This window comes from Fusarium coffeatum (genome assembly GCF_003316985.1).
Source record: "Fusarium coffeatum strain FIESC_28 chromosome Unknown BRIP53273_contig_302, whole genome shotgun sequence".
NCBI lineage: Eukaryota > Fungi > Ascomycota > Sordariomycetes > Hypocreales > Nectriaceae > Fusarium > Fusarium coffeatum.
Window position 1 is genome coordinate 1 of NW_022158091.1, and position 135,287 is coordinate 135,287.

Genomic DNA, 135,287 nt, shown 5'->3' on the forward strand with positions numbered 1-135,287 from the left:
GCTTTTTTTTTTTTTCCCTCCCCTCTTGGATTGGGTTGAGTTGCCCCGTTTTTATGATCTCGACTCAACCAGCCCTTCCTAGCACTTTATCTTCTTGCCCCACTCTCTTAGCCTTACCCTCCAATGATTTTTGGAGAAGAAATCTAATCGTGATATACCCTATAACCACGACAACATGCTATGTATAATTTAATCCTTGAGTTTGTTCCACAAGAATAGACGCTGGTACATCCCAAAGTTATTTACAATAAGGCTAGAATTTCTCCAACCTCTATCTGCAGCAAATGTTTCGAGTCTGCTTAGTGTTGATTAGACACTAACAAGCGAAGAATCTTCAACAACACACGGCCTTCATGATCGGTTACTATAGCCGTGTCTCTTGCTTGGGTCAAGGATATAAACTCGGTCAAGCAAACAACTGCCGAGGACCGAGGATCTCAATGAGATATTGTAGATGTGACGAATGTGGTATGATCAGCTTGAGGAGAATAATATTCAAGCAGCGTGCTGAAAGCCAGCAATCTTGTCAATATCCACGATGTGATATAGCTATATTCTCAGGTCACACAGCAAACTCGCCGTTCTTAACATGAGGTATGAAATAGCTTAATTACTTTACACTTTGGACAAACTATAAGACTACCTAAGTATTTAGTAGTCGCGAAGTACAGACACCAACTCATCCAAACGCATGACTTGCCCGAGCAGCTTATTCTGCACCTCGAGATGTGTGTTGTACTTGTTGTAATGCTCTGCCGTCATGACCTCTTCTTCTTTGCCCTGTACATCCTTTCTCTCAACGAATGAGAGGATGTTGCGTTCTTTGTGGCGCTCGACCTCAAGCGTTTGCAAGCATCGGAGCATAGCTTTGTATATATCATCCAGTATCTGCGTCTGAGCCCGCTCCTTGTCGAAATACCAGAAGAATAAGGTGCGATTGGCAAGCCGACTGCTGTCCTTGGGCACTTCTTGCACATCGACTATGCCCGCCATCTGCATCGCAAGCATTTTACCCTGCACGTCGCCCTTCTTCATGAGTGCGGCGGCTGGAAGCATCTTCTCGTCGAGCTTGCCCTTCTCCCGGAGAATGCGGGTCAAACGTAGACCATGTCGGCCATGCGACTGCTCAATGATAGCATCGAGCTCTATTTCTCGCAATTTGCTCACCAGGCGATCAAAGTCCACGGTCCACTGTCCACGGCCATACATTCCACAATGACGAATGAACGGGTACTTGCTTTCCGCAAGTAAGAGAAGATGGCGACGCATTTGCGAGATTCGACTATCGTTCCCATTTGTAGCGTCTTCGAATCGTACTTTGTTCTCCTGTTGTCCATTCGTCGCCCCGTGTTCTTCGTCGTCCTCGGCCCATTCATCATCTTCTTCCTCATCAACGTCGAAGGTCTTTTTTCTGCCAGGGGGACCGGCGTCTGAATCATCCGAGTCATCATCCGACTCCGGCACAGTCTCTCTGATCCTCTCCGCGCTCTGAGAATCAATCTTGTCCCTTGGAGTTTTGCCAATTCCGGCCTGCACGTTCACGTCTTCATCCAGGTGTTCGAAGATGTCGATAGTCGTAACGGTCGGCTGTTGACCGGCCGCCACTTCATCGAGTAGAGGATCTGGCCGGCACCTAGGAAGATCCGAGGTCAAGAGGTCGAGAACTGTGCGATAGACCTCGCCAGTGACTTCTCCAAGCATTTCCGTTGCAAATTCCGCAAGTCGTTGGTTCCGTAGCTCAACTAAACATCTCTCGTAGTTTATTCTGACTATCACGTTAGGCTAGATTTGTTAGCAAAATTCATATAATGGTTGGTAAGCTTTCTTACATTCAGCTTCGGAGCATCGTAGTCATGGCCGTTTTGCGATGCTCCATTAGTAAGTTTTCTTCTTTTCGGTTTCGGTCCTCCGCTCATATCAAGTTGACGTTTGAGTGTCTTAGGTTGGTCCCTCCAAGTCCTGGTACGATCAATAATCTCGCGTTGGGCGTCAGCCTTGCCCTTGGTGACTTTCTCGCCCGGTCGAGGCTTGGTAACATCGTCTTCGATCTCACGATACGCATCTTGAGGGTTGCGGAAGCTTTCCGGCCGGACAGTCTCAACAATTTCCGATCGAATCAGGCGAACTAGAACCGAGTTCAGGTGGCCTTCTGACTCAATGAGTCCGTCGTGTGAGTCATGATCACCATTGGTGTGCCCATTAACTTTGGGCGCTCTTGAGCCGAAAGCTTGGGAAAGATCTGCGATTCGCGCATGGCCCAGTTGCATCAGGGTCTGGGCAAGTTCTCGTTCGGCGATGCCATATTGATTTTCTATGATATACAAAATCTTTCCTGACCGAGCAAGGTTGTAGCACGCATCCGCATTCGCTTGGTAGCTCGTGACGTTGGTATTGGGGTCTGTATGATGGTAAAGGAGGTTTTGCTGGATCAGGACAGCGAGGCCATTTCGCAAGTACTTCGGTGTGAGAGAGGTATATTGGATCAGTTGCGCGATCGTCGAGCGGCCTTTGGTCAGTAGCGCATTCAAGATTCGCTGTTTGCGACGATCAAGTCAGCCCCACGATCTCACTAATATCCATAACATAGGGTTGCAAAAAGCCTGCGTACCGAAGGAAGTTCGCCATGGAGGTCGTTAACTAGAAGAGCACAAAGCTCAGCAGCGTGTTTTGTCTGTTCGCGATTTGTCAGTAGTGGTGTCTTGCCGTCAAATGCATAAACTCACAACAAGCATTGCTTGCTCCTAGAGATCCTCTCACTATCTCTAGAGCTCACCAATTGCTACCTCAGCGTCATTGATTTGCAAAAGGCTATAGAGAAAGAAAAGCACCAAGAACCCGCAATATATCGAGTAATTTGGTATCAATAAAGCACGGGTTGTGAAGTGGAAGTGGAAGTGTAAAGATGAAGTCAGGAAGGTTGGTGCTTTTTTTTCTCGGCGCAAATGGATGGATACCATCTATCGTTTAAGTTAATTTTCTGCCTGCGGCTCTGATGTAAGTCGGGAGGTGGGGTGCAGTGCCTGAGGTCTTTTCTTCGGAGCAAGAGACGACGGGAAATAAATAATTCGGTTATTTTATACCTGTCTATACCAGCATTTAGTTTGATTCTTTTTGGCGTCCATTCTAAGCCTTTGACTTTGCCATAGCATAAAAGCCAATTGGCTAATAAAGACATATTCAGGGACTCACATGATATATATTTTCTATATAAAATTTGCTATTATTTGTAAGAATTGGCAATAATGAATGCAATTCTCTCGGGCAGTATTTTGTTTCCCCTCCATCGCTATTAGCCAGTACCTAGTCAAGGCTTTGCAGCGCCTGGGCCAGGCTCAAAGGTCACTGAAGCAATACTGAGCCAATGCCGCGGGTGCAAATATGGCTGACCGGAGACGGTCACGTGATTGATTCTTCGTCCCCGTAGCCCGAAAATTAGACGGGACCTTTTCGACGAGGCACTTCTCTTGGAGATCAATTGCTTCACTCAGACGGCCGAAGGATTGCCAATTGCCTACGCCATCACCCGCGAAAATGATCTCGAGATCGTCCCTTGCGCGAACTGCGCAGCAGGCTGCCCGCCAGTCCTGCCGCGTCCAGCGACGAACATACGCCGCCGCTGCTTCGACCGGATCATACGAGACTTCGGATGCGTCTGGCCTCAAGATCGCCTCGCGGGATGCTCACGGCCCTACTACTAAGCTCGCCGTTGTTGCCAAGGCCGGTACTCGATACCAGCCTCTCCCCGGTCTCACTGCTGGCCTTGCCGAGTTTGCCTTCAAGGTGAGAAGGACGATAGCATGAAAGACGAAACCCGGGACTTGAGCTAATTTGCCGGCTCCGTGTAGAACACTCAGCGACGATCCGCCCTTCGCATCACTCGCGAGTCTGAGCTTCTTGGTGGTCAATTGGCTTCCTCCCACTCCAGGGAGGCTGTTGTTGTCGAGGCTAACTTCCTCCGTGAGGATCTGCCTTACTTCACTGAGCTGCTCGCTGAGGTCATCTCTATGACCAAGTACACCAGTGAGTAAATACCAATTGCGTACTTGCATATCGATCTTGTTGGTGCTAAGACTTCTTACCAGCCCACGAATTCCACGAGGACGTCGAGCGTGTTCTCCACCATAAGCAGGCTGTCCTCAACGCCGACGTCGCCGCTACCGCTCTCGACAACGCCCACGCCATCGCTTTCCACTCTGGTCTCGGCTCTTCCATCCTCCCCAGCTCATCGACTCCCTACCAGAAGTACATGAACGAGGAGTACATCGCCAGCTACGCCGACGTCGCTTACGCCAAGTCCAACCTTGCCCTCGTCGCCGACGGTGCTTCTACCGATAACCTCTCCAAGTGGGTTGGTCAATTCTTCAACGATGTGCCCTCCACCCCCCGAAGCGGCCAGACCCTCAAGACCGAGGCCACCAAGTACTTCGGTGGTGAGCAGCGAACAAACTCCACCGCCGGTAACTCTATCGTCATTGCCTTCCCCGGTTCCGGTTACGAGTCTGCCAAGCCTGAGAACGCTGTCCTGGCTGCTCTCCTCGGTGGCCAGTCTACTGTCAAGTGGGCCCCTGGCTTCAGCATGCTGGCCAAGGCCACTGCTGGTACTTCCGGTCTGACCGTCAACACCTCCAACCTCGTCTACTCCGACGCCGGTCTCCTTGCTGTTCAGCTTAGCGGTGCCGCCGCCTCAGTCCGCAAGGGTGCTGAGGAGGCTGTCAAGGTGCTCAAGAGCATCGCTGACGGCAAGGCCAGCCAGGAGGATATCAAGAAGGCTGTTGCCAACGCCAAGTTCAACCTCTTCAGCCAGAACGAGCTCCGAACACCCAGCGCTGTCTTCGCTGGCACCGGCATCGTTAACACCGGCAAGCCTTACGATTCTGCCGCTCTCGCCAAGGCTATCGACGGTGTTTCCGCTGAGTCTATCCAGGCTGTAAGTTTGAATCCCTCAACTAGAACTATGCCCGATACTAATGATTATGTGTTTAGGCTGCCAAGTCCATGCTCGAGGGTAAGGCCACCGTCTCTACTGTCGGTGACCTGTTCGTGCTACCCTACGCTGAGGATATTGGTCTGCGAGTATAAATGGGGGTCCAAGAGAGAGAAAAGCTTGTACCAACAATTAAAGTCTAGAAGGGTTGTGGGAGAGGATGTCCTCTTTGTGAATATTTGTAGTAGAAATCTTTTTAACCATTTCAACATTTTGTCTCTGTCCTAACTTACACGACTTCTGCAACGCTCAGTTGTCGAGACGACTTGATGAACTGTACCAAGCCACGATGTTCCTATTTGAAGAGCGTCGTATCGCTTCAACCAACGATTGTCTTGGAAGAGCATAGACTGATACGCTTTTGAGTATATACCAATATGGAGGTAACTCTGTTGCTTGTATTCGCAAATATCATAGATCTATTAGGCGGAAACAAAAACCGGTCAGACTGGTGCAGCTACCCTCTCGACCACTCATGCTTTCTGAAGCAGTGTTTGTCCGCCCCAAACTTGCGTCCAGCATCGTATTCATGGACACACAGACTGTACCACCAACGCTGCGCCATCACGAAAATACAAACTGGTCCGCATCAACTCCAACCACAGAATGAGGCTTCGCTTGCTGAGGCTGATGCTGATTAGATGCGGCACTAGCAAATGCTGCAGATCTACAGGGTTTGAGTAGAAGACAAGGACGGATTATGCACACTGTGCTCTTTGTGCTGAAACTCAGCAGCACCTCCACTGTGTGCCCCAGCAACGCCCAACCTAGAATCGCATACCTACATCGAATATCTGCAACGTGAGATTAGGTTGCCTTGCTATTTCATCCTACCTACAGGACATTGAGTGTTTGCAAGATACTGTGATTTAGTGCACATTCGTGATCTCACCGACACACATCAAGTGTCAGATAAATTACCAATCATATAATCAGACATCAAGCAACATAATTGTCCTCGCAGATATTATACCAATAGGGCCCACAATATTTCTGAACCAGGTTCTCGACTTTTATACACACAATACTTCTCACAACTTACAGTGCAGCGCTCACCACAGCAGGAAGAAATTTGCAGAATACCAAGATACGAAACAATCTTTCCCCCGGGGTACCCTCACTAGGTATTCTCGGCAAGAAAGGAACCCTTCCGCGGCCGTTCCTTAGCATTGGAACTGAAGTCCAGGATAACCACTAGTACACCAACTACTACAAGGGACTTTGGCCTCGATCTGGCCCCTGTCGCCCACTAACTCTGCCCGACCTTACCTTACTGTGCTGTCACCTTACAGAGGGCAAGGTACCTTACGTTAGCTGTGAAAACAAAGGTCAAGGTCCCAAGCCTCAACCACCAACGTCTGTTGCCGAATCTTCGTCTCCCCCGTTGTCTGGACTCTCCCTTTCACCCACGACTCAAACCCTCCTTACCCGCCTCCGCTCCATGCTATTATTGCCCATTGCAAGGCAATTGTAACAGCACGCGAGCTGGACGACATATTCTAGATCACCATATCTGGACTTTTTCTTCGGCTTCTGACCCACGCGAGGTAAACCACTCGAGCCCCTCTCTTCTGCAACTTTCCTCGCCCGTTTTCCTAGACAGCTTTTTCGTTTGGAGTCGCCTGTTTGCTTCTCCTCACACAAACGTCCGGCTTGGCTGCCTCTGCTATATCCTTCTATCGAGCACAATCCCCCTCGAATTTACTTTTCAAACGCTTGAAACCGTTTCTATCTGTGGATCTGGGCAGTCGCTAACTCCTACAGCTTTGAGTTAGCAATTAGCAACTTACTTTAGCTTTGGTCTTCATACCGCATAGCGCAATTGTTGCATTCCCGCAACATTGGTCTATCTATCACAATAGGAATCTCTGTTGCCGTCAAAAGGTAAGTCCGTCTTGCCCTGGTCTTGACAACCTATCTTCTTGGCCCGCATCAAATGCATATCGCATCCCCTTATCGACTGCCTTAAACCCCACGGCTCTCGGGTAGCCCACTGTAGTCACGTCATGGTATAGGACGTGGCCTTTGATACCTTCCTCAACTATTTTCCACATCTTCGTCGCTTGGCTTCAACAACTTGGAAAGTGCTAGGAAAGCTAACCCTTCCTGCTAAGATTCGAGGACTTGCCTACGGTACACTCGCGAACACGAACGAGACAACAACGCTCGTCCCGCACCATCACTCTACGATCCATTTCGGCTACGGATGGTAACCAGACTGTATAACCCTTGACGCTCTTTTAATAATTTACATAACGATTGGAGCGCTTGCAACATGCCCGGTCCGAAGAAGGATGGTATAGCCGGTGGAGGCTCTGGGGGCAAACAGAATGGTTCGTCAGACCGTTTTTCTCGCGGCATCGCCTTTCTGACTGTGGTATTAATACAGGAAACCGATCTTCTTTTCGCACCGATTCGGCCATCTCCAAAAATCGATTCGGAAATGAACGAGTCCTACAGCCCTGGGTTCCCGATGCGAATGACACTTTCAATGGTGGTCTTGAAAAGTCCGGCGGCAGTGGCACATGGGACCAGTTCGCCGCGAACGAGCGACTCTTTGGTGTGACTTCGAACTACGACGATAATTTTTATACCACCGCCATTGACAAGAACCATCCTGAATACCGAGAGCGGGTAGCTGCCGCAGAGAGGAAGGCGCGCGAGATCGAACGCAGCGCACCTACTACTGCTCACGTGGCCGAGGAGCGTATCATGGACTATGTTGGTGGGGATGATGGGGGCGATGAAGAAGACAAGTAGGTGTTTCTACTATCGCATCGATTCAATCGTGCTAACAAAGCCTTCCCAACAGATACAGTGGTGTTCGACGCCAGGATTTCCCGCCTTTGTCAGCTGGACGGGAGAACAAATACACCCCACCAGCTAAGCGTGCACCCATGGCGAATTCCACTGTCAAGGGAGCCCCTATCGATCCCGCCATCATTTCCTCTCAGATTAAAGCGCCACCAAAGAAGCAGAGCACGCCCGCACCTGAAGAATCAAAACCTCAAGCTTCTGAGGCGAACAAGAATGGGTCGGCTCCCAAGATTGACGCCAAAGCTTCGGTGGAAGTTAAAGTCACGGAGGCGCCTACCAACGATTCTAAGCCTGCCACACAGGCTACCAACGGCAAGGCGGCTGAGACGAAGCCAACCGATGCATCCAAAGCTAACGCCGGTTCCTCGAGTCAAGACGCTGCTGCACCCAACGCCACTTCTACCGTTGAACGTGATGTTCTGAAGGAATTCAAGACATTTGCTAACCAACAGCGTCAAATTACCGAGAAGGCTCGAAGTAATAAAGCCAAGCAGGACAAGGAAGTGAAACTCACTGAGCTGAAGAAGTTTGCCGACTCGTTCAAGCTTTCAACGCCTGTTCCTACGGATTTGGTTTCCATTATTGCTAAGGACCCTGCAAAGCAACAGGAGATACAAGCCAAGGCCATCAAGAATGCTGAGGAAGTCGCCAAAGCCAAGGCTACTGCTGTTGTAAAAGAAAAGGTAGCGCCATCCGCGAAGGACTCCCAGGCCAAAACCCCTGGCCAAGGCACGCCTACGACTACCGGCGCATCTGCCCATAACGACACGCGAGCTGCCCGTGCTCCGGCTGGCGCTCAACCTGCAACTTCAACTGGAAACCAACCTCGCCATCCCAATGCTCGTCAGCAATACACCCAGCAACCTTACCATGGACAGCAATACCGCAACAACCGTGGCGGGCCACACATGCCTCCCCCACAACAAACTGGTAACCTGGCCTCGCGACTCCGAAATGTTGAACAACAAAAGTTCTCTCAATCTCCAGTACCTCACCAGCCTCACGCTCCTGGTCAGGAGATGCGCGCCCCGCCAACAGGACCAGCCAGCGGCGTCGAAACTGGCTATAACCGACGCCTCAGCGGCAACCCAGGTCATATGGGTGCAAAGTTGAACCCCAACAGTCACGAATTCAGACCCAGCCCGTTCGCAGTTGCCTTCAACCCCAACAGCCATACTAGTACAGCCTCAAGTCCTCGATCCGCAGCAAACCATGTCGATGCTACAGCGAACACCAATGCCTCCGATGGTCAGCTTATCCGTCACAAGACCAAGGCCATTGATGTTAAGAAGTGTTATATCCTGTCTCACATTGAAACCTTGAAACCTCCTCAGGGTCGAAACTGGGATGACAACGCTGGCCTACGTCCCTCTTACGACACCCTGCCGACTTGGCGACAGCTTCAAGACAACGAGAAGCCCGAGTCTACAATGCATCTGACTTACAAGGAGTACTTTGAGCGTCAGCCGTTCGGTGGACCTGCGTTGGCTACTCCTAACCCGCAGCATGTTGTTCCTCAGATCCCTCACCAGCACCAGTTGCCATTCCATCTCCAGCAGGGCGCACCTAGGGGATCGCCTCATATGCCTCCCATGCAGATGCACACTCCTCAGCACAACCATGTGCCCCATGCACCGTATGCCAATGACGATCATAGAATGATGCACTCAAACTCAGCTCAATCATTTGCTTCGCCTCGTCTTGGCAACGTGCCTGTGGCATACAACTCACCTCAGGTTCCATATAATCAAGCTGCTTTCATGGGACCCGGCACGCCCCAGATGAACCAATACCGTAACTTTTCCAATAACCACCAGTACATGACCCCTCAGCAGGGCCAAATGGGCGGTCCTATGATGATGCCCCAGCAGTTCATGCCTGGGCCTCAAGGCATGGTTCCTAATCCGCAGTTGATGTATGCTGGCGGTCATCCTCAATTCATGCCTCCGTCCGGACCTCAACCAGTACCTGTTAATGGATACCCTAGCCCTGGTCGTCCGGCGGCACCAATGATGGCGCATCAAGGATCGCAACAAGGACAGCCCATGTATGGAATGAGCCCCAGTGTGCAGTACAACCAGCCGGTCTTTAACCCAGGCCAGCAAGGCGGACCAAGTAAGTCGTCCTGATATCTGTCAACAAGCAGAGAATTAACAGGTGGCTAACACCAGTGCAGTGAGGGGCGGATATGGTAGCCCTGGTCCTCAACACTTTGGCACAAGCCCTCAGCAAGGCCACCAATATGGGCAGCACAGGAGTGGTAGCCAGCACAGGGGCGGGAACAGTTACAATCAGGGTTACGCAAATCAAGGGGCACACCAAACACCTCAGGCAAATCCTGCAGTGCCTGCCGCGCACCCAGCCCGACCTTCTGAAGCATCAGAAGAGACCAAATAGGCGCCGTGCCTTTGCATACAGTGAATCAAAAATGTTCAGTAGGGCCTTTTCGGGCAGTGGCCTCGCCGAGATATATTGTTATACTTATCTCAGGGTCTGAGCTTTATCAAGATGATAGCGAAGCGTACGAATCATTGCAATTGAGTTTCAATATGGGACATTTCAACAGCATCGCACAAAATACAGCTTAGATGAGAGGAGGCCCGAGGCTTGGTCTGGGCACTTGGGTTGCCAGACGAGTCTTTGAGTCGCAGCTGGTGCAGCTCTACAGAGGATGCCAGTGGTGGGAGGGATGGTGTGATATTGATATTGTCTATATGCTATCACGCCGATGAAACGTCTAAGGGATTCTGCTTGGTCACACTATGACCGACAACAGACAACAAGAGGAGTACTCGAGTCTGTTCTCGAGGCTTCTCTAAGCAGACAAACCTTTGGAATGTGAAAGTCGGACCGACTAGGGGAGCGACACGACTGATCTGGGGTAGTGACACGGATACCAGGCTTCTGGGCTGGTTACGTGTGGGTTCGGAACTCAGATTGTGAGTTGAGAGTTGAGCACCAAAAGTTGAACTCGGTCTTGGTCACAAATAGGAGTGTCGGTAGTGGAAGCGGCCGATGTATCGATGAGAGGCGGGGCGAGTTGAGTCGCTGGAAGGACAAGAGCATTCAAGTCCAGGGACACGAGGAAATGAAGTAAGCGTTATGAAGATATTCGTCCAACTTAGCATAACCCAACCGTTGATAAAACATTACGAATGATGCATAGCTTGCTAGTAACACGAAACCAGTGCAATGCGGATGTTTGTCAAGGCGTGCAAGTTGCATATGGAGAACAATGTGCGACACTCAACTTCTGCCGAATTACCAGGCGAGAGCAGATCATCCCTGTGTTGACATATGCGAGTTTTGATGCTGCCAGATCAGTGTGACTGTCGATGTGGTTGAGCGAGTCAAGTAAGAGAAGTTGCAGATTTGGTTGTACGTGTTGCCAAGACACGACACAAGCCACAGCGAGAGCACTTGCACTTTCGCAATACGTACAGTACTTACAGGATAGTACCTCGGCTATTTACAGCATCTTGAATTTACAGTTCTCACATGCATACACGCGCGGCTGAATGAGAGGACGAGGACGATGGGAGTGGAGGATACTCACGCCATTAGCAATCCTGGCGACATCTCAAACACAGGAGGGGACTTTGAAGCAGGGGTAAGGGACAAGGCAGGGTAAAGTAGACTGGTACTTGGAGTAAGGTAGGATGAGAGGCGGATGCATTTCCGGATAACGCCGATGCGAGTTTTGAAAAGATTCTCTACCTAACCGAGTCAGAGTCTTGGACGTCAAACCCCAATGTACTAATAATAATGACTAGTTGACACTCGAAGGGAAAAGCGAGCCTGTAGATGACACCGGATGATCGACGATGTAGTGACCTGATACTAACATGTGGATTCAGTTAGCTGTTGAGTCCGCTATTGCCATAGTGCCGATGACTTTATTCGTATCGAGTTTATTTCTCATGGTCTCTAGACAAAGTCATTACCTCTGCAAGTCAAAAGACCCCAGACGGTTGAGGCGTTAAGGGAACCAGTTCAACCCGTCAAGGGGGCTTGCAACTGTGGATGCCACTAGCAGACGATCACCGACCAAGACTGGACCCTGACAGGGGGTGGACGAATCGGATGAACCTTGTGAGAAAAGGAAAGACAAGAAGAGAGTCGAATCGCTGGGTGATGATGGCATGGTTCCAGGATCTACGGATAGAAATTCGGATTTCCGAGTTCAGTACCGTCAACAAGAAGATCTACACTTTTGCATGTGGACGGCGCATATCAATTATAGGCGAACGTGGTTATCCATGTGATATGATGATCTTTTTGTTGCTGTAAATTCCGGTTGGTTGGGCATGCAGTGCACTTCCCACAACGGCGTTTCGCAATTCAATAGTGCAGGGTAGATTCTTAGGAACTGAAGTGGTTGACTTTTTGCATCGTGACAACTGCCGTTTTCGTTATTGGGTATGGTTGGCTATTTGCGTTCCATTTATAGTGCGATGTCGTCTCTGGCGCTAGAATGCTTGTTTCTCTTCTATTATCTCGTTTCTCGCTCTATAATGCGCATATCATACGATGCTTTGGGTAGAGGCAGCCACGAGCTGCTGGAGGTTGAAGAGGCACTTGAACCATGACTCACGTGTATTGTGTCACTGTAACTGTCACTCATCAGGTTGACACCAAATCTCGAGGTCTAGACTGGCAAACACAGCACATTGAATCACATTGAACAAATGAAAGGGGCATTTCTGTTACTCGACTTTACGTACAAGTCATTTAAGACCTGTAGTTCACATGTTAAAGTGAAGTGTTGTGGTTTTGAAATTGAATCCCTCAAACCATATTAGGAAAGTCGTTATCAAGTAAATTATCGATTGATAATCTCGACAGTCAATTGCATGATGTTGTTTGTTCCTTGGTTGCTTCAGTCGAGTATTCCTTAGTTCCCCTCACTTCAGGTGGAAGGAATCTCTTCTGTCACTGCTTCTGCTCCCCTGAAGCCATTGCAGATGGCGTGTTTCACTCAGGTACAAGTCCAATCAATGCATTTTTAGGCCGCGGGTGGCTTTTGAAGACTTGGAGGTCTGATTGGCTTAGATCAACTAGACCCGTCACAGAGCCCTGCTTCATCTTTAGATCCCTGCACCTTGTCTCGTCCTTGTCCTTGTCTTTTGTCTTGTCTTTCCCTCCTAGACGAAAGGGCGGAACTTGGACCTCTTCGCCCAGCAAATGGGAACCAATCCCTGCCATTCGACAACCTGGACCCGTGACAATGGGTTTGTCTGTCTATTGAAAGGATGACATTCATTCTATCTGAAGCGAGAAGGGATGTGGGATGTAGGATGTGGGTGGTCGTAAGCCACGGAAAGGAGGATTCGAAGCTGAAGATCGAAACAATTAAGACGGAGAAGTAGGGGACAGGGAAGATGAATATCAATAAACAAATCCTTCCACGGTATAGCGAGGGAGAGGGAGAGGCGACATGACGGGCCGGCTGAGGTATCACATCATGTAGCCCGGCGCATGGCAGACAAACACAAACACGGCATTGCAGAGAGATCTACATACATCTACAGTAGACGATAGTTGGACAGATGCAATGCAAGATGATGTGTTTACAACTGAGGTATCACGAGATATTGGTTTAGAAGCTGGCCAGAGAACGGAAATTAGGACAATCCCATGGGGAAGAAGAAAAGATCGAACTAGTTGACTAGACTTGACTGAATTAATTAAATCGTGTATCAGGTATCGCCAGCTTCCACGGTAGGTGGGTAACAGAAGAATTGTCATCCAAGAGTTAGGCTACCACAATAAAGCAGCCTAAGTGCTTGTATAAACTGGTATTCGATGACTTGACTATTTTATCTCTTGCGCTTGTGACGGTTAATTCTTCTGACACCCTGCGGCCAGCTTCCTCTCTGGTCAATACGACGGACACAGCATGGCATAAAAAATACATGTCCGTGCCAACTCTGCGCCTCTTGACTCTGCCTCTCTCTCCACTGTCAACCTTGTAGAAATATAGTGGAGAAACTTGGGAAGATCGGGTTTCCAATTCTTGGCTCGGCGCCTCTACCAGTTTAGGAGGAGCCACTTTTTTCCCTTTTCTACAACGATTCAACTGATACCCAAGACAATGGACAAGAACAAAGAACCAATGGTATGAGATACACGCATGCCTTGTTTCTTTGTTTAACGCCCACTCAGAAAAAAAGAATAAGAAAAAGAATAAAACAAGGATAAAAGTGATGTTCAGTTTCAGAAATGTACATTATTGCATACCTAACTGCACAGTACAGTACCTAGTATGAATGGATTGCATTGCATTGCAGGCGAGTCGCAACGTTTACTCGTTGTTAGCCGCCCAGCTGCCAAGTTAGGGGAGGTCCCCGCGCACATGCGACATAGACGCCCACAGTCGAGACGCTTCGACCGCCAGTCGCTGGGCCTGGCTGATCCAGGAACAGGGACAGGAACCAGCAGCCACAGACGAGTCAAGCAAGGGTCAAGGGAATAATGTCGATCATGGTAAAGAGACAGGGGCTATAGTCGCCTGCTTTATGCACTTTCTCGTCTTGTCTGTGCTCGGCTCATCATGGTGGAGAGCATCTCCTCCCTCCTCGGTCTCTCCCTTGGTTAACGAGAGCGACTAATTCGCTACTCCTTTGCCGCGCTTCCATTCAGGAGATAATGACTAGTAATCGTGGTCTGTACTATTTTCATGGATCCGTCCGGTAATTCCATGTCTTGGCTCAGAGGCAGCCGAAACGAAACGACTGAAACATCCCGACTAGACAGACATAGGATGGATCGTACTACATAAGAGCTCATCCCCCGTACCTCTGGGTCCTCTTCTTCTTCTTCAGCAACGCTCAAGAATTCCATATTCAGACGATCCCTTTTTGTGACATTTTTGTCTTTTTTTCTCTTTCTTCCATTCTATTCTTCACTTTCCCTTGACGGGCTGGATACATTCCCTCACAACCACAAAATCAAATCTTCAACTCTTTGATACAGATCTATCCCCGTTTGTAACGGAGACTAGCATCGATTCTTTTACTGAACATCAACTTCCACCGACTGGACAACGCACAATACCGGCCTTTGTGTTACCAATAGCCTTCCGTCCGACGCCGTCAACCTGTTCGAGAAAACAAGACCGCTCAACCACCTGTGTCCGCCACTTGCACTGCACTGCACTGCACCGTCAACTATCAACGAATCAGTCACCTTTGTTTTCCAACGCCGCCTATAACATTCACCTTTGTGTTCACCTTGACTCTTCGTCGTTCGCATCTCAGTCCTTGCAAACGTTTTTTTGTTCCTTCACCCACAATCCTTTTTGATCTATTGTTCGCCAGAACAATAACCACAGCAAAAGAACCTGCACACATTTGGTTCACCACTCATTATCTGTTCACTTGAACATCAACCAGCCCGAACAAGTCGAAATCGCGTCAAGCTCGCACATAAAACAGCTTCGATCCTTCTACCAAGTCGGATTCACTCCTTCACCAAAACCCAAGCTTCTACAAGCAACACTTGAGAAACACTCAACAACAACAAAACCCTTCGAGATACCCATCACACCAACAAAATGCATTTCAACTCTGTCGCTATCTGCCTCGGCCTGGCTGGTCTGGCCCAGGCACACATGGAGATGATCTCACCTGCTCCCTTCAAGTCCAAGCAGAACCCTCACGCCGGCAGCGATGTCGACTACAGCATGACCGCCCCTCTTGAGGCCAGCGGCGGCAACTTCCCTTGCAAGGGATACCACTCTCTCTTCGGTACTGAGCAGGGTGCTTCCGTCGCCGACTGGGCCGCTGGCAGCTCCCAGAAGATGGAGATTACTGGTGGTGCCAACCACGGTGGTGGCTCTTGCCAGGCTTCTCTGTCCTACGACAAGGGTGAGACCTGGCAGGTCATCCACTCCTACGTCGGTAACTGTCCCGCTGCTGGAACTTCTTCTTTCGACTTCAAGGTTCCCTCCGACGCTCCCTCCGGCGAGGCCATCTTTGCCTGGACCTGGTTCAACCAGATCGGTAACCGTGAGATGTACATGAACTGTGCTGCCGTCACCATCAAGGGTGGCTCCAAGCGCGCTTCTGCTATGAGCAACCGCCCCGAGATGTTCGTTGCCAATGTCGGTAACGGCTGCACCACTGAAGAGGCTTCCGATCTTGAGTTCCCCAACCCCGGTCCTGATGTCAGCAACGAGTCCCAGAAGACTGCTGGCCCTAAGGGTTCTTGCGCCAAGGCTGGATCTGGTGGCGGCTCCGGCTCCGGCTCCGGCTCCGGCGATGCTGCTCCTAGCGCTCCTGCCGACGGCGGCAACAACGGCGCTGCTCCCAGTGCTCCCGCTGATGGTGGTAACAACGGTGCTGCTCCCAGCTCTCCCGCCGGCGGCAATGACGGCTCTTACAACCCCGGAAACGACGGCGCCGGTGCTGCCCCCAGCGCTCCTGCTCCTACCCAGCCTGCTGGTGATGCCCCTGATGCGTATGTATCCTCACCTTCATCTGTTATTGGAACTGTCCCTAACTCACAAATTTCTAGTCCCGGAGGTGTCTTCATCACTGTCTCTCAGCCCTCTAAGGCTACTGCCGCTCCTGAAGCTCCCTCTGCTCCTGCCAACGATGGTGCAGGCTCCAGCACTCTCCTGACCATGACCAAGCCCGCCGATACCCAGCCCGCTCCCACCAGCGTTGTTACCCCTGAGCCTGCTCCTGCTGCTCCTACCGCTCCCGCTGCCCCTGATGCTGGTGCCGGTGCTGGTGGTTCTGGTTCTGAGGAGGCTGCTGGTTCTGCTTGCACTGAGGAGGGTCAATGGAACTGCATCGGTGGCTCCAAGTACCAGCGCTGCGCTTCTGGTACATGGTCTGTCGTCCAGTCCATGGCCGCTGGCACTACCTGCTCCGGCGAGAAGGCTTCCGCTATGGCTTTTGGTTTCGGCCGCAAGCTCGCCATGCGATTCCGCCGAGCCTAAGGCTTCTTAAACTATACGCGACCTGGGACAAAGCCCAGGATGTCATGAGCACATGAGAACCTATAGAGCATGGTAGGCTACAACAGCACATTTGCTTCATTTCTGGAAGGGCAGATGGACTTCGGAGTTTTGGTCATCTTGTACAAATACAGATAGGAATCGGACAATAAATTCTTCAAAACACTTGTTTTGACTTGGCGATAAACGTGACTGTGACTGAACATTAAACTGTGATGTGGAATCATTGTAGATCCAGCTGGATAAGACCAGTCATGCGTCATACCAAGACGTAGTAAAGTTGTCTTTGTTGAGATCTTTTGTAAGCATTGTCTGCTACCCCATAGATAGTGGAGAGTAGCGAGAGTCATAATTACCGAGTTGGTGTGGACTTCTTATTACCCCATGGAGAGTAGAGTCAGTCTACTGAGTTAGTATAAGAAACACGTCCCTCTGGGGGATCAGTACACATGGTCCTTGTCTGGATAGAAAGAGGCCGCCTGCGACGCGTCGACTTTCTGGCCATAATCGTGGAGGCTGGAGACTGGAGACCGCTTCTGGTGCGCTGTGTGATGTTGGTGTTGTTGTAAGAGGGGCTGTGGTGACCATCAGAACAAGACACAGTGTGCTTTGCTTTACGAAGGCTAAGCCATGATTGGTCAGATGAATTGTCGCGCGCCTAAAAGACTATGGGTGGCGACTCTGACAGTGTACAGCACGGTACGTACGAAGAAGATGGAAACTTGCGTCTAGAACCCAATCCAGTCTGGCAAGCTTCAGTTTATGGCGGGGCTGTGTGTGTTGTACAGTACTGGGGAGATGAAGCCCAAGTATACATTGATTGGTGAACGTGACAAAGGTAGAATGTGAACAAGACATGGACCACGAATAGCATCAAAGTAGAACATAGTCGCATAAGTACGATTTTGTGTCTTGCTTTGTTTGACCTTACCATGGTACCTTATCTAGATATGCTGTGCTCGCTGGACTGGTCCTTATAACTCACCCAAGAGGCCTGATTTGACCGCCCACTATCAAGCATAATCCAAAGTGGGCTCTCTCTACCTCTGATGGTCTTCCCCATCTCTCATTAACCCTCTCAGGCGGCGAAAGCGAAGGAGACACTTGGAGCCCCTCCTCTTTCCAGGCTTAGCCCAGTGCTTCCTATCCGGTCCAGTTCAGTCGAGCCGACCAGCCTAAGCTAAGCCCAAGCCAAGCCTTTCCATAATAACCTCGACCACCCAGAGGCGACATTCGTCCAAACCTCACTTCGTTTTGTCTTGTTCCTATTTCACACTCTTCATGACTGCAGCGTTTTTCGCTCAGTGACGGACTTTCCGTCTACGACAATTCCTTCTTCCCTATCACGCGACAATTCTTTTAACCTCTTTCCTCTCTAACCCCACCTCTCGCGACATCTCCCGCCTCGACCGCCTTATACATACAACTTTCTACCTCGACATCGACCATGACGGGTCCTGCCTCTCCTCAGGCCGAAGGTCCCACGTTTGCTCCTCCTCCGCTGCCTGCGGGTTGGATCGCCCAGTGGGATGGCACAAGCAAGAAATACTACTATGTTCAGCTGTCGACTGGTGTTTCGCAGTGGGATGTTCCTACTGAGCCTGCCAAGACAGGCAACACTCCCGCTCCTCCTGGTGAACATCCCTACGGCGCTCCCAAGCGGTCGGAACTTATCACGCATCCTGATGGTTCGCAGACTGTGCGCCATGCGGATGGCACCATGGAACCAATCATGCCAGATGGGACACGCGGTGTAGATGGTCCTTCTGGAGACAGGGGTCTTGGAGTAAGTCATTGTTACCAGCTTTGTCTTGCGACTTACTAATGTACGGATAGAGCATGGCTATGAACGCTTTGCTTAGTGGAAAGAACTCTGGTCATGGTGGTAGCGGTGGTGGCAGCGGAGGCAACAGCTCCAGCCCATTGGGCAACCTTGGTGGCCTTGCAAGTCAATTCCTCGGCGGTAAACATGGTGGTAACAACAGCAGCGGCGGCGGAAGTGGTGGAGGTGGTGGAAGTGGCGGCCACGGCTCCAGCCCGTTGGGTAACCTCGGCGGCCTTGCAAGCCAGTTTCTCGGTGGTGGTGGTAGTCAGGGTGCTGGCAGTGGTGGCCATGGTGGAAATGGAGGGAACAAGCCTTCAGGCGCAGGGAAGCTCGTTGGGCAGTTGGCTCAGAGCTTCATGAACACGGCTTCCCAAGAGAAGCCCCCTGCTCCTCAGAATTACCATGGAAGTTCCAACCAGAACTCGCAGTCCCAACATCAGCAGCAGTCCCAGCAGCAACATCAGGGGCAAGGGCAGGGAGGTCTCGCTGGCCAGCTTATGGGCGGTGTAGCAAGCATGTTCGGAGGAAAGCATGGCAACAGTGTAGGTTTACAGAGGCCGAGTGGAGTGTCATGCGCAAGACTAATACCGCGATAGGGACAAAACTCCAACTTTGGCTACAGCTCTGGACAGCAGCAGCAGGGCGGGGGAACATACTCTGGACAAGCTCCCACTTACAACCCACCAGGTTCTAATCCTTCAGCTCCATCAGCGCCACCTGCTGCTGGATCGCATTCTTACAGCACGCCCTCGCCAAGCCAGCACTCGCAGCATGGTTCTCAGCACCAATCGGGCCAGAGTCAGTCCTATGGCTCGCAACAACAGCAACCGGGTGGTCAGCAGTATGGTGGCCAACAGCATTCTGGCGCAAACCAGCAGTACGGCTCGCATCAGCAACAGCCAAGCTCTCCCTACGGAGGTCCTCAGCAGCAGTCAAGCTCGCATCAGCAGTACGGCGGCAACTCGTTCGGAGCCAGCCCGCATCTTTCGCATACCAACTCCTTTCCTCCTCCACCTTCGGGGGGCCCTCCTCAGCAAGGCCAACACGGTCAACAGGGGCAGCATGGGCAGCAATACTTCCCTCCTCCTCCTGGGCAACAATCGCAGCACCAACCGTCTGGCCAGGGCTACCCCGATACTCAGGGCCATGGAGGTCAATTCGGCGGCTCGTCTGACCACTATCCTCCTCCACCACCTGGAGGATCTCCGGGAGGATATAATCCCTCCTATACCAGGGGTCAAGGAAATGAGCAACCCTCTTACGGCAACCAGCCACACTACAATAGTGGTGCGCCTCCTGTCCCTCATGGTAACCACCCTCAACAACAATACGGAGGACCTTACTGAGGGACCGCTCCAACGCCGTATGGAAAACCTACAGCCCAAATATTTTAGCCCAGTAGTGAAGAGAATCAGGTCATTTCTTTGATTTGAGATCGCAAGAACTCGTCAAACCGGCCGTTTGGAGCCATTTCTTTCACTATTTGTACGCATTCAACGACCGGAAGTTCGATATGGAAGTGTTTGTCATCAAGGATACAACGAATTGAGTATAGACATCGAAGCCTGCAGAGGGCCGATGAGAATGACGTGATGGGCAGAACAGTTACGAGCAATATGATTAACGTAGATAGTAGAATGCATTTTACTAGCCCCTTTTTCTGTAGACGGGACTATAGCTATTGAGGATACCGATCGCCCTTCTAGTTTTCTTTCTTATCTGCGTCATCAGCTGTGATGGCGACTGCTTTCAGCTTGGAAGCTATGGATCTGGACACGAACCAGGACGCTACAGCGACAACCACAATATAGCCAGCGGTTGGAACCAAAGAGCGAGGGATGACGTTGAGCAGATAAGGGTCGAGAATGAGATCCACAAGCACAGGCGGAGGGTTCTCCATGAGAGACTTGTCGTCGGTGAAGTAGTCAGCAGATGCTTTAATCTGTAGGAGAAGAAGCGAGGCTTTGCGCTCCTTCTCCCCTGGCTGAGGCGACTCCTCGTTCAGCTCAGTCCCATCACCTTGGCGCGAGAAGGCATAGCCCGCCAATGACTGGATCAGCTCTGGAGTTTCCCATACGGTATCCAGCTCAAATACATCTAGGACAAACCCTGTAGGTTGCTAGAGCACACACATTTAGCGTATATCTAGGTTAGATTGATTGTCGTCTGAGACTTACAATAGCTGCCCAGCAGACTCGGAACTCATATCGCTGGTCTGGGTTTAGGTTATCCAGGAGCACCCACGTCGCTGCACCGGAGGCATAGTCCTTTGTTTTAGCTGGAAACACACGACTGAGATTTGTTCTGATTTCTGAGGCGTCTGGTGTAAGAACAGGCAGTCTGAGGTCTGCTAGTGAGGGCTTCTGTTGAGGAATGGGTAGTAGTGCGGGTGCCGTAAAGATTGTCTTCTCAACATTGGCAAGGACAGAAGTGAACACCGCTGCCAGGACCAGAAAGCAGGCGACTCGACAGCTCGATAGAAAGAACATGGCGGCGATTGGTCAAGCAGATCCAATTGTCCTTTTGACCTCCTGATGTATGAGATGTAAGAGGTATGTTGTTGGAAGCGTCACGTGTACTGAATACTAACCTATCAGACTGCCCCGCTACCAACAACACCTATCGTTTCCATGATGGGGTGTGATATACGCAACGAAAAACAAACCTCCATAGTATGTAAGGTCTTATCTCATTCAAACTTATTGATTTTTGTGAGATGGAAGAGCTTCAGGAACTCATATTTTGTCTTTAAAATTCAGCATTCTACTAAGCAGCAGAAAAGCTATCCTCTAAGCTATGTTTCCGTAGGACGACGAAGATAGCATCACAAGATCGAGCTATATCTTCATAATATATCTATCTAAATAACTTCTCTCCTTATTTTTACGGCCATGTCCTCTGATATCCTGATGGTACCTGGCAAGCGAGCTCAATTTCTCTCATTGATGATGGACTCAATTCTTGTGAATATACCCCTTGGAGAAACCATCACCCTGGAAGACATGTCCGTTATTTCAGACAGTGTTCTAAGGACATACGAAATGTCGAACAGATTTGATTCTCTTTGACTTCTGCGAACACTTTTATGACATAACTCCAAATTTAACAACGCAGGTGGGTAACAGAACAATCGTCCTCTAAGGGTTAGGCTACTATAATCAAGTAGCCCAACTGCTAATCTAAGCTGTCATAAAGTGACTAAATTATTTCGTCTCTTATGCCTCTAGGGGCCAATTCTTCTGATACCCTGAGGCAACGTTATGCATAAATCTATGCAGTCAAACACTTGTTCAAGAATACGAGGTCGAACCATTAAGGTTGCAGGGAACGGGAGGCGTCTGAAGACCTGAACTTGGTCCTGGCTGCCAATCTATAATTTTGCGACCGTGCGGACGATGAGCCGGTGAAGCTTGGGCCTCAATGGCTTCCGGGAGTCGACTTTTCACGAGTCACAATGAAGATCGTCGACGGAGCTTGAAGATGATGACGAGACCCTGCTGCGAGGTTCGCAAGTTCGACCTATGTAGTAACTCGAACACAACTTGCTTTTGAGCACAAGGGCCCAGAGCTTTGATGTCTTGAACAAAGCAGGAGATGAACCGCAATAGGGAATGGAAGCTATGGGCCCAGGTACGTATATATAGCAGCAGGGATATAAACAAACGATTGGAACTCAGAGCAGGGGTCAGGTCATTGTTGATATTTCCGAAGGCGAAGAAGAGAAATCATCCAATGCCTCTTAACCAAGGAATATTATCATTGAGATGTGCTCTTTCTTCCTCCTGACGTGTTCCTGAACTCTAATCAAGGAAGGCGGTTAGGAGACCTACCTAATTGACTTCCACTGGGGCTTGCGGCTCATAACAGAGGCGAAATGAAAGCTTGAGGAGGAGAGATGAGATGTTGTCAAATATGGACCCATGGATCGTCGTCTAAAGAGAGACACCAATATCTCGGTCGGTGTTGGACGGGATGCTCTGACCGGTTCGTCGGATTCGAACAGCACATGGTATTGGTAATTACTGCTCCGGCTCCGTATCCATAATGGATGCTGGACAGAATAACCTTCCATAGAATTGTTAAGCCGTTATCAATTTTTCTCTCGAGCGGTGAAGCGCAAGAACAACGGAGGACATGGAAACAACGGAGCGGTAGGTGGTATGCAGCCCAATTGGAAGGCGCTCGCGGGCCAGCAAAGCTCCAGAGGGTCCTTTTGGCGACCCCTGGGCCCTGGCAGCTGGCCAACAGGCGTCGGCAGCGAAGAGCGCCAGCAGGGCGTTGCAGAACGCGCTTGCCCCTTTACAGTCCAGGCACGCCTCGAAATCGAAATCAACAAATCCACAGCCAGTCCAATCCAATCCAATCCCTGCCCAGCAAAGCCTCCCCTGTCTGCCAAATTTCCCCCACCACCGCTAACTTATCACCAAACTAAACATTCGCCCTCTCGCTCCGCTTTACTTTGCTTTCCTTTCCTCCTCCTCAGCCAAGTCAAGTCGTTGTAAAAGCCTTGCCTGGCCTGTTCTTTTTTGTCGTCCTTTTCTCGTGGTCCCTCTTCTTTGCTCTTGCATACTTCCTCCCATCTCCATAAACCGTAATCACAAACGTCTGCAAATATGCGTGAGGTCATTAGCATCAACGGTAAGCTATTGCTCCCTTTCTCTGCCTGGCCTTTCACCGCATCTCCTTTTTCAGCCCGAATCGTTGTTTTGCTAACAGAGCTCTCCTAGTCGGCCAGGCTGGTTGCCAGATCGCCAACTCCTGCTGGGAGGTGAGTTTTCTAAAGTCTTTTGTTTATTGCCTTGTTTACTAACCATTTCCATAGCTTTACTGCCTTGAGCACGGTATCCAGGTACACAACGACCCCTCGATTTGTCAACAAACATCACGTCGCTCATATACTAACCACCTCTAGCCCGATGGTTACCTCACCGAGGAGCGCAAGAAGCAGGATCCTGATCAAGGATTTAGCACATTCTTCTCAGAGACTGGTACGGATATAGTCTTCGTTCCCAAGCCACCCCTCTCCTAACACATCTTCTGCAGGTCAAGGAAAGCATGTTCCCCGCGCCATCTACTGTGATTTGGAGCCCAATGTCGTCGACGAGGTCCGCACCGGTGCTTACCGCAACCTCTTCCACCCTGAGATGATGATCACCGGCAAGGAGGACGCATCCAACAACTACGCTCGTGGTCACTACACCGTCGGCAAGGAGCTCATCGATGGTGTCCTCGACAAGATTCGCCGTGTCGCCGACAACTGTGCTGGTCTTCAGGGTTTCCTCGTTTTCCACTCTTTCGGTGGTGGTACTGGATCTGGTTTCGGTGCTCTCCTCATGGAGCGCCTGTCCGTCGACTACGGCAAGAAGAGCAAGCTCGAGTTCTGTGTTTATCCCGCTCCTCAGACCGCTACCTCAGTCGTCGAGCCCTACAACTCTATTCTTACCACCCACACCACTCTTGAGCACTCCGACTGCTCCTTCATGGTCGACAACGAGGCCATCTACGATATCTGCCGCCGAAACCTCGGTCTTGAGCGCCCCAACTACGAGAACCTGAACCGCCTTATTGCCCAGGGTAGGTTTTATACAGTACTGACGATATCTGAGCTAGTTGGCTAACGATGTATAGTTGTCTCTTCCATCACTGCTTCTCTCCGATTTGACGGTTCCCTCAACGTCGACTTGAACGAGTTCCAGACCAACCTGGTTCCTTACCCCCGAATCCACTTCCCTCTCGTCGCTTACTCTCCCGTTATCTCGGCCGCCAAGGCCGCCCATGAGGCCAACTCGGTCCAGGAGATGACCATGTCTTGCTTCGAGCCTAACAACCAGATGGTCAAGTGTGACCCCCGCCACGGCAAGTACATGGCCACTTGCCTGTTGTACCGTGGTGACGTCGTCCCCAACGACGCCCACGCCGCCGTTGCTACCCTTAAGACCAAGCGAACCATCCAGTTCGTCGACTGGTGCCCTACTGGTTTCAAGCTTGGTATTTGCTACCAGGCTCCCGAGAACGTGCCCAACGGTGACCTCGCCAAGGTCAGCCGCGCTGTGTAAGTCCCCCTCTACCTCGTAAATGCCAGGACTGTCTCTAATACATAACAGGTGCATGCTTTCCAACACCACTGCCATTGCCGAGGCTTGGTCTTCCCTCTCCCTCAAGTTCGATCTTATGCACAGCAAGCGTGCCTTCGTCCACTGGTACGTTGGTGAGGGTATGGAGGAGGGTGAGTTCTCTGAGGCTCGTGAGGATCTCGCGGCCTTGGAGCGCGATTATGAGGAGGTTGCTACCGACTCCATGGGCGATGAGGAGTTGGAGGCCGAGTACTAAGCGGCTATGGATGCGATGACTGGATTACCGACTTTGGACCAGTTTTAGCATGCTGCTGATAGAGAGGTGTATTTTCTTATTTTCGCAAAGGTTAAGCCAAAACGAGTTTTAATGCCAAAAGACCAAGATTTGTACATGGGCCGGCGTCTTTATAACCTAACTGTCTGAGTCGGTGGCATTGCGTGAGGCAGTATTGTACTGTAGTTGCTAGTATTGTAGTTGTAATACCGCAAAGATACCTCTCACAACATGAATCGCATTGTCCGTTTGCTATTGGATGTATATTAAGCTCAAAGATTGCGGGGAATTAAGAACGGGTTTAGAAAGCCGGCTCTTTAATTGTACCGGTACTGTAAGTTTACTGTATGTACCGAGCCCCGAAGCTCGGCCCACGTTGGGGTTGGGGCCGATAGTACGCGAATTGGCATCCAGCACTTAGACCTCCAGCAAACACGGCCTTTTATCCTCTTGAACCCTCCCTCGACTGAGCACTTCGACTATTGCATCCAAAATATCGAAACATAGAACCATGAGTCTCTTGCGATCTAGTGTGTGCAGAGCATGCCGACGCTCACAGCAAATTCGCTGGCATAGAGGCTTTGCGACAGCCAGCAGCGGCACCACGTATGACAATCGTGTTAAGCTTGTGGAAGTTGGACCTCGAGATGGACTGCAAAATGAGAAGAAGACAATCCCTCTTGAGACAAAGATCGAGCTCATCGAGCGTCTAGCTCGAACAGGTGTTTCCACCATTGAGGCTGGTTCTTTTGTCGCCCCAAAATGGGTTCCTCAAGTAAGTTTACCTCGAGCAGCATTGATGTCACAGGCACTAACGATCATTGCCCTATAGATGAGCAATTCTAGCGAAATCCTCCAGCATATCCTCGATGGAAAGGTTTCCTCTCCCGGGCCGATCTCATACTCTTTCCTTGCCCCGAACACCAAGGGCCTTCAGTCTGCTGCAGATATTCTCGGTGCCAATCCTGGCAAGTTTGCAACACAGCTGGAACCAGCAATCACCAAGCCAGATGTTGAAGTGGCAGTATTTGCTGCAGCTACCGAGAGCTTCAGTCAGAAGAATCTCAATTGCGATATCAAGACATCACTGGAGCGTTTCAGGCAGGTGATTCAAGATTCCAAGGGCCTAGGCCTCCGGGTCCGAGCCTACATCTCCGTGGTTTTGGGATGCCCTTTTGAGGGTTTCGATGTCGACCCCCACAAGGTAGCGGAAATTGCTACAGATCTCCTGGAGGCGGGAGCTGATGAAATTTCTCTCGGTGACACTACCGGCATGGGTACGGCTCCTCGAACGGGAAACCTCCTACAATGCATGTCTGCGGCCGGAATCCGAACTGAGGATATTGCTATGCACTTCCATGACACCTACGGACAAGCTCTAGTAAACACAGCCGTTGCTCTTGAGAACGGTATTCGAACATTCGATAGCAGTGTTGGCGGTCTAGGTGGCTGCCCTTATAGCCCTGGTGCGACTGGCAACGTCTCCACAGAGAACATGGTTTACTTTATGGAAACTCTGGGCATGGATACAGGTATCAGCCTGGATGCTATGTCTGATATCGGAGCATGGATCACACAGGAATTGGGCAAGGAGAATGGAAGCACAGTTGGCAAGGCGGTTATTGGAGCTCGAACCCGAGCTATAGAAAACGCAGCTAGGGAAGCTCTGAAGGCGAAAACCCAAGGAAACTAGGGAGCTTGATGGCTATGTAATTAGGACTGAGCGTGCGGGCTCAACCATGTAGATACAAACCGAACTCGTAAACTTGATCATAAATATCTAAATATGCAGAATACTCATCCGTTGTCCTTATGGACGTAGGTAATCAGTTCAAGGTCAAATGATACTCGTATGTCATGTGATGTCACCGGTGCTGTTGTATGTGGAGGTGAGTTTATCGGCCGTGCGTCGCCTTTGGGCTGGCGCAGCTAGACTAGAGCATAGAGTCCCCACTCTGGTGAAGCAAGCTCAACCTCCTCCAACCTCTTGGGCATTCTCCCAACTTCATCCAAGCTTCGCGATCGGCTCCTGTATCGTGTCCTCCTTCGCCCATTCCGCCTCACTTCCTCCCGCATATTTTACCGATTTTTCGCCCAACATGGCGGACCCTCGCGAGTCATCCTCGTACTCGGTCATCCCCAGGATTCGATACAACACCGTAGGCGGCGTCAACGGTCCCCTCGTCATCCTCGACAACGTACGTCGTCATTTACCCAAACTCGACTCGGTTCGGTCAGTTTGAACTGACAACAACAGGTCAAATTCCCGCGATACAATGAGATCGTAACGCTCACCCTTCCCGATGGAACTGAGCGCTCGGGTCAGGTCCTGGAAGCTCGAGGTTAGTGCAGCTGCTAGCCCGCGGAAAGTAATGACGCGGAATATGCTGACATGGAGAAATAGGTGACCGAGCTGTCGTTCAGGTACTTTCGATAACTACGATGCGATATGATACGGAGGTTGACGATTTTATATAGGTCTTCGAGGGTACTTCCGGTATTGATGTCAAGAAGGTAGGCGGTATCGCGAGTTATAAAGGCGAACTTGAAGCTAAGACAGCCACAGACCAAAGTCCAGTTCACCGGCCAGAGCTTGAAGATTGGTGTGTCCGAGGACATGCTTGGTCGTATCTTTGATGGATCTGGTCGCGCTATTGATAAGGGTCCCAAGGTGTTGGCTGAGGATTACCTCGACATCAACGGTTCTCCCATTAACCCTTACTCTCGTGTAAGACTACCGCCAAACGACTCCACGATATGGTCTGACAGAGGTTCTAGGAATACCCCGAGGAGATGATCTCAACCGGTATCTCTGCCATTGATACCATGAACTCTATTGCCCGAGGACAGAAGATTCCCATCTTCTCTGCCTCCGGTCTGCCTCACAACGAAATTGCCGCCCAGATTTGCCGACAGGCTGGTCTCGTCCAGAAGCAGGGCATCACCAACAAGGGTGTTCATGACGGCCACGAGGAGAACTTCTCCATTGTTTTCGGTGCCATGGGTGTCAACTTGGAAACCGCTCGTTTCTTCACCCGCGATTTCGAGGAGAACGGCAGTCTGGAGCGTGTTACTCTCTTCCTTAACCTCGCTAACGATCCTACGTGCGTAACAATCCAAGCCGCTGTCTACTTTTATATGCTAATATCTTTCCAGTATCGAGCGTATTATTACTCCTCGTCTTGCCCTTACTACCGCCGAATACTACGCCTACCAGCTCGAGAAGCACGTTTTGGTCATTCTTACCGATCTTTCCGCCTACTGTGATGCCCTTCGAGAAGTTTCAGCCGCTCGAGAAGAAGTGCCCGGTCGACGTGGTTACCCCGGTTACATGTACACTGATTTGTCCACCATCTACGAACGAGCCGGTCGTGTCGAGGGCCGCAATGGTTCCATCACTCAGATTCCTATTCTGACCATGCCTAACGATGATATCACTCACCCTATTCCCGATTTGACAGGTTATATTACCGAGGGACAGGTCTTCATTGACCGAGCTCTCGACAACCGTGGTATCTACCCACCTATCAACGTGCTGCCGTCGCTGTCTCGTCTGATGAAGTCTGCCATTGGTGAGGGCATGACCCGAAAGGATCACGGTGATGTTTCCAACCAGCTTTACGCCAAGTATGCTATTGGTCGTGACGCCGCAGCTATGAAGGCTGTCGTTGGTGAGGAGGCTTTGTCTGCCGAGGACAAGCTGTCTCTCGAGTTCCTGGAGAAGTTTGAGCGCCAGTTCATTAGCCAGGGCCAGTACGAGTCTCGATCCATTTACGAGTCCCTCGACCTTGCATGGAGTCTGCTCCGTATCTACCCCAAGGAGCTCCTCAACCGTATCCCCGCCAAGGTCCTCAACGAGTTCTACCAGCGAGCTGCCAAGGAGTCCAAGGCCAAGGGCAAGGCCCGAGCAGACACAGAGGCCCGCGGCCAGCAGCAGACGGAGGAGAACCTTATTGACGCATGAGGGGACGACTTGTCAGCATTTTGATAGATAGTATAATGAGCGCGCAAGACCGATGGATGGATGGATGGAAGAGCAGACAGAGCAACTTGTTTTAAGTGGATTGTTTTCATGCTGTAGAGCAGGGCAAGAGTAGGTATATGGGTGAAGATAGGGAGGCGAGCTAATGCAATTCAACCAATCCTCTACCTGAACTGGTTTATCATGACAAGCAGTAGAAATGAACGCACTGAGTTATCATGATGAGTGGCTGCACTTTGGCTGTCATGGCTTCTCTAAATAGAGTAGGGCCAATGATAGAGTCGATTGTATCTAAAAGTGGAACTACAGTGTTGAAAAATCAAGCTACGCACATTGTCGCCCAACTTTTCTGAAAGTTAGTAATTACTGGACTAACCCAGGACGAGATAAACATTGAACAAGAATCTTGCTATCAGAGAAGAAACTGTTTTCAAATCTGATACAGATCTATTCGCTATGGAGGAAGACAGACGACAGACCGATCTTGGCACAGCAGCCGATATCGAAGAAGCCCAGCTCGCTCAGGCCAGCCCATCCCCCGCCATCGAGAATGAGACAGAGTCAACCCAAAATGGGTCGACACCGCTGAAACAGCCAAAGAAGAGATTCGTAGGAAGAAGAGCTGCTACTGAGGCTTCTGCAAAGAATGGATCGTCAGGCGCATCAGGCGAGAGTGGCGCTGTTCAAAGTACGTGAACCTTCATGTTGAAATCTGAAGCCATAAGTGAAGATATGCTCATGCTGTATAGCTGCCAAACCTCGAAGAGCGCCTAGGCTATTGAACCAAGTTCCCAAGGAGATTCTTGAGAACCCCGATCTGAAAGCCGCTGTTGCTTTGTTACCGGCAAACTACAACTTTGAGATCCCAAAGACGATTCATCGTATCCAGACTTCAGGTGCTAAGAAGGTTGCCCTCCAGATGCCGGAAGGTCTCCTTCTTTTTGCTACCACTATCTCCGACATTTTGACCCAATTCTGCCCAGGAATCGAAACACTCATCATGGGTGATGTGACATACGGTGCTTGTTGTATCGATGACTACACTGCAAGGGCTCTTGGCTGCGACTTGCTGGTTCACTATGCTCACAGTTGTCTCATTCCTGTCGACGTTACCACTATCAAGACACTTTACGTCTTTGTCGATATCAGTATCGATGCGACACATCTTCTGACTTCCTTGGAACGCAACTTTGCTAGTGGAAAGACTATTGCTGTTGTCGGTACTATTCAGTTCAACGCCACTATCCATGGTGTCAAGAGCAGTCTCGAGCGCGGAGGTTTCCGTGTACTTGTCCCGCAGATTGCACCCCTGAGTAAGGGTGAGATTCTGGGTTGTACATCCCCTCGTCTCAAAGAAGATGACAAGACCGATCTGATTCTGTACCTTGGTGATGGCCGCTTCCATCTCGAGAGTATCATGATCCACAACCCTTCTATCCCAGCATACCGATACGACCCTTACTCCCGCAAGCTCACTCGTGAGACCTATGGCCACGAGGAGATGCAGTCCCTTCGACGTACAGCCATTCAAAGCGCTCGCACCGCGCGTAAATGGGGCTTGATTCTTGGTGCCCTGGGCCGTCAGGGCAACCCGCACACACTGGGTCTTATTGAAAAGGAGCTTAAGGCTCGTGGCATCCCAATTGTGCATCTTTTGCTGAGCGAGATCTTCCCAGGCAAGCTTGCGCTCATGTCAGACGTCGAATGCTGGGTGCAGGTTGCTTGCCCTCGTCTGAGCATCGACTGGGGATATGCTTTCCCGAGGCCGTTGCTGACACCTTATGAGGCGCTGGTAGCATTGGGAGAGAAACAAGATTGGGGAGATGGCGTTTATCCTATGGATTACTACGGCAAGGACGGTTTGGGCAGAACGAGACCTCTGCAGATTGCATCAGGTTAGGGTAGATAGATATCACAAACAAAAAAGGAATAAGACACGAATTTCACGATTAAATTTGAAAGTTAATCTACATCATTATCGAACACTGGTGAAGCATTACAACGCTTCTGGGGTAGATTATGACCAGCACACCCCTGAATGTAATTACTTCGACTGGTGCCAGTATGGAGCCTCTAGTTGGGTAGAAATATCCGCTCGTCTTGATCAGAACCTGTGAAATGTAGATTCTTTCTTCAGGGCATTGATGTCTTTGGCTGAATAGTGTTGGTGCCGTTCAGTCAAACTTCTATCCGCTGGAGCGTTGCGGATTCAAGCGTTTAGTTATAAGCCGGAACATATCCCACAGCTGCTGGTGGGTAAAGTGCTCGCAGTACATCTGGCCATAGCCTGAGTGGATAGGGGTATCTAGTAGTTGTTGAAAAGGCAGAGAGTCTTCATGTGGCATTAGCGGTTCCAACAGGCTCAGGTCGGTTGCCGAACATGATCTTGTACTTGACAATCTCAACTACTTCGAAGTTCTCGCCCTGCTCCTCTGACTCGCCCCCAGAGCCAACAATCTTCTTGTTTTCCCTCTTTCGTACCACAGCCATCGCTTTGGGTAGCTTCTTGATTTCACCGGTGAGACGTTGATGTTGACCAACATAAAGATGAACTCGCTTCATCCATGCAGAACCCTCAGCATCTGGGACATAGTCTGGGAAGTCAAGTCTCCCAACATCAACACCGCTTAAAGCTTCGCCATCGCCGTTTTCAGGTAAGTTGAGAGTCCCTTGTAGCTCAAGAAGAGCTAGACCTGAAGGTGTCTGCAAGAGCTGCGGCAACGGGCTAGATGCCGCAGAGCCTTTGCTTGGAGGGTAGAGTTTGGCTGTAGACATTGAGTTCAATTCAGGCAGAGAAAGAGGAGAATGGTATTGTGGAGTGGGCGAGATATGGTAACCAAGTTCAATAAAACTTATAAATCATCTCGAATAACGGAGCTCCATTTGCAGTAGTTCTATCTGCAATGAATATCATAGAGCCCCATTAAAGATCCATAAGTAAAGGTACGTACCGATCAGCTATGCCACGTGCGAATCAGTTGCAGATCGATCTTTGGGCACAGTGTGGAGGTTTTTAGGGTCACTGCAACCGCTGGGAGGGGCATAGAGCCGGAGCTGGGAAGTTCTTTTCACCGACAAGGCGGAAAGATGTGCTGATTGGCCAGTGAATTTTAACAGCCGTGGAGAGCCCTAGTGAGACGCACTTTCCTAGTTTCTCGAATTTCGCTGTGAAATTTACAACCTCATCATCCTCTACTAACTTCACAGCAGGCCAGGTCAAGTAAACTTGCACCACCATCACAACTGGCAATATGAAGGTACGACGATACTGAATACGATCAATCGATACGAGTCAACGAAGAGAGTCAGCCTGCTGTTTGGAACGGAATTGTTTCGTCGCCGTCTGGTCTCCTCGCGCTCCTGTCGAGTTTGGTCGAATATCACAAAAGTAAACATTTGGCTGACAATATTTTCCAACAGTTGAACATCAGCTACCCTGCCAATGGCAGCCAGAAGCTCATCGACATTGAGGATGAGCGCAAGCTCCGTGTCTTCATGGAGAAGCGCGTACGTCGAACCCTCCCCACGACTTTCTCGTCGAACCAACCCGCACGCTTTCGACCGACGATGCTAACAATTTGTTTGATAGATGGGCGCTGAGGTTCCCGGTGACTCTATCGGTGATGAGTTCAAGGGCTACATCTTCCGTATCACTGGTGGAAACGACAAGCAGGGTTTCCCCATGAAGCAGGGTGTCATGCACCCTACCCGTGTCCGCCTCCTTCTCTCCGAGGGTCACTCTTGCTACCGCCCCCGCCGCGCTGGTGAGCGCAAGCGAAAGTCTGTCCGTGGCTGCATCGTCGGCATGGACCTTTCCGTCCTTGCTCTCAGCATCGTCAAGCAGGGCGACGAGGAGATCCCCGGTCTTACCGACGTCGTTCACCCCAAGCGCCTTGGTCCCAAGCGTGCCACCAAGATCCGCAAGTTCTTCGGCCTCACCAAGGATGACGATGTATGTCTTTCCCTACGCCCATACTCGCTCATCGCCTACCCAGGGCTGCAGTGTAAGAACTGGCAGTCTGGGTAGAGTGTGAGAGGACCTCTTGTCCTACCTTCTGCCAGGAAGGCACAGGACAAGTGGCAGCGAGCTTTGAATACTATCCCCAAACGTAGAAGACTAATATTCATGAAACTAGGTCCGCAAGTACGTTATCCGACGAGAGGTTGTCCCCAAGACCGAGGGCAAGACCCCCTACACCAAGGCTCCTCGCATCCAGCGCCTCGTTACCCCCCAGCGTCTCCAGCACAAGCGCCACCGTGCCGCTCTCAAGCGCCGCCAGGCCGAGAAGGTCAAGGACGAGGCCGTAAGTTATTCACCAATCGCTTATTACTAAAAGTCACATCTAACAAAATCTTTTCCAGAACGAGTACGCCCAGATCCTTGCCAAGCGTGTTGCCGAGGCCAAGGCCAACAAGGCCGATGCCCGCAAGCGACGAGCAAGCTCTATGCGCAAGTAAATTTCTGGCGTTTAATGAAAAAAAGGGGAATCATACCTTGGTCTTGTGGTTTGCATGCAATAGGAGTGAGGATTCTCTATAGGGCTCGGTTTGAGCCAATCACGACTGTATTAGAGGCATTTCGGGAAAAATATGAACATGCATTGATGCACTCGTGCCATACGCCAACATGCGCATGTTCCTTTGTCATAGTTACTAGATACCTGGCACCGCCGTGATACTTATACTTTTGTTCTGTTACCATAAAGATCAATAGCAGTTGAGCACCTCAGACCGAGATCCACAATCGATGCAAACCAAACCCAAGGGAAGGGATTAGTCACATACTTCAAGAGAGAAAGTTTGTTCTAGGTTTCACAGAAGCAAGATAATTGATATCGGCCAATTAAGTGACAGAGCTATCTCGCTATTGACATCCAACTTTTGTGATACTGACTATCCAAGCAGAAATATTATCTCTAGCTTTAGAACAACAGAGATGAATGACAGATGTTATGCATAAGCCAACGCTCACTTAGGTTTAAATCCTTTTTCTAACAATAAGCAGTCTAAACTTGCGCAAAATGGCCACATTGTTTCGTCTCCTATTTCGTCTCTTATTTTGTCCCTTACCAAAAGCTTCAGATCTAAAAGAGCTGATGCAAACTGCCACAATAATGTAACTACTATTTCGGTTCCTGTGTTGATACATAGAATCCCAGCAAGAACGGAAGGGTGGGTATCAATAAAAAAGACAAGGAGGGGATCAGGTGGGCGACAGAAGAATTGTCCTTGTCCTCTAAGGCTTAGGGTACAGAAATAAAGTAGCGTAAACCCCAGCCTAAGTCGGCATAAGGTGACCAAAACATTTCGTCTCTTATGCTCTCGGCGGCCAATTGCTGTTCATGATCTCTATTTGTCAAAGCTGCGTGATGTGATATACATGCAATTCTGCCTAACTTCCTGTTCTTGCAAGCTATCCATCCTGTAAAGCCAGCAACCAGAGGAGACCTGCACTTCTCCCAAGGCCCACCGTCATACTTGAGGATGTTGCAACGCGAGGCTAAGATCAGAATCTCGGGGCACAACCCCCCAATGCTAATAAAACACATTCCCAAAAGAAAAAACGATATTAAACTGTCATCCCTTTTCGTTCATCTCCCCGTCTATTGCTTCATCCCCACACACGCCTTCAATGCATACATAAATGACGAAATTACGCGAATCCGAAATATTCGCTTCCTGCTGTGATGGCCTTCATGATCTGGGAGCGCAGATGATCGTAGCTCTCGTACTCTGGAAGGTCAAGTTCTAGATCTGGTCAGCTACGTTCTCTTATGATGCTCTTCAAGATTGACTCACGATTGAAACAGGTGTGCGAAGATGGCAGTCGGTCTTTGTTGCCATAATCACGATGGATATTGAATCGATTGACGCCGTTCATACCTTCAAGGTCCTTGAAGCCATTGAGGGGAACCTTGCTGGTTCCTGTAACGAACTGAAGCATTTTCGCGCGTTCCTCCTTGTCAAAAGACCTCAGAGCTCGCCAGAACCACTGAATCTGCTGTGACGATGGAGTATAGTTGTGGTATTCTGTGTTGCTCTTCCAGTCGTCAATATCGATATCTGGCAGACCGGAAATCAAAAGTTCCAGCTCTTGCTCGTTGAAGATAGAGATCAGCTCTGCCGGGATAATGTCGTGGAAGCCTATAACAGTGTTAGCGAATCATCTGTAGTATTGTGCAGGATTTGCATACCTTGAAGGAAATGGGACATTTGCTCCTTGACCGAAGACAGCAGCTTGTGCTCAACCACCAAGCGAACATAATCGTGCTTGTTTTCTTCAGTAACTGCGATCTCTCGACCGTTGGGAATGAGATCTACAACAGTGGTAACACCAAACTCATCATCCTCAACTGAGAAGGTCTCGGTGATGATATCTGTGATATCATTGTCCAGCATCCAGCACAGAGACTTGTAATAGTCCGGATCGAACGACTCCATATCCTTGACTGAAACAGATTTGCCAAGAATTCGCTTGTACACAGCACGGCTGAAGTAACAGTCAAGAACACGACCTTCGTACAATGCCTTACCGATGATGCGTCCAATGAATTTGAAGAACAACAGATGCTCATCATTGATGCCACTTAATTTGTTTGGGTGGAAAGTAGTGCGGTCTGAGGACACAGGTGTGAAAAGCGCGTAGTTGGCGTCGAACATCTGCCGGGATAACACCTGGAACCACTCACGAGTGACACCTCCAGCATCGACACCCTCCTCCCCATGGAATCGGATGTTGAGCTTACCAAACTTCATCTCGTCGCCAGATTTGAAGTACAAGTGCTTGAAAGAGTCAAGGAAAACTTGTTCTCGGCGGACGGAAAGTTGCAAGGCAGGGTAGCTTGGTCGACTCTGGTTACCAGATCGTGAGTGAACGCTACGGTTGAAGTAGTTGCGCTTGTTATCAAACTCCAGAACCTTGGGGTTCTTGACAAGAAGAGCAAATGTGCCGGACATAAGCTTGGGATTGCTTCTAACAAGTTCATTGAGGATGCGGCGGTGGTCCTCAGTAAAGCTGAAGAAGAGACTAGCCGTACGAGACTCTGGCGGTGGGCTTGATAAGACCATTTCTTTCTGTTGCGAGGGGTCATCGTTGGTAGTGGTGTTCTTGCAGACGACCATCAGAGACTCAATCAACGGCAATAGAATTGTCGCCACGCTGAGCATGTTTTCGCGTTGGCGAATAGCACTGAGGCAGGCGCTCAACTTCTCCCACATGGCAGAGAAAGTCGAGTTGTGGTAAAGGGAGGTGACTAGATCGTGTCTTTCGTCCTTGTCCTTGTTCGATTCAGCTTCGTCGCTCTTCTTCTTGGTGTCAAACAGGTGATCCAGAGCTGTTAAGACACGAAGGAGCTTGTTTTGTTCAGATGCTCCCGGTGAGAACTTGGCAAGAGCAACGCCCTGAATTTCAGTGCCTGAAGATGCCTTTTCGATATGGGGCAGAAGATCATCCAAATCCGTTACAATGTTCTCGCTCAGGAGCCTAGCCTGGTGGACGAGCTCCTGACCGAACGTGGCCTTGGCCTCTGGAATGGCTGAAAGATTTTTGATCGTCGAGATAGTGTTCTGGAACGTTTTGGAGCTGCACTCTCGAGCTACAAAAATCCTTACGGCCAAAGTCAAGTTCTGGGCAGGAACCACAGGTGGCTGGAGTTGTCGAAGTTTCTTTTGAATCGCATCCTTCTTCGCTTGTTTCTTGGCGCTATCATCAGCGGCGACGTTTTCTTTACCCTCCTCTTGAACAGCCGTCGAAGATTTGCCAGTGTTACTTGCCTTGGTTTGTTCTGTGGCCGAAGCCTGCCCCGCAGGATCTTCCGTTGTAGCGGGCTCTTCTTCTGGCTTGGCATCAAGGGCTTTCAGTTCATCCTCGGCTTCCTTGCGACGTCGCTCCAGATTTTGAAGAGGCAGCGTCACTCGATTGAGCAAATCAGCCAAATGAGTCATGACTACAGAACTTTCCATGACTAAATCGCGGTCGAGAAGTGACAGCAACGAGTTGATGGCATATTTGTGTGACTTGGAATCCTTGCCCTTGCCTTTGCGGCTCAGAGACCGCTTGAGATTTGAGCCAACAGCTTCATGCTCTGTCAGGAAGAGCCATTGAACATGGGGATTCTTAGCAGATAGCTCTACCAACAAATCAAGGCACTGCTGTACAATCAGAAGGGGTGAGGTTTCAGAGTTTGTCTGTGTGGTGTTCCCGGTGGCTAAACCAGTCAGACTTCTCTTGAGAGTCTGAGGAGTTTTCTGTTCGGACTCCTGACTCTTCTCCTTAGGTCTTCGTGCCTTCAGGGAAAGGTGACCGAAGCTTCGCTCCACTGCGCCCATATCTGTGCTGCCATCCTGAAGAATCTGCAGGAGAGTGCTGATCACTTCAAGTCGGGTCTGCTTGTTTTCACAAACATCGGCGAAGACGTTGAAGAGATGTTCTCGAATTGTCTTTGTCTGGGTGATGAACATCAGACGTAGCAGCGTAGCGACACCGGCTTTGTCGAGCATTTGAACAACTGTGCGGCGCTGTGCCTTTGCCCCGTCAGAGGGCATTGGTGGTCCAGGCTGACGAGCAGGATTGACGACAGGAGGGCTGCGGCCAGTAATGACGGAATGAACATTCTGTTGGGCTAGCTGGCGGGCTTGAGCTGCCATCTCTGGTGTGAGTTGATCCATAAGCTCCTCACCTTGGTCCAATAGAACTTGTTGTCGAAGCTCGGGGGGGAATGTCAGAAGGATACTTGCAGTGTCCATTTCTGGAACAGCCGCTTGGCCAGTGGCAGCGGATGCTTGACGATTGTTTTCTTCGCGAGTACGGCGACGCTGATCTTGACGCTCCTGCTGAGCAATCTCCATGCGCAAGTCTTCAGGGAGGGCGTCCAGAAACTCCTGGAAGGCTTCGGTGTTATTGCCATTTGTCTCCTCTCGAGCTTCAGATCTTCGAGCAGTGATTGCTTGGGCAATCACCTCCTCACGGAACTCTTCGGGCAGAGCTGCAATGTAATCAGGATCGATGCCCAGTTCGGTAACGTCAACTTCTTCGCCTCTGATGATAGTCGTAACTCGGGGTCCATCACCAGCGCCTTGAGTGGAAGGATCAGAACGATCCGCATGGCTTGGTTCAGTAGATTCGACACCTTCCATTGCGCCGCCATCTCCTTGGACCTCGGCAGGGGCAGCTTGGCTCACAGCAGCGGCTTCGGACGCCGCGCGTTCGGCTGCTTCGCGGGCTTCGGCCTCCTGTTTCTCTCTCTGTGCCTTTTCCTCAGCCTCCCTTGCCTCACGTGCTAGGCGTTCCTCCTCCTCGCGCTTCTTGCGTTCCTCTTCCTCACGCTTCTGCTGTTCTGCCTCTTCAGCCTTCAGTTTCCTTTCCAATTCCATCGCAGCAGGTGTAAGGCTGGCAACAACAATGTTTAGAAGCTTGGCTGCTTCTGCAACGTTGTTAGCACCAAAAATCATCCTGGCTTCTTCTTGATAGCGATCCATTGTGCCTTCGATGACAAAGGAAACAGCCTGGTTTGGATCCTGGTTGAAATCACGTCTTTGATCCATACGAGAAGTTCGAATAGGAGGACCAATTTCTCTAGACTCCCGATGTCCACCTGGACCAGTAATTTGTAGATGGAATGCATGCTGTCCGTTCCTACCCATGATAGGTAAGAATTCCATTATTTCGCTCAAGAACCCCATGGGTCCATCTGGGTTGCGTCCGCCTGGGCCGAATATGGCGTCAGGAACTCGCAAGCCGAAAGATTGGTGAGGCCCAGGGCGTTGCGGGCCATCTCGGTTCGGATCACCCCGTCTCAAAAGCGGGTTGGTGCCGTCGTCAGCACTGTTTTGGGGTCTGTTCTGGTGGTTGCGTGCAAAGAAGTTGCGGAAATCCCCTTGCATCTCCCGAGAGCCAACCATAAAGTTGGGGAGGTGGCGATCAACGCTTCGAGAAGCAATCAACCGTCGACGATTCTGGTTTTCCAGCATGAACATTTGTCGGCGCTCGTCGTCCCCTCCGAGATCGTCCCAACCGAGAGCTGGGATTGGTTGAGGCTGGTCATCTAGAGGATATTCGTCGTCGTAAAGATATTCGTCATCTTCCGGCTCCTCGTCGTCCTCATCTTCATCCTCGTCGTGACCATCGTCGAGATAGTGATCCTCCAGTGCTTCCATCATGTTGGGGTCGTAAACTTCACCTTCTCCCATCATGGCTCGAGCCATACCATCGAGAATGTCGCCTGGCATGTGTTCGTGGTGGACATGTCCCTCGAATTCCATTTCATCTTCCTCCTGATCTTCGTCCTCGTCATCGTCGTCGTGGCTAGCGCTCTCCCAGTCTGAGTTCCCATCATCATCAAGAGGATTTCCATCTTCATCGACGATTTCCACTTGATCTTCGACGTCTTCCATATCTGCGGATTCCACTTCGTCGTCATCATCAATTTCTTCATCGCTGTCGTCATCATCATCGTCCTCGTCCATGATAACTTCAACGACACCTGAATCGCCATGCAACCCTTCGATTGGGCCCATGCCGCCGAGCTCTTCGTCCTCATCACTGATGTTGTCGTCTTCATCTGAAATGTCGTCGTCACCGTATTCCATCTCATCATCGTATTCGTCCCCATACATGTCCTCGTCATCGTCATCCCCTTCGTCATCATCAGACTCGTCATCTTCGCCGCGAGGCTCAAGCATTCCAAGGGCAGAGTTACGATACAGATCTGGAGTCTCTTCGCGATCGTCAAGATCCGAGAGCGAAGAGGTCGAACCAAGATCATCTTCTGCAGTATCCGACAAAGAATCCGAGGACAATATATTTGAGTGACTGAGCTCTTTAGCCGTCTCAGTCAGAACCCTCAGCACGCGCAGGATATACTTGATTGCACGTTTGACATTGGGATAGTTTAGGTTGATCTCGGCAACGGAAGATGTTAGTTTTTCGAGATAGCCCTTCTCATACATCAGTCGTCTCAGCTGAGCATGAGACCGAGCGAGCACGTTATCGGCACCTCGCCCAGGAGCTCCCTGGTCCCTGTCTTTCTCGCCAATCATGTGGCTCATGAGTTCAGCCAGGCATTGCATGCGTGAGTATCGTGTTTCCAGAGGGTCATCAGAGAAAGGTGCTCTTTCATAGGCCTTCAGCATAGTGTCAAGAACAAACTTGCGTGCAAAGAGGAGATCGGGTTCATCGTCATAGGCAAACTTATCTTTCCCACGATCGATCGCCTTCTCACTTGTCTTAGAAACAAGCGCGACCAAGACCTTTTGAGTCTGCGCAGAAGTTGCGGCCTTCTTCTTCCCAGCGATACTATCAGATGTTCCGCTCAAATTACCTTGGCAAAGCAAATCGTATATCAGATAGTTGAGGACTGATGACCGAGGCTTGATTGGGGTGCTTGTGGTCAGCGGGGCATTTCGCTTGAAATTGATGAATTCCATCTTTGTTCTGTTGTAGCTTTGTAGAAGCTCAGCCAAGCAGTTGAGTAAAAAGCAACGATAGATAAATATAGGGTGCTCTTCGGATTTGAAGACGGGTTTGGCTGGTTTCTTGTCTTTTGCATCTGCTGCATTGTTGTCCTTGGAAGATAGAGAAGGATCTTCTGAACTAGACACAGGGTCGGGATTGGAGTCCTTCTCGGCTACTGGCACTTCTTTGTCGTCGACCTCGCGATAGTTGAGTAGCTCGCACAGAAGGAAGTGAATGACACCGTCAGGGTTTTCAACGACGGGTCGTTTGCTTTCATGTGGCTTCGGTGCATCCACCATCTCCTTGTCTGCGGGCTCCGTAGACTGTTTGATGTCTTGTTCTGCTTCCTTCTGCATATCGTCATTGGTTTTGTCGGCACCAGATTCAGTGGGTTCCTCTTTCAATTCAAGGGATTGAGTCCGGGAGTTGTCGTTCGAAGGCGACGCCCATCTAGTAAAGCGAAGCATCTCATGAGAAACCTCAACAAATAGGTCTGGAGCACGAAGAGCAATGGGTGACATGGTCCTCAAATAGGCCTGAACGTCAGGATGGCCACGCGTTGTTCTTTGAAGTGCAGGGAAGGCGATCTTGATCTCAGCACGCATGATCTGCTTGATGGTCTCTTCGTCTTCCACAATATGGCGTAGGACAGTCATGATGTGCGCAGTAAGTTTGCTTTGTTTGAACCTTTCAGAACCAGAGCCCGACAGTTGCTTTGCCATAAGAAACAACCGTTGCAGGTTCTTTTTGTCTCCAACAAGCTTCGCAAAGTGTCGGCTGCGTGTCAAGATGACAAGGATTCGGAGCGATGCAATGGCGAGGGTTTCTTCCTTTCCTATGCGTGGAAGCATTTCGAGTACAAATTCCAAAAGGTGTGCTCGATCCTGCTCAACAACGATGGGAGCCTGCGTTTCAATAATGGGTTCTGAAACGGCCTCTTGCAACGATTTCGGTGCTTTCCACTGAGCGGCAATGGGACGCTCATCATGGCGAAGCAGCGTCTCGATAACGAGAAGAATGTAGGGGATCCAAGGTGGCATCTCTTCACTCGAAGGCGGAACCTTCAAAAAGCCAATATATTCGTCAATGTGATCCCCCAGACTCTCTATGCTGTTGACGAAGAAGCGCTCATCCTGTAGGAGTAGTGCTAGCAAATGGGCATAGGCCGCGATACACTTCCCATTGCGCAGCTTGTCTTCTTCCTCGCTTTGAGCCAATGAAGACAATGCCAAAGTTAGGGTCTGACCGATCTCGTCGTCAGTGTCATTAGGAGACTGCTGCTTCAGAACCATTGTTCGAATAAGCTCAGACACCTCGATCGCTGTTTCAGGATGAGCACGAACAACATCAAGGCACCTATCGATCAGGTTCGCTCGCAGTTCGGCCCTATACTTGTCGACATCTTCCTTTGTAGCAACAGGGGGCTCACTGTCCTTAATGTGCGAATCTACCGCAGTTGCTGGTGTCTCGGTCCTCACACTCGGGGGCTCGCGAATGCCATCTGCATTCTGAGGTGGATGATCAATTACCTCACCTAGTGCCTCTCCGAGGAGTCTATCTGCAAGATCTGGAACATCAAGGGACATGCGGTCCGTCTCCACATTTGCGGTCTCTGATTCACTGGCGCCTGCGTGTGCCTCTGATTCACTGGTGCCTGCGTGTGCTGTCTCTGATTCATTGGTGCCTGAGGCTTCCAAGACAGAGGTGTCAGAGTCCGGTGCTGGAATAGGGTTGCGTGCGCCCGCGAGCCCGGCTTGATGGGCTGCACAGTAGATCTCTGCAGAGCTTGCATTGCCATTAGCCCTGAAGACTGCTTCATGCACAAGGTCAGCATCGTAACCTTTGGCAAGCAGTCCGTTAATAGTGACTTGACAAGGCCGCCAGTCAAATCGGACATCCGCATAATTGAAGAGGCGGAAGGCTGGTTTATCCCTTGACGAGACGGATTCATGTTCGGCAGCACCGATAAGCTTGAGAATGTCAATCAAGCGTGTCACAGTCTGATGTGGTACTTTTTCCACAAAATCCGAGTCCCACAATCTAGTGATTCCAGGGAGAACTGCAGCTCTAAACTCTACCACAAGCTGTTGGTACATCTGTGGAGACCTGTCTGCAGAGCGTGGCTGGAGGCCGAATGCGTTTTGAGCATCAGAAAGTGACTTGCCATTAACCAATACCAATACCAATTCCAGGACCTTCTTGAGTCCGAAGGCGGCAACCTTGGACTTTGGGGCTTCATCTGTTGCAGCATCAGGACCCTTGCGAACTGCTTCGGCAAATATCCTAAGCATGGAACTTAAAACGTCCATTCCACCCTCTTCTTTGAATGCAAGGAGAACAGGCAAAATGATTTGAACAGCTGAGCGATCACTTGGACGAGGGTTGGGTTGGTCAATCACCATTTCGCTGATAGTATGCAGCATGATGATCCAAAAATGGAAGTCCTTGGAAGTGGGCTCGGCAATAGCAACCGATGGCCTCAACTGATCCAGAACAGCATTCGCAAGGGCTTTTGCGAGTTCCAAGTGTCGTGGGCGTTGATAAAGATCACGAGGATCCCGCTCCCGGCGAGGAAGTAAGGACTTTCCAAGCGTCTGGAACAGAGGAAAAGTCGTCGGTATCATAGGATGCAACAGATGCCGGAGCGTTTCACAATTCTGGTAGCGAGGGGAAGCCTGCTCTTCCTCTGTAGGGCGACTCGGTTTGGTCTCATCAGATTTGGGTTGAAACTCAGGGGCTGTACCGCTCAGCATGTCCGGCAACAAAGCGCTATCTCCCATATCAGGGTCACCAGTTGCGATAGGCGAGCCTTCAGATGCTTGGCGCTTAAAAGACCAGTGCTGAGGGACAATGTTGAGTTCTCCTGCCTCCTCCGTGAGGACTCCGCGGAGGAGAGGCCCGATCGAATTCACCAGCTTGAGGTAGTAATCGTAGACATTGACAGGATATAACGATAGCGTATTGGATCGTGTTGTAGAAAAGCAATCCGAAATTAACTTGATGAAGGTTTGTGCATTCAACAGTGCCTTGATCATCTTAGTGCCATTTTTGATCGCTCCCGAAGCTTCTTGGCCTTCGAGGTCGGCGAGGAGGAAAGGCGCGAAGTACGGAGGCAAAGCATCTGTCTTATCGGAGAGAGGCTTCAGTGTGTCAATCGCCGATTGGGCTCTTCTGAGAAGGGAAGGGAGACCGCGGATGGGGAAAGATTCCACAAGTTGACAGACGACCTGGCCGAGGATCCTCGAGGCAACGGTATCACCAAAAGTGGTAGGCAGGCTTGGTGATTCACAGATATCAAGCAGTAGCTCCAGGCCACCAGCTTCTACAAAGCTGCTCTTGAGCCCTTGATTTGAAATGTAGGAGCTCAAGAAGTATCCAAGGGCGTAGAGGTAAGGCGTGATTGACTGATTTGATGCGTTTTCCTCGTTGCGAGAGTCATGGCCGGGGGCGGAGGCAGCGTCAGGCATGCTCACATCCGCATCGCCGGTAGCTTCCTGGGTCTGTGTCTTCTGCTTCACATTACCATCCTCGTCCAAAGATACAGTCTTGCCGCCGTCGACCAGTAGCAAACGGGCACCCCAGCCATCCTCTCTCGCTTTTTCAATTCCGAGGAACCGCACACGGGCAACCATGTCAATGACAGCGTTAGCAATGGCTGATCGCAGTGCCGGGTGATGGCGAGCAAGCTCGTCGAAGCTAGACCCGACGTTGTTGGCAAGATCTCCATCAAGCTCCATGCATCGAACGTGTGCAGGACTTTCAAAAATTTCCAAGAAGCCTTCAAAAGCCCGCGAGGCTGCTACTAGGTTCATCCCAGCATTATTGAGGGAGATGGCACTAAGGACCTGAGGCACAACCGCAATAGCATCTGTCGAAGGTAAGATGCCCGCTGCCAATGGTCCACCACGAGGCGATTCGCGAAGTGCTTGCTCTGTAGGGGGGTGTGGCCGTGTGTCATTTACAGCAAGCTCGTGCATAGTGGTTACTGGGGAACCGGGTTCGTTGTCTCCCTCTCGGTCTGATGGTTTCTGTTCCGCCAGTACTTCACTTGGCAGTGGCCTGTTCGTGATGGCTTCCAAGTATGTCTTGATCATCCCCGATTCGGAAATGGCCGGGAAGTTCGTAGGGTCGTTGTTGATAAAGTCACTAAGAATAGTGACGGCGTTCGTCCAGATAACAGATCCGAAGGTCTGCTTGTCTTCGATGATGTCCCGCAGCTTCCCGAGGAAGTCTGACTTATCAACGAGATTACGGAGTAAACGGTCGAAGTTACCGCCGTAGCTGTACGAGTTGGACATGATGTGATGAACGAACTTGAGAAGCCATTTGAGCGTTTGTTGTTGGTAGTAGGGGATTTCGTAGTCCACTTGTCCCGACTGTTGACCTTTTGGAATACCCTGCCCTGCTTGGTGTAAAGTCTGCGCTTCCTGAACAGCATCCACAACCAGCTGAGATACTGCATCGAGACCCTTGGCAGTGAAGAAGGCTGTGAAAGCGTTCTGGTAACTCCAGATCAAGCCATCCAAGAATGCAAGAACCATGGAATGATTTCGCTGTGCAACGGCTGATCTAATGTTCAAAATCTCAATCAAGATATCCATAAGGCCTGCAGAGACCATCTCGCTTCCCACTCTGGTAGACATGGCAAGGTGAAGGGTCAGGGAGAAGAGGTTGTTGCGCCACTCATCTATTTCTGTCACTTGGTTACCCTTGTCGCTGTCGTCGTCCTCCTTCATTCCAGCAACTGCTTTTCTGATGACATAAAGCAAGATACCATGGTTGACGTTTGCGTTCAGGGCAGATAATACATCCTGGCACCTGGCTGGGAAGTTTGAGATCGCTTCGAGTAACGCAAGAGCCACAGCTTGAAGCCACAACGGAACGTCAACGTTTCCGTGAGCAGTAGGGTGGATTAGCTCAGCCAGCTGATAAACGAGCTGAAATCTGCGGGTTTCATCCGAGTCTTGACGAAGTACCTTTTCCACGAAGGTTGCTTCAGGGTGAATGTATGCGAGATTGTTGATAGCCAGGAGACGGACAGCCAACAGCTGTTGGCGTGACTCGCTGGAGCCCATAAGAGCTTTAGAGACTCTGATCTTGTGGAAAACTTCATACTTTGAAGCTGGTGGAAGGTCCGTGGGGGCAGATGACATCAACCGGTAAATGGGGGCTGAGGAGACAACGGACTGAGGTAGTTCAAAAACTTTTGATCCAGCAGAGGCTGATTCGTCCAAGGTACCAGGTGTCCGAGGTCCAAGCGGAGACGAGTCGTCCAAGTTGCTTCGACTTTTCGGGGTCTGGTGTTGAGTTGTCATTGTGGAACTGCGGCGAAGCGGCGTTGGCGTGGATGGTACCGATGCACGACCACCTTCGCCACCAGCAGACTCTTGCTGGGCATTCTGGTCATTCTGGTCATTCTGGGGGTAATAAACCACCTTGACATCGCCCCAGCCAGTCCAGCGTTTGTCATCGGAAGCCGCAAGAGCAACTAGATCGTTTGCATGCATAGAGTTGGCTGTCTTGTGATTCCCTCCTTGCGCACGATCTTTACCTTTGGATGTTCCAGGCGTGTTTGATGGTACTGAGTCCGATAAGCTGATGATCGGAGTCTTGACAAAGGGCAGGGCAAGCTGCTGGACTCTGTCGAGGTCAATATTATAGTGGTTAGCTAGCAACGCTGCGCTGATCTGCCTTGAAGGTTGTGCTATGCGTTTGATCGAGGCTTGGTAGCGCTGAGCCAGTTCCGAACCAACTTCCAAAGTGACAATAAGAACACTCAGAGATGTGGTGTTTAAAAGGTCGCTCAGGTGAGCGCTGCTGGCATAAATACTTCTGTTGCCACAATGCTCCAGCAGCATACGGGTGAATCGCAGCACTGCCTCCACGAGTTGCCTGTCTCCATCTGACGAGAAGCCCAGATCTGTCAACTCCTTCGCAGACCATTGTTTCTCACTGCCAAAAGTAGATTCCTTGTCCTGGTTGAGCAGCACATCACACCCAAAGTCACGAGTCTGAGGACCCTCGTTCAATTTGTATGTGGCGCAAACATGTTCGAGGATGCTATCAAATCGGTTGAGAAGGGGTATCCAGTGGTATAGATCTCCACGTCCGAAGGGCCATCTCGAGGGAAAGCTGGCAAGCTCTTGGGGTAAGTGGGGTAGGGGTACTGTCGAGGCGGTTTCAACGTAAGATTTCAGCCAAGGAGACTATCACATCACATCAAGTCAGTGTCATATTCGGTAGATGGGATTTTACTACTGACCAAGGTATCCTTGTGCTTTTGTTGCATAGGCTTGGTAATCTTGCCCATGATGATAGTAAGGCGGCCGAGCCGCAGGAAACGATAGAATCTCCCCCTCCACTACAGCCGGGCTGAACCCCGCTAAAGAGATTGTTTGCTCACGGGGAGTATTCGGTTGTGCTTTAGCTAGCCGAGCAATGGTCAACCTCTCGGTCTCGCAAGTTTTGAAGCTTCACGGTCTCTGCGTATTGAGAAATTTTCACCGCAGAGGTATGACGAATTTGTCTTGGTTGGCGAAGATTTCAAATGGGAAATGGTTGGTTGAATGGAATACGCGCGTGTTCGACAAAGAAATATCGAAGGTGGAAGTCAGTCAGTCGGTCGGTCGGTCAATTTGGAAGCAGCCCTTGAAGGTCGAGTGCAGGTCGATCCTGTAGAACAGCTTCTCTTGTCGCCGAGGTCAGTTCCTACCTATTTTTTTCTCTCGCCAGCTGATGCGGGCAGAAAGATCGATAGTTTATGAGAGAGGGAAGTAAGTGGTTGGTGAAGATGCGGAGAGAAAGAAGGATGGATACAATTGTAAATCGTCAGTCAGGTTGAGATGCAAGTGGGCCTTTGCGTAATAGGTGCCGGAAGGCGGAAGCTACCTGGGCTACCTACCTACAGAAGTGGGGGGGCAAGCCATCCGCTGACGGGGAAGTGGACAAAAAAGGGACGAAATCAATAGACCATTTTATATAACCTTAGCCTAGTGCTTTAGACTACTTATTTTTTACATCCTAAAGCTTCTATAAGATCCATGGAGGTTTGTACAGATTTCCCTAGGTTGTTTCCATGATCGGATCCCGTCATATCTTCAGCTTGCAGCGCATCAGTTCCCCTTCAGCCCCTCCATGGATCCTATGGCAAGTGCTATCATAAACGACGAATGATGATGATATTCTTGTGCTGTGATGCAAATTGATACACGAACATGTAGTGAATGACTAAGACACCCATTGCAGAATCTCGCACACCTATCATGAATGTTTGTGCAGATCACCTCACCTTCTTCAGGACCACGAAGACTTGTCGAGCAGGACTAGCCCACGAGCTTTTCTCATGGTGGATGTATAATTCTCTACGTGTTTGTTTATTTCCGCTAGTCATCAAGTGGGGTCACGAAACGGGATGATGGCATGAGCCGTTTGAAAATACAAGGAGCTTGTGCCTGCTGGAATTAAAAAAGAGAGGAAGAAGAAGAAGGAACATGTAGGCTTTTTCTGTGTCCTAGCGGACGAAAGCTATGCTGCAATCATTCATTTTCTGTTATAATTACCTTGATAGTCTTTACACTTTACTTGGAAGTGGAGTTGTCTAGGTTTATCTCCAGAGAAAATTCGCATCTGTGATCTCTAAGTTTTAACTCATTCATTTTTCCTTCGTCGTTTGTACCTAGGTAGGCAGCACTCCCTCAGATTGAATCCATGACTCTACTGTTTGCTCTCTGCCTACCTATTAGAAGATTGCATTTGCGCGCCCCCACAAATGTAGGTTTGCTGGCAATTTGGGAATATGTTCCCGTTGCTTGTGATCGATTGTCAAAGGTGAGTGTGGGCGTCAGATGAGCCAAGAGCATGAGAGTCGAAATTTAAATCAGTTTATCCTAGTTTAGACATCTATTTAGGTTATGTTACTCTAATACCCCAAGTCCAAGATAATAGTTCTTTTTAGCCACCTTCTTAGTAGCAGCAATGTTATCTAAGCTTTATGTAGTGGAACTCAGTGAGGACATTCATGGATCCATCCTGGGATATATCTTGTCCCTGGATGAAGTACTTGTCGCCCTCGTATTAGGCGCCTGCCTGGCATCTTGATATCAATCACCGATTAGCTTTATCAAAGAAAGGAGGAAAGTATTAACAGCCTGGGAAGCTACCTAGCTGAGAATCATCAGGCAACAGCCCCGCACGGAGCGTTGAAATGATTTTGTTTCTTATGCTTCGAAGATCCCTATTTTTATGAATTCAAAACGAGCCAGGATTTTGACATTGATACAGCGGCACAAAGCGACATCTTGGACATGTAACATGTAGAGAGAACAATGATAACATTTGTTTGTATCTAATATTTATCATCGATGGGAAAGTATGTCAAGAACAAAACTACAGGGTAGGTGATTCACGCCCGGACATTGTTCTATTTGTTCATGATTCCTACAGCCAAACAGATTCGAGTCACGTTGGCCAAATCGTTCAGGTATTTCAATCTGACTGGGGCTGAATGCAGAATTCTGGCTGGATAAGTGTCACATTTGGTCTCCTGCTCAAGTTCAATCGAAACAAAAATGTAGGGTCAGATCACCCACAGTAGCACATCGGGGCAACATTCGACAAGCACCTTCCATTGAATCAAGCCGAGTACAAACAGCCATTGATCATTTGTGTGAACCGGCACTGTAGCTGATCAAGCTAGTACCACCCCTACCAACCGGCAACATCTGGCTGAGCCGAGTCCAGGTACAGGACAATGTCATTGCCTTGGAGAGTTACTAGCTTTAATTCTTGAGTAAAATCTCCGGGACGTGAAAGTGAATAAAAGAACCCAGACAACTACCCAGTAGCTTTGTTATGTTCGACTACTATGTATGTTATCTATCACCTAGACCATGTTGAACGCTTTCGATTTGGATAGGTCCAAGGTTGTTAGTTTAGGATTTTGACCATGAAACAGGCACCCTTAAGTTCCTATTGGCTAACTGATGATCCACGTCATGCAGCATTCGTGAAACAAAGGTGCTTGATAGAACCCCGCCGTACCGGTTATGCTCTCTCGATCAACAATGAATAAGTTACCTAGTAGCAACGTCGAAGTGCGAGAGAGCAGAATAATTGTCCCCGAACAATCAGGAGTCAAAATCAAACAGCCCAAGTGCCGGCTTAAACCTGAATAAAGTGACCAAATTATTCCATCTCTTATACTCGTCACGACCAATCTTTCTGACAGCTTGACGCCTACCGAGGTATAGATGCAATGGTGGTGTGTTGGAAGCTGACCCAAAAACACATCACCACTCGAGAAGATCTGCACCAAAGAAAATCTTGGACAAGTTTAAAAGAGGTAAGTGATGCTTGGAAATTGTACTGGAACGTGCAATACAGTCCTTGGCGCCAGGACAGTACATAGTACATACATCGTATGAACGAGGTTCCATACCAGGGACCGAAGCAGAGGAGGGGTAGTTCAAAAGTGGCCACCAAGAGAGCCATCTTCAGACGATAAAGTTTCGACCTGCAAGTACTATTGAAGCTTGTGCAATTGACCGAGTTGCATGGGGCTGAACTACATAACCACACAGCCATAAGAGTGCATTGGATTGTGCCACTGGCGGTCAAAAAGTCTGGGAGGTTGAGTCCATAGCATTGAGTACACTGCACGATGATACTTGTCACCGCCTCCCTGGTGTTTGGCTGGGAAAGAATCAAATTACATTACCTCACGAGTCTGGCAAGCCTCCAACCGAAATGGGTTGAATTTGAATTCCAGACAAAATAAGTCATAGCACAGCAAAACTAAAACGGCTGTGTAGGCAGTAGTGAGTAGAGGGATAATCTCCATTCCAGGTGACCCTGTCTGACGTTCTTTCAGACCAAATTACACGCTTGAATGCGCCCCTAAAATAGACTCCATTCTTAAGATCCGTTAGATGCGTTAACGCTCGGCATTCAGGGCCCCCGACCACCCTACTCCACTTCTTCTCTCTAGGTCCCTAAACTGCCCTGAAGAACTGCTGCTCGTCAGCGCCAATACCAATCAACGCCAACCTCGCTGCTGGTGTCCCCATTTCGTTTATTTTTGGTAGCCCCATCAGCGCCTCACTGTCACAACAAAACCCTTGCGAGCTTCCAGTTCTAATTCGAGTTCCACTTCCACAGTCTACGTGGTAAGGGGCAGATTCAGAACATCAACGCCACAACATCCCCCTTGTATTCGATTTCTGCCAACAGCTGGCTTCTGGCATTCTTCTATTCACTCTGCCGCCGGACGCAGTACGCAATCTCTCAACTTCCAATTTCCCCGTTTCAGCTGCTCCCTACATTGGACTTTTGTATCCGTACATGGACGGTAGCTGAGGGGCCAGATAACCTTTCCTGTCCCCGACACAACGACTGCAAAACCCAACTCTGAATTCACACAATACCAACACCCACGATAATGTCGCAACCGCAGGAGATCGCTTCTCCTGTAATCGAATCTCACACCGGTCCCGAACCTGAGTTGGAGAAACAGGAGAAGAAGGAAACACAGGAACCGCAAGAGAATCAAGATGCACCAGAGATACAAGAGAAGAAAGATGTGCCAGAGACACCAGACAAGCCAGAAATAGCTCCTCAGACGGAGGACAAGCCAGACAAGCAAGAGGCTCACCAAGAGCCCGACGAGAGAATAGAGGAGAAGCTTGAGACGAAGCTCGAGGCGAAGCTTGATGACAGTTCCGAAGATGAGACCGAAGACGAGACCGAAGAAAAGCAAGAACAAAAGCAGTCGCAGAGAATTGAAGACGAGCCAGTGGAAAAGCCATCACAAATTGATACCAATATCAAAAGACTCTCGGCTGGCACGGAGTCTGACGACAGTGTGTCGGTAAGTCTTTTCCACATTCCTCTCTCGAACACTGTTGTGTCGGTCACACGACAGATTGTATCCCTTATCTTGCTCGGTTACTAACCGATCACCTTAGGCATCCGATACCGACGACAAGTTTGAAGATGCTGTAGCGCAATCTCCTGCACGTTCACTCACGAAACGAACCATCTCGCATGCCAAACCTTCTAGTATCTCAGCGGAGGAGCAAGTTGATCGGCGGTCTGAGGAGTCGGATCGTCAACAAGATATCCAAGAGCCACAACTTCCCCAGCACAAGACAACTGCCTCTGAGTCTGGCAGTATCGCAGGAAGTGTCCACGAAAACCAAGCACAACGGAAACTATCGGTGGCCTCATCACGTATTTCAAACACGTTGAATTTGGATAATGTCAGCCTTGATGACGATACGCCTCCATCTCCAGGTAAACCAATTTCTCTGTCACTTCCCATCATATATCCTGTACTCACCTCTTGATAGTGCCAAAAGACCTTCCACCGAAGCCAAGCAGCAAAACATTGTCTCTAAATAGCATCTCTCTCCCTTCTATGCCGTGGTCGCCTGCTGCCGAGCCTACAAAAAGTCCAGTGCCACCAACTGCAGCTACACTTGCACCTTCCCCACCGGCACCTCAGCCTCCGCCACCGCCTAGTCGAAAGCTAACAAGCCCTTTCTCTTGGCTCTCACGGAGCTCAAGTAAAGAAAGAGAGCCTCCTCTACCACCGCCTCCTACGGGCCGAAGGAATACGGGCGGTTCTATCGCTACTCTTGCAAGTAATCCCGAAATGATGCTGAGCCGTCTTGAGGAAGAGAAAGACGGGGATTCGCTACCTAGTGATCCTGCCCAAAAGGTCACCTTGCAAGACAGATTCAAACAGCTACGACAACAACAAGAAGCTGCCCGTGCGATGGCAGAAGGCGATAACGGCAAATACGATGGAGCGCTTGGACTCACCTTGCCAAACGATGAAGTGCAAGCACAAGAGAAACCACCATCATCTCCTGTCCCACAGCCTATTGCTGGCCTAGCGCCAGGCACAGTATCTGGAGTCAACGCCGGCCCGTCGGCTATTTCAGAGGAGAAAGTCGATTGGGATTTGTGGCAGTCTGTTGTTTATGAAGGACCGGCTGCTGTGGCTCGCACAAGCGCTGAAGAGCTGAACAAAGCCATTGCAACTGGCATCCCTAGCGCCATTCGTGGTGTTGTCTGGCAAGTGTTGGCCGATAGTAAGAACGACGATCTCGAAATAGTATACAAAGATTTGGCGACTCGTGGTACAGACAAGAGCAAGGACCGCAACAGCAACAGCACAACAGCTAGCTCGTTAAGCAACGGAAACCTCAGTGTTCACAGCGGAGATGCCGTTGCATCTTCTGCATCTTCCATAAACTCGGACCATTCCGGCGCCAATGGCACGCCCTCTCCTCCGAATGAGAAGAATGCAGAGGCTGTCCTAAAAGCCCAAGCTGCGGCTGCGGCTGAGAGAAAGCGAAAGGACAAGGAGGATGCTGCTTCACTACAGAAGCTCGAAAAGACAATCCGTCGTGATCTTGGTGCCCGCACCAGCTATTCTAAGTATGCGGCTGCTGCCGGGCTTCAGGAGGGCCTGTTTGGCGTTTGCAAAGCATATGCTCTGTTTGACGAAGGTGTTGGATATGCCCAAGGCATGAACTTCCTCATCATGCCTCTGCTGTTCAACGTAAGTATTATGCATCTACCTTGAATCATCCACCAAGTATTGACATGCTTCTCTAGATGCCTGAGCAAGAAGCGTTCTGCCTCCTTGTGCGGTTGATGAACCACTACAAGCTGCGAGATCTTTTTATCCAAGATATGCCTGGACTACACATGCACCTCTATCAGTTCGAACGTCTGTTGGAAGACTTTGAGCCAGCGCTTTACTGCCATCTCCATCGAAAGGGAATCTCGCCTCACCTCTACGCCACCCAATGGTTCTTGACCCTCTTCGCGTATCGTTTCCCCCTTCAACTGGTTCTTCGTATCTACGACTTGATCTTCTCCGAGGGTCTCTCGGCAATCTTGCGCTTTGGTATTGTTCTGATGCAGAAAAACGCTAGTATTTTACTAGGACTGTCCGACATGCAGCAGCTCACCACTTACTTGAAGGATAAGCTCTTTGATGTATACATCGACAAGGACCCTAGCCAGGGCAGCCTTCTCGAAAATGGCTTCTTTGGAAGCTCAAGTGCTAGTATCGATAAAGAGGTCTACCGTGCGGACCAACTCGTTAAAGATGCTTGCGAAGTTCAAATCACCCCGGAGGTGCTCAAAGCTTATAGCACCGAATGGGAAGAAAAGACAAAGGCCGAGAAGGATCGCGAAAATGAACTGATGGAGCTCCGCACAGCCAACCACAACTTCGCTATCAGAATCCGAAAAATGGAGGAGAGAGTCGAGGTCTGCGATCGTGAACAGGCAGATCTGGCAACGGAGCTTGTGCACACCAAGGTCGAAAACCAGGAGCTCAAGGACGAGAACGACAGCATGCGAGGCCAGGTACGCGAGTTGAAGATCGTTATCGAGAAGCAACCAATGGAGATCGAGGAGACATGGAAGCTCGAGCGCGATGATTTGATGAAACGGAATATGCATGTCCATGAGGAGAACCAGAGGCTGGAGAAGGAACTGGGCGAACTTGAAGAGGAGTTGGTCCAGACCAAGCTGCGTTATGCAGAGGTGAGTTACCCCTATTGTTTCAATGCAAATGACGAGTTACTAACATACTATTAACAGATCAACTCTCAGCATGAGACCCTTAATCGCAAGTGGACCGACTTGAAACGTCAATTCGCATAAGCAATTCTTATTGCGTGCGACCTTGTTTAGCTATTGGGCCCCAGACCATCCTTCATGTATAAAGTATTCTTGTTTAGCCGGTTCCCTATAGCTTACGACAAGCTGGTTATGTCTATGTATTGGTTCTGGACATGAAGAATCGGGCATATCTTAATGATGGTACACTAGGACAAAAGACTTAGGCGTGTTCCAGTAACAAATATTCATGATCTAACAACCCGCCTGACACAATGGCTTTGTGCAGGCATGAGCGGCAAGTTTTGCAGGATTTTCGGTTGTCCTTAAACCGAAGTTGGGTCAAGACGGCGAATAGGATGAATGATACATTGGTTAGAGATTTCGTACGAAGTTCATTTTAATAGACTTAAAGAAAAAGAAAAATCATATTCACAATTTGCAGTTGAAGAGACCTTGATCATGACATTAAATTCAGCGCAAGAAAATTTTTTATTCCTTAAGGACCCATCCCGATGCGTTATGTTAACCTCATTCTGTCGTTAACCGTAAGACAGTGAGAAATCCTTGAACACCATACCAGGGGCCGACACTCCTTTCTTAATCAGCTTTTAATGACCAGCTAGCTTACTTGTGGAGCTTGCGCTGGTAGAAAGCGAGCTCCTCACCCTCCAGAATGTAACCATCGACACGGCCGGACTGACCGGGACGGCTGGAAACAACAGCGTACAATCGACCGGCCTCGAACTGCTTCTCGATGGCGCTCTCGACCTTGCCGCGGGCAGACATGCGGGCAGCCTGCTTCTTCTCGACGGCGTTGGACTTCTTGACCTCCTCCTCGGTCTTACCCTCCTTGGCAGCCTGGGCCTTCTGGCGTCTTCGGCCAATAGCCTGACCGTAGTGGGCCTCGTACCACTGTCGGAAGGGAGCGGCATCAACCTGGACGACGGCGCTCTTGGTGAGGGTGTTGGTTCGGACCAACTCGTTGTTGGAAGGGTGGTAGGCGACGGCAATGACACGGCACTTGCGGGTCAGACCCTCGGAACCCCAGGCGAAGTTACCAGAGTCGAGACGGAGGGCACGGTACTTGTGGTTACCACCTCGGGTTCGGACGGTGTGGATTCGCTTGGGGCCAATACGGGTGTTGGCACCCTGGCGACCAGCCTCGAAAGCGCGCTTCTTCCCTGTTGTCAAAGGTCAGAACGTATGTCCAAAGGATCATACGGGCTTTCGGAATTATTACGCACTGTAGTAGGCACGCTTGGCACCGGAGGCGGAGCGCTTGTGTCGAGAGTCACGCGAGATACCCATGATTGCGGTTTCTGTAAGAAGAAAATCCCAGATGGTTAGCCAGACTGTTTCTCCGGTGGGGGATATGGGAGAGAGGGAGAGAAGGGCAGAGCAACTCAATCAGCAGGATATTCGAGATGATGATAATCGTCGAGCAGTGCAGCGTATTGAAATCGTCTCTTCGTTCTCGTCGTCTGGCAACTTACCTGTTGATGTTGGCGCTCAACAGGCAATCGAATTGGCGATGGTCGTAGGAGTGAACTTTTTTTGGCGGAACGAGGGTCAAAAGTGTAGATTGCCAAATTCTTGTGAGTATGTGCTCGTTCGGTAAAACGGAACGGAGATATTCCATTCCGGGTGCGTTGAAAGCCCTAGGTGTGGGTCCGAAAAGCATGACTCCACCTCCATCCAGATGGCCAATAGCATAACACCGAGTTCTTACCACCTAAGTCAACGGACAGTTTCTCCAAAGTCGAAGGAACCAAACCGTCTACGGACATATTATTATTTCATTGTTGATGAGAAAGAGTCTGCTGTTTAATTCAATTCATATTAATGACACTGGCCTCTGATTCTAATATCAACCTCCAACTTTCGAAGTGTTCCAAATGTGATAGCAACAATCAGTCGGATCTTCCTAGAACTGGACCTCTTGGAATCTCAACCTCTGTTCGAAGCGCCACCGAATAAATGGTTAGCGTCGACAGAGCCAATCTCTAAGAATGAAAGAAACAATACTTTCTTCCATGATTGTCCTCTGCAGCATTGCTGCCCGATGCCTACTTTGCAGTTTCCTTCTTCTCAACCTCATTCTCCTTCCCGGATTTCTTCTCTTCCTCCACCTCTTTTGTCTCATCCTCGACGGCGTCGATATAATGAAGCAAACATGCAAGAAAGGACGGAGCTTCGTCCGTTTGAAGTTCAATCGGAGGAGTCATAGAATGCTCGTCTCCTGCAATGGGGCAGATATAACGTAGCCCAACCTGGACAGCCTTCCTGTCCCAACGAATTGACCCGTCCGAGTTATAAGCTTCATCGATTGCATCGAAGAACTTGGAAGCAACAAAATCCATTCGCGGAAGAGGCAGACATCGACCTTGCCGATTGGCCCGTTTGTCTCCCTCTTCCTTGAGCTCTGCAAGAGATGGCCAGTCGGCTCTATAAGGGGGCCTCACCTGGGCTTTGTTGAAGCAGTTGGCGACCGCAAAAACAGGTGAAAGATGGTCTTCGAAATCCTTACCGCCCAGAACTTCCATCATGGGCTCGTTCTTGTTAGAACCCTTGGCAGTTTTCGCGTTAGTTTCTGCAAGACGCTGCCGCACCTCTTGACCGAGTTTCTTCGTCTTCGATTCCGCCAAAGCAGCCTTGAACGCTGTTAGCTCTGCTGGACTTTGAGGAACGAAGGGCGACTGATCTGCACTCATGTAGCGCAAGTTAGCCATCATTTTTTGAAAGGCCTGACGCTCCTTTGTAGCGAAGCTGGTCCAGCTCTTGGATTGAGACCAAGCACCTGAATCGGACTTATTCAAATTCAAAGCCTTTTTCACGGTTGCACTGAAAGACTGAGGTAGCGAACGCAAAGAAGATGGACCGGTTGGAGCATTTTGAGGCGCTTTACTCGGTTTCTGATCCGTCTCTTGAGTCTTTTCCTGAGTTTGAGGTTGACTCTCACGTTTGATGTTGATCTTCGCCGCTCGCAGGGCACTGGGAGAGTCCTGCGCAGATTTGACCTGTCGCGTCGGAATGAAACCGGTGGCTTTGGTGTGTTCAGCAACTTCTCGGAGTTCCTCGCCGATTTGCTCTCGCTTAGTATCGTCATTGCAACCAACACCGAGAAGTCGACGGTCTTTACCCGCAGGCACCGACATCATCTAAATATCAGGATGCTTGTCGTGATTCGAAATGGCCGTTGTAACTCCGCTCTCACGCTTGATCTTCTCAACCTGAGTCTTCAGGGGAGTTATGATGGCGGTACCATCGTTAGCCAAGCCAGAGCTCGAAATGCTTTTCTTTTGCCTATGTCGGCTTTTGCCTGGTTTACTATGCGAAGAATGTGTTGTATCATCCGTTTCGGTAGACGGAGGAGACAAAGTCTGTATGTGGGTATCGCGTTCTGTTTCCGCCTGGCTCTGTTGCAGTTGTTGGTGGACTTGTGGCTGAGGATGGGGATAAGCCTGTGGAGGAGGCGGTCCGTACACCGCACTGATATGGCCGGTGAGCATGGCGCCATATGGACGCTCGTTATGGTATTCAAAACCAGGAGGATACCCGATTTCCGTGGGCTGAGCCCCAGGTACTGACCAAGGAAGCGAGGGTATAGACCAAGATGCGTACGACAACACAGGAGGCACCATAAGTTGTGACATGGGCTGCACAATGATTGGTCCGTATTCGACATGTTGTTGCGGTACCTGTGTGTGATGTCCTGGGTAATAGTGATTGTAGGGAGGAGGCGGGTAAGGCGCGGAAGATGGATATCGTGCCGGTCCGTTCACATGGGTGGTAGGGGTCGGAGAGCGACGAGACTTTGACGCTCGTGGTTTGCCTTCTGGGTGAGGGGTAGGGGGCCTCCACGCAACCCTAGGAGATTTACTCCTGTTTCTGGCGGCTGATCGCGCAGTTCTTCTGCCTATACCAGAGCGTCTACGGCTCTCCTGAGAGGAAGTCGGAGGGGTGTAGACGGTTGGTTGGAGGTACTCCAGTGACTTCCTCGGAGTATAGACAGTTGGCTTGAGGTATTCTACCTCATCAGAAGAGGTATCACCGTTCTCACTCTCATTGTCATCTTCAGCCTCCTGGTCCTCGGGCTTTTCGTACTCTATGACTGTCTTGTCTTCGCCGCCCGGGGTCGACCGTCGAATCTGGCTTCCAGTCAGCTTAGGTTCCTCGGATTTCTTGTCTCGTCTCTTTACTTGTATCGGACTGCGAATCTTTCGCCCATCAACATGCACTCCCTCAAGGGCGGGAAACATGGTATCATATTGGTCTGAGTCGACAGTGATGGAAGGAAGTTCTTTGCTACGATGTGGTTTAAGAGAGTCCTCTCGGCCAGGGAGCTTTGGATCTCTTGATGGAGGCAAAGAACTATCTTCTCCAGAGGAGAAGCCTTCCTCCAAGGTTGGTACAAACGTGGGTGCGCACGGATTCATTTTGTCTGATGATGATGATGATGCATAAGTGATATCGCAAGACAGATGTCGTTAAAAGGCAAAGAAAGGTATTGTGCTTTTGAAGTCCCTAGGCACCATTTGATTTGCGATGGTGCGGCTGAACCTGAGAAGATACTCCAAGTCAGTCGAGTCTCGCCGATCTTATCTGTGCTTTGAGATATGTGCTTACCCGGTGATCAGATTGGACTTTTGATCGAAAAAATGTTCAAGTTGATCAGGGGTTGGCTGGGTAGGCTGGACAAGATTTGGTATCCTTGAGCCAATGGGTAGGTATAGGTATGAGAAGAAGTCTTTGATGCAAAATACGTATACCAAATCAGGTATATGAAAGTGAAGCGCGAGGTAAATCGAAAGCAAAGCGCGAAAGACACGCGTATGGTGTTGGACGTGAATGTTAGGCAGCTGATCGTCAGCTGCCAGTGCAATACTAATTGGCAAACAAACCGCCGGGTCTGGCAGATATGAGACTGGAATGGAAGGTCTCGGATGTCAAAAGATGTCGAAAGAATGAAAAGGAAGAGAGAATTAGTCTTCCCAGGCTGCAAAAGTGAGGTTATGAGTGCAAAGAGTCGGAATGGTTGAGGTAGATGAAGTCGATGATGCTTCCTGAACAATTCTGGCTATTGTTCGAAGGCAGTAGAAGTGGTGTTTTTAGATTAAATTTGGAAGAACCAATCAGAGTTTAAATCTATCAATCAATGTATGGTCGGTGATTCAGTAATTGATATAGTAGGCAGTTGGATGGTTTCGGGTTCGTTGCTGGCACTGACAAGAGATGCCATGGCTAACTAAGTCAGAAATGAAACCGGAATGATAAGATCGCCTCGAATGCGATCACTAAGTATAATGAAATTATCCTTTTTAGCCATTATCTACCTTTATTGAAGAGTTGGTATGTGAGCTGGAAGTCATGAGCATGAACCTGTTCTGTCTATTCAAGCATACAACGTAGAACAGAGGGAGTCTAGACTGAACTCCTAACAATGCTGTCCATTCGAGGATTTATTCGCTGCCTTAAAACTACTGGCTACCTACCATGTCGCTTGAATAGAAAGACACTCTCTTTACTATCATTGTTCTGGTGACTGTACATGTTCTCAACCATGAACAAGCGTGGGGGCTTGACGATCATCACTCGTCACATAAGCTGATTCCTCAAAGTCAAGAAAAACATGCCCGAATCCATCATGTAAGCTTCACTTAAACTCCTTTCCATTAAGTGAGAGAGTCACAAGCTGACAGGCACAGGCACAGACACACCTATATTTTGGTGTAAGTGACCAAACCAATCACTCTCTTCCCAACAAAGTAGAGAAGGATTTTAGGTTGTCTAATCCAGGGCCGCAGGGGAACATTGAACAACCCCACCAAAAAAGGCCTAAACCGAGGTCCGTATTAGATCGACCGTAGGGGAAAGGTACGTACCTAATCTAATCTCTCCCGTCCCGTCTGGCCAGCAATTATTTCTGGTTGTCCTCAACGCCTGACCATTGCACGATCAACAGTTATCTGACTTTTGCCTCCTTTTCCTGCCAAACTTGTTCAGTTTCCATTGAGAACAACAAGATCAAGATGGCTTCTCTAAAGACTCTCACCATCACCAATCGCTGTATGATTCAAACCCCTTTCAATGCTCCATACAACGTTCAACCTTAATTAACACTTTATAGCTCCGAGGCAGCCCATCAAGAACCTCCCAGAGTCGATTGAAGTTAATGCCGACACCACCGTCGAGGACCTCAAGGTCCAGATCGCAAAGGAGACCAGGCTCGGAGACCACAACCGTATTGGTATCTATGATCCCACTACCAAGAAGACTCTCAAGAACCGCAAGGCTCGCCTTGTCGATGAGCCCACTGTAGTTGCAACTGGCCAGGTTCTCGTCAAGGATATGGGTATGTCGAAACCAAACCTGCACAACAACAACTGAACATACACTAACCCATATAACAGGATACCAGATTGCTTGGAGAACCGTCTTCGTCGTCGAGTACTTTGGTCCCCTCATTTTCCATGCCCTCTTCGTCGCGGCCCGCCCCTATCTGTACGCCAATGGAGACGCCGACATGTCCCAGACTCAATGGATCAGTTTCGCCATGATCATGCTGCACTTCGTCAAGCGCGAGTACGAGACTCTCTTCGTCCACAAGTTCTCCGCCAACACCATGCCCTGGAAGAACATCTTCAAGAACAGCTTCTTCTACTGGGCCGTCTCTGGTCTCGCCTGCGCCTACTCCATCTACCACCCTAGCTCGCTCGCCGCCAAGGCCGATATGCCCGCCATCGACGCCGTCGGAGTTGCCCTGTACTGCTTCGGCGAGTTCATGAACGCTCTCGTTCACCGATATCTCTCGACTCTCCGATCCACTGGTGGCACTGAGCGCAAGATCCCCGCTGGCTACGGATTCGGTATCGTCACCTGCCCCAACTACCTGTACGAGGTTCTCGCATGGATTGGAATCATCATTGTCAGCCGTGACTGGACCGTCGCTGTCTTTATCTCCATTGGTGCCGCACAAATGATTGCCTGGGCCAAGGGCAAGGAGCGTGCCTACCGTAAGGAGTTCGGTGACCGTTACAAGAAGAAGCGATATGTTATCTTCCCCGGTCTCCTGTAAACAGTTCGATATATAGATAAGGGCATATGTGGGAGATGAAGCATTTAGAAGTCAAGGTTGACGGAGCAGTAAAATGGTGTTAAGCATGGGCGTAGATACAGTGCATATAATTGAACCTAATGCTATGATATGTCGAGTAAAGAGTGCTTTGTAATATAATCAGAATCCCAAACGCCAGATCGTGGTTCCCATAATATACCTAACATTGTCGTGAACGTTGATTCATTGCCATGAGCTTCTCACCGTGACATCGTAGACATGGACGCCGTATCTGATCCCTTGGCGCCTCTTCCTACACTTGACTCTCCTTCCGTCAAGCTCCTACTAGCATCCGAGAACGTACCCGGCGCATGATTACCAGTATCGATCTCCATGTCGACATCTAGTGTCTTGCTCCCTTCGATTCCCTTTCCCCTCTCATCGCCATCCTTACCTAGATCCATAGCTTGCTCACGAACATCCTCGCCTCCGCTCTCGCTCTCGCTTCCACTTCCACTATAGCTCCCGCAATCACTGCAGCTACAGCTCCGATCGTCGTTCGCCAGCCTGACAGTCTCCTCGAGGACAAGAAAATCACGTTCCAGCACCTCAGCCCAGTTCTGCACATTGCCAAGCTCTTTGAGCCTGCGCGCCGCAGCATCGGCCTCGCGCGCAAGCTTGACATTCTCACGGCGCAACCCATCGGTCGCACGCTGCACATCTTGAGCCTGCTTGTTCAGCGCCGAAGCGTTGGAGTGCAGCGTTGATGCGCGCCACTGCAGCTCGGAGTCCATCATGTTCTCTAGTGTTGCGACGACGGCGCGGCGAGCTTCGGCGACATGACGTTGCGTTTCGGCTGAGGGGAGCGTGGGCTGAAGAGGTGGAGGGGGAGGCGACGATTGCTGCGCTGCTGAAGGAATCTGCGCATGGGCGTGAGCGTGGGCGACGGATGGAGATGCGATTGTGGGAGGAGGAGATGTCGGCGGACGAGGGGATAGCGAAGAGGATGAGGATGACGAGGAGCCTGCAGCAGCGGTTGAAGAGGCGGGCTGTTGTGAAGAAGCCGCTGCTGCTGACATGATGAATACAATATGAAGTTACTGGTTTATGTCCAGCTTGAAGTAATTGGTTTAAAGATAAGAAGAGATGTAGCTTGGCCGTTGCATGTTGCTGATACCTTACACTGCATGCTAGTGGGGTAGAGTTACACCTCGTCTATCATGCGGCTGATGTACAAGATCATGGGATCTGAATCTTGTTGGTGTGTATTACATACATCAGCAACTCAATACGCACCAGTTCCTTATTCCCATTTGTAAATCATAGGTATCCTTTATTAGTTTGACTTTGGTAGCATTAGATTCGTTATATGCTAATGTACAATGATTTCTCTGCCTTTTGCCATGCTTCAGACTTCCATCTCGTAGAAAACCCTTGGTCCCGTATATCTATAATCGAAGAGGCCTTGCAGTAGCCATCATAGGTGCATTTCCTCCAAACTTTTATTCCACCCAAAAAAAGACATTTCTTAGCATTAACCCGTACACAAGCTTTGAGACCTCTCGCTCCGGCAAAATTAAATGCAGATAACCACCAACCGTTCTGATTTTTGGTCATTTCAAAATAGCTGCAACCCCAACGCCAAGGCTATGCGTAAATGAATGGCTGTCAACGCACATCTGTATATTCGTGCGCCGGTTCGAAGAGCCTCGGTAAGTGAAGAACATAACCCAGATTTTCCGTCCTTGCTTGTATGCAAAGGATAATAGTGACTGCGCTAGGCAGCTCGTATAATGTTAGAGATCCAAATAGTAGAGGCCCGGCTCCAACTAAAAGGCAACTTTGCCTCCATTAAGACGAAGGGGCACCGGTCCAAGTGGACCGTGGGTGGGAAGTATTCCTTCATCGGAAGACATGGAAGATAAAGAAGACAGCGAGCTGAAGCCCATATGGCCTTTGCCAAAACCACCATTGCGGCCCATAGAGATACCCGGGTTCGCCATAAGGGCATCGGCTCGATCAAAGACATTCCCGTGGAACGCTGCTGCGAATGAACTGCTTTGAGGCGTAGTGGGAACTGTTGCCTGCATTGCAGGGCCCAGAGCAGCACTCTGTGGCGTGATGGGAACTTGCGTAGGTGACATGCCGCGAGGAGGGTAGGCCTGACCGTTCGCACCGGAAGGATGGAACAGATAGTGCCATGGTGATTTGTAGATTATACTGCTTGTCTCCTTGATACTCTGTTGGATGGGCCGTAAGCGTGCCCGAGTATCAGGGGGCAGCGGCACACTGTTGGGTCCGTACTTGATCTGAGAGATCATATCCGCCCACGAGTGACTGAAGTTACTGCAGAGACTCCAGAAACTTGCCTGCGTTCGAACACCTGGCTCCTTTAGCTTGATCATGGACAGTCTGTTTTTGAGAATTTCTGTCTGCTGGATGACATGACTACACATAGCAATCAATCCTTTCCAGTGTTGAATAACACTTTCAGGAGTTCGTTGATACATGGCATTTCTCAAGCCACCTGCCAGTTGGGCGTTGAAGCTAGGCAGCGTTCCCATAACGAGATCGGTAGACTTTTGTAAAGCCAAGAAAATCCGTTCGAACTGTCGATCCTCTTCTGTAAATTCCGATGACATGCCGCGACTGCCAATGGAGGAGAAAGATTCTCCTGATCGAGGTGTGGCCGAAGCAAGGGTAGCAGTGCGCCCGGTGCCATTGAGATATGCTGCAGAAAGGGGCGTAGGCACCGGAACATCGGTGGCAACACGTAGGTTGATCGGATGGTTGACCAAGGTACCATTGCGGTTGCGAGCTCCAGTCGGCCTGCCAACAGTTGGAGTTACGGATGGTTCTCGTGCATGTGCTCTAATAGTGCGCTCGCCAGTTTGGCCTCCCCTGGGGATAGCTTGACGACGGACGTCCTCGGTATTGACGCATGACAAGGTAACACGAAGTTCCATGATACTATTATAGAGGGTCAAAAGGAGGCTCCGAATATATCGGGCGTCTCCGAAATCCACAAATGTATCAATGTTATCGGCCAAAAGTGTGCAGACGTGACCATAGGCGCTGACCAGAGTCTGACACGCCCGTTGCACGTTCTCATTCTCTCGTTGAGAATGATCGTCAATCTCGGCCAATGCGTTTTCGTGTTTTTGGAGCTCCTGCTCCAATTCTTCAACATGCGAGTTGGTGTTGTAGAACACTATTTCGAGGCTGGATCGCTTGGCCGAGTCGTCGCTTGTCAAGCCCATTAGCACCTGGATCATGGGATGAATCTGGAAGACCGAGTAAAGGATTCCCTTCGCAGCTTCAATCACTGGGTCGTATATCTTTGACTCTCTGCGCCTTTCAGGGAGGATTGAGAGACGTCTCACGTATATAGGTCGTGCGAGGTAGGGCTCGGTCGGTGTTGCTGGACTCTTAGTCGTTGCTTGATTCCCTTGCATGGCAGACCCGTGGCTCAAGCCGCGGTAATGGCTGAAACGGTTATTAACCTGCATCTCATCCAGTGTACCTAGATCGGACGGTTTTCGTGAGACTATTCCCATTCGCCTGCTGCGGCCATCTGATCTTTCAGCCCGAAGTAGGCTTTCAGAGTTGCTGCGGACACGTTCGTTGACATTACCAATTGTCAGGGGCATAACACCAGGTCGTCGAAAAGCGGTGTTCTGCTGCGAGAGACCGCGATAGTGTGATCTTGACGGTATCGGAGGTGCTCGCGATCCAATGTTGGGAGAACGGATGTCAGGTAAATCGGCTCCTTGCACTTTGACAGGAAATCGTCCACTAGCCACTCTCTTCAAAGGAAATCGTGGGGTTTCCGCGCCCTCGCTTGATTCATCTCCAGTGTTGTCAGATTCGGATCGACCGTTGATAGTATGTTGCTTTAGGTATCGTTTGATCTGTAAAGTGACCGCCACCTCCGTCACTTCGTTATCTTTTTGAACACCCTCGTGCGGAGGGCTCGCCGCTTGGACTTGGATTGCATCTCGCGGCGGGAAGCTGATAGGGTTTCCTTCAAACTTGATTACTTGCAGCGAGCCCATATCTGCAATACAAAGCGGCAGTTCCCGGATTTGATTCTTTGGTATAGACAACACTTTCAAGGAGGAGAGTCTGACAATATCTGCTGGGAGAATTCGAAGTTGGTTTCGGCCAAGGTCAAGGATTTCTAAAGATGCCAAGTCACACAGCTAGTCATTGGGTTAGAGGTTGCTTCAGAATCAGGGGGAAAGGGAGACATACAGGCATGGGAAATTCCTTGATCTGGTTGCCTCGGATGTTGAGATACCGTAATGATGTACATTCGGAAAAGCGAGCAGGCAAGCTTGTCAGCTGGTTATGAGACAATGCTAGTCTGGAGACTGTATAAGTATCGGCGTCAGATCGAGCAGTCGAGCCCTTGGAAGCGGATCGTTCTAGTTCGCCCTTAACGATGTCGACGACCTCATCTGGTAACTTTTGGATCCCCTTACGACTCAAGTCGATAGTAACTCCAGTTCGTAGGCCTGTGCCGACTGCACCAGCCTCAGCGGCTTGACTCTCGCTTTCGATTGCATTTTGCATAGCCTCGCGCGCGAGACTGATAACTTGGGCTGCCGACATGCTAGCGGTCGAAAGCGATGAACTGGATGGAACACTGCGCAGGTTAGGGATAGGAGGAGGCGGCGGAGGGCCGTTTGATGTGGCAGCTGAGTTTGGGACTGGACGTCGTCCAGAAGTGTGGTTTTCGGGCAAGCTTCGTGGAATTGAAGCTTGTGAAGCAGAACCGACGGACGAACCGGCGAGTCGGTCTGGTCGCTCCATAGCGAAGTTCAAGTATGAGGAATGCGCAGCTCAAGTAGGAAACGTGGGGATGGCGCGCCGGTGGAGTAACCGATCGAGGGGGCAAGTCGCTGGAATTTCAATGACGATATGGCAATGGTTGAAGGATAAGACGTTTCAGAAGCCCCTCTGTTGCTGTGTCTGCGGATATCTTTTGATCAAAGCGCAGGCGCAAACGGGGAACCGTTTGTCTCAGCGGGAGCCAAGCCTTGGGTCGATATTTCTAATGTTTAGGCCAATCAAGGCTGTGTAGGCGACGAGTTCGATATGGTCATGATTGTATATTCAATTCAAGCCAAAAGGCAGCGCGACGTTCAGGTTCGGGCCTGGTTGTATCGAGATGGGAAGTGCGTGGGTAGGTCGAGCGTATTTCGTCGTCGGGCTAGAAGCTGAGTACGACAGCGGCGGCAATCGAACAAGATCAGTTGAACCAAAACAAACCAACAACAGGATTTGTAGGAAAGTGTTGAAAGAGGAATGCTGCGGGAAGGGCCGTGATGAGGTGATGCAGAATCGGGAGGCAATGAGGTCGGATTGAGATGCCGTGTTTGGTAAGGTTCAGTACTGGAAGCCAAGTTCCTAATGGTAGGATAAAAAGGTAAGGGTGGTGGAAATAACTGGGATGACCCCCGTTAATTTTCCCCTGGACCTTGGCTGTGGTTCTGGATATCGAAAAGTCAAAACAAGAGTCAAAGTTGGGTCAAACAAAGACTGAGGTGTAAGAGAGTTATCTATCGTATGGGAGAGAGCTCGAGGTTAGAGCTGCACACCACTTAATAATGCATGTCGTAGCCAATGGGTCTCAGGTAGAATCAACCAAGTATTCTTGGCAGGAGGGGAGATAGTCAGGCACAAAATAAAGACACAATGCTCTCTACGATTAATAAGTTTCTGGACTGTTTCTCTGCTCTGGTCTGTTCTGGTCCCGGTCTGGATTTCTTTTGCCAGGTTCCATTCTCAAAAATCACCCCTGACAGTAGTCCCCTTGTCTCAAGCTTGGATAGGGGATAGCGCATCAGATAGGGGTAAACTTGGGTAGCCATGGTGGAAAGTGTTTTGGTCGGTCCTGGGATTGGCGCTGGAGAGGCTAGCACAGGCACTGAACTAAGAACTTCAGTGGGAGAGTGGGGCGGGCCTCAGCGCCAACGGACGGACGGTTGGGTCTTCCAGCTCCTGCACCAGCTCCTGTTCCTGCTCCGCCGCAAAGTGAAACACAGTGCGGGGCTGGCGATGTGCTTCAGCTGGGACCTCACCCCAGAAACCTTTTTTTCGTCACTGACAGGCACGTTTCTACATGCCTTTTCAGGCTGTGAGTGGTTGGAGTCCAGCCACCAATGCACAGTATGAGTATTAGCCGTTGGATTGTAGCTGACAGGATTGGATGCGGACGAGAATGAGATGGAGAGAATCCATGCTCACCGGTGGGAGGGATCATGCTTACTTACTCCTTGTCGTGTCTGGTCTGTCGAGACAAAAGTCAGTTACATGCCAGCCAAGCGATGCAATACGATACGATGCGATACGATGCGATACCTCCTAGACTAAGCACGCGACACGATTCAGTTTGACACGAATTGATACAAGACGAAGCGAAGCGACAGATCCATTGTCAAGATCCAAAGTCGGCACACTGCAGTTCGAGACGAGAGCCTATGAAACATGAAAGACTCCGTCAACAATCAGTAATTGTTGTGCAGTACAATATCGTATCGGAGGTCGTTTTTCTGTAGGAGGGGGCGGCCTAGAAATTTGTCTGGCTGAGCTTTCTCGTAGTCTGACTGAACCCCTGTTCAAGCCAACAGCGAGTAATGCAAGGTACGCATTTGCTAACTCTGAGTCTAGTAAAGCCAATAAATAGGAAAGGATGTTCTGATTACATTATTACATCACAATTCCTTCACCGAGCATGATCAGTGTACCTGATTCTAGGGATACTGTTGAATCTTTTCTCTAATTGATATCCATCCAAACCATCACTGCGCTCAGGTACACCATGAATAAACCACGTGACCTAGACTTGTGTTGTATCATGACTTCTCATGTTCATGCTCATCTTCCTTGAACCCTGGCAAAATACAACAAGAAACTACGCACTGATCAAGTCTCCATACCTGCTGTTGGTTACTGGCAGTGCTGATCCGGTGGACCACCTCCGAATGTCTAACAATTACATTACCAAAAGTAGAAACAGATCCTCACCAAAACAACAGTAAAACTCCCGATTGCGACTCTGTAAGTCAGAAGAAGCTTGCATCAACACAAACACAGGCTATAACGATAATAGCAAAAAGCAACGCCAATCACTATCAACAAGTGCCGGGAAAGCGGTTCACCCTTGTTAGATGCCTAACAAATTGATTCACTAGCGGCGGCTTAATTCTTACTACAACTTTTATCACATGTTTGCTTTATTGCAACAACAGTCGTGAATCATTCATAAGCCATAACACAGGCATTATGCCTCCTCTAAAAAGAAGCAACTCGTGCACAGACATTGGATTTACTCTCCGGCGACAATTCCATAAAGACGATTTCAGGTGAGCCGTCGATCATATAGTATTGCTTTTTTCAATAACCTAACAAGTGACATTCACAGACCTCACCAGCGTGAAATCGTCGAGGCTGCTCTAGATGGCTTTGATGTATACGTCCAAGCAGCCACATCATTTGGCAAGAGTTTGTGCTTTCAGTTACCAGCAGTCATCGATCAGGGCAGTAAGTGACCTACCACCTGGAACGTGCTTCTCATCTAACCATGAATTAGTTACCATCGTTGTTTCCCCCCTGCTCAGTTTGATGGTACGACAGACCGGCCCTTTTATTACCATGGACTAAGCCCTGACTCTATCAGATCAACCAAGTTGAGGCGCTCAAAGCTTCTGGTATTGAAGCAAATGCTTATAACAGCATTACTCCTTATCAAGACAAGATTCGCATTGAACGTGACCTTGAAAGTGGTCACCCAAGAACCCGACTACTCTACGTTACACCAGAGTTGTGCTCTTCTCCGCGTTTCCGTGAACGTCTGCAACTAGTTTACAAGCAGAAGGAGCTCGCCCGCATTGCGATTGACGAAGCTCATTGCATATCAGAATGGGGCCACGACTTTCGAAAAGATTTCAAACGACTGTCATGGTTCCGAGATACCTTCCCAGATGTGCCAATTATGTGTCTGACGGCGACTGCCAACCCGCAAGTTCGCCAGGATGTACTGTCGATATTGAAACTTGACAAAACTCCCGAGAAGACAAAAGAGTTCCTGATGAACCCTCAGCGCAAAAATCTGCATCTGGAAATCCGTTACACCAAAGACGAAGAAGACAACCGCCTTAATGATTTTCTGCGGTGGATCAGAAGTGTCTATGCTCGTCGTGAAGGCAACGAAAGAAGAGCGGAACTCGATCAAGTGAATGAGCGTGTTAGTAATGTCCCAGGCATTATCTATACGATATCAAGGGATGAATGCGAGTCTCTTGCTGCCGCTCTTCGTGGGGAGGGCATCGGAGCGAGGCCTTTCCATGCCAAACTCCCTAAGGATGTCAAAGAAGAAACGCTTGCTCGGTGGATAAATAATGAAGTTGGTTACGATATCATTGTTGCGACGACAGCTTTCGGTATGGGTATCGACAAGAACAATGTGCGTTTTGTTGTTCACTGGCGCATTCCCAAATCCTTCGAGGGCTACTATCAAGAAGCTGGTCGTGCAGGTCGAGACGGCAACGCGAGCTACTGCTTTCTCTACTACAGTCGAGAAGATCTAGAGCGAGTGACACGATTAATCAGATCGGACTCGAAAGAAGAGACGAACCAAATTGCCAGACTGAAAAGCTTACAGGCTCTTGCTCAATATTGCGAAGATACCGACAAGTGTCGGCATGCTACTATATGCAAGTACTTTGGTGAAACGAGCATGCCGGACTGCGACTTCGCTTGCGACTGGCACAAGGATCCACAGGAGTTGGAAACGAGGTTCATGAGAGGCTTGGCAAGCGAGGAATGGGTGAGCACGCAGGCACAGCAAGGCACTTATGATATCCCTGGAACTTATGATGCTTATTATGGTGATTAATGATACGGATGTTTCGTGAGCAGCCTTCTGTCACAACCGCAGTCGATTATTATTGTTTCGTGGTGTTCCAAGTCGATAATCAATTCATGGCTGGCCAATGGCTCTCTTTACCGGCTGTTGGAAACCCAAGGAGGTCGGATATATCCCACTCCATGATATTATTCTGATCCGAACTGTTAGAAACGCCAAGAATTTGCTATTGACAAGGTCACTTACATTGAAGAACATGTCCGGGCCGAGGAAGTCAGTATGGAAGCTGTCTGAGGTGAGAACTGATTCTTGCGGCGTGGTAGCCGCTTGGACTTCACGCATCATTACTACGCAGTCACGTAAAGTCGAGATAACAGCTTCGTACACAGCTGTTTTGACTGGACGTCCCGTTTCGAGTGCTCGAATATGGGCTAAATGCGCATTCGAGAATAGAAGCCTCTTGAGACTAAGGTTTCCTCGAGCTATGAGACAGCGAAGTTGTCTGCCTATCTCTTCCAGAGTCTGCATCAGAGGGTTACGAGCGGCCCTCGCCATCTCTTTGAGTATATCCGACTCATGATCTGGTGTTGACTCGTCCTGTAGGTCGGTTATGATCTCGAGTGCCAGGATGAGCATAGCATCAAAGCTCAGCGCACATTTGAACAGACCTCGTCCGACAAAAGACAATCGAGACATGTCGTCCCACAGCTGAAGAGGCACATCCAGGTCGACGCCCTTGCTTCCAGTTGCAATGACGAGAGCAGCCTCAACACATACTTTACGAGAAAGATAAAACCGAGGATCTATTTTCGCCTGTAGCATAAAGTCTCGATGAAGAAACATGATGAAACGACGCAACTGAATATCGATCAGCTTACGGTGGAACTCGGTAGCTTCCAAAGTCGAGCCATGTTCGACTTTAGCCTGACCCTGCTTGTATGAGTTGAAGAAGGCAGCTACATCTCTGCACGCCGTACGTAGTTCCGTTCCCATTGCTAGGGCATTCTCGTGCGACTTTTCTTGTCGAATGTCGTTCAGTAATCGTATTATTCCCACTCTTAGCCGCAAAGATTTGGCCAGGAATATTTGAAGATACGAGTCTGTAAACGTATCCATAGGATATGGTGTTTCGGAAGAGGTTGACTCAAGGTCAGGGTCGTTGAAGTTTGATGGAATGGGCGCATCGAAGTCTTCTTCGGAAAGATGCAGAGGTAGACCAAGGTCCAGACATGACTGAACGGCCAGCTCTAGTACTGTGGCCCAAAGTCGAGCGCGGAACTCTTTCTGGAAGAGTGATAGACCAGAGAATAGCTTGGGGTCCCGGTGGAGGCCCATGGTGACTGCAGCGCGTAACAGAGAGCTTGATGAGAGCCATGAAGTTGCTCCACGGCAGTTGAAGGTTGTTTGGCGAGCAAGTATCAGTAGGCAAAACACTTGCAAGCCATCAAGATTATAGGTTGTCTTCTCGTTTGGTCCTGTAAGCCACCACTGGGCATTTTGAATCCACGTCTGCGCAAGCCGCCATAGGTGATTTATCTCGTTATCACTATCAAACTTCGCAAATGTAGTACCGATAGCCATGGCCAACGTTAGCCTGACCATAGAGACAGTTGATAGCGACGATGGATGTTCACTGTCCCATAGTCGGTCATATTCCTTCCAGAAAGAGGGGATGTGTACGATGCGGTACATGGGCTCGAATGTACGAAGGTAACAGGCTATTAGCTCATCACAGACTGCTTTGGTAGGGAGAGTACTGCGCAAGTTTTGGATGGGTTGCTCAAGGTTAGATGAAATCTGTTTCTTGAGGCCGAAGCGTATGCTCCGTGCTTCTTTCAATACGTCGAAGAAATCAGACTTGGCATATTCAAAAGATGGCTCGACCTCGACAGGATGAAAGTTTCCAGAGACAGGGAACTGTAGTATTGTTAGGGCCATCTGGGCGGCATCATTGAAGTGATTATGGGCTGTGACAGACTTACCTTCTCTGCAGTATGGAGCCAATGCGTTTGGCCGAAGAGCTTGGTCTTTTCTGGTACATGACGAAGTCTTGGTGTAAACGGCGCAATTGAATTTGAGGATGGAGTCTGTATCAAAACTTGAGGGGATGAGACAGGTTGAAAGACATGATTTTCTCGAGTCAATACGGGAGTCTGGTTGTCGATGGATCTTGATGGTAGAGACACCGGATCTCGGGGATAGGCCACGGCCCTGTTCTGAGTCTGCGGCGTTGCTATAACTTCCTCCCTTTCAACTGCTGCCAAGGTCCGAGTTTCCGGGGCGGCTTCAACGGTGCTCCCATCACGGTAAGAACATCGCATCGGCGCTCTGGCCCGGACACAACCGGTACAGGGCTGACCCATATCACACTTGACCTTCCTAGACCGGCATTGTTCACAGGACCGGGCAGGTCTCCTTCTGCGGCGTTTGAGCGGCGGTGGAGGACTTCCGGTTGAAGACATGGCCGATGTTGGACGGATAGTCTGCGGCATTGTGTTTGGCAGGTATTTTCTGTTTAATTGTAGGACAAGGAAAGGATGTTGGGTTGAAGTGTAAGTGAGTATGTGAACTTATCACCGAAGTTTCTTATGTCCGGAGCGTTGCAAAATAACACAATCACATTACCAGAGCAATCACACCCAATTTGAAAGACTAATATGTCAGACGTGGGGTCTACTGCCGAGCTTCGGCATTTGGTCTCAAACTACCCTAAAGACTATAAATCAAGACATTAAGATCATACATAAATGGCCCAGACCTCAGCAGTTCTTCGTATTGGCTGAAATGCAGTAGGCCTAATTATTGCCAATGAAGCGGATATTTGTTAAGTATCACAGTGGCGTAACAAACATCGTGGACTCGTAGCCTCTTAGATAAAACGGGAGCGGCTGAAGTTGCTCTCCGTACAAATACACATCAAGGAGCAGAGAGATAAAGTTGAGAGGGAAAGACTGGCCAACTGTCACGCAAGAAACGCGGCTAATTTGGGAAGAAGTATCATAGAGGCAAACCGTAGTGATACAAGATCTTAACATAGTCCTTTTGCTGTATTGCCAATCAGAGACCTCCATCACTGTTCTTCTCTCAATATTGACAAATCGATCCCGCTGTAGTACAAAAGTATCTGATTATTGGCCTATAAGAAACATTTCCTACGGATGTTTTAGTCCGATGACTATATTCTCAAGAAGTTAACCCCTGGCAAGACCATGCATGCCGCTCGTACACAGAGCCTCGTGATGACTATCGTCTAAAGAAAAGAAACGGATGACGACTAGACTTCGAAGATGATGTAGGATCATGACGAGGAGACGATAATAAAGCAGAGTGGCTTACACGGTGTTTACGCCTAGAGAATGTACCATAGATCACTGACGTTTTCCTACAGCCTGAGTTTCCGAAATGACATATGAACAAGACTGATTTGAAGATAGTATCAGTTCTTCTTATTAATGGCACAAGTCTAGGAATAACCGGAAAGACATAGTCAAGAGAATGTTCGATGAGTAAGTGATGCAGCAGACAACACCAACAACTCAAAGAAGAAAAGATGATAATGCCAAGCACCAGACACATCCTATCTTAGAAGTCGAGAGAATGACTGTTGTTCACTGCATATGAAGCTGAAAGACAAGTGAGATTCATATCGCTGGCCTCATGGGATGGTCAATATTCCAGGCCCGTTGCATATACGAGCCTCGAGTAGCTGAGTCCACGAGTACTGTATCGGTAGATCTACTAGGTTCGAAATATGTTGGCCAATCTTGAGCTCACGAGGTGACTAGCCGAGTGATACCAACTTCCCAATGTGACTACAACTAGTCTCTGGGTTGAGCCTAGAACCTCGACCTAATTAGGTGGTGTTGGCATACGAAAGCCCGTCAGACTCATCACCAACTCGTCATCTATGGCCCCAGACAAGTGCACTTCAAGAATTCAGCTGAGCCGAGAGGCTTGATGATCGGATGAAACATTGCCGGATTATCGTGACCCAAGATGCTATTATCATAACTTCCTGAAGCCACGAGAATGTCATTGGGCTCGACACCGGTACTGAGAAACCATGACTGCAGGGCAGCAGCAGTACTGAGGCTTCGGGATCTTGAGAGTAAGCATCATGGTGACTTGCACATCTTTGCCTGAGACCATCGGGTTTGGAAAGCACGAAAATGCGAAGCAAGCCACGACAATGGAATGAGAAGCTCTGAGATCGTCTTAAACAGAAGCTCGAATCATCTATAAGAGGGCCTTCATCCTTCACGAGTCCTTGAACATTATCCTCATCAAGCAAGCTTTTCTGCACCTTCACACTCGTTAACACACTTTCGTTACAAAACCCACTTCGCTACCCCTTCAATCAACATGAAGCTGTACCAAGTCACTGCCGTCCTGGCCTTCATTGCCACTGGTGTCATCGCAACCCCTGGCGGCTTCGACAAGGACATCAAATCCCCTGAGAAGCACGGTGAAGACAACTACCCCGGCAAGAAGGGGGATGATGACCACCGTGGTGGCAAGGGACATGGAGGTCATGACGACGACGGCGATGAGGAGTTTGGCCGTAGCGGCAAAGGTCGTGGCGACAAGGGAAAGAAGTACGAATGGGACATCGAACGCTGTGACTGGTGTCCCTACAACCCCAAGATCTGGGTTGGATACGAGCCCAAGGGCCGTGGCTACAAGCGCTCTTGCCCCGAAGACAAGAGGAAGTGCCAGAAGTACGCCTACGACTACTCCAAGGCCACCTACTCCGGATACTTCAGCGAGTCCCAGAAGTGCTCCAAGGGCGACAACTACAAGGTCAACGGCAAGGTCGGTGCTTGCAGTGGCTACGGCAAAGCCCAGTGCCTGATCGTCCAGTACGAGGACTATGAGAAGTGGTCTGACAAGATCGCCTACCTCGGGCTCTACTCCTACAAGAAGGAAGGCCCCAAGGACAAGAAGCACCTCAACTTCAACAAGTACTGCAAGAAGGACAAGTGCGTCGTTCCCATTGAGAAGGTCCCCGGTTACCCCAAGTTCAAGGACAGTGTCTATGTTGGAATTGACGACGACCAGTGCCGTGAGGGTTTCAAGAAGGGTGGCAAGGGCAACGACCACGACAACAAGGAGGGCAGTAAGGGCGGCGACTACGACGATGACGAGGTCGACGAGTACAAGAAGCACGGAAAGAACTACCCTCGTGGCCGATACGACGAAGTCAAGTACGTCAAGCTCGACATTGAAGCCAAGTACTCCAAGTGCGCCGAGTTCTGCTGCTGCGCTTAAGGGGCAATCAAGTTGTGATGCGAAGGTGGGACGATGAGGGCTTCACAGATGTGGCGGTCTCTGGTCACTTTTCAACTTCACTGCAGAATAGCACTTTAGCTCTTCTTCTTGGCAAGCCTGGCTCTCCGACAATCGACGGATCATCATAGACAGACATGGTGGTTCGCAAGAAATATTTGGACTTGGTATTTGTGGCCTGTATCATGATGCCAGTCTAAAACCAAAGGGGCTATGTGCTATGCATTAGACATAAACAGATTTCATTCATCCCAACCCCTAAACGCCATACAAAAGAAAGTTTCTATGCTTGCGTCTTTTCTTCATTCCTTGCGGTTTGCGGCAACAAATTCCTATTAGATAGTTAGTACGGGGGGATCACTTTGGATATGGGATAATTGAAGCACTTACAGGAAACTCCTTTTGCAGCGCGTTGGTGACGTTTTCCACTTCCTCGGCCAGACTTTGGACATTGGCATCCCATGTTCGCATTTCCTTGCCGACGGTAACTTCAGCTCGTCCACTTCCCTTCTCTCCTGAGGCTTCACCGCCCTCGAAGTACACGATTCTGTCAAGTTGGTCCATTCGACCTACCAGGCGGCCTTGTTCGATCATACGAGCTGTAGTTTCCTCCGCCTTATCGGCATCCAGTCCCAACAGTGATCCCAAGGCCTCGAATCTAATGTTTCTGTATAGTCTTGAGGCACCGAGAAGGTTATGTTCAACAACAGCCTTGGCAAGTACTGTTGATCCGTCGGACGTTGTCGCCAGCTGATGTGGTTGCAGACCCTCAGCAAACTTTTCTACTTCCTGAGGAGACAATAGTCGATCAAGGAACATCTTCTCCAAAATACCAAACTCTTCCAGCTGAGATGAGCGCTCGTCCTTGTACAGACGACCCAATGTGCGATTTCTCATGGGACCTGCGGGGGCCAGAACAGCACACTTGATAGCCATGCTAAGGGTGTGCACACGATCGTCCTCGTCGATGGCGGGGAAGAAGCTGATTTCGTGATATCGCTGAGATGCAGACAAGAAGTCACGCTGAGCATCAAGAATACGAGCCTGCGACAGCTTAAAGTGCAGGTTCAGTTCTTGATCAGAGACTGAGTGCATTATGTTCTTGAGCTTATTGATATACATCTCGGCGGCAGTAGAGTCGTCCACCTCGAGGTAGTTTCGTACGATCCGGACCCATGTTCGCGCCTTCTCCTCGTCGGTGACCTTGCGCTGGGAGCTATCTAGTGGGATATCGGCGAGTGTTTTGGCGGCATCGAGGAAGTCTTCATTCTTCTCGTGGGCAGTAGCAATGAGCTCTCGGAGTGTGGCACCGGCATCGACGAAAGATGATGACGAAGGCTGAGCGGCAATGGTGTCGAGCGTGCAGTTTCCAACCTCGATCCACAGGTCATCCTCGTTCGGTAACTCTCGAAGTGTCGCGATGAAAGATGCGAGAAGTGTTCGTGTGGCTACGACGCCGAGCGCCTGGCCGAAGAAAGAGTCGACGATAGCATTGAGATCGTCGGCGGTGGGTGGAGGCGAGAGATTCTTGAGGTTTGGTAGAAACTGCTCGTAGACCGGGGCTTTTTCGCCGGAAGCAGATTCAGCTTTCGATATAGCATCTGCGACTTGAGGGTTTGACGCCATTGTTGTTACTTTGCTACTGAATATGAGAATAAGTTGAGAGTCAAGAAGTGGAGGTTATGGTAGTAGGTGTAGCCTAGAGTTAACGGATGGTAAAGTTGAGGCTCGCTGCAGGCGTCAGTGTGGAGGGGCGGAGGGGCAAGCAGGGGTCAGCTCTAGTGGGGTATCGTCCATAGCTTTCCCGATTAGCGCCATCATGGCCCAAGAAGCTATTAATCTTAATCCATTATTTGTTTATTTCATTCTCAACTTTCATCCTTAAAATTACTGTGAAGATGATATCCTAAGATTTAAAGCTATTCTTACTAAGCCCTGAGGGTAAGGAAACGAAGCTAGAAGAGCTAAACAATAATCAGATAGTAACGATGACAAGGTTCGATCACTTTAATACTGATACATCAGCACATATTACTTTCAACAAGTAGTACAAATTCGCATCTATCATATTGGTTATCATATATCCAAGTCTACTAATGCTGCCTATAAAAATAAAGGCCCAGCCTGTATACCGACTGCCATGCTCAAAGCCATGCATGCTGTTATGCAAAAGAGCCTCCCACGCCTCAACGCCAAATTCAATTCGACCACCGCCAGTTTGCTTGCGAGTTACACATCCATCCCCTGTCTATTTGTTCTGCCAGAGCAAAGTTCGAAGCGAGTCAAACTCGTTACAATCCTTATAGATATACGTCATGCTGCTTCTCAAGCTCGACTGCAGGTCCTCGGGGTGGTACCGGAAGATCAACATAACCATAGCCCAGGACAGCGAGGCGAACGCTGGCCAGGCGTAGTGGTTGATCGTGCTGTGAAGAGGCTCGGACGATACGACAGGCAAGCCGGCGCCGGGCTTGACGGCGATGCGTGCGAGGGCGAGCATGACGCGCGCAAAGACGTAGATGACGATCTGCTGGTTGACCGATGATATCTTTCCTGTGCGCTTCGATCGACCGCCAAAGACGAAGTAACCACCGACAAGACCGCCTACGAAAGAATCGTATGTACCTGGGTAGAGTTAGGATCTGAGTTTCAACCTGGACAACGGCAATGACGTACCCTCCTTTCCAGGCTCTGCGCCAAAGTACTTGAGCGCCAACATCGTCAGCTTATAAATGGTAGCGAAGCGCGCCAAGTTTGTCGCATGGTGTCTTGTCGCTCGAAGGACTAGTTTGACCTTTTCTCGGAATCTGGGTTCGTCACACGTTAGCTCGAAGTCGGTAGGTTGCATGGGAGAGAGGTCAAGCGTACGTTCCGGAGCGGAAGAGGAATACCATCCTGTTGGAAGTGAGATTAGCGATCATTTAGATATATCGAGCTCATGGGTAACTTACACCAACGCATGTGGAAACCGCACCTTGGTTCCGTAAATAATACCATTGCGCGCCGTCTTGACCAGCGATAATAGATCATGGTATTGCGGGTTCTTGACAATCTCCTCAAGCGAGGCCTATCCAAAACCAGTCAGCGCAAGCTCGATCGCGTGTCGCAAAACAATAAGGCCGTACCTTCAACACCTCTAGTGACGATGACATGGCCATATTGTCGGTAGAAGAAACGTAGACAGTCAGAGCGGTCGCAGGATCGGAAGTCGGTGGATGTCGCAAAGCGCTGTCCTCTCAAGGCATCGAACGTTGTCGCCTTAATCCGTAGGTTAGATCTGAAGTGTGGAAGATTCGTATAGGAGCATGGATTAAGTCGGATAAAGTTGGTAGATTCATGGGTTTTGAAGACGAGTCGAGGCGTCCCCAGACTTAATCGCATGGAGCAATGTCACCTGGGCATGAGCCTCGGATGTTTGGGCTTGCTCTCGGCTTGTGTTGCGGAGAACGGCAACATGTCCCCACTGGGGAAAGCACTACAGGGCCTGGCCGCCTATGACGCAGGGGGATTCACCATTTTGTCCACTGAAGATGGTCAGGATTTGGGGAGAGTCAGTCTAAAGGCATTTCACATGCAAATTGAGAGTTTAGCCAAGATCTGGGGAAGATCTCACGTAAGTTACATTCACATGGGACTAGATAGTACGTATATATTCATCTCTCTTTCCAGAATCTACAGCAATGCTATGCCAATGCTTCAGCAACTCTTATGCAAATGGATCCATTCTCCAAGGATCTCTAATAGTCAATGCCAAAACTCCACGCTATGGATCCATGTCCCTTGATCTCTTCCCGAGAGGCCCTCCCTCCACTTTGACCTCGGTAGACCAAAACTGTAACCGTGAGGCTCTGCTATGCATAACCACCAACACCATCACCACTAAAGCTGTTGTAATATATATAATGGAGTTTGAGAAATATCAACACCATCGTTCATGAGGCTCTCTCCATTTGATCTTGAGAATTTCAAATATTCTCCGCTCATCTCTTCCCTCAACCAACTCCCCTTCCGTGACCTTGACACGCTGCGGACCTCGCATAACGTCCTTGTACAGACCACGTTGGTTCAGTCGCATTCCTTTCTTGGAAGCCAACAGTCGCATACTGCGATTAAAGATATCGTTGCCGGTGAAATATAGCAGGGCAGCACCCCTCTCAGACTCAGGCACGAGCAGGAAATCGATGCGCCTCCAGACAGGCTTGTAATCATGGTCGTTGAAGCCGCTGATCTTGGGCAGCACACAGCAGCCATGCCACTTACTCCCGTCGCTGGCAGACCGAGATGATGCTAGTCGTGCCACGAGAAACCCATCGGCTTCGAGACGTTGGACTAAACTGTCGAGAAAAGGCCGGAGTTCAGCTGATGACTCAGTCTTCGATTTGGTAATGATAAAATCAATGTCACCGGACGATTCTGCTCCTCTTCGATAACTGCCTCCAATGATGAGCTCTACTTGTGGATCAATACGCTGAGCAGTTGTCTTCACAACTGTCCCCAGAGCTTCAACTTCGCGACGTGGAATCCTGGTGTTCAGGTCATCATAGTGCTCGATGCCCAACAGCTGATTCGGCGTGAGTTTGGCCTTCGCCATCAGGTCGTCCAGTGTCCTGAAACCTTGTGCCAGCCACTGTTGGGCCTGACTGTTTCCAACACCATAGATGCCGAGGAATAGCTGAAGTGCTTCATCCATTGGCTCTTTTTGTGCGTACTCGAGCCTCTGCAATCTATCCGTCGTAACAATTTCCTCGATCTTCTGCGCCAGACGAGTTCCCACGCTGGGTAATCGCTGTGCCTCTTCAGCAGTTGTGATCTTTGTCTCTTGGCGCTTTAAAGTGCTAATGACTTTTCTGTACGCAGTTGTTCGCCAGTGGTCGTTGATTCGGTTGTAATAGTCAGCCATCTTCTGTAGGACCTCTATCGTGCGGGCATTTGGATGCCCCGCTTTAGCGTCCTTGACCCCAGCAGAGTTACACGAAAATCGATCCTCGAAAGCGATATCTTTGCGACCTGATCTCGTCTTTCTTCTCGTCTTGCGCATATTGGCTCTCTCGTCTTCTGAGCCTGACATGGACTGTTCTTCTGGTCCCATATCTGCGACAGTCTGAGCGTCGTCGTCATCTGCGTCTAATGGGAGGTCCTTATACTCCTCCATTATCTCGATGTACTCGGACAACTCGTCTTCATGACCATCTCCTTTTTGGGTTTGTTTAGCATTGCTGGTTTCATGTGCAACTGATGTAGTGGAAACATTTCGGGAATGAGCCGCTTTACTACTGGTGCTTGCAGGATGAGATGAGATCATGTCTTCAAGATTCAGTATTACCGGATGTGAAGCCGTGGGAGCAGGCGTCTCGGCGATTTGACTCCGATGAGGTGATTCTTCAATCCTCTCTGGAGTACCTTGGAGAGGCACATGATCCCATCGTTTCGAGTTTCTCTGAGGCGGCTTAAGCGGCAACGATCGGACAGACTCTAGAGAACTGCGCGGAGCGACTGAAGGTCCATCATCTGGCGCCGTCGGCTGGCCTGTAAGTTGGTACTTCTTCTGATTGCATTGAAGCAGTGCCTTGAATTGGATACAGTCGATAGGATATTCCTCGTTCACCACCTTAGGTGGGAGGTTCTTATTGGTTTTCTTCAACACGCCCTCCAGGTCCTTGAACTGGATGTGTTTCTCCACAACGATATGAGTCGCAATGCGCGGCGTTCGCACCCACGTCGCACCGAACTCGCGTGCCTTCGTGATGCGCAACCTCCGAGCCGGCGCGATATCATCATCAGGGACGTAGTAAAAAGTAAGATCCTTAAATATCTGCTCGCTCTCTGGCCGGAGTTTGATCGAAGACTCGCGCTTCCGCTTCTTCATAGCCAAGCTTGGTGAAGGAGACTCGCCGACCACTTGGCCAAGAGTTCTTCCGGAGGCAAATATGGGCGTGGAGCCACTTCTAGGAAGCAGCCTTTGCGTCTGACGAGTAGAGTCAGGGATAGGTGTATCATCGACTAGAATAGCCCCATCACTTCGCTGATTCAAGAGCGTGCCGAGTCTGCTCTTCTGGCCCATAGCTGTCATAGGTGTACCCTTAATAATCTTTGCGCCTTGAGCAGGTGCTGGGGTTGGAATAGAGGCGACCCTTCTAGGCGTCACTCTCGACTCTTGCGACTCATCGTTGGTGAGATCTAGCACAAGGGGCTCTTTCTCTTGAGGTTTAGGGGTTGGCTGTGGTTTCGGCTTTGGTCTAGGCGCAAAGAAGCTGCGGCATCGAATCCTCTCTTGTTTCTCTCCTTCATCAAACTCATCATCACTATAAAGGATCTGGAATCTGTTGAAAATCGCCGTCTTTTCTTCCAGCGCCCTTTCCTCTTGTGAGTCCATCATGATGTGCTTATGTTCCATGTTTGTTGTTGCATGACGAACGCGATTACGAGTGCAGGGTCACCTTCATGACCAAGAAAATACTGATGGATGCCTATAACCAAAAACCAAAGGTCATGTGAGAAAACAAGCCAAGTGTAACGGAATAGCGTAAGCTGTTCAGGTTATTGTTCCGGGTAAAAAGAAGATGTTCAATTGTTCACGTTGCGACCAAGACTTCCATTGCTGATTGAAGATTCAAGGTTGCATGTGATTGGCTCACGTCATGCATGAACCACTGAAGTTGCCAGGCTTCAACACTAAATTGGGTAAAGACCCGCTAATTCATTAACGACCATGAACCTGACAATTCCCGGACCGAGTATCTAATGTTGATATGTCTTGTATTATGCTATTTTACTGGTAGTTTTGTCCAATATACATACACCTTAATGAAACTCCTTACTATACAGCCAAACAATCTTGCTAAAACGGTTCAAAAACCGGGGTATCTATAACTCAATCCCAAATCATGGCGCCGTTAGATGCGTATAAATCGACTCGACACATGGCCCTCTGACGCTGTTATGTCATGAAATAAAGCCTTACTCTTGTTATGTAAAGTCCCCAAAGTTGCGACCTCACTGGGGAAATGCTACTGGAGCATGCGCGGGTTGGCCACCAAACATGCGAGCGTCGATCATAGGGATATGGTTCTTCTCGTAGTGGTGAAATGCTGTAGGATCAGCAGAGTATCGGCTTCCGGATTCATTATCCATGTCGCTAACAACCTCTCGGGTGAGCTCAACATAGTCGTAGGCGAACTCTCCAATTTCGGCGTCGTCGATACCCTGAAGCTCAGCCTCAGAATCGACGCGCAGGCGCAGTCCAGGGATGAGGTTCATGAGGAACAGAATGAGACATGTAACGGTGAAGGAGTAAAGTCCTCCGCAGATCGAGTCGGCAAGCTGGTATCCCATCTGAGCCCAGTGATGCTCAACCCATCCACCCTTGATGTGAGAGTAACCGTCGAGGGCAGCGATAGTCGGGCTGGCGAAGAAGGCGGTGCAAATATTGCCAATGAGACCGCCAACACCATGAACGGCGAAGATATCGAGAGCATCGTCGATTCCGAGAAGGAACTTGACCTTGGTAGCGTAATTCGAACCGGCAGCGCCAACAGCACCAAAGATGATAGCAGCCCAAGGAGGCACATAACCTAGAGAATTGTTAGAGCACTATGTGAGATGAAGTTGTGATGAACATACCAGAACCTGGGGTGATGCAAACTAGGCCCGCGACAACACCGGAGCAAAATCCAACAGTAGAGAACTTTCTCTCAAGGCGATAGTCCAAAAGACACCAAGTCATTCCACCGACGCAAGCAGCCAGGTTAGTAACAACAGCTGCCATAACACCACGAAGGTTAGCTGAAAGGGCAGAGCCAGCATTGAAGCCAAACCATCCGACCCAAAGGAAGACAGTTCCAGTCACGATATGAGTAGCATTGTGAGGGCGATAGTTGAGCTCATGTGTTCCATGGCCACTACGCTTGCCCAACATCATGGAGTAGGCCAGGGCAGCGCTTCCAGAAGCGATGTGCACAGGGGTACCTCCTGCAAAGTCCAGGCCGCCCATCTTGTTAGACCAGCCATTAGGGTTCCAGGTCCAGCAGGCGATGGGGTCATAGACGACAGTGGCCCACACGAAGATGAAGATGATGCAGGGGAGCATTCGGCCTCTCTCGGCGACGGCGCCAGTAGCGAGAGCGACAGTCAAGGCTGAGAACATGCCTTGATAAACAGCGAACATCATATCGGGCAGATGCGCCGAGCCTACCGAGGGACGGGCCAAGACATCGCGGAAACCAAAATTGGCCAAGTCACCGATGAAGGGACCGGCCGTATGTGAGAATGTAAGTGAGTAACCCCAGAAGAACCATTGAAAGGTTGTTACTGCGGCGCTCATTACAGAAAGCCATATAAGCGATAGGGCTGATTTGCGACGGGCGAGACCTGAATAGAAGAAGCTACAAAGAAATGTTAGTGCGTGTTAAGAATTTTGCCGATAAGAGAGGGAAAAGACTTACCCAACGCCTGGAATCATTAACAATACTAAAGCAGTGGCTGAGAGCATCCACGCGATATCTCCGGCCTGAGTTGCGGGCGCAAAAGGTCAGCTTGCGGGCGTTCAAAGATACTGGGGACCCACTGGCAGTCTGTCTCTCGTCTCGTCTTACTGTGAATGTTCTCATGGTGAGAGAAAAATGAGAACAGAAGAGAGAGAGAAGAGCAGAGCCATGAGAATGATGAGGATAGAGTCATGGATCGTCTGATGGTAGAGTAGAAGAATGTAAGTAGAGTAGACTCACCTTGTACCAGATATTGACATCCATGGTGAGCGGGTCTGCACCTATTGCTCCTGTACCGTTATACTTGAGATTGGTTGCTCCTCTGGCGTCTCCATCGCCTCCCATGGCGGCGACGTGATTTCTGGCTTGGGAGGAGTGATATAGAAATAGAAATGCCAGAGTCGAAGGATTGAAGAGCGACAGGGAAGTCAAGGTCGAGACTGATGAGGTTGCACGACGTGAGAGTGACATGCCGGGCAGAGGCAGAGGAGGTAGGTAGTAGAAAAGGGAGAGACAGGTCAAATAGAGGACGCCCAGAGATAAGAGATTCGCAGGGGGCGCAATCCGATGCGATTGGGTCCCTTGGGCGGTTTTGGTGTTGAGAGGTTCCGAATCGAATGTGAGAGGAGAGACTGTCACTTGAGAATTTGGGCGAAACTGGAAAGGGCGCGATTCCGGTTCAGGCGGCCGAAGGCAGTGGCAGTGAGTGAGACTGGGGGTGGCAGAGATAAGAGATCCCTGGAAAGGATGGACTGCTCCAGGTTTTAGCCAGTAATAGTTTAGAGGTTATGCCCGGGAATTGAATGAGCTGAGCTTGGCTGATGTCGTCTTCTTGTCCCTGTGAAACCCCTGGAGGCTGGTTGTTTTAGAGAGGGTAGGTGTGTGAAGGTGAAGGAGTGAGGGTGAGTTTTGGAGATAAGACAAGACAGACAGACAAAAGTCAAGTCAAGACGCGAAGAAAAGGGTCCAGTCCAGTCCAGTCCAATTCAGTTTAAGATCCTGGTACAAACGGGTGACGTTTTTTGGGGCGAGGCAATTCTACCAGGTAAAGCTGGACATAGTGACAGAATAGCCTACACAGCACTATAGTGAAAAGTCACAGGGGCTATTCTGTCATGCCTCAGTGGGGGTCCCCCAGACTTAACCCAGCACAGTGGGCGGGCGCTTGTCGTTTTGCGGTACAGAATTGACTTCCCGTCTTCAAGTCTCGCCACTCCCAATTCGCTCTCACCATAAACTTCATCTACACAAAAAAGCAAAACACGAGGAATTGCCTTTGCGCGCGTTATTCCAACGCTTCCAAACTCTACCTTATTAATCTTGGCCCAATATCCAGACTCGATTCAATATCATAACGCCATCTCAATCCGTCAGGAATTCAATCGCAAACCTATTCCAGTTCCAGCCCTGGGCAAAGACCCAGTTTCCCGTCATGCAGGTCCAGGAACAACGGATCTCCTGCAGCATCAAGCCTTGACTATCTCGCTTCACTATCCCAAAAAGCTTCAGGTAAAAGTAAAGACAAATGGCCACAAAACTCTCTTGTAACACGGCACTGCCTACTATCATGACCCCAGATCTGTACTGATAAGGCACTCTCCCCATACCCCAGATACTTCATTTATCATCATGCTTCCTTTGGGCCGGGTGCCCCTGAATGCTTACAGGACATTAATGTAGATCTCTTGGCGTCTGATCTTGTTCCAGTCATTCAAGAATCGCGATTCCGAAAGGAGGCACTCGACACAAATGGTATATATGATACTCGACAACTCAGGTCTTTGTTCGCATACAATGAGATAGATATTCTATCACTCTTCCTTTCAGTTTCATCACTTCGAAAGCTCTCAGCCTCTCATCCATCCACCTTCCCTTAGAAAAAGAAAAGAAACGCCAACTCGAGTCAGACATGACGAAACCACCTACGACCAGCCTCACTCAGGGTTTCTCTGGTCTCTGATAAGGACTTCCACCTTGATTGGCCATGCCAAGGTGTGGGGGGACATCCATGATCCAGCCTCAGCTTCAATAGACCAACGGTGACTCGTCTCTCGGTGACCACAAACATCAATGCGTTTCTCATCTGCACCTTGAGCTTTATTTCCTTCCTATCCGGTATTGGTAACCCTAGGAGTATGTTATTGAACTCGTGCTATTGGGCTCAAAATTGCTTTTCTTATATGAACATGATGTAGTATTCGACATGTCCCGTCCCATCACCCCCTTCTGATTCTCCCTTGGCATAAGATCACAGACGCCGTTAGGCTTTTGCCTCCGTCAAAGCGATTCACGATAGAAGCCCGAAGGATATCTCGCATCTCCACGGAAATGATAATGGGATCATGCACCAGCTTTGACTCGAGATGCAACCCACGGCTGTGATAGCCCATCGATGCACAGCCTCGGTGCATCCTCTGATGAACTCAAGTTGACATATCATTGCCTAAAGGCAGATGAAGCTTCAAGGATCAAACGAAACTCAATGAGATGATATTGATAAAGGCGATGAAATTAGCAAAGAGAAAGCATTGTGCTGCATTATCTTATCTGAGAAGACGCATGGACAGATGCCCCTTTTCATGCAGCAGGTCGAGCATGGCAGTTACTTTACAGTATAACAACTATCCATCAGGTTTCTCCACGCACGATCATAGGTAACTCATAATTCTTTAACAAGCTTATTGTCCGGAACTTCTTTCTATTTTCAATGCTCATGGCTACGTTTTCGAAAATTTGTTTCACTTGAAGGTGGTTCATCGTCGCAGTTGGCACACTCAGTCAGCAACAAGAAGTATGGCTGAATGCTTCGCTCGTGATTTATGCAAATACATAGTAATATGATTACGCTTCCTAAAGATATGACATTCCTGGTATGTCATCATGCCAATAACAATTTATACCCCTGACCTAGCTTCACAAGAAGCCCATGTAGGTTGAACATTCTGTAAAGGTGAAGATCGGTTTCGCCCTCGTTATGTCGTGTCTAAACCAATCTCTCCATATCGCGGGATTGAATGTATCGTAACATTGCCTTCACTAGGGCCACGATAAATGAGAGAAAAAAGGTGCAGCCAAGATAGAATATCGCGACTGCGAACCTATGGGAATACCGCACGCCCTAAAGCGGTTTCTCCATAAGGTCCCGTCTGCTCTGGTACCACGCGGGTACGACGTAAGGTGTAATGGCGTAGATGGCCTATTTCTAAATTAGCCTGTGGTTCTCCTTGTCATTTCCCAAACTTACAGTCTCGACGATGTCAATGAGTGGTGAAAGAGCCGAGATGCGAACGAGCGTATCGAACTGGCCGATATCACTCGCCAGCCATAATGAAGGCCAACAAATCCAGCGACCAGTTTTGAGGCAAAGCAGCAGTTCTATGATTGATCCCACGATAGAAAGACTGATAGCGCCCATCGTTATCGAAGCCCACGGGCTTGGGCCTTGACCACAAAACGCACAGCAGTAGGTTAGCATTCCAAGACCACACATCTCAATATCCCATCGCTAGAGTATATCAGCAGAGGTATAGTGTGTTAGAGCCGAAGACTTACAGTGCGTCTCCATGGCTCTACAGTTCCCAGGATTGTAAAGGTTACTAGGACTCGTGCTGCCATTCGACAATAACGGGACTCGGAATATGCCCCAAGTCCAGGCAATTCGTCACTGGTAAATAGAAGTACCAAATTGATAGGGTAGAGTACATGTATGCGCTGTTCGATGAGGCGAATAACACTTTGTTTCATATACTCTATCCGTCCGATTGACGTATTCCGAAGTCTTCGAGCAGCGATGGCGTTCAGCTGCGCTGTTGTATTCGAAGGTGCTGTATCTTGAGCGGGCGTTTTATTCCTTGGAGGTATCCTATTTCCGTTGAACTGTTGCGCCTTTCCATTATGGCTCGAGCTGTTCCTATTCTGCTTTCCGTTGGCGTTACCTTTCTTTCCCCGTTTCCTCCTTTTTTTCGACCTGGCGTTGCCGTTACCGTTGCAGTTTCCGTTGGTGTTTGTACTGATCGGGACCTCTGCCTCCAGCTCATGAACATCAGCTGGGGCAATGGCCTCTAGCTCAGCTGGAGCAACATTGCCGCTGAATGCTACCTGGTCCGAATGGGTTTCTTGTTCTTGTTCTTGTTTGGCTGTTTCTCGTGCTTTCAACAACCACAACGTAAGGAAATAGATAGTGAGGCCGATGGCGGGACAGTGAATATCATCGATAAGTTTGTGCATCAGTCCACTGTTAACAAGACTCTTTCGGAACATGGCTAGAGGGATTGTCATAAGCGACAGGGCCCAGTTGAGGATATGGTACCGGAGAGACAGCATCGTGGTCAGCCAGACTTGTTACTGATGAATCAAATGGTTGTAATGATAATTACAAAAGATCGTGACGATACTGGTAGCGAGATGAAACGTTAACGACTGAGCATAAGTTGCAAAAAGAGGGACGTTAATTCTTTCTAAAGAAAGGTGAACAACGCAGACGCGTTGAAAAACGGTGAATAGCGACTTCCCAAAACATGTCTGGTGATAACCTCAACGGCAAGTGCACAGGTCAAACAGAAGGCAGGAGTGACCGTCCCTCATTACACTTAACATCACACGGACAAACGCCAGCATTTATTTGTCAAAATATTGATAAGAATTAATATGGATGCATATTGGAGTTCAAACTCGATTAATATACAAAAGTTGACTTGTTCACCTGGCCATTCTTCCCTCTATTATACAAACCAGGGGATTGCAAACACCACAAATGATTTACGCAACCACTCACCAATAGCCAAACAAGAATACAAAACATTATATACTTAACAAACAACGTTCCTTTTGTGAATCGTGTTCAGTGTAAACCAAGTATCAACTGATCGACAAACCCGTCCCAAATGCTCCATTTTCCAATGCCCGCGTATGTAAGATGCGGTGATGTTGTGACAAGAATAGGTTCCCAACAGAGTACTCCAAGACTCGTCAAAAACCCATGTAGAAATGCGCAACCGTTCTGGCTGCTAAGAATCATTACCAAATAATGATAGGGGTGAAAACAGACAACTCCGGGTCGCTATATGCAGTACGGGCACCACTGTAAAAAGGGTGCTCCCATCATTATAATCCAATCAATGTGGTCTTAAACATTTTCCTGGTCCTTCTCTTTCAGGCGCTGCCACTAAGCGTCTTGAATCGGTCCTCAAAAGACTTCATTTGCTCCTGCTCGAGGAGTTTTTGCAGGCGTCGTGTTTCACGAACAGCGGCCTCTCGCTCATCTTGGAGAGTCAGGACTTCGATCTGAGCCGTGCTCATTCTGGCGACGACATCCTGCATCTCCTTATCGGCGTCCTCGAGAGCCGTCTCTAGCTCAGTCACGCGCTTGCGGAGCATATCCATCTGCGCGGCTTCCTCGAAAGACTTCTCAGTGAGCTGAGGGGATCGTAACGAGCCAGGGAATCGAGGGGATAGAGGGCTGAGCAGCGATGGCTTGCGGTTGGCCTGGAAACTGGGAGATCGAGGACCAAAGCTGGCGTTGCTGCTCATGCGCTGAAGCTGAGCATTGTGAGCATCGCGAATAGCAGCGATCTCCTCCTCGTGACGGTTGACCCTGTCCTCAGATGCTGTCTGAGCAGCAACAAGTTGGTCCTCCATGGACTTAAGGCGAACTTGGAGGCCAGCAATGCGATCCGAGTTGCTCTTGCGATTGGAGTCACCTCGGGCAACAGCATTAGAAAGGCGTTCTCGGAGCTGTGCGTTGGCAGCGAGCTGCTGCTGGACTTGAGATGCAAGCTCTCCAACTCGGCGAGCGGAGTCGTTGAGTTCGTCAGCAAGAGCGCGTTCGCTCTCAATGGTCTTACTCTCGTACTCGCTCATAGAGTCGTACTGGTTTCTGAGACTGTCAACTTCATGCTTGGCGGCATCGCGTTCAGAGACTGCAATAGAGAGTGTGCGCTCGAGTCGCTCGACAGCAAGCTGGGTCCTCTCATCAGCTCCAGTCTCATGCTCGAGTTCCTTGATGCGCTCAAGCGATTCAGCATAAGCGGCCTGCAGTTGTTCATATGCCTTTGAAAGCGATTCAGATGTTACTGGGGTGCTTCCGAACGAGTTGCTACCAGTACTAGAGCCGCTTGAGCGAGCGAAAGAGGGAGGAATGAGGATATCCTTCTCCTCCAACAACTCCCGAAGCATAGAGATCTCTTGCTCGGCCTTGTCAAGATCCATCTTCAGACTACCAAGACCGTCCTCTACTTGCCATTTTTGCATGAGAGCATCCTCGGCTCGGCGTCGCAGAACGTTGATCTCGGTGCGAAGGTTTGAGATCTCTCGCTCAAAACCTGCTTTTCGTGGGTTTGCTCCAAGAAGTCTCTCCCGCTCGGCCTGGAGTAATCTGATCTTCTTCTCGTTCTCACGGTTTTGGAACTCCTGGCGGTCGAGAAGGTTCTTCAGTGCGCTGTGGAGGGCATCTCGTTGAGCCTCAACGTCCTTTAATCTCTCAGAAAGAGCTTCTCTGGACTCAGTCTGAACATTCTTAACACTGTTGGACCTGGAAAGGCCTGAAGGACGCTGGGCACGGAACGAGCCAGTCGCAACCGAATTGGATCTGGCAAGGCCGCCGCCGAAACCACCAGACATGGCGCGAGACATGCGGTTGATCGACGGTGTAGGAGAACCAGATCTGGATCCGCCTCGCATAACATCATATTCTTTCCTGAGCATCGAGAGTTCCTGCTGCATCTTTGAGGATTCATAGGTCAGGTTTGCGTATTCAGCAGCCTCGATCTCGAGACCCTCAACTCGAGCCCTGAGTTGAGGAACAACCTCGTCGCGGAGGTTGTCTCTCTCGCTGGTTGCCTCGTGGAGCTCTCCTCGGATAGCGTTGATGAGGTCCTCAAAGTTGTTCTTAACAACGCGCTCCTCGGACAATCGCCTCCTAAGGTCGCCGCAGGTGGTCTCGAGGTCCTTTAGTCGGCCGCTGGCGTCCTGGTTATTCATTTGGGCGAGGTCGACTTGCGACGCCTTTTCAGCAAGCTCCTTAATCTGCTGATCCAGCTCCTTCCGTCGTCCTCTTTCATCTTGTAGCTTGTTTGTAAGTTCTAATCTTATAGAAGCTTTCTCTTGTTCCGACCTCCTTTGAACCTTTTCAAGTTCCTCTCGACTAGGCTCGGCCTCGCTCATCTTAGCCGAGCTATAACCTGAATCGGAGTAATAATCGCTTGACCTCTTGCCAGGAGCTTGAGGGTTGCCGATTTGTTCTTGGAGACGGTCGACTAGATCTTCTAGATCCATCTCGCGCCGAATAGAGCTTGCCAGCTCGGCGCTGATGGCTTTTAGTTCGTCTTCCATTTCGTCAATTTGCGCGTAGGCTGGGGACTGTGAAACCGATGAGTATGAGTTACGATAGGTCAAGATCTCCGTCAAGCTAGCGGTATCTTCTTGAATGGTAGATTGAGGGTTGCTAACCGTATCATTGGCTGCGCCGTATTTTGATGGTGATATCGGCGAATATGCAGACGAAAATTCCGTCGCAGAAGGCGAGGGTGAGGGCGCTGCCCAGTTGAACAAAGAAGCAAATGGGGAGTTTTGGCCTGGCGATCTAGGCAAGGGCTTATTGAGCTGAGGTGATGTATTTTGGCCCGATGGTGTATTGGGATCATCCGGGGATTCGTCGTAGTTCGCAACGTCAATTGTGACCTTGTCGAGCTGGAGATGTGGTGGAGTTGGCTTTGGAACAAACATGGGAGCGGGAGCCAATGTCGGTTTGGATATAGTATGATCGGATGAAGGGGACTTGGCTCTTTGAGCGTCTTGTTCGGTCTGCTCCTTCGATTCTGTTGTCTCGGCGTCTTTATGAACGATGATAGTTTCTTTGTCGCTCGAATCAATCTTTTGGATCTCTTTGTCTTTCTTGTTGTATTGGTCGTCTTCGGTATCGCTGTCATCAAGGATAGTCTCGCGGGTGACGTCTGGTCCAGATTCTGATTTCGAGTCGGATATCAAATCATCATACCCATCCAGGACGTCTGAGAAGTCGGAGCTAGATACAGTAGGGCTGTGTCCTGGAATGTTCTGTGTTCCAGGGGTTGTCGCGGCAAGGGACGCCAGGTTGGCGTTGGGAGCTCTGTTCAGGAATTCGGGTTAGCAAGAAATTCTGCAAGGGAAGCGAGGGGCAGCAAGTTGGTCGTCTAAGACACCAAGACACCAAGACAAAGAATTGAGTTAAAGGGAACAACTTACTGGGCAGTTGGCGGCCCGTCGCGAGAAGCGGAAGAGAACTCGTAAAAGGTAGGACTGTCGACGGAACAAGGTCTAGCGAACCTCTGACTCGGCAATGGCAGATCAATCGGTGACGGCAGTGGTGATCCAGATGACGAGAAGCGCAGAGCAAGTGCCGATGCCGACGAAGACAGAGGTTTGCGCTTGATAGTCCCAAACGAATGAACGGAAGCGGAGGGCGACGAAACAGAGCCGGGGCCGGAGTCGGAGGACGAGCCGGGCAGGACGTCGACCGTCTGAGATCGAGCGTGAACGGCAGAAGATCGCGGAGCAGGCGAGTGATCCTCCTTTCCTTCTTCAATAACTTGTTGAAGTTGAGACGACGAACGGACTGAAGCTGAAGAAGAGGGACGGGAGTCGGCGTTATTATCGATAGGGTAATAGTAAGAATCTGAGGTTGCAGCAGAAGTTGCGGATGCGGATGGGACGGTGACAGGAGGTGTCTTGGTATCAGAACGAGTATCAGAAGATGCAGAAGGCTCCGTTACTCCAGACCCCGGAGCAGCTAGGGCGGGTTCCATATTTGGAAGATATACCGACCGTCCTCGCTACACCAAGAGCACACGCTTCGTGACAAGTCTTGGGACTTGGGCTAAGGCTTGAGCGGCGGCAAGAGAGCGAAGCTGGTGTGTACAGAAGGTGAGCGGCCAGTGTGTGAGGTGTGGGGGTGAAGTTGTAACAGAAGAGGGCGTGTGCGACGACACGACACAAGCGCAGACACCAGATAAGTTGTGTATGTACTTTGTACAGGTGGTACTGTATAATCTGTACAATAGAGGATGTCTTATCACCGGAATAAGGTGTGCGCGTGTCGGTCAATCATCAACAGAACGGGTGAGGGAAGGAAAAGAAGAGAAATTTGGCCCCTGGGAGACAAACGAAGCGAAGGGAACAGGAGCATGGAAAGAATGGAAAGCTACTGGAGCGATGGCTGGGCACCATGCACGATAGTGGTTTAGGTAGTCTAGGCGGTTGATGTTCATGTCAGGGGTTTGATAATGAATGGACGGCTTTGGCATTCTTTTTTTTCATTTGATCTAAGCTTAGCCTGGGAAAAGGGGCATGGATGATGACGACCCCCTGCACCACAAGCGTGGAATCCCCGCAAGGTAAGGTCAGGTTAGCATCTCTTTACTGGAGAGTCGATCTTTACATGTACATTATGTGAGGGGCGACTTGCGACTTGCAGGTCAAGTGAGGGTTTTTGAGTGGAATGGTGAGGCTTGATAGTACAGCTGATATCTCAAGCCTTTGACGTCTGATGCATACGTGAACGGTATTGGATCGTGGGAACACAAAGGAGTAACCAGTAAAATTCAACAGTCGATAGCCGCGCGATGAACCAGTAGAAGCAATTCTGTACCTGAAAGGTTAATCAACCAATTGCAATTAAACAGCAGGGGTATTTCTGGTGAAGGTGGTGACCAACGGAAAAGGATGGGGGGATTTACTGTAAAGTACCTGCACTAGCGCCTTAACATGGGCGCTACCATAACAAGGTCTTCAGGGGTAGCAACCTCTAACCTCCACTGGGCTATCTCATTGATTAGAGGTCCATGATATGGACCAGATCTAGTCCAGTCCAATCCAATCCAATTCGATTGTATGCGCCGCGCAAAGAGCGGTACGGCAGTCAATCCATTTCAGGCTCTTGATCCTTTCAAGTGGATGACTGCAGCGTAATACTACCTTCCAAGTCTTGAGACAATCGCTTGTTGGTTAATGTGCATAATTAATAAAAATCTCCTATATTGTCTTCATCTCGTCTTGTTGGCCAGATGGGACGAGAGAAACGATCTGATCTGTCATGAATCAACCAACCTGTGATCAATGCCTCAGGTAGCTCATATGCTCAATATCGTTCAATGGCCGAAGATATGATTAGCACCTCATTCAATGGACTAAGCTTAGAGCAAGGGTCAATGCCCAACTTTAGAAGTTTCAAGGGTGACCTTGTTCGAGTCGCCCTCTTTTTAGAAGACGAAGAAAGCACCGACTATTATTGCACGAAGGCGCGTAAGTGTATCCATCCGTACGGAAAATTGTGTTACCGTTATATTAAAGGCGGCGGCTATCGAAACATTTCCATGATTCTGTGCATATGCAAGTAACCACACGTCAGCCGGTGGAATTCCTTTTTCTTCTTTCTTTCCTTTCTTTTTTTCTATGCAGAAGCTTTAAAAACTCCGAGTCCGGAAAAAAGGGTTACTTACTGCATATGACGATACTCCGTCCTGTATATCTGTCTAATACCAGGACCACCTTGATCTCTCCAGTAACACATTCAGCTCAACCGCCTCATGATCCAGGGGTTTGATATAGCGCCCCTTGCTTAGCGTCTCACGTGCTAGACCAGGGGGTCTAATGAGTTGTGGAATATCCGTAAACCACGAATGGTTGCATTTAGCGCCTGGCAAACATGGACATTCATGAAGCATTATCAACTCTAGACTCACTCCTTTCACTGCATACAGTACAATAATTGTGCTCTTCATTGACGATTGGCGGTGAAGATCTCACCTCTTCATTAAGCGCTTTCTAAACAGCACCATCTTTAGCTCTTGTTTGACGTGTTCAATACCAAGCAAAGATCGTGTATCGAGTATCTATTGCGCGATGTAAACTGCAGATGTTTCAACGAGTTTTGATCACAGGGTGCCCCCTTGTTGTGCACCACATGATAGTGAAAAATCTACAGTATTCGTTTTCAGGGTCCTCCCTCTAAGTCCCGATCACCACCGGCTTAAACTCTATTACTTCTACAAGCAAGGGCAGCGGCAGTCAAGTTAAGGGTGCAGCAGTATGACGCACTATGTAGACGCTCTATCCATGGATAATCCTGTCTTATCACATAGTAAGAGACCTACTGCACTTCGTAGTGTTTCACGAACCACAAATAATTCAACACTAGATAAACATCGCAGTCATTTGACATGACCAAGACGCACATCATCATCCCAACAAGGGTACAGGGTACCTGAACTCAACTGCACTTAAACCTGGCAAATCAACTTCAGGTTTCCTGAAACACTCGCATCCAGTCAAAGTGGCACGATAAACTGCCGATCTTTCCAACTCTCATACATCACTGTAACTCTTCAGCTTCATCACAGCGGAAACGTCCAAGAAGAGAAAGATACCCTGATCGCCCAGCTGTGATCACTCTTTGACCCCCACTGACTCGAAATTAGGTGGCGTTTGGAGCGTCAGTGTTTGACTGTTTGTGCTGAAGATCGATCGTTCTTACATTCACTCCTTTTCTCGTCGCAATGGCGCTATCGTTGCTGTTTTGACTACTCGAGTCTGGCGCCATCACATCGTAATTTCCCATGGGGTATGGGGATAGGCTGCCTCTTTTTGCGGGATGTTCAGTCGGATTGTTGTAGGGTATTCATTCACAACCCTTGAATCACGAATCATGGTATGCTCCCAATGCACAACATAGGAGACGATGAACTACGAGCTTGACAAGCGAATCGTAGCTTCATGCTAGTCATAAACTTCTCGTGTCGATGGTTGAGTTTAGGCTGGAGGCGCGTGCCTTTAACTGCTACTGTAGTGCTGTTTTGGCCATGTGTTGTCCCTGTTAGTGAGACATCAGGTCATTGAAAACACTAGCCGAGACCTTGGATGAAGCATACGCATCTGTGACTGAATAACGATGAGTATAGTACCACCAGTTCGGAATATAGGGAAGGATGTGCGCTGAAGGGCATTGTTGGTGTAAGCATTGGCCATGACCATCAGCTAGAAGGTCAAACTGAAGCTACTGAATACGTCGTTGAGACAAGACAACGGGAACTCACCACTGTAAAAGAACGAATAAGCAGAATGTAGAATGAAGGAGGGATTTTGTTCTTTCTCTGTCCTATGACACTATATCGTGATATAAAACCTATTTAGCAACACCAGGCAAAACGTCCGACAACCAATATAAACGCCATCTCTACCCATCAAAGACTCAAGCAACATGCCCCTTGGGAAGTAACGTCCACTGTCCTCCACAAGAGCACTTGCGCTGCTGCGCCAGGACAAACGAAAATCCAGGCCTGGTCCCAAAAATGTCTTCCATCACAGCAGTACACCTCGAACATCGTCTCCAGTGCTTCTCGGAAGAGGGTCTGATCTGCATCCGTTTGAATACATCCACGTACACCATACCCCGCGCTTTCTTAGCCGCTAAGCTGTGCTCGTCATCCTGAACCTCGAGAAGATCGTAATCTGCAAAGAATAGTCGGCCCGGATCTATAGCATTTCGAAACGCCGGAAGGTCTGTAGTGAAGAACTTTTTGATGATCTGGAGGAATGCTGGAGGGGGTGTTGATGATAGAAGCATGGCAAGTTCTATCTGCACACGGGCCGACCTTATTGCCACGTCAATTGCCTTTCCCTGTGGTGGGTTTGCTTGACTCTTGACAAAACTAGGGAGGAAGATCTGATAGGCTTGTCGGATCTCCTTGCTGAGCTCGGTGAGAAGACTTTCGACTTCCGACACTTTGACAAGCGCCGAAGAAGTTACCTGCTGCATTGCCTGGTAAGCCTGTTGTAGTTGTGGGGCTGCTCTGCCACCACCGGTTCCCTCAACGACAGCTGATTGTCTTCTGTAAAATTCGATGGCCCGGCCACTCAAGCCTTCCAAATGTGCCAGTCTACGGCACACTGCTGAAAGGAATCCTCGGCTGGATGAGCTCATGATGAAATGAAGAGCAACATTGTTTTTCTTGTGAAGATAAGGAGCAACCTCTGCAAAGCGTTCCCGAGTCAACAGTTCTTGGAAATGGCTGTCGTTCATGAGTTCAAAGAGAGAGTCCATGAGCCAGGCGATCAGATCAAGTGCCCATTTTGCACAACCAACGAGTGTGCCCATAACCTCTGTATTCATGTAAGCAACTGTCAAAAGAGATAAAACCATACCAGTCACAACTTACCAGGTTCATCCAAAGGACTAAGCTTTTCCCTGACCGTAACAGGTGTGTTGCTGGCTATAGTAATAAGGACGACCACGTTTCGGACGTTCAAAAAGAGCATCGAGAACTTGCCCTGGAAGGATCGAGGGCTGAAGTCTCCACGGAACCCGAGAGCGTTCATGATGCTTAGGCAGTACTGCAAAGAGCCATTTCGTACAAGCGCATCATGATGAGTATCTTCTGAGTAGTCGACCTGGATTTTAAGTATTCTTATCAACTCGGTGACCCAGTCTTGGACGAATCCTGCTTCGCGTGAGTGACATGGAGAGTAAGTACTAGTAGGAGCACGCACTCTTCTTTGATGTATAAGGCCTAACAATGGCAAGTATATCATCATAGTTATTTTGGTAAAACATCGCTGGCGCAGCAGTGACGGACAACGCAGCAATGCTTCCAACATAGTGAGCTGTAGTTGATTAGAGATATTGTCAATCAGTAACATGAACATAACATACCGTCTTGCATCGAGTTTCCAATATCGCCGTGAGGGTAGTGTAACCTGTTCCATTTCATTTTGCCATCTTCGCCCATTTGCACCAGTGAGCAATGAGTGGGTGAGAAAGCGATCTGTTGGCCTGCAATCAAAGTTAGCTATGGCTATAAAGATTAATGGCAGTTGCTTACATGGACCCTCATCTGCAAATGTCCAGCCAACTTGTCGAAGGTTCATAATTTTGTCTAGTTCTTGAGTTGTGTACATCTCATCGAACGTCAGTCGATCGCGGTACTCTACTGAACCATCTGCGAAAGCCAGGACCAGAGTCTTTCCAAAATTGAGGGTATGGAATGCAATGACAACCTTGTTGGATGTGATGTTGGCAATTTTGCGCATTTGCGTCACGGGAGGTAGTTCTGAGGAAATGCTATTTCGTCGGCTTCCAAGCTGCTCCCAAGCTGACGATAAGCCTTGCTTTTGCTCAATAACCTCCCATCGATCAAAAACAGTCTGTGCAACCTGATATGACCCTTCATTGGGAGTACGCGACCTCACTGTGACAACCATGGGTGCTGAGGGATTCTTTCCAGTATTATCTAGGATAGAAGGAAGTACTTCCAGGTGAGAGAGCTCGATCATGGATGTGTCGAGACTAGAATCACCAGGTCCACCCTGAAGCCAGTTTGCTGTAGCCAAGTGTTTCTCGACTAGAGACGGACTCAGAGTTCCTGGGACCCTCCCGGGAGCTTTGTCCGGCTGAGCTGTTTGGCCCCATTGAATCTCAATCTTAACGAGCCTCAGCTGTTTTGCAGTCGTGGCAAGGGCAAGAAGCAAATATTCTGGTAATTGTTAATAAGAACACTCAAGTTGGGTTGGTAATCAGAGCAACTGACTCTTTTCAGATGTAAAAGCTGCATGTGTGATAAGCTCATCGGACGCGCTGATACTTTCAAGCTCTATAGTCGTTTCTTCAATTCGACCGTTTGCCTGCGACCAAAACATCCTCAGAACACCATGCGTGGTGATAGTCAGTAGAGCACTCTTGGCCGCGGTAGGATGAGATGGCCCCCCATGGTGAACGAAGGAATTTTCGTATGTGTATCCATTGCCTTGTTTGTTGGCCGGCCCATACATGACATGATAAGGCTGTTCGTGGTCAGTAAACGGTATTAACGGTGTTGAGCGGGAGCAGCTCGTACCTGCTGATTATTAGGCGCAACAGTGAGCCAGTATGAACCGACGACGGTATGGACATCGTCAGTTGGATCCGCATCCCATTTTCTTTGAGGAAAAGGATGGTTGAGTGAAATCGAAAAGCTAACGATAGTGACGCGACCAGCAGCATCAATCACAGCCAGGTCCGGGCTACTCGTACCGGCCCATAGCAAATGAACTATGGGAACTGTTGGAGTGCCCTTGACAAAAGGGCAAGTGGTAGGCTCGCTCAGATCCCACGAGCCATCTTCTGGGGATCTTCGTAAATAGCGAAGCTCGACATTCTGGCCATCGGGGGTGATGTTAGCAATTGAGCCTGTCCTTGACCATGCAACTGCTCTATTGAGTGTTAGCGGTTTGATTCATAAACGTTGATAGGTGTATGGTTCCGTACTGGCAACAGCCTCGAATCCTGATATCGTCCATCCGTTGCTGAAGCTGCTTGCTCTGGACCCGACCTGACAGAGAAAGGCCAACGCCATCGCCAAACAGATCATCAACGTCATTGATGTCGACTGGCATGGGGTTGTCCAGCATGAGCGGCATCTTTTCCGATGTCATGGGGGGAGTATTAGGGTATCAAGAACACTGGAAGTTTAAGGTGAGGGAGCAAAACAAAAACAAAGACTAGAACAAAAAGTTACATGAGAGGAAGTAAGATTTAGTATCACGAATTGAAACCGAAACTCCCACTGAGCATGATTCAGCCCTGCAAATTACAGTGTGATAAAGTATAACGTGGGAAGTGGATGAATAAGCTTGAACTTATTGATGTTGAATGAGTTTCTATGGGTGAGATGGGAAAGGCTGAAGCTTCCTCGAGGCTGAAGCTAGAGGTGTTGAGATTTAGGCTTTCCTATTGGTTGGTATGACTCCTAAAGTGGACTCGAGCTTGGGTCCAATCAACGACATGTCGCGTCGTTCAATTCACGTGTCTTGTCTTGTTTGATTCAACGTCAAACAAATCAATCAACTCTTTCATTTATTGCTTCTTTGTATGACATTGTTTTAAATCAATATTAATAGTCTCTCCTGTATCCATACTAAAACCAGATCTCACTGTCGAGTGCAACCTTGTCCGCTGACGGTCGCTTCAGCTTAGACGTTAACCTACCCAATAGAGCCCTCACCGTCTGCAAGTTTGCCGTTCTCGAACAAGAAATCTTGTTACGAAACTCTTGTGCTACCTCTCCTGCATCTGGGTCTATGAACGATAGTTGGTAACACAGAAGAACCCACAGGTCAATGCTGAGCCGGAACTCTCTAGCCAAAACTGCATCTTGGACTACCATTCTTGGTGTTTCTTGCATGACTCGGTTTGTAGAGCGGGCTTATTTCCTCTACCACACATGCTCGTGCTAGAAGTTGGCTCTTGTTCTCGATTTGACATACCGGGAGCTCCCTGCTCCGGCCACGAGATGTTGGTTCTTGGCTCCCGGAGCACTTGTGGTTGGGAGCCATAGTTGGCCCTCGCACAGGAACATGGAGCCATTCTTCCACCACAGACCTCTGAAAGCACGTGTACGATGGATCTAGTATATCTATGTCATCTCATATGTACGACAGCATGTTGTGGCGTCGAGAAGCGAAGTCTGAAGCCTGCATTCCATCGTCTGTGCTTTCTCCCCTCATGCTGTGGTCCCTACTCCGCCAAACAGTTTCAGGTGTATGTATCTGTACAACTAGACCGCACTCGATAATCCATCGGTAACAATTAGTACTATCTCCATATTTTCTACACCGCACTATCTATCTAGCACATATCTGGTCATTGACCCGTCCAGCTGAGAGTGCGTTGTCTAGTTGTCCCGTCTTTGCAGGAAGGAATTACAACCAGGCCGCGCAATCCGCATCTGGGTCGATGACATGTTGCCCGAGAGTGCCGCTCAGTGGAATGGATATACTGACTAGATGAGAGGGGCAGCATAAGGTTCCCACAAGTGAAAGCCGGCCTGCCATCTTGGTCGAACAATGGCATACCACTGACCAAGACTGGGCACTTGCAGGGAGAACCAGTTGCACCGACTTATACGGATTCTTGGCCTGCCGTTCCTGCTTACTGCACGTACCAACAAGTGTTAGCCTCGAACTGGGTTACTGACAAACGCACTGATCTCGATATCCGTACTAAACTACATTTTAAGAATCTACCTAACTACAAGGTCTCAGAACAGACTGTAAAGAATCAAAGTAAACGTGCAGTAAAAGAGTACCTATCGGTCTAGGAAAGTATTGGAAATTGGAAACACGACGGTTTTACAATACATACGTATCATATGTTACTCCCTGTACTTCGTATAAGTGTCCTGGAAGAGTCACACCAGGGCTCATGGGTTGAAACTGCATGCTATCTATTTGAACAACGCTGTGCAACATATGGCAGCTTGAACTCTGAAATCCTGCACGACCAGCTATATTTGTCTTGCTTTCGTCACTTCGTGGAATTACCAAGTCTCTGTTTCTTCATCTCCGGGTTATCGAATCTCTTGAGCGGATCTAACAATATCGCTTCGTGGGGCTTCCAAATGTTACAAAGTAATGGCCAAGATGATGGTAGAGAAGACACAACATTGTTGATACTGATGTTGCCCAGAACAAGGTACGTCTGCGGCACGGCAGATGTGCGTCCCAGGGGTTCAATCGCTTAAAGTTGAAGACGTTGACGTTGGGCTGAAGGATGCTGTTCTTGTAAGCCTGTCAGCCTGTAGTTGTCCACTTAACTCGGCGGCCTCGCCGAGGATCTTCAGAACCGATACGACGTGTACGCGGGTCAGATCCCCCAAAGAGATATTGCACCGACGGGATAACTTGCAGTCAATATTTAGGTGATTCAAGGGTCTTGACCGTCCAGTGGTGGCAGCATATCGCTTAAACAGATTTGAACGGCCAGGAACCCTGCTTGCCAGATTGTATCAGCCCTGACCCCCTGCATCATGACAACGACAGCGTTGCATGCGAATCTGGCAACTGCAACTGAAAGGGACAGACTAGTTGAAGTCTGGCAATGATGGGCATCAACAACATCACAAGATCTTGCCAATTTGGTCCCTTGTGGAGGTGACGAAGTTGACAGCCTGGTTGACAGGCGAAAGGCAAGCTGGAAATAGACTACGGCCAGAAGCTATGATAATCGAGGTCGGTAAGACGGAGTTCGGCCAAGTCAGCAGGCATGAATATTAATTAACTGGAGGGTATGATTGATTGATTTCTTATCACCGTTGATGTTGATCGACCACGGTGGGTAACAGGTATAACCTTGTTTCCAGAAAAAGAAATGCACTGTAATAGGCAATATTGTGTCCTCATGGGAGAAAGATGTTCGTGATAACTGGACTCAAATGATATGATCCATTGCCAGCTGGTGTTGCGTTGTGCCGTGTCCATACAGTACACGTTGTTTATTCTTTCAATGGAACCTAGAAACGTGGATCTGCAGATGTTTGCTTATTAGGGCGCTTCAGGTGTAATCCTCCCGCTTTACTCTACATGCATGCATGGTTCTCTCTGTGTTGTTCGTTGATGGAGGCAGAGGATAACTAAGGTACTCAAGTCCGATGAATTACGGGTTTTTGTTTTAAGCCTTCGAAGCCGCGCATTGGTCCCCGTAGCGCTGCAGTAGCCAACCTAACTAACACGAACTAACCCGACCGAAGTTAGGGCTTGTTACAGTGGACATGATTCCCAGACTATGGTCATGGTGATACCTAGCTCGACTTCGCACAGGCTATACGGATACCTCAGTTTAGTTAGATCGGTCAGCATCTTCACACCCAGTCAGGTACATGTACCGTTGTAGTGCAGTAGTCTTGAGCCTAACGAACGACTGCCCGGAAACTTGGGACTCCGGGTTGCATTGCTAGTCTCCAGACTAGACATGTTGGCGTTGCTTTTTTGTTTTGTATATACCTGCAACAAGTCAATTGGTGATTGCAATTACGAGTGGGTTGCAGGAACGGTGAACCCACCGCAGTTCTTTTTTGCTATGTTTATTATCACCGTGGAGTTGCAGTAGAGTTGGGGCCACTACAGAGTTCGAGGTGCTGTATTATTCCTCGATGCGGCACTTAAAGTGAAGCTTACAGGGATCGAGGGCCGAAAGCTGATGGGACGGACATCGACATATTCTGAAGCACCGCGCCGCGCCGCCGTGATTCTCAGCAGAGGGCAATGATAGGATGGATCCTTGACTGAAGTCTTGCCCACAATGAGTATCCGTACGTAGGCAGGTCCAAAGAACAGCTCAGCACAGGACACGGCACGGCGCGGCGTGAGTGACACTTGGACTGAGCTTCTTTGGATGGGTTCATCATTTGAACCGTTATATTATGTATGGGGTAATGCAGGACGTCAAGTTAATTACCTTAAGTTATCTACGGCCTGACCTTGTCAACTCCCGTCCCATGCCTTACCGATACTAGGTATTCATCCACTCAATTATAGGCAGGTACTCGACGTGGGCAATTGACCGCGTCTTGTTCTCGTCTCCTTTCCCTCGTCGGTTTCTCGGTTTCTCTCTTCTTTCGTCTCTCTTGTTTTTCTTTTTTCTCCCCTTCGTCGTATTATATGCAAACTTCAGGTACTAGCTTGAATTTTCGACGCCATCTAAACGCCATAAACTACCATCGTCGATTATCGATTCGTGTCTCAGACGTTCTTCTTTGCCTTCGCTCTCCAAACGCTCGACCCGTTGCCCGGAAGCTAATTCTTCTGACCGAGTAATCCTCGAGTGATTGGTACCGCCCAAAAGGTACCTGAACCTGACGTGTAGGATTGGATTTGGCGCCGCGATCTCGCTTCCATCCCATTGTTACCTTACTTTCTATTAGCTGGGCTTGGCCTCTGTTCAGTAGGAGCGCTGTATCATTTTAGTCTGCCTCTACTGTTCAGTCACAGTCACAGTCACAGTACCAGCACCAGTACCTGTCTGTACCTGCCTCGGCCGAACTACCGTATCGTACCTGCCGTCTATTTACGGCACGGCACTTCTTTACGAAAGCTTTTGGAACTAAAGTCGTCCATGACGATGGTTTATACAGGAAAGTACGAGAAACAGTAATACCTTCCTCCGAATCATCCAACGTTTTTACCTCCCGACTCGACTCTTCCCAAACCCACACTCGGCTTATCACAAGCACTCCTACAAATCTCCCTAGCCTACCATCAACTACAACCCGATCGAACCAACCGAGTATCGAACTACCACCCAAGACAAGGGCAACCCAAGGGACGGTGCCTGCGGGGGCCGACTTGACAGTAGTGGACCTTGCATCGCCGTTCCTTTCCAGTTCTTCCCATGATCAGCGCTGATTAGTTATCGTTGGTCTCATCACCACTCCCTGTCGACGTCTTGACAACCCTGCATTGCGCTGCGCTGCTTACTGCAACGATATCCTCGACTTGGACTTGACTTCGTCATGGGTCAGGGTGATGGACTCGCAGCGCTGGATTTGAGGCTTCGGTCAAGCGTGGATCAATGGCCAAATCGAGGTGTAGAGGCGGAGTCCATTGACAGTAATAGCATGAACCCGAGAGATAGCACCAGTGTCTTCAGCCAGGGTCCAGATGCCTTGTGTGATATTATGAGCTTCCTCGACAGCGAGACCCTCGACTCCCGTCCTGACAGTCTATCTCAGTCTCATCGTCTCTGCCCCAGACCTCTGCACCATTATACAAGCCAGCCAAATCACACAAACCGCCGCATACCTGCAGAATCCTCGCACGCACATGCATACGCTTCCCAAAACATGCATTTCCTACTAGAGCGCCAAAAGCCACCACTGCAGCCGCAACGCCAACGCTGTGTTCCCACAAGGCTCGACACTAGCAATCCCACGGATACCGTTGATCAGAACCACGGCCTCGGTGATCTCAGTTTCTTGCTGCCTTCTCGCCCTATGAGTATTGCGACCACCGCTATGACATCAACCACTATGGACGATGGTTTCGAGCCTCACACACCATCTGGACTGGGCTTGAATCGCCGATGGCCGGAAAAGGAACAAGTAGAGTTGCGAATCCAGCCAAATACTCCGGCTGGTCGCGACAGCACACGATATAATTCACAGCAGTATCATGACCTACTCAGTGAAATCGATACTGAATGTCTCTTCCCTGACGACGCCTTCTCTACATCGGACCGTCGACCGTCCTCTTCCCGAAGTCATCTTCTTCATTGGCGACGCAATCCAAGTGCCAGTTCAGATCCCAAACAACCAAGGATCTCTTCGGATGATCAACCTCCAGCATCTGATAGTCGACCTTCAGCAACGATTACGAGGAAAGAATTCGAATCTCTTCCACCAACGATTCAACGCAAAGTAAGTTGTTCATTCCTTTCATTGTCCTGTGGATTTTATGCTTTGCGTTCCATATTTTGTTTCTACTCGCCTGCCTCGATACGACTGCAAGGGAGTAGCAAGCGAAAGTCTAAACCGCTAGATGTGCGGTCAACGGATTGTTGTTGTCATTGCCATGCCAATCCGTCACCATTCGATCATTTCCTTTTCCAAGTAACAAAACAGAGTTTTTGCTCTTCGACAAGCGTCCTTCCCCTTCTCCTGTGGGTTAAGTTATCGAGTCCGGTTCAGGTAGAGCGGTCCCGAACCATCATGAGTTTGCAAGGTTAATTCGACCTGCATTTTGGAACCTCTTTTTGGACCTGCCGGGGCTAGTCGCCCGCCTAGCCATCAAAAATGAGGGAAACCAGGGACCTTGAGGAGCCGGGGAACCGTCAGGAATCGCCAACAGAAGCCTCCGGTCCACCGTACGAGTTACTGGCCTTGCCCTGTCTGTTTAGCCTGGCGAGCGGTGGCCGTTCTGGCGGCTCCACGCAGTCGGTGGGCTCAGTGCTTAGCCATTGGTCAATTCCCCCATGTTTTGTCTTCGAGCCCCCCAGCATCTTGCACAAGGCCCAGCATCAAGCTGAGCTCCTTTTCACTCAGCAATCACATCGCCCAACCCAAAAGGCGTTGTGATGGCGCCCTGGACTTGCAGTTCCTGGACGATCCATGCACCAACGTGCTTGTGCGCCCGACAATCACCAGGCGTCATACAGCCAAGACATGCGACTCCCGCCCCACGAGCCCTTTAGTCGACGGCTCACTGCCCTAGCTCTACCGCTTCGTTCCTGAATTGAGACATATCCATTCCGATTCCAGTTTTGCCCCTCTCGTACCTTATTAAGAACTAGGGAGTCCCTTTTATGACTTATGTGTTTTATGTTGTTCTGTTTACTTAAACATTCTTTCCTTCACTTCGCTGTGTCCCTTCGTACTAAACATCTTTCCCTTCCAGTACTTCTCAACTATCGAGCGATCCCAACTAGCACACTCTCCAGACTCAGGACGTCATCAACGATCCGGAAGCATCGGCCAAGATCAACTTCTTACCCCCTGGTCATCACTCCCAAAGCCTAGAAGGAGCTACGAGCACCAAGAAAGACCCATTACTTCGGATGACTCTTTATTACACTCAGATCGTCCGTGGATTGCTTCTACAGACCAACGATTCTACGCCAATCTTCCCGAAAAGATAAAACGCCGGCATCTCACTGACGAGGAGCTTTTATTTGCCTATCAATCGCAAAAATCACCCTGTGAATTGAAAGAACTGCCGTCAGAGAAGATTGACAGTGAACGTCAGTCACTAGACATCATGATGCAGTCTCCTCTCCAAAGTCCCCGGCTATCTGGTGGTCGATCCCCGTACTCTAGCATGCTGCCACGACAAAGCGACAAGTCAACATCAAGCTCAGAGACTAAAAGACCGGATTCTTTTTACGATAGTTTTCGGTGGTTGGATGACGAGGAAGGACTGGATCTTCGTCTATATCTGGATGATTATCACATCGGCCTGCGCGAAGAGGTACCAGTTCCAAACAAGAGCAGAAGGCCGTCGTTTCGTCGTCACATTTCCATTAACAAGCTACCCTTTGGGAGGCCTTCTATGACTGGCGACAGACCTAGCCAAGAAGTTCCACAGTCCCCGACTGCCATCGCCCCGTCCGTTTCACACAGCTCAGGTGTTGGATCGTTTGGCCACGGCCGAAAGAAGTCAAGATCTCGAGCGTTGTCGTTGATATCCGCCAACAGACAAACACCTATGGCTTCTCCCTTAGCGTCTCCAATTGACCCTGCCGCAACTTACTATCAAGACCCTGAGGCTCGCAAGAAGCTGCGAGAATGCCTGGCATCACCACAGAAGTTCGACGAGGCCATCGAGTTCGGATTCTTTTCCAAGGATGGAGGGTCAAGGCCTCAAACAGGAGTTTTCACTAAGAATGCTGCTCATCAAGACAAACTACGCAGCTTCTTGGAGGATGACCGGTCATCAAAGTACAGCGATGATGCTTCAGCAGCCGAGCCTGATTCTCCCAAGACACCCCAGCTATTTGATAGGGCACCTCGCATTCCATCTTCAAGAAACAGCGTCGAACACTCTTCTCGCTCAAAGGCGGATAAATACATGCCAGACACAGCAGCGAGCCGAGAAATGACGCTCCGCATGACCTTGACGAGACCGGATCTTCGTCAAAGCGAGGATCAAATCTATGGCTGGAAGCAGGGCAGCAGTCGCGGGGGTCCAAGCCGTGACGAACCTGCCTTGAGTCCAGCCATGTATTCTCGTGATGGAAACCCCAAGCAGAGCATAGAAAAGCAACTCGCTGCTCTAGACCAGTGGGAAGATCACCAAGAACAAGACACTGGCGCTGTGAAAAGACTCTGGAATCGAGTCAGGCGATCGTGATCAGTCATACAAAAAGTCATTTATTCAATTTCTGAGCGATATTGTTTCATTCATTCCTTTTGTCACATTCGATTATCACGAAATACCCCCAAAATGTTTAATTGCCACTATAGACCTATCATTATTTCACATTTGCTGTTGCTCGGTTTATACACAGGCATTACACTCGAGAACAACAGTCTCGTTTACTCATTGGATGGAGTTGAGGAGTTTGCATCTTGTCATTGGCTACTTGATGCTATATATTGAGCTGTTGCATTGGCACTTAGGTTTTGGTTATAGTTGCAGCCTGCCAGCTGGCAAGCATGGTGGAAATTGGATGCATATATTAGCCATATAGTTGAAGCTGAATAGAATGTGAACATGTGCCCATCACCAAGGCACATGAATCTATCTGGACTTTCATTCTCCTATTCCCTCCAACAGCTACTCATTGTATTTTGTGACCCGTCAAGTTAGCCAAGAGGCGATTGCGGTTCCCAGACAGCTTCCCATATAATACCACATGTTATGCCTAAGCACTTGCATGCATCCTTTGTCATGCAGATAACAAGGATATAGCACGGGAAGTGTGATTGCGATGCGCCCGGCATATGTCACCAAGCTACGGATACTACATACGGAGTGCTCTGCATACATTTCGGAAGGGAACATCAGTTTGGAACAAGCGTCCATATGCAGTCATCTGCCCCTGTCCTCGTCTGTGCCTAGAATAGTTTATGCAAGTCTTAGTTGACACCTTGTTCTAGACTGATAAAAAGCAACAGAGATCTTCATCAACAAGTCAAAGCATGCGCGCATCACCTGTGCGGTGCATGTAAGGCGGATAGGGGAGCGGAATATACAGACATGGTATAAGTATACGGGAAAAGCAAAAAGCAATAAGAATAACAAGATTCAGTAGGAACCCCAGACATATAGTAAAAAGAGAGAAAAAGAGAAACTCCGGTACAGGGAATCGAACCCTGGGCTCCGCGGTACTGATCTCTCAGGTTATGAGAGCGCGAAATGTTAGCCACTACACCATACCGGACGTTGCTTATTGAAAGAGGCTGCTACTGACCCCTAGGAGCGATCTCAGCAACTGGACATGTCCTCAATCCAGATAGTGAGAGAGTAGATAACCAAAAAATACATATGATTTAATTATATCATGCTGTCTGCCTCTCCTTCTTCTCTATATCCTCCGTATACAAGTACTCAACTTGTCGAAAAAGACCCATCATTCCATCGCTTCATCTTTTCAGGCAATAAAAGAAAATGTGTCCCAGTAGAACACCACACCATCGTACAGTTCAGTTCTGATCCTCAATTACCCATCATAGCTCGTACAGTCGCACCCCCTTAAACATCCTCATCGCTCTCCTCCCCAAGCAGCTCACCTTCGTCATCGTCAACCATGGAATAGTCACCTCTTCCTCGGGCGAAGCTATCCCGTGTAGTGTATCGTCTCGACCAGTTGCCACCTCTGCTTCGGTTCGAGATACGCTCGTAAGCTCCAGTGGTAGTACGCCACAGGGAAGTCAGGACAAGTGGTAGAGAAGCAACAACGGCCGCCAATGCTGAGACAGCAATAACAGGATACTTAATCCAAGGCTGCTCACTGTCGAAGGTAGCGCTGTTATCACCCAGACGAATCTGGCCAAACTTTCCACTCCAGTTGCGATAGGCATACCAACCAAACGCGCCTGCAACTCCGATAGGAACGACGATAGCAAAGAAGATGCCCCAGCCTGAAGCACGATGCTTACGCTCGTATTCTTCCTCATGTCCCTGGCAAGGCCATTCCTCGCTTGTCTGGTCTAACTCTTGGCCGCCCACGCAGGTCGTCAATGGAATGCGTCGATAGGCTGAGGACCCGTACCAAGTGGTTTCATTAGGATGTTGGCTACACCATTCCTGACGTGAAAGAGCTTCATGACCTGGAACCAATTTACATTGTCCATGGTTGTCAGGCTCAAAATTGTATGCGCTATATCGTATTAGCTTCTGTTGTGGATTGTTTGTGGGCAATGAGGTCACTTACCATTCGAAGTCTCTTCGAGTACACTCGCAATTCTCATACTCTCGCAGGCGCGACATACTCGCTTGATTGTAACACTTGCGACCCGGTTTCTTTCGCAGGTACTTGGCCTTGTGTCCGAAAAGACAGTCGTCCTTTTGGAGAGGATGTCTGGGGGACCAGAGATCATAGTCCGAAGAATCACCATCCGAGTACTTGCAGGGCTGGTTCGCCAGTCCTGAAAAGTCTAGATTGGCCGCGAACATCTTCTTATCGTCCGTTCGGTACCAAACCAAAAATTTCCGGGAAGCTCCGCTGTGAACGGATGTCAAATCTTGGACAGTAACTTCATTCTTACTGAACTCGTAATCAGTCCAAGTCTTGCCTTCGTCGATTGAGTACGAGACAGCCTTTGACTTGACAGCGTTTGCGCGAGTAGCGCGTTGTGCAAGAACGATGATAGAGCCCTGATCACCGTACTGCCATGTCCACACACCCTTCTTAACGTTCTTCCAGGTGATACCGCCATCTGCTGACATGAAAGTATCGGCATCCTTAATGTTGCCAAGGCTTGAACCAATATTTCCATAGGCAAAGATCAGACCAACAGCCGTACTTGCAGAAAAGGTCCTGCCCTTATCCTCGCGTTCAGTATAATGGTGTAGATGAAGGGCACAGTTACCGTCTCCCAAAGAGTTGCATGAGTACGACTTTCCATTGACATCCTTTGTTGGGGGCGATAAGAATGTCCACTCGGCGCCATCGTTGTGAGAAATCTTGGTCTGAATCGTCTTCGTGGCCTTCTTGTCGTCAGGGTTTGCAACAGTGTTGATTAGAGTGACACCCTCAAGACCAGCAACCTTCTCAAAATCCACATACCCCAATTCGTCGGCGTTGACATTGGAAGCACTGAGGACATATGTGGTGCCATTGGAATTACTCTTGATGATTGAACCGCGACGGTGGCCTTCGGAAAGATCGGTGGCGACAAACAAGTTGACGGCATGGTTAGAGCTGTCGAGGACGGTGTACAACGATGAGTGAGAGTCGTGGAAGTTGTCAGGGAAACGGGCTGATTCAAATCTCTGTCCGTCCATACTGGCAATAGCTTGTAGTCCAGCCTTTTCTTTGCCACCTTCAGAGACCTCATCTGTAGCAAGAATGAACTCGTTCATGGTAGCAAAAGCTGCCACGGTGCCGTTGTGGATGAGCTTGTCATCCGGGGAGAAGTCCTCAATAGTGATGATAGTCTTGTCCTTGTCGGGATCCTCGTCCTTGTGGGCGAGGCAAACAATCTGCTTCTGAGGGCGGAAATTGAAGGCAGAGTTTCCTGTAAACTCGCACTTGACTGCATATCGCAACAGGGTTTTCCAATTGTCACCACGATCAGTGGAGAGCGCAGCTTCTGGGTAGCAGTCCTTGCTTCCCGAAATATCGTCGCAACGCTTACCAATCCAGATCATCCAATCCTTCTTGTCTGGGTGGAAACTCATATGAGCAGAGGGATCGGCGAATGGTGCTTCGAAACTGTGGAAGCTGTGGCCACGATCAATCGTATAGATGACCTTCTTGGTCTTTGTATGGAAGAAAGCAACCTCCCTGAAATGAGTGTGGGGGTTGATATTGAGGATATCCTCCTTTTCGAGGATGGGCTTCCAGTTCTTGCCATGATCAGAGGTGATCCACAGCTTGTTCTCGACCTCCACAGTGCCGTCCGGCGATCTCTCACCCATCGGTCGAGCAATGACAACCTCATCTGCTGAGCTGCCAGAATCGACACCCATGAGGTAGAATTTCTGCATGTCCTGTCCCTTGGTGCCTGGGAACTCGTTCACCTTAAGCGAAATCTCACCGCTGGCTGGAGTACCGGGTGTTTGTCCATCACCCGAGCTGGCACCATCAGAGCATTTGCGTTCAACCGGGTCATCCTTCTGAGCACCACTCTTGCGCGTACAAGTGTTTCCGGGGATAAGTCGCCATCCAGATGATCCTTTGAACGTCTCCTCCTTGCCCTTGCAGGATCCATCAGGAATGGGAATAGGACCGACCTTCTTGCAGACCTTGTTATCTTCGGGGTCTCGCTGGAAGTTGTAGTCACATTCAAAATCGGCATCGGTACACTCGCAGTTCTCGATAACAGGCTCGGGGTCGCGGAAATCTGCTTTCAGGAAGCAGTCTGCTGACTTCTTGCGACGGTTATATGTCTGTTTGTGGCCCATGATACAAGTAGCCTCTCCCTTGTCATCGACACGAGCATACCACGACTCCATGTCCTTGCTTTCGCATTGGCGCTTATCCATACCCTCAAAGTTGATGGCAATCATGTGGAATGTCCTATCCTTCTCACCAACAAGCAGGAATTTGAGGCTTGTCGAGTCTTGGGTAGTTGTAAGAATGACAGGCCTGACCTTGAGGCCATCGGGTAGCGGGACTGACTCCCACTTCTCTCCATAATCCAAAGAGTAGGAGACTTTGTCGACATCCTCTTTAAGAGAATCTCTAACAGCAACAAGGATGCTACCTGTGTCACCGAATTCGTATTTGTGAGGACCTTCTAGCGCTTTTTTCCATGATACGCCAGCGTTGTCGGAAACGTAAAGGTCGGAACTGGCAAATTCGCCAAGAGCTGCGCCAGTGTTTCCATTGCCCATCACGAGACCGGGGGCTGGGCTTGAGAAGATACGACCAATGTTGTCGATATCGGTCATTGAATGCAAGTGGATGCGATCGTCACCCGCCTTGACAGGCGCAAAAGTCCTGCCGTCATCAAATGTGATTTGAGTTACCACAAGCTTTTTGACACCCTTTTCGTCGACGTCCTTGCCGTTTTCAACGGTGTTGACCAGGAAGACACCCTGGATCCCGCTGATCTTCTCGAAATCGACATTGCCCTTAACATTGCGATTGGTATAAGGGACGTTCTCTGTAAAGTATGTGCCGTTTGAGTTGCTGGTGAAAATAACACCCATAGGAGAAGACGGGTGGGAGGTCATGACATCGACCTGAATGCTGTAGTTGGTGCTTTCGAGAACAGTGTAAGCTTCTTGATTGATCTTATGGGAATGGTCGTGGCTGTCGTCCGTTGGGAAAATGGCCCGGTGCCATTGCTGAGCATTCCTCGTGACGAAGAGGGTCATCTCATCGCTTCCAACAGATGACGAGGCAAGGAGAATAAAGCTCTTGACTGCTGCAACACTAACGACGCCGGTTACGTCGCGGTGGCCATCCAAGCTGGGCTCAAACTCATCGTATTTTCCACCGCTGCCCTTGGCAAAGAAGTTATCGGAAACAAGCAGTCTCTGGCTTGTCTTGAATAGACTGAGGGGGTCGGTAACAATGCACAGGATCCTGGTCTTGTCCAAGTCGGCATCACCGGTGGTGAATTCACGGTTCGCTTTGGCCCACCAGCAGCCTGAGGTGCTAGGACGCAACTTATTAACAGATTTAAACCCATCTGTAGTGTATGTTGTTTCTTCGTCGCAAAAGATTCCATCACAGTTCATGCCGTTGAAGATAATTCGCTTCGGGTCGCCGGCGTGAAAAACTAGGGTATCTGGCTGGAATGCACTGGGCATGGAACCACTGTTGAACTCGTTCCAGGTTTTACCACGGTCTTCGGTTTTGTAGTGCTTTCGATCTTTGGTGAGAACGAACGCGGTTTGGGATTCGAACGGATGGAGGTATAGGAAGACAGCGCTTCGGTCGGGGATGGTGGAAACTTGCGCCCATGTTTTGCCTGCATCATCGGACCTCCAGATATTTCTCTCTTCGATATCTTGGAAGACCACAACGTCGCTATCTTCGAAGTAATTCAGGTTTAGAGGAGGGTGTTTGGCAACAGAGGCGTCGACCGTCGGCTTGTCCTGTTTCGCTATCACCGCTGTCCAGAGCAGTGTGAAGACCAGGGCGCGCCATGAGAATGCGGCCCAGGCTGAGGACCTCATCATTGCGGCGGAGCTTAAAGTAAAGCTATCATGAAGACACCAAACGAGTCAAGGGGCGCGAGGATCTCGCAAATTTGCAGAGTTTCGTGTAGCAGTGGGCTCGTAGATGCTACAATTTCGCTTTCGAGGTCGTGTTCAGGTAAGATGTTGATGCAAAGCAAAGCTACTTGCAGGCAGGACACTTTGCTCCTTACGAGTTACGAGGCACGTCAGCAACTCAGTGAGGCGACAGCTGTTTCGAGTACCTTGGTGTGGCGTAGCTCCGCCACACTGGCTGTTACACGTCATTGGTCATCACTTCGAAGTCAAGGTTAGTGATCGATACCCGTGATAAGTTACACAGAATCACCAATGTATGCCGAAAAAAAGATGTAATTAGGTTTAAGGATGTTTTTTATGTGCTACTTGGGCCAGAAGAGTTGCCCTTCACTGATGTTTTGGACAGCATCGCGTAGCTTCAACCAACAGAGTGACTTTGTGGTGCGTGTTTTGGTACACCGGATAGTGGGCATCGATGAAGAATCAAAATGACATCTCGAGTGTTAACAGGGTGAATGGATGCCGAGAATCTCACATGCGCACCTTTAGATAGTTTAGGTAGCTCACACGAGTGAAGAGAAGAGAAAGAATGCTCTGCTTTGAGCTTGGAAACACACACGTATATTGACCTCTTATACCCTAGAGTTCTACACCAATGTGAAGCTTGAACCCTGCAAATCAACAGAGATTCAGCAAACCCAGAGGGTGCATGTGATATGAGAAAAAAGAAGGGCTATCTATTCAATGAAGATCATCATCTTCCAAAATGATTAAGAGCAACGTGACCCACGAGAAGAAGTCATCTTCAACGTCCAAACAGCTTCTGTTGGCTGTAACAACGAGAAACTGATTGTCGGAAGCTCCCTAAGAGGAAAAGCGCTAAGAAGCTGAAACGCTGTGGAGTAGCGTTGCGATGTGTCCCCTGGCCCTGACTGTTCCGGGAATCAGGCTAGCTCCGTATTTTTCAGGTACGATACATTAGTTTTCGAAGCCGCAGAGGCTATCTAAGTCAAGAGGTCGCATTGGCTCGACCATGAGATCGGTAACCAGCCTCTAATCATGACACGTGCTGAGCAGAGTACAATAAGCATACAACAAGCACGTAATTCTCACAACATAACAAACAATGCATTGACAAAGTTCCGGAGAGTAACCCCAGATGAGGGGCATCGTCAATGTCATGCCTGTAAAAGGTCGATCTTGGACATTGGGAAGTTGCTTACCCTTCTCGAAGGTAACCCCTGCTATTCCCCTAAGCAAAGCTGTCGATAACGAGATCGGTCAAAGTGACGTCAATGAGCTCTTGCCAATATGGTTCTCGTTATGTGTACTTCCTAATTATTGCAGAAGAGGGATGTTGAGAATGAACGATTAAAGGTGATGGGAGCCAGAGCAAGAGCGGCCGTGCTGGCCCAAACCCCGCGGCGGGTCTCCTGGGTTTCATGGCTGACTTGAGGGCCGTGTTAGATTCTAGTGCCAATACGACATCACCTAGATAAACAAACTAAACAAACAAAACAAATAATAATTATGGTGCAGTAGATGAAGCTGTTGTGACCAGATGAAATCTGATATCGGGAGACCCTAAAGCATGATTAATGCGCCATAGTATATCCGGAACCTACGAGTCCTATTGCGAGGTCATATGGAGCGTCCCTGAAGCCACAGCGCAACTCAATTCCTTTTGAGTTTGCCCTTGATAACCACTCCAAGAAGGGCAGGAACCATTGGCAACGACTCCAAAGACTTCGTCATGAGGGATCGTCTGCATGAATGTTCATGGCCTGTAAATGGCAGGTATCGTAAATGCATCGCTCTGGACCAGGGCACTCATCCCTTTCATTTCCCCAGCTTGTCCTCAGATCTAGCCAAGACCAGCAACGTTTGGTTCTTGACTGCGCCATCGACAAGCATCCTAGATTCCTCGTGCTAAATTAGGGAGATGATACCCCTTGTAGAAGACGTAAAGCGTAAAGCAAGGGGGTCATGACATCCATTCTATCGAGCTAACGTCAACTAACAAGCAGGTACCCCCGCTACGATCCTGCCCGTCTTCACTGCAAGGTACCTACCTGCTGTTGTATTGTATTGTACGAGCAGTACCTTCCTACTCCACGTGCTTGTTTTGAATCCATCCGTGTTTTCTTTCTTCCCTTCATCTATCGGCCATCTCCCCAATTGTTTCTCTCATTATCATCATCTCTTCTTCTTCTATTTCAGTCGCATCAGGTTGCGACTTTTGTGTTCACTCTTTCCATCGCCAACTACTTAATACACCAACAACGATCCTTACTATCCACAGCCCGCATTCCCCTCCGTGATCGTCATGGCGGCCACTTACAAGCAGTTCCTAGCTGCGCCCAGCTCGTCGCTGCTGGCTGATACCGCGGCGCTGCACTACGTTACTACAGCCACAACCTTCTCTGGTCCTACCCAGATCATTAAGCATCTCAACGGACTTCAGAAGCAGGTGTCCAAGAAGAAGGAGGAAGTCTTCAACATTGTTGATGGCGGAAACGTCATTGTCTTGGAAATTGACACAGGTCTCGGCTTCCAAACAAGCGGGGGCCCATATCTTCCTGGTCTTGACGACAACTTCTTGTCTGCTCGTGACGTTTATCTCCCTATTGTATGTTGTCTGTCTACGCATCCACCTCAAACATATGCTGATTATTTTCTGCTCAGACTCACTTCGTTACCTTCGATGAAGCCGGCAAGATTGTCCAGATCCGACTCCAGTGGGACCAGGGTTCGCTTTTGAAGCAAGTTGAAGTGATTGGAAAATCTGGTCGCAACTGGCCCATCAGAGATAGCCGAGAGCAGATCGCATTCATTCAGTCATGCATCAAGAATGCGGGCACTGCCGCCCCTGCCGCCCCGAGTCATAACGAGGCCGTTGCGCGAAACCGAACAAACTCTAACAACGCCTTCCGTGACCCCCACGCATCCTTGAGGCTGTTTGGGCCCCGGGATGAGCTTGAGGATGCTGAGCCTGCCGCTGTTGTCTCCCCCTATGCGGGTAGCCGGCCTCGCCAGCGATCATTCACCGAGATTCTAGGAGACGAGCCCACGTCACCAAGCGCGGGCCGTCGAGCCATGTCGCCCTCGAAGGGCGGTCAGGGTAAGAACTTTCAGCCTTCCCGTATTTTCGACGGCAAGGAGGATGTCGACATACCTGAGGTGCCTCAGCAACCTAAGAACAAGCGCTACATCAAGCCCCATCCTAAGAAGTACTCTCATTTCGATTTCGCAGACGGCAGTGATCCTCAGGACAGCCCTCAAAAGGGCACAAATTTTGATGACCTGCCCAAGACCAAACGTGACAGTCAATGGTCTTTCGACGATTTCACCACGCCCCAAAAAGTGAAGCCATCTAAGGGAATGAGAGCTCAGGATGTTCGCCATTGGGATACCGACAGGGACGCTATGGACGAGACCCCGGTCCACCATGCATCTAAGTCTAGACGTGATGCCGACCCACACTTTGAGCTTCTTGACGACGGTGAGAGAGTGCCCCAGCCGCCACGTCCCGGTGCCCACCCCCCTGGCTACGCTCACAATGAGGGCCTCGGACTATATAAGAACCAGGTGTTTAACATAGAAGAAGCAGGAAACAACGAGCGCGCTTTGGGCAACATTACCAACGTGAAGGACCGCGGCAAGGATTTCGACCACCACTTCGATATCGCCGACAACTCGCCAGCCCACTCACAGCAACGCGTACCCGAAGGTCACAAGAAGGCTGTTCAAATGATGGACCACCAATGGGATACGTACGATAAGTCGCCGGCGACTCAAAAGGAGAACCGCCCGGTCGAGAACACCGACAATCACAAAATCACCATCGCTGGTGATGGCATGGGAGGCCGAAAGGGTACCAACAGGGATTGGCTATATGGAGAGACTCAAGAAGTCGCTCAGTCCATTCCTACTCGCAAGCAGCCCAGCGTGGCCGCTGCTGACGTTCCCTCGACCCAACGCCCCAAGATCAGCATTGCTGGCGACGGTATGGGTGGCCGAAGGGGTGCCGATCGAGACTGGCTCTACAACGAAACGAATGAGGCAGCCAGTAACGAGCCAACAAACCCCAAGCCTGTCCCTGGCCGAACACCAGCTTCGAACATTGCGCCTACCAACGAGGTCAAGGAAAACACCGATAAGCACAAGATCAATATTGCTGGCGATGGCATGGGCGGCCGAAGGGGCACTGATCGAGACTGGCTCTACAATGAGACAGACGAAACAACAAACGGTGTATCTGCGAACACCAAGCCCGTCCCTGGGCGAACACCGGTCTCAAACACTGCACCCACAAACGAGGTAAAGGAGAACACCGACAAGCACAAGATCAACATTGCTGGTGACGGTATGGGTGGTCGCAAGGGAACCAACCGGGACTGGCTTTATGGAGACGTGAGCGAGCAGCAGCCCCTTCCTTCTCGGCGGCAAAACACAACCACCAAGAAGGACGACTTCTGGGATTTTTAGAGACGAGTGTTTTGTTACGGAACGCACTCGGGTTCGAAATAGGCCCTGCACTCTACCACTGCATTCTGCTGCCATTTTCAGTCTTCACGAACGCGTACATACATACGGCTCACGACTCATGAGGGTTCGCCAACATTCTTTACCCCTACAAAACCCGTTCGAAAACACAGCGCGTCCCCTTGAACACCAGCTTTTCTTATCCCAATTGCTTACATTTGCCCTTGCTTGTCTCGCCGTCTCGTGTAGAAAGGGTGTTTGAATCACAACACGAAGGCTTGGCAGATTATCAGCTTGGTTGGCATTAAGGAATGGCTTTTATAACAAACATGTATCGATACCACCAGGAGACCCCTTGCCGGGCACCACTATTAACTAGCGCTTTTCTATCAAGAAATTAAGTTGTAAAGACTCTTTCAGATCGAAACCTTGTGACAATCGTCTGTTCTGTAGATAATATGGCGAAGCTTTTCCTAGTAGTCCATTCTTAACGTCCCTGAGTCAACTCCTGCCATTATAACCGCATCCGTAGATGTGTTTGTATCAATACCGACAAGTCATATACGGAGTCTGGTTTTTCGGTATTTTATGATATTCACATATATAGTAAATAGTTAAAGCAAATCCAGTTCCTTCGCTATATACCCAACTCCATGCTAATCAATGTCTCCAGTCATTATATATATATACCCAACGCCAATTTCTATATCTGAAGAGAATTGATTCAGCACATAAATTTATAGTACCTTTTCCACCGCGGCCAGCTTTCGCGTTCCTCCTTTTCTTGAGCAACAAGTATAGGAACGTTGAAGTCCCGACGTCCAGTATCAACGTCCATATCTCGAGTCCTCACAAATGTGGTGCGGAAATAGAGCTTGTGAAAGATGTAGAAAGCAAGAACGCAAGGTGCACCAACCCATTTATGAAAGAAGTTGCGCGCGATCTCGGAGCCTGACAACTCCTGCCAGCCTATGGGAAATGCTCCTACCCAGAACTGAGCGATGATGACAAGAACGTTCAGGGTGATTCCAACCCATGAACCGATGACACCGACCTGGGATTGGAAAGGTAATTCTGAGACAGATCGACCACGGGCGGCCCAGGCACGGCGGAAGCGGATGTGGCAGACGCAGATGGAGCCCCATGTGATGATCGTTGATAGACCCGAGATAGACATAAGCCAGTCGAGCACAGCACCTTGTTCAGGAAGATCGGCGAGGAAGGCAATAAGGCCGAAGGCACTAGCAATAGCAATAGCGACGAGCGGACGGCCTTTGCGATCTACATAACCAAAGATCTTCGGAGCTTGTCGAAGATTTGCAAGGGCGGCGAGAGTACGGGAAGATCCAAAGACTGCCGAGTTTCCGACGGATAGAACAGCAGTGAGGATGACCGCGTTCATGACCGACGGCAGAACTTGAATGCCTGCTTCTTCGATAGCAATGACAAAAGGTGACGCAGCTGCATCTGCGTCACTAGTACCCGTAGTAAGTCGAGGGTCAGTGTAAGGAACGAGGAGCCCTACTAAGGTAAGGGCAACTATATAGAAAAGAGTGATTCGCCAAAACACTTGCTTTAGAGCCGTTGGCAGCGACTTTCGTGGATTAGCAGTTTCAGCAGCAGCGAGACCAATAAGTTCAGTGCCAGCAAAGGAGAATGCGGCTGTGACAAAGACGTTGCACATTCCTTTGAAACCGTTGTTGAAGGCACCAGGGTCCTGCCAGAAACGTCCTCCGATATAGCCACTATCTGGCGTCCCGCCACAGTTGAGAACGATGCCGAGAAGGCTGAGCGAGGAATGTTAGCTTCGACACAACAGCATAGGCGTATTAGTGTTTGAATAACGACTTACATAAAGCCAATAACAGCGACGACCTTGACTGAGGAAAAGATAAACTCGGCTTCGCCGTAGCCTTTGACACCAAACATGTTGATTACAATGATAAGTACTAAGAATGCTGAGACGAAGATAGCTCGAGTAAGACTATCGTCCCAGTATGAAAGGGTTAGAGATGCAGCAATAATCTCGAGTGGCAAGACGATCAACCATTGCATCGCGTAGCTATAGCAAGTCAGCTCCTGCTTCGATACTTACGGACAAAGAAACTTACTTCCAACCCATTGCGAACCCCCAGGAAGGATCAAGAAATCGGGTCGCCCACGATGAAAACGACCCAGCAATTGGGAAGATTACTGCCAGTTCACCCAACGCCTGACATGTACAAAAGAGCATGGCTCCTACGATAGTAAAAGCCAGCAATATTGATGCTGGTCCTCCATCTGCCAGAGCTCTTCCCGATGCGACAAAGAGTCCAGTCCCTGCGTTGAAATGACTTAGTTTCGTTCTCAATTATGTCGCAGCCACTGTCGAAACTCACCTATAGAACCCCCAATTGCAATCATTTGTAAATGACGCCCTTTCAATTCTCTCGCTAGACCTGAATTGGCGGTCTCTAACATAGCACTCTGTAAGTCATAGTAATGCGACCCGTCGTGCACTCTACTCGATCCCTCATGCTGGCTAAGAGGGTCATTCGTGAACAAGCTTGACCGTTGATCACGCCTGAAGCCGTCAACAAAGCGGCCCCAGTAGGATGGCGGCAGAATATCGTTGTACTCGGGCTCGCGCATACTAAAGGAACTCCCTGGCGCAAGTGACTCCTCCTTCATCTTGCTAATGCTACCGCGCTCGACATCGTGGGGTGCCATCCTTGCGTTTGTGCTTGTGCTTCCGCGCTGCACCTGGGCCGAGCTCACACTTGGTCGATCCCGAGTGACGGGATGACTGGAGCTGGCCCTTCGCTGAGGATTTTCGTTGCTGTAAGCACTGGGGTGAATTGGAGGCGACTGTGAGGTATATGTAGTGAGTAGGCGATTAGTCGGCGAAGGTCGCTGGTTCGTCGGGTTCGTCAGGGTCACAGCGTTTTGATGATTACTGCTCTAAGGCGCACGAGAGTGTGGTTGCATTTGGCGTTGAATATCGGGTTGCTGGTATCTTGATCGTCTGTGCAAGTATGATGAGCTGATTGGCATATCGCCACCGAGATTAGAATATTGGAGCGAATTGTTGAAGCTCGGTGATGTAGATTAGGTGGTCGTGTGAGCGGACAGTATAAGTGAAAAGTACGTGGGATGTTTAGGTTCGGAGCCGAAAGACGTCGTAGTCGAGATTAACGATTTGCATGTAGATTAATTAAACAGCGCAACGTGGAAGAGCAACAAAGCAAGGTAACGTCGAGGTAGCGTAGGAAGGGGCTGGAAGTAGGTAGGAGAAGTGCCCAGCCCAAGGCTTATCATCCGGACAAGCAGCACTGTAAGTAATACGGGCTGAATTCGAGTCGGTGACAATCTGGTGCTTGGCGTTGAACAAGCCCCGAAAGGATCCCCGATATCGAATCAAAACCAGAATCTGACCAGTAATACGACGATCTAGAAATTCAAATTGAAACTCGAGAAGCCTGAAATGACTGAGCGAAAATAGCTCGGGCTTAGACGCCACTGAGATCGAGCTGTCAAACGCTCAAAGCGTTAAAGAAGCTCGGAGCGTATTGGTGGGGGAAGTGACGCTATTATAGGTGGGGAGCCGGGGGGTCATCCACTGTAACGCCTTCTAGCTGGGGGCCCCGCACGCTGGAGGTACCGCCTGGACCATGACCAGACTGCTGGGTTCTTAATTCTGGAGAAGAGTGTGCATCAATTCTTGGTATGGGGATAGGACTGAATACCTCCACTGAACTGCATGTATCCGGTCGAGACTTAAGCCGTTGCGGTTGAGCCTCTTAAGCAATACAAATCACCAGCTCTTAACGGTCCAATGGTATCCATACTTCTCATGGTCTAACACAATCTCCATGGATTCATCGCGACGGCCAACGGTATCAACAACCCCTGCTCCTCTAAGCCATCTCCAGCAGGTGCTTTTAACCACTAACTTTAGTCGACCACACTCCAACTCAGCCCAGTCCTGCATCGGCCAACGGCGTCTGGTGTCTTCCCTGCATAGGTGGTCTCGGTTCCGACAAAAGCAAATCCTCTCTGTGATCAGCTAGCCGCCCGTTATCACTCACTGTATCAGCTTCGAATCCTTCCCGTCCCTATTATGGAGTGGACATCTTATCCTCGTGTCATAATCGCAATCACATGCTCCTGCGAGTCGACATGATAACGCGGGGAAACGGAACCATTGATATCAGACTCCTTGTCTACCACGAAAAAAGACCAGACCCTCGTAAGCTATCGAACCATATCGTAAAAGCGTGGCAATCCTGCTACACGTTAAGCTTGGACCAGAAAGGCAGCTGCAAAGCCACGAAAATGGTCTCCTCTGGCACTCGTAAAAGGACGCTAGATACAAGAGAAGTTGTATTAACAAAATAAAGCAGACGCTGGTTGAGCTTTTATTCTACTGTTTGCTCCTCAAGTCAGAGCGTGATGATGCAACCAATTAATACCACCGTAGTACAACCCAAAGATTTGTTCCGATCCACGCATAAAGTACAATAAAGAATGCTCGGGTCCACTAATTCGCCTTTTTGGCATCCTGCATGATAGCCTCCTTCTCACCACTATCGAGTTTGATGGTCTTGCCGGCGATCTTCCCGTTGACATCTCTTGGCTGTCTTTGCCATCCGGTGGTAAACAGCTGCCCCATATCGAAACGAGGCAATGGGTGGCCTTCGGTATTGATAACGACCTTGTCAAGAGGAAGAAGATCTGAAGGTGAGAACAAGAGGTAGAAATACTTTAGTGTTTCAGCCTGTTGGTGCTTGTGTTAGTATTTCAACTCCAGACGATTTGATAGTTCAGGACTCACCAGCCAGAAGCTTTCCATGTTGTCGCGTACCTTGGGTGGCACGACGTTGGCATTACGCAGGCTCGTAAAGCCCCCTCCATTTCTGACAGCTGTGTGGTTCATGAAGGACTTGAACATTTCCCAGCCCCATTCACGGTATCGGTTATCGTTGGTGATTCTCCACATGTAGAAAAGACTTTCGACTGTTTCTGGTCGCTGGAGATTGTGAACGTCCCCTGACTTGACGGTGAAATCCTTGCGCCATCGCGCGTCTGGGCTTGGGTCAAAGTTGGCTGGGCCCTGGCGAGGGTTCCCGTACGCCGGTGGTTCACTATCGATTTCGAAATAGGTAATTTCGGCTGCCAAACCCGTTGCCATGTATTTATACATGCCCCAGCATGTTTCCGTCAACTCGCGTGCCAGTTTCATGTCTTCATCATTCTTTTTGGACCAGGTAGGGAGCTTGCGTGCCTCAGCCTCTGTGAGACCCTCCGTGGCTGCCAATGCTATCGTTCCGGGCATGAAGCACACAAGATGATCCATCTTGGGACTGAGAGCATTGTCCAACCCATTAGGTCGCTCTCCGATGATGGTAAACTTCTCTTTGGACGTGTATGTGACGAGGTGTTTGCGGACACCCTCAAGAGCTTCATACCACATATCTTGGTAGATAGGTTCTTTCTTGTTCGTTTGAAGATATTGTTTAATGAGATATTCGTAGTATGAGTCGCCACGGCTCCCGAGTCGGATGTTTTCGTCTTTGAACTTTCCTGTGCCTGCATAGATGAAGATGGGGACCAAGCCGTCTTGGGCTCCCTGATCGTCGACAACTTTCATGACATTTTCAACTCTATCCCAAAAGTCCTTCTCTCCGGTGAGTTTTGCAAGGTACTTGAACTCAAGTTGAAGGGTTGTCGCTTCAGCAGTCGAAGAGGCCCCGTTATCGGCATGCGACTCGATACCCTGGAACTTTTGAAGGTTGACACTTGCATATGGGATACCGGATGGAGAGTCGAAAGCACTCATGAGACGATCAGCCAGGTCTTTGGCCTTCTCCAAATACAGGTCTTCTCCAGCGGGTCCTAGTTTGTCCTCTGGCACTGGCGCGAGCTCTGGAAATTCGGTAGATAAGTAGTGTGCACTGAGAAGACCGCCCATCATGCGAATGGTGGTCTCAAAAGTATTCACATCTTGGTCTTGATCCCATGTCAATGATTCCCAAATCCATTCGCGGGCGTCTTGCAGACGGGAGGTCAGGTTCATCAAGATCATGGTATCCAGGGAGTCGACAATGATCCAGCCAAGCCCCTTAGGCGCCATATTCTCACCCGTCTTGCTTATAGGGTGAAATTCGTCGAATCCTGCATTGAGTTCATCGGTCAGCCAACATGGGTCGTCTATGATATGGAGCCAAACGTACCCCAAGCATGACGACTGTAGGCATCCCAGCTCAGTTCAAATGCCTCTACCACACGATCTCTCCTGTGGTCCCAGTCCACCTTCTTATCGTGTTTGGACAAGCCTGTAAAGCTCCAATCGGTCGTTACGGTCCTCTTTTTGGGAGCCTTGGATGAAGATCCAAACCAGTATATCAACGTAAAGATGAGGGCAATGATACCCAGCACCTTCTTGCGTTTCCACCATGGTCTGTCCTCATCGTCGTAAGGCATCGCGAAGGGTTTGTCCTTGTACATCGGTAATCGATCTGACTTCTTGGATCTTTGTCCAGAACCCCAGAATTGATCTTCGAGATCTCGTTGGCGACTATTGAAGTCTGGAGCGGTTCGGGGCATAGAGAAGGCCATAGCTACTTCATTTGCCTCGACCCTCGATGGCGCAGGAATGTTTCGAGATTGCGGGCGATTAAAAGTGCTTGTGTTTCGGTGGAGGTTGAACGGATCTCGAATCATTGGCCTGGTGTTTGCATTTCAAGGTGGGACTAGACTAAGGAAGTTAGGAGCAAAGGAGGTATGGAGAGCTGCAGCTGCAGGAGACACGCTGTAGGAAGGTGTTAAGGACTCGGGAGGGTTATAGAAAGAAGGCACAATGCACTGAAACGCAAGTTTTGTACAGATTGCCAAAAAGGACTTGGCAAGAATGATCCAAATTAAATCTCAAGCAAATTTCAGAGGCGAAACAATTCAAAGGCGCAAAAGAACAGCAAACAGCATGAGGTGTCAGGAATAGGAGCTTGGGGTAGCTCTGCGTCCACGACACGAGACCAGGGTGTACAAGGATCGATATATTTGCCGACGCTCGGGGAAAGGCACTCACCGAGTAATGGTAATGTTTAGCGCCCTGGCCCGAGCACTTGGATTCAGCGTCTCGCTAACATACATTTTAGTCGTACAACAGTCAAGATGTTTGTTGTAGGCAGGTGCTCATCAGATGTTATTTGCGTTCACGTAAGAACAGGAGGTGCAATCCAATAGGGAATATGCAATTGCGGTTTCCCAATGTAGACATGCAGATTAACTCTATCTGGGGAGTCCAGACGATACCTTTCTTGGAAGGGGTTGCTGTTTCTTCGATGTCAGATAGATACCCTTCTGATTCTTTAGCTCTGCAGGAGTAAACGATGAAAGTGCCTGCATCTTCCATGTATCGACACACTACTTTCGTCAAACAGTCGTGGCGCCGTTTTCTATACCGACCCAAGCACCAGTGGGCATCTGTGAGAGAGACCAACGTGGGCCCGACCTACGCACCTAAAATACTGTAGTTGCACGTGGGAAGATACCCAACTCAACACATCCTGCTACATACTTGATCTTTGAACAGATAAGGTCATCCAACAAAATGAGTATAGAGAATTTCCCTTCACTGAACTCAGAAGAATTTACTGAGGCATGCCATCATCTCGACAGGCAATACTGCCAAGCCTCACTAGGTCCTGAACGAGCACGTTGGAAACTCAGGCTCTGTAATGCTCTCTGCACCGACTTTGCTTATGGTGGTGGTTTCACGACGTACATTCAAATTAGACGTCCCCTCGAGTTCGACTTGGACCATGGAGATCTATCACTAGACTTGGATGGGTTCTCCTTCTCAGATGAGAAAAGCCATCATGTATCAATAGGAGGAGACAAGGATATGCTAGATGCAGAAGAGGCAGACGAGGTAACTTATCCTCAATACATGTTACTGTTTATCAAATTCAAGTTGATCTTACGAAATTTCAGGCTGCTCTTATAAGACAGCGAGCTCGCCCGGAGATTGCTATGGTGGAATACGAAATTCATCTTCACCCCACGTATCGTGTTCCTTGTCTATGGTTCACTCTACGCAACCTACCCGCAGATGAGCCCGCATTCGACGTTGATACCGTCTTTCGCCGTCTTGTCCCTGATGAGTACAAGGCTGGCCTCCGGGCACTCGGCAATGTAGGCGGAATATCGGCCGATGTAAGTCTTGAGAGGAGAGCTGTTCGCACAAGTCAATTCATGATTCTGGGTATCGTCAAGATCGGTTGGCCTAACTAACACCTTGCTCACAGCATCACCCTATTACGGGTGTCCCATCCTTCTTTGTCCACCCATGCTTGCTAGGAGACGCCATCTCCAAATTCGAGTGCGACAGGACGAACTATCTTATGATATGGCTCGGGCTTGTGGGAGGCTGTGTAGGCCTCTGGGTACCCAAAGAGATGGCAATGCAGTAGACGGATATAGATTGCGTCTCTTAGAGATGTAGCCGACCTTCCGTTGGTTCATCAATCATCATCACTGTCCTCCTCCATGGCCACGTCCGAATCACTATCCTCTTCGTCGCGAGTTCGCTTCTGTCCCCGATCACCTGGTGTAGCGGCGTCTTCCATAACTTGGTCGGTGTTCGCGGTGGGTTTCGGAGGAAGGCCAGAGCCAGGGGCAGGTGCTGCTCCAGGAGGTGGCGCGTTGAAGATGCTCTGTTGCAATTCGGTCTGTTCGACATTGGCGGCACCGGCGTTCATAGAAGGGATCTTAAACGTGCCATCAAGCTTGGCCACAAAGTTGGACTTTGACTTGGCATATTGTATTTTCTGAAACAAAGTTAGACAAGAAGCAATTACAACAGAACGGGTTACTAACCAAGTCGCGGCCAAGGAATGAGTGGCCCTCAAGAGATCTCATGGCTTGTGTGGCAGACTGCACGTCTCTGAACGTGATGTGAGCTTGACCACGCATTTTCATGGTCTTGAGAGCGACAACGTCCAGCACGGGTCCGTATGTCGAGAAGAGCAAGTACAGAGCGGTTCGAAGATCGGCCTTTTGGATTTTCGAGGAAGGAAGATTTGTGACATAGAGACTATTGGAGTCAGCATAATCCATAGGTAACAGGACAGAGAAGTACTGACGTCTGATTAGGCGGAATGGGTTGGACCTTGGCCGGCAAGGACGAGTTTGGTTGAAGACCGCGAGGCGCGGTGGCTGCAGCGGCCATTGTGGTAGTTGTATGGGAAAAGGTGGCTCCAAGTCGATGTCCAATATATTGCGATCAATGTTCCAGGATGCTAAGTATGCTACCTGGTCGAATGATCTGGTGATGCGAGTAGGCGCAGTCTGGTCGACGATATGGATGTGCAGCGGTGTTGATATGGAATGGAGATTTTTCCGAACTTAGGTCGACGGATTTACCAGCCTCACACCATGAGCACAGCCGCTCCATGCCCATGGACGGCCCACCCAAGCTCCATTGGGTGTTGGCTGCTGGAGCTTCAGCGCTACCAGGTACCTACGTAACCCCCCACCCCCACCGCCAACTCAACCTACATACATTGGCAACGTTGGAACCTTACGAAGCCATTCTTACACCTTCATACTCTCAATCGACTCAAAGCGATAGTAGAGAGCTCCTCCTATCGTAAATACAACCACCATGAGCGCCCCCGAAGTTCACCACCTCTTCCATAACCCGATCGCCGACCACTCCTTCTCGGCCGATCAGTCTGTCCTTGCTGTCGCTCGCGATACCAGTGTCGAGCTATATGGCAAGGTTGGCAATGCCTTCAAGCTGAAGGACTCACTCAAGGGTCACGATAAGACAGTCACTGGTGTTGACATTGCTCCCAACAGTGGGCGCATTGTTACATGCTCCCAGGGTTAGTCTATATAGAACTACCCCCTAAACCAATTTCTTGATACATTGGCTTACCTTTTAATCTTCCATAGACCGTAACGCTCTTGTCTGGGAACCCTCTCCTGAGGGCTATAAGCCAACTCTTGTCCTTCTACGAATCAGCCGAGCCGCTACTTTCGTGCGCTGGTCTCCCTCCGAGAACAAGTTCGCCGTCGGATCCGGTGACAGGGTCATTGCTGTCTGCTACTTCGAGGAAGAGAACGACTGGTGGGTTTCTAAGCACCTGAAGAAGCCTATCCGTAGTACCATCACCAGTGTTGCCTGGCACCCCAACTCGGTTCTTCTGGCTGCTGGATCTACCGATGCTCACGCCCGCGTCTTTTCCGCCTTCATTAAGGGCATGGACTCTCGTCCCCCCCCTGGAGTCTGGGGTGAGCGACTCCCTTTCAACACTGTTTGTGGAGAGTACCTGAACAACTCGGCCGGATGGGTGCACTCTGTCTCTTTCTCTCCCAGTGGAGATAGCCTTGCGTTTGCTGCTCACGACAGCAGCATCACTGTCGTTTACCCTTCTGGCCCTGAGCAACCTCCCCGTGCTGTTGTCACCGTCTCTACTCAGCAGCTTCCCTTCAAGAGTCTGATTTGGACCAGTGAGGATGAGATCATCGCTGCTGGCTACGACTGTGAGGCCTTCCGCTTCAAGGGTGGTGAGGGTGGCTGGCAGCTGGCTGGTCCTATTGAGCAAAAGGGCCGTCCTGGCCTGGGAGAGCACCGTGAGGAGTCTGCTTTGAACATGTTCAGGCAGATGGATCTCAAGGGCAAGACCAAGGATGACACTCAGCTTCAAACTACCCACCAAAACACCATTAGCACCGTAAGACCTTTTGAGATTTCCGGTGACCGCGTCACAAAGTTTACCAGTAAGTCTCAACGCCGCATATACTACACTTTGCGAACTGACAAATATTGCAGCAAGCGGCGTCGATGGCAGAGTCGTTGTGTGGAATGCTTAGATAGTCCATGTAGCTCAATAATATGCAGAATAGAGCTGTGCTATTTTTCATGAGCCTGAATTTATCCACAGTTCAGAAGAGGAAGTGCAATGACCACCAAATTCTGCATGTCCATGTTTGTCGCATGGATTTCTCCTCCATACATGAGCAGGCACTGCCTACCTAGATTCACCTGAAGCAAGTGCGTGAAACCAGGCCTCAGGGTCTCAGAAGAGTTGGTCCCCGAGACCATAAGAGACGAAATAACTTAATCACTTTATGTCAGCTTAGACCAGCACCTAGGCTATTTTATTTTAGCAGCCTAAGCCTTCGAGGTTATCCCTTCTGTCACCTACCTACCTACCTGCCAGACATCTTGATGTCTTTCGATTGCGGTATCAAAGCCCAAGATGAAGGAGCATGCTCGCTTCCTACTTCACAGCTGGGAACTAACTACCTACGATTTGTTCTTCTCCTACAGCTTTATTCCTTCCCTGGCGCTATGTAGCTCCTGCATTTATTCATGCTCACAATGTTCTTTCAGGAGCTTTTCTGTTCATGTCAGAAGATTACCTACCTTAACCCAACAACAACAACAACATATAATTCTCCAGAACCAACAGTCAAACATTGTATGAGAATCCATTCATCCCGATCAGCAAAAGAAAAATGGACCGAAGAAACGCAAACATGTGCGTATCAGTTGGGTTTTTGGCAGCTCAACTTCGCCTTATACATGATACTTGCAATGAAGCGTGCATACATTACCTCGAAATGTTTACGGAAGATTGCAAGCGGGGGCCTGTGCCTGAAGACAGGCGTCGGATCATGGAGATGCACGAAACGGTCGGAGCCTCGGACTCTCTTCTGGAGAACGCTCGAACCGTAGATACGATACATAAACTTACAGGTACCGCTCGCACTCTGGATCCTAGACAGTTATCTCCAGATCTTTTAGGGCTTCCGTTCCCCGTCGACCTGATTGTTGCAGCTTCTATCATCAGAGAAGCATATGAAAAACCCGATAAGCAACATGATGTTTTGTATGGCTTGTTTCATACAGGCTATATACTGCTCGGTGTCCTTTTAGGCTTTCCGGAGAAAGCCGACGACATACTTCGAGCCGCTGAGAATGCCTTCACGATCGACGTTACTTTACTGAAGGCTACGATTGATAAGATGATCGGGCGAGGACAAATCAACACAGTGGTCGAGCAAGGACAAATCATCCCAGTGGTCAATCAAGAGCAATGGGGCAGTTTAGCCATGCGATTCCGTAATTGAGTTTAGACTATTTTGCCATCACAGGCAGCCGTTTTGCACCTGATCGCACTAAAGGTTGGTCTGCACTCTCTTCAACTTATTCATTCCGGTTAATTAATCAATTAAGGAAGAGCGATGACCTCAATTTCGACATCGACGTTCTTGGGAAGAGTCTTGACAGCGACGCAGCTACGGGCTGGCTTGTGAGAGAACCACTTCTCGTACTCGGTGTTGATCTCCTGTGAATAGTAAGTAGGATGAAGACTAGCGATTCTGGCAAAACTAACAGCAAAGTAGGACATGTCGGAGATGAAGACTGTGGTCTTGACAACCTTGGAAAGGGATGAACCGGCCTCCTCAACAACAGCTTGGACATTCTTGCAAGCCTGGCGGGTCTGCCCAGTGATGCCCTCAACAAGCTCGCCCTCAGGGGTGAGGGGGATCTGACCAGAGCAGTAGATCATGTTGGGGGTCTTGATAGCTTGGGACTGTTTTCAGACTCGGTGAGTATATGTCTTGACTCTGTCAGTGAGGGGTAGTTTCAACATACGTAGGGACCAAGGGCTAGAGTATCATCAGTATAGGTGTTGTAGTAATGAAGAGAGTCATTAACTTACCCGCAGGGGCGTTCTTGGTGAAGACGATCTGCTGGTCGGAAGACATTGTGGATTGTTGTCTGCTTGAACGTGTGAACTTTGCTGCTGCTGTGACGATGGCTTGCTGACGAGGAGCTGTCTGGAGAGACGAGGTGATGAAGCGGGGAGCTGCTCTACGTGCAACCAGAGAGAAAGACATTGTGGATAGAAACTGGTGTCGACGGTGACAGCTGCTGACGTACCTGTATATGTGAAGAGGATTTCAAGTGAGATCTGAAGAGGAGCTGAATTGCGTTTAAAGAGTTGGTTAGCTAAGAGCAAGGGTTGAAAGATACGGTCCTCAAGGTTTGGATGCCGTGTTTTGAACGAGAGCTCCCGGAGGTTCGGTGACTATTCGGAGGGGACCACCGAAGCTAGCCAATGAAGATACGCACCTTGAGGGAATCAATTGGAATTAATTATTGGTTTAGAGTGCCCGAAATGCTACAAAAGGTACACTGAATCAGTTAATTGCTGCTGCTGAGCTCCGTTGATCGGCTAGCTGATGAGGTAACTGCTGGTACGTTTCCGATCATGCCCCGCATTACGACCTCCGGCGACGGCGTCCGAGGATTGAATCTCAGGGTCCAAAACACTGAAGAGAATATTCCTTTACTTTGAGATCAGCAGTTTTGAGTGAGGTTGAGATAGGGTATGAGTACCTCAGCTACAGTTCATACCGAGGGTTGCGTCATATCATCAACTTTGTAAGTTATAAGTCATGGTTCTCATGTCAAGCACCCGGGTGGTAGACGTACTATGATGATACCACGGAGCTAAACTGATGATATTTGCATGTTTGGTTATTGTAAAACTGATACAGCAAAGAACACAAAGAGAATCCATGGACTACATGGCTTTGTTTCATGAGGGTTGGTGGTTTTTGCCTTGGGAAAGGCGAACTGAACATTATGGATTCTTTGTTTGAGGATTCAATTGATCAGCCCAAGCAAACAGCGCTTGGGGACTGATATTTGGTTACAGTCTTGCAGATGAACCCGAGATTTCTTTATTGAAGCTTTATTCAACCCCAGATCAAGGATAGCTTTCTGATCTTTGCTGAGACTGGATCGTGCTTCGGAGGGCTATTCAAGTTACAATACCACCAACAGTCGAGGTATGTATGAAGAAGCGTTTCTCAAATTCAATGACTGTCTGCTTATTTTGATTGAATACTGGCATTTGTTCTGTTGTCCAATTGCTTCGTTACAGATATTGATGGATGTTCTCAATCTTTCTCAGCCCTGTACAGACGGGAGTTTCCAGACGGGATCTAAGAATGGAAGCATCACAAGCAAGTTCCAGGCTGAATATCAGCAACAGTGGGGTTCAATCAAGCTCAAACGCCGCGTAATTGGGCCCATAGCTCCTATTGAATCCCCTAAGAAGACATGGAATTTGTTAGCAGCAACAGCTGTCAAGTGGCTGAGGGCTAACAAGAGTGGGGTCAGACCATCGATTTACCCCTGCGTCCATCCCCAAAATGACAGGGGGCCTCCACTAGAAAACCTAAGAGAAGAGGCAAGCTGGCCAGGTTGTCCTCGACGGTAATTAGTTCACTTCATTGGATTGGATTGGAGCTGAACTTACGTCTTCAATAACTCAACTTCTTCCAAAGGGAGGCTTCTCTTTTTTTCTTCTATTTTATCAAAACTGCCCCCTTTTTTCTTTTTCCTTTCTCTTGTTCTTATAGGTGCGCAATTCTTATTTGTGCGTACTCTTCCTCCTCCTATTCTATCGTTCCTTTGTTTCCCTATTCCCGTTTCTTCTATCTCTTGGTGTAACTCAGGGCACTTCTATTAAACCCCTGAGGTAAGTTTTGAGACCTGTCATTCCTCTGGACCCTTTGTGAGACGTGTTTGCTCCATTGCATACAGTACTTGATATATGTCGTGGCATTCACCTTTCTTGCTTCAACGTCCATCTTCAAAACCTCCCGTCCTTGGCTAACCGTCGCATCGTATAGCCAACCGAGTCCCATCATGGCTCGAAGCTCCTCGCCGCCGCAGGGCAGCCTGCGACAGAGAGGCGCGCCATCAAAGAAGCTCTCCGACGACAATTTCAACCCCAGCCCTGAGCTTGACAAGCTTGCCAAGGCTGGTGCTCAACGGGCCGCTATCCAGAGCGAGACCGAGTACAAGATTGGTCTCGCAGTCATCACTGTCTTGTCCTTCGTGACTCGATTCTGGGGTATCAGCCACCCTAACGAGGTCGTTTTTGACGAGGTTCATTTTGGAAAGGTAAGCTTGAGACCGAATATCCCAATTGCGGAAGGCAATCGCTGACTTTGATGCTACAGTTCGCGTCCTACTACCTCGAGCGAACCTACTTCTTCGATGTCCACCCTCCTTTCGGCAAGCTTCTTTTCGCCTTTGTTGGCTGGCTCGTCGGTTACGATGGCCACTTCCACTTCGATAACATTGGAGACTCCTACATTGCGAACAAGGTCCCTTACGTGGCTTTCCGAGCTCTGCCCGCTACCCTCGGTGCTTTGACCGTCGCCGTTACATACCTTATCATGTGGGAGTCTGGTTACAGTCTCCCCGCCTGTATTCTTGCCGCAGGCCTTCTGCTACTCGACAATGCCCACATTGGACAGACCCGACTTATCCTCCTGGATGCTACTCTCGTCCTTGCCATGGCCTGCAGTCTTCTCTTCTACATCAAATGGTACAAGCTTCGACATGAGCCCTTCTCCCGCAAGTGGTGGAAGTGGCTTATCCTTACCGGATTCGCTCTTTCTTGTGATATCTCGGTCAAGTACGTCGGTGTCTTTGCTTTCGTTACCATTGGCTCTGCCGTTGTCATCGACCTCTGGGACCTCCTCAACATCAACCGACCTGGTGGTGCTATCAGCCTGCAAGAGTTCGGCAAGCACTTTGCTGCTCGTGCCTTCGGTCTGATTATCATGCCTTTCTTGTTCTACCTGTTCTGGTTCCAGGTTCACTTCGCTGTTCTCTACCGATCTGGTCCCGGTGACGATTTCATGACCCCCGAGTTCCAGGAGACCCTGAGCGACAACGTCATGTTGGCCAACGCGATCGATATCCAGTACTACGACAGCATCACCATCCGCCACAAGGAGACCAAGACCTACCTCCACAGTCACGAGGACCGTTACCCTCTCCGATACGACGATGGCCGTGTTTCCAGCCAGGGCCAGCAGATCACCGGTTACCCTTACAACGACACCAACAACTACTGGGAGATCTGGCCCGCCGACAACAACAAGCAGCTTGGTCGCATCGTCAAGAACCACGACCTGGTCCGTCTTCGCCACGTTGGTACCGACAAGATCCTCCTCTCTCACGATGTTGCCTCTCCTTACTACCCTACCAACCAGGAGTTCACTGCTGTCACACCCGAGGAGGCCCTTGGTAAGCGTGAGAAGGACACCCTCTTCGAGGTTCGTCTTGAGCACGGCAAGAAGAACCAGAACTTCAAGTCTGTCGCCGGTCACTTCAAGCTTATCCACAACCCAAGCAAGGTCGCCATGTGGACTCACACCAAGCCTCTTCCTGAGTGGGGTTACAAGCAGCAGGAGATCAACGGCAACAAGCAGATTGCACCCAGCTCCAACGTCTGGATCGCTGAGGATATTCCTTCGATCCCCGTCGACAGCCCTCGTCGCCAGAAGCCTGAGCGCAAGGTCAAGTCTGTTCCATTCCTTAAGAAGTGGTTCGAGCTTCAGCGCGCTATGTTCTACCACAACAGCAAGCTCACCAGCAGCCACCCCTATGCCAGCCACCCTTACCAGTGGCCTTTCCTGCTCCGCGGTGTCAGCTTCTGGACTCAGAACGAGACTCGCCAGCAGATCTACTTCCTCGGTAACCCTGTTGGTTGGTGGCTTGCCAGCAGTCTTCTCGCTGTGTACGCCGGTATCCTTCTTGCTGACCAAGTCTCTCTGCGCCGTGGAGTTGACGCGCTTGACCGCCGTAAGTCATATCATGATTCTCTTTTGAGATACACACTAACAAGTTGAAAGGTACCCGCTCCCGCCTGTATAACTCTACCGGTTTCTTCTTCCTTGCCTGGGCTACTCACTACTTCCCTTTCTTCCTTATGGGACGACAACTTTTCTTGCATCACTACCTTCCAGCTCATCTCGCTTCTTGTCTTGTCGCCGGTGCTCTTCTCGAGTTCATCTTTAACTCGGAGCCTGCTGAGGAGGTCACCATCAAGGACAAGAAGGGCACTGTCAGCCCCAAGCACCACGTTACCGCCGGTGAGCGATTTGCCGGTCAGAGCATGCTCAGCGCCTGGATTGCCTGTGGCGTTATCCTGGCTCTGATCATTGCCGGCTGGTACTTCTTCCTTCCTCTTACCTACGGTTACCCTGGCCTCTCTGTGGATGCTATTCTCCGAAGGAAGTGGCTCGGATACGACCTGCACTTCGCCAAATAAATGATGGCGCAGGTCATGTAACGGATCTTTGAACGTTGATAAGATTCAAGAGGATGAGGAGGATTTGTATGGATCATGTGGTGGAGTATCATAGACTTCAACTTGGCTTGTAGGACATTATGTCAACGATCAATGGAGGGAAATATCAGGGTTCAATGGAGAAAATGAACCCTTAGTTACCTGACGAAGCTAATCTCTCAATTTTATTTTGACGAACCTAAAGACTCTGAAGCTACTGAGAGCATAAAGACGTTGGTCCAATATTTCTTTATCTATTTGAACGAATCGATCATGTAAGAATTGCAGAGTGAATGGTTTCACGGTGTCTTGGCAGGGGAAGCTTGA

General features: G+C 49.5%; 39 protein-coding genes across 39 annotated transcripts; 18 read left to right on the forward strand and 21 right to left on the reverse strand.

The window, feature by feature from the left end:
- Positions 1 to 651: 651 nt before the first annotated feature.
- On the reverse strand, positions 652 to 2,732 carry FIESC28_10323 (uncharacterized protein; the record flags this gene model as incomplete). The annotated part of the gene is made up of 4 exons (XM_031164455.1): positions 652 to 1,782; positions 1,830 to 2,534; positions 2,609 to 2,671; positions 2,724 to 2,732. 4 exons carry the CDS (start codon positions 2,730 to 2,732, stop codon positions 652 to 654), a joined length of 1,908 nt encoding a protein of 635 aa, XP_031011407.1.
- Positions 2,733 to 3,531: 799 nt separating this feature from the next.
- On the forward strand, positions 3,532 to 5,079 carry FIESC28_10324 (uncharacterized protein; the record flags this gene model as incomplete). The annotated part of the gene is made up of 4 exons (XM_031164456.1): positions 3,532 to 3,780; positions 3,846 to 4,020; positions 4,083 to 4,927; positions 4,984 to 5,079. 4 exons carry the CDS (start codon positions 3,532 to 3,534, stop codon positions 5,077 to 5,079), a joined length of 1,365 nt encoding a protein of 454 aa, XP_031011408.1.
- Positions 5,080 to 7,259: 2,180 nt separating this feature from the next.
- FIESC28_10325 (uncharacterized protein) lies at positions 7,260 to 10,198 on the forward strand (the record flags this gene model as incomplete). The annotated part of the gene is made up of 4 exons (XM_031164457.1): positions 7,260 to 7,317; positions 7,374 to 7,740; positions 7,797 to 9,916; positions 9,978 to 10,198. 4 exons carry the CDS (start codon positions 7,260 to 7,262, stop codon positions 10,196 to 10,198), a joined length of 2,766 nt encoding a protein of 921 aa, XP_031011409.1.
- A 5,158-nt stretch (positions 10,199 to 15,356) lies between these two features.
- On the forward strand, positions 15,357 to 16,748 carry FIESC28_10326 (uncharacterized protein; the record flags this gene model as incomplete). The annotated part of the gene is made up of 1 exon (XM_031164458.1): positions 15,357 to 16,748. One exon carries the CDS (start codon positions 15,357 to 15,359, stop codon positions 16,746 to 16,748), a length of 1,392 nt encoding a protein of 463 aa, XP_031011410.1.
- A 1,465-nt stretch (positions 16,749 to 18,213) lies between these two features.
- On the forward strand, positions 18,214 to 19,937 carry FIESC28_10327 (uncharacterized protein; the record flags this gene model as incomplete). Its single annotated transcript, XM_031164459.1, has 3 exons — positions 18,214 to 18,552; positions 18,603 to 19,133; positions 19,188 to 19,937. 3 exons carry the CDS (start codon positions 18,214 to 18,216, stop codon positions 19,935 to 19,937), a joined length of 1,620 nt encoding a protein of 539 aa, XP_031011411.1.
- Positions 19,938 to 20,293: 356 nt separating this feature from the next.
- On the reverse strand, positions 20,294 to 21,080 carry FIESC28_10328 (uncharacterized protein; the record flags this gene model as incomplete). The annotated part of the gene is made up of 2 exons (XM_031164460.1): positions 20,294 to 20,710; positions 20,769 to 21,080. 2 exons carry the CDS (start codon positions 21,078 to 21,080, stop codon positions 20,294 to 20,296), a joined length of 729 nt encoding a protein of 242 aa, XP_031011412.1.
- A 2,124-nt stretch (positions 21,081 to 23,204) lies between these two features.
- Positions 23,205 to 24,921, forward strand: FIESC28_10329 (uncharacterized protein; the record flags this gene model as incomplete). The annotated part of the gene is made up of 7 exons (XM_031164461.1): positions 23,205 to 23,229; positions 23,319 to 23,359; positions 23,414 to 23,440; positions 23,504 to 23,579; positions 23,635 to 24,165; positions 24,220 to 24,643; positions 24,696 to 24,921. The coding sequence occupies 7 exons, from the start codon at positions 23,205 to 23,207 to the stop codon at positions 24,919 to 24,921; spliced, it is 1,350 nt and encodes a 449-aa protein (XP_031011413.1).
- Positions 24,922 to 25,450: 529 nt separating this feature from the next.
- On the forward strand, positions 25,451 to 26,632 carry FIESC28_10330 (uncharacterized protein; the record flags this gene model as incomplete). The annotated part of the gene is made up of 2 exons (XM_031164462.1): positions 25,451 to 25,714; positions 25,772 to 26,632. 2 exons carry the CDS (start codon positions 25,451 to 25,453, stop codon positions 26,630 to 26,632), a joined length of 1,125 nt encoding a protein of 374 aa, XP_031011414.1.
- A 406-nt stretch (positions 26,633 to 27,038) lies between these two features.
- Positions 27,039 to 28,903, forward strand: FIESC28_10331 (uncharacterized protein; the record flags this gene model as incomplete). Its single annotated transcript, XM_031164463.1, has 7 exons — positions 27,039 to 27,137; positions 27,197 to 27,281; positions 27,344 to 27,363; positions 27,418 to 27,453; positions 27,506 to 27,667; positions 27,718 to 28,043; positions 28,096 to 28,903. The coding sequence occupies 7 exons, from the start codon at positions 27,039 to 27,041 to the stop codon at positions 28,901 to 28,903; spliced, it is 1,536 nt and encodes a 511-aa protein (XP_031011415.1).
- Positions 28,904 to 29,377: 474 nt separating this feature from the next.
- On the forward strand, positions 29,378 to 30,821 carry FIESC28_10332 (uncharacterized protein; the record flags this gene model as incomplete). Its single annotated transcript, XM_031164464.1, has 2 exons — positions 29,378 to 29,609; positions 29,671 to 30,821. 2 exons carry the CDS (start codon positions 29,378 to 29,380, stop codon positions 30,819 to 30,821), a joined length of 1,383 nt encoding a protein of 460 aa, XP_031011416.1.
- Positions 30,822 to 31,255: 434 nt separating this feature from the next.
- FIESC28_10333 (uncharacterized protein) lies at positions 31,256 to 31,696 on the reverse strand (the record flags this gene model as incomplete). Its single annotated transcript, XM_031164465.1, has 1 exon — positions 31,256 to 31,696. The coding sequence occupies one exon, from the start codon at positions 31,694 to 31,696 to the stop codon at positions 31,256 to 31,258; it is 441 nt and encodes a 146-aa protein (XP_031011417.1).
- A 476-nt stretch (positions 31,697 to 32,172) lies between these two features.
- FIESC28_10334 (uncharacterized protein) lies at positions 32,173 to 33,379 on the forward strand (the record flags this gene model as incomplete). Its single annotated transcript, XM_031164466.1, has 5 exons — positions 32,173 to 32,178; positions 32,342 to 32,428; positions 32,511 to 32,873; positions 33,058 to 33,225; positions 33,284 to 33,379. 5 exons carry the CDS (start codon positions 32,173 to 32,175, stop codon positions 33,377 to 33,379), a joined length of 720 nt encoding a protein of 239 aa, XP_031011418.1.
- A 1,195-nt stretch (positions 33,380 to 34,574) lies between these two features.
- Positions 34,575 to 46,683, reverse strand: FIESC28_10335 (uncharacterized protein; the record flags this gene model as incomplete). Its single annotated transcript, XM_031164467.1, has 4 exons — positions 34,575 to 34,669; positions 34,721 to 35,065; positions 35,116 to 46,579; positions 46,636 to 46,683. The coding sequence occupies 4 exons, from the start codon at positions 46,681 to 46,683 to the stop codon at positions 34,575 to 34,577; spliced, it is 11,952 nt and encodes a 3,983-aa protein (XP_031011419.1).
- Positions 46,684 to 50,808: 4,125 nt separating this feature from the next.
- Positions 50,809 to 54,056, forward strand: FIESC28_10336 (uncharacterized protein; the record flags this gene model as incomplete). Its single annotated transcript, XM_031164468.1, has 5 exons — positions 50,809 to 51,237; positions 51,335 to 51,662; positions 51,719 to 52,938; positions 52,995 to 53,936; positions 53,994 to 54,056. The coding sequence occupies 5 exons, from the start codon at positions 50,809 to 50,811 to the stop codon at positions 54,054 to 54,056; spliced, it is 2,982 nt and encodes a 993-aa protein (XP_031011420.1).
- A 582-nt stretch (positions 54,057 to 54,638) lies between these two features.
- On the reverse strand, positions 54,639 to 55,322 carry FIESC28_10337 (uncharacterized protein; the record flags this gene model as incomplete). The annotated part of the gene is made up of 2 exons (XM_031164469.1): positions 54,639 to 55,195; positions 55,259 to 55,322. 2 exons carry the CDS (start codon positions 55,320 to 55,322, stop codon positions 54,639 to 54,641), a joined length of 621 nt encoding a protein of 206 aa, XP_031011421.1.
- Positions 55,323 to 56,080: 758 nt separating this feature from the next.
- FIESC28_10338 (uncharacterized protein) lies at positions 56,081 to 58,450 on the reverse strand (the record flags this gene model as incomplete). Its single annotated transcript, XM_031164470.1, has 2 exons — positions 56,081 to 57,172; positions 57,245 to 58,450. The coding sequence occupies 2 exons, from the start codon at positions 58,448 to 58,450 to the stop codon at positions 56,081 to 56,083; spliced, it is 2,298 nt and encodes a 765-aa protein (XP_031011422.1).
- Positions 58,451 to 60,043: 1,593 nt separating this feature from the next.
- Positions 60,044 to 61,089, forward strand: FIESC28_10339 (uncharacterized protein; the record flags this gene model as incomplete). Its single annotated transcript, XM_031164471.1, has 3 exons — positions 60,044 to 60,080; positions 60,142 to 60,366; positions 60,425 to 61,089. The coding sequence occupies 3 exons, from the start codon at positions 60,044 to 60,046 to the stop codon at positions 61,087 to 61,089; spliced, it is 927 nt and encodes a 308-aa protein (XP_031011423.1).
- A 239-nt stretch (positions 61,090 to 61,328) lies between these two features.
- FIESC28_10340 (uncharacterized protein) lies at positions 61,329 to 62,147 on the reverse strand (the record flags this gene model as incomplete). The annotated part of the gene is made up of 1 exon (XM_031164472.1): positions 61,329 to 62,147. One exon carries the CDS (start codon positions 62,145 to 62,147, stop codon positions 61,329 to 61,331), a length of 819 nt encoding a protein of 272 aa, XP_031011424.1.
- Positions 62,148 to 62,897: 750 nt separating this feature from the next.
- FIESC28_10341 (uncharacterized protein) lies at positions 62,898 to 65,883 on the reverse strand (the record flags this gene model as incomplete). The annotated part of the gene is made up of 2 exons (XM_031164473.1): positions 62,898 to 65,270; positions 65,323 to 65,883. The coding sequence occupies 2 exons, from the start codon at positions 65,881 to 65,883 to the stop codon at positions 62,898 to 62,900; spliced, it is 2,934 nt and encodes a 977-aa protein (XP_031011425.1).
- A 2,475-nt stretch (positions 65,884 to 68,358) lies between these two features.
- FIESC28_10342 (uncharacterized protein) lies at positions 68,359 to 69,970 on the forward strand (the record flags this gene model as incomplete). Its single annotated transcript, XM_031164474.1, has 4 exons — positions 68,359 to 68,438; positions 68,498 to 68,616; positions 68,666 to 68,700; positions 68,753 to 69,970. 4 exons carry the CDS (start codon positions 68,359 to 68,361, stop codon positions 69,968 to 69,970), a joined length of 1,452 nt encoding a protein of 483 aa, XP_031011426.1.
- A 79-nt stretch (positions 69,971 to 70,049) lies between these two features.
- FIESC28_10343 (uncharacterized protein) lies at positions 70,050 to 72,432 on the reverse strand (the record flags this gene model as incomplete). The annotated part of the gene is made up of 3 exons (XM_031164475.1): positions 70,050 to 70,133; positions 70,187 to 71,857; positions 71,923 to 72,432. 3 exons carry the CDS (start codon positions 72,430 to 72,432, stop codon positions 70,050 to 70,052), a joined length of 2,265 nt encoding a protein of 754 aa, XP_031011427.1.
- A 1,870-nt stretch (positions 72,433 to 74,302) lies between these two features.
- Positions 74,303 to 75,208, forward strand: FIESC28_10344 (uncharacterized protein; the record flags this gene model as incomplete). Its single annotated transcript, XM_031164476.1, has 1 exon — positions 74,303 to 75,208. One exon carries the CDS (start codon positions 74,303 to 74,305, stop codon positions 75,206 to 75,208), a length of 906 nt encoding a protein of 301 aa, XP_031011428.1.
- Positions 75,209 to 75,528: 320 nt separating this feature from the next.
- Positions 75,529 to 76,852, reverse strand: FIESC28_10345 (uncharacterized protein; the record flags this gene model as incomplete). The annotated part of the gene is made up of 2 exons (XM_031164477.1): positions 75,529 to 75,558; positions 75,617 to 76,852. The coding sequence occupies 2 exons, from the start codon at positions 76,850 to 76,852 to the stop codon at positions 75,529 to 75,531; spliced, it is 1,266 nt and encodes a 421-aa protein (XP_031011429.1).
- A 622-nt stretch (positions 76,853 to 77,474) lies between these two features.
- Positions 77,475 to 78,384, reverse strand: FIESC28_10346 (uncharacterized protein; the record flags this gene model as incomplete). The annotated part of the gene is made up of 5 exons (XM_031164478.1): positions 77,475 to 77,851; positions 77,903 to 78,033; positions 78,095 to 78,121; positions 78,178 to 78,293; positions 78,352 to 78,384. The coding sequence occupies 5 exons, from the start codon at positions 78,382 to 78,384 to the stop codon at positions 77,475 to 77,477; spliced, it is 684 nt and encodes a 227-aa protein (XP_031011430.1).
- Positions 78,385 to 79,145: 761 nt separating this feature from the next.
- On the reverse strand, positions 79,146 to 81,602 carry FIESC28_10347 (uncharacterized protein; the record flags this gene model as incomplete). The annotated part of the gene is made up of 1 exon (XM_031164479.1): positions 79,146 to 81,602. The coding sequence occupies one exon, from the start codon at positions 81,600 to 81,602 to the stop codon at positions 79,146 to 79,148; it is 2,457 nt and encodes an 818-aa protein (XP_031011431.1).
- A 617-nt stretch (positions 81,603 to 82,219) lies between these two features.
- Positions 82,220 to 83,973, reverse strand: FIESC28_10348 (uncharacterized protein; the record flags this gene model as incomplete). The annotated part of the gene is made up of 4 exons (XM_031164480.1): positions 82,220 to 82,797; positions 82,847 to 83,607; positions 83,668 to 83,732; positions 83,950 to 83,973. The coding sequence occupies 4 exons, from the start codon at positions 83,971 to 83,973 to the stop codon at positions 82,220 to 82,222; spliced, it is 1,428 nt and encodes a 475-aa protein (XP_031011432.1).
- A 2,854-nt stretch (positions 83,974 to 86,827) lies between these two features.
- FIESC28_10349 (uncharacterized protein) lies at positions 86,828 to 88,032 on the reverse strand (the record flags this gene model as incomplete). Its single annotated transcript, XM_031164481.1, has 3 exons — positions 86,828 to 86,905; positions 86,954 to 87,214; positions 87,262 to 88,032. 3 exons carry the CDS (start codon positions 88,030 to 88,032, stop codon positions 86,828 to 86,830), a joined length of 1,110 nt encoding a protein of 369 aa, XP_031011433.1.
- Positions 88,033 to 88,860: 828 nt separating this feature from the next.
- Positions 88,861 to 92,489, reverse strand: FIESC28_10350 (uncharacterized protein; the record flags this gene model as incomplete). The annotated part of the gene is made up of 2 exons (XM_031164482.1): positions 88,861 to 91,813; positions 91,930 to 92,489. The coding sequence occupies 2 exons, from the start codon at positions 92,487 to 92,489 to the stop codon at positions 88,861 to 88,863; spliced, it is 3,513 nt and encodes a 1,170-aa protein (XP_031011434.1).
- Positions 92,490 to 95,929: 3,440 nt separating this feature from the next.
- FIESC28_10351 (uncharacterized protein) lies at positions 95,930 to 99,147 on the reverse strand (the record flags this gene model as incomplete). The annotated part of the gene is made up of 8 exons (XM_031164483.1): positions 95,930 to 96,840; positions 96,897 to 97,178; positions 97,228 to 97,341; positions 97,391 to 97,510; positions 97,560 to 98,210; positions 98,265 to 98,517; positions 98,571 to 98,925; positions 98,981 to 99,147. The coding sequence occupies 8 exons, from the start codon at positions 99,145 to 99,147 to the stop codon at positions 95,930 to 95,932; spliced, it is 2,853 nt and encodes a 950-aa protein (XP_031011435.1).
- Positions 99,148 to 104,330: 5,183 nt separating this feature from the next.
- On the forward strand, positions 104,331 to 107,331 carry FIESC28_10352 (uncharacterized protein; the record flags this gene model as incomplete). The annotated part of the gene is made up of 2 exons (XM_031164484.1): positions 104,331 to 104,903; positions 105,880 to 107,331. 2 exons carry the CDS (start codon positions 104,331 to 104,333, stop codon positions 107,329 to 107,331), a joined length of 2,025 nt encoding a protein of 674 aa, XP_031011436.1.
- Positions 107,332 to 108,675: 1,344 nt separating this feature from the next.
- Positions 108,676 to 113,280, reverse strand: FIESC28_10353 (uncharacterized protein; the record flags this gene model as incomplete). Its single annotated transcript, XM_031164485.1, has 2 exons — positions 108,676 to 109,303; positions 109,358 to 113,280. The coding sequence occupies 2 exons, from the start codon at positions 113,278 to 113,280 to the stop codon at positions 108,676 to 108,678; spliced, it is 4,551 nt and encodes a 1,516-aa protein (XP_031011437.1).
- A 2,362-nt stretch (positions 113,281 to 115,642) lies between these two features.
- On the forward strand, positions 115,643 to 117,804 carry FIESC28_10354 (uncharacterized protein; the record flags this gene model as incomplete). Its single annotated transcript, XM_031164486.1, has 2 exons — positions 115,643 to 115,945; positions 116,002 to 117,804. 2 exons carry the CDS (start codon positions 115,643 to 115,645, stop codon positions 117,802 to 117,804), a joined length of 2,106 nt encoding a protein of 701 aa, XP_031011438.1.
- A 721-nt stretch (positions 117,805 to 118,525) lies between these two features.
- Positions 118,526 to 120,510, reverse strand: FIESC28_10355 (uncharacterized protein; the record flags this gene model as incomplete). The annotated part of the gene is made up of 4 exons (XM_031164487.1): positions 118,526 to 119,588; positions 119,654 to 119,863; positions 119,913 to 120,120; positions 120,180 to 120,510. 4 exons carry the CDS (start codon positions 120,508 to 120,510, stop codon positions 118,526 to 118,528), a joined length of 1,812 nt encoding a protein of 603 aa, XP_031011439.1.
- Positions 120,511 to 122,320: 1,810 nt separating this feature from the next.
- On the reverse strand, positions 122,321 to 124,503 carry FIESC28_10356 (uncharacterized protein; the record flags this gene model as incomplete). The annotated part of the gene is made up of 3 exons (XM_031164488.1): positions 122,321 to 122,557; positions 122,615 to 123,954; positions 124,014 to 124,503. The coding sequence occupies 3 exons, from the start codon at positions 124,501 to 124,503 to the stop codon at positions 122,321 to 122,323; spliced, it is 2,067 nt and encodes a 688-aa protein (XP_031011440.1).
- Positions 124,504 to 125,392: 889 nt separating this feature from the next.
- FIESC28_10357 (uncharacterized protein) lies at positions 125,393 to 126,254 on the forward strand (the record flags this gene model as incomplete). Its single annotated transcript, XM_031164489.1, has 3 exons — positions 125,393 to 125,713; positions 125,776 to 125,997; positions 126,090 to 126,254. The coding sequence occupies 3 exons, from the start codon at positions 125,393 to 125,395 to the stop codon at positions 126,252 to 126,254; spliced, it is 708 nt and encodes a 235-aa protein (XP_031011441.1).
- A 51-nt stretch (positions 126,255 to 126,305) lies between these two features.
- Positions 126,306 to 127,012, reverse strand: FIESC28_10358 (uncharacterized protein; the record flags this gene model as incomplete). The annotated part of the gene is made up of 3 exons (XM_031164490.1): positions 126,306 to 126,611; positions 126,661 to 126,877; positions 126,927 to 127,012. 3 exons carry the CDS (start codon positions 127,010 to 127,012, stop codon positions 126,306 to 126,308), a joined length of 609 nt encoding a protein of 202 aa, XP_031011442.1.
- A 435-nt stretch (positions 127,013 to 127,447) lies between these two features.
- On the forward strand, positions 127,448 to 128,661 carry FIESC28_10359 (uncharacterized protein; the record flags this gene model as incomplete). The annotated part of the gene is made up of 3 exons (XM_031164491.1): positions 127,448 to 127,670; positions 127,741 to 128,568; positions 128,621 to 128,661. The coding sequence occupies 3 exons, from the start codon at positions 127,448 to 127,450 to the stop codon at positions 128,659 to 128,661; spliced, it is 1,092 nt and encodes a 363-aa protein (XP_031011443.1).
- Positions 128,662 to 130,025: 1,364 nt separating this feature from the next.
- FIESC28_10360 (uncharacterized protein) lies at positions 130,026 to 130,698 on the reverse strand (the record flags this gene model as incomplete). The annotated part of the gene is made up of 3 exons (XM_031164492.1): positions 130,026 to 130,391; positions 130,454 to 130,467; positions 130,521 to 130,698. 3 exons carry the CDS (start codon positions 130,696 to 130,698, stop codon positions 130,026 to 130,028), a joined length of 558 nt encoding a protein of 185 aa, XP_031011444.1.
- Positions 130,699 to 132,520: 1,822 nt separating this feature from the next.
- FIESC28_10361 (uncharacterized protein) lies at positions 132,521 to 134,942 on the forward strand (the record flags this gene model as incomplete). The annotated part of the gene is made up of 3 exons (XM_031164493.1): positions 132,521 to 132,778; positions 132,838 to 134,473; positions 134,524 to 134,942. 3 exons carry the CDS (start codon positions 132,521 to 132,523, stop codon positions 134,940 to 134,942), a joined length of 2,313 nt encoding a protein of 770 aa, XP_031011445.1.
- Between the last annotated feature and the right edge of the window lie 345 nt (positions 134,943 to 135,287).